At 54.4% G+C, this 119,649-nt stretch overlaps 4 protein-coding genes across 9 annotated transcripts; 2 read left to right on the top strand and 2 right to left on the bottom strand.

Moving 5' to 3' along the window:
- Positions 1-15,228: 15,228 nt before the first annotated feature.
- Positions 15,229-36,404, top strand: LOC122444115 (GRB2 related adaptor protein). The gene is made up of 5 exons (XM_043472920.1): positions 15,229-15,450; positions 21,260-21,357; positions 25,832-25,954; positions 33,330-33,498; positions 35,269-36,404. Exons 1-5 carry the CDS (start codon positions 15,373-15,375, stop codon positions 35,452-35,454), a joined length of 654 nt encoding a protein of 217 aa, XP_043328855.1. The 5' UTR covers positions 15,229-15,372; the 3' UTR covers positions 35,455-36,404.
- SLC5A10 (solute carrier family 5 member 10) lies at positions 36,405-90,981 on the bottom strand. Its single transcript, XM_043472909.1, has 15 exons — positions 90,807-90,981; positions 87,802-87,873; positions 87,445-87,549; positions 87,073-87,132; positions 86,356-86,460; positions 81,748-81,853; positions 81,405-81,485; positions 79,658-79,863; positions 74,093-74,228; positions 43,174-43,281; positions 40,746-40,896; positions 37,375-37,543; positions 37,043-37,258; positions 36,841-36,898; positions 36,405-36,724 (listed from the first exon to the last, which is right to left on the bottom strand). Exons 1-15 carry the CDS (start codon positions 90,918-90,920, stop codon positions 36,618-36,620), a joined length of 1,794 nt encoding a protein of 597 aa, XP_043328844.1. The 5' UTR covers positions 90,921-90,981; the 3' UTR covers positions 36,405-36,617.
- FAM83G (family with sequence similarity 83 member G) lies at positions 50,839-79,690 on the top strand. 2 transcript variants are annotated; one of them, XM_043472892.1, is made up of 6 exons: positions 50,839-51,117; positions 51,570-52,168; positions 64,364-64,531; positions 71,576-71,700; positions 72,339-73,584; positions 79,114-79,690. In XM_043472892.1, exons 2-6 carry the CDS (start codon positions 51,662-51,664, stop codon positions 79,519-79,521), a joined length of 2,454 nt encoding a protein of 817 aa, XP_043328827.1. In that variant the 5' UTR covers positions 50,839-51,117; positions 51,570-51,661; the 3' UTR covers positions 79,522-79,690. The 2 variants fall into 2 exon arrangements, with proteins under 2 accessions (XP_043328827.1, XP_043328835.1); XM_043472900.1 differs by lacking the exon at positions 50,839-51,117 and adding an exon at positions 61,126-61,204 and having other exon boundaries at positions 52,080-52,168.
- Positions 90,982-94,039: 3,058 nt separating the features above from the next.
- Positions 94,040-117,467, bottom strand: PRPSAP2 (phosphoribosyl pyrophosphate synthetase associated protein 2). Of its 5 annotated transcripts, XM_043472851.1 has the most exons (15): positions 117,314-117,455; positions 113,034-113,270; positions 112,831-112,925; positions 112,458-112,608; positions 111,549-111,601; positions 110,891-110,957; positions 108,974-109,146; positions 107,172-107,287; positions 104,532-104,587; positions 103,243-103,391; positions 102,146-102,216; positions 100,881-101,027; positions 97,685-97,796; positions 96,869-96,949; positions 94,040-96,323 (listed from the first exon to the last, which is right to left on the bottom strand). In XM_043472851.1, exons 4-15 carry the CDS (start codon positions 112,574-112,576, stop codon positions 96,304-96,306), a joined length of 1,164 nt encoding a protein of 387 aa, XP_043328786.1. In that variant the 5' UTR covers positions 112,577-112,608; positions 112,831-112,925; positions 113,034-113,270; positions 117,314-117,455; the 3' UTR covers positions 94,040-96,303. The 5 variants fall into 5 exon arrangements, with proteins under 5 accessions (XP_043328786.1, XP_043328800.1, XP_043328793.1 ...); XM_043472865.1 differs by lacking the exon at positions 113,034-113,270 and having other exon boundaries at positions 117,314-117,460; XM_043472858.1 differs by lacking the exons at positions 112,831-112,925; positions 113,034-113,270 and having other exon boundaries at positions 117,314-117,467.
- Positions 117,468-119,649: the final 2,182 nt, after the last annotated feature.

The following is a 119,649-nucleotide window of genomic DNA, read 5'->3' as shown; positions in this document are numbered from 1 at the left end:
GCCTTGCCTGGGTCCAGTTACCAGGACCCTAGCCAGCTCCCAATTCCCCTTCTCTAAGTGACAGCTGGAGGGAGAGACCTTGTAGAAGGCTGGGGGGCTGAAGTCCGGCACTGCCCAGGGTGGAGATGTGAGTAAGACCTGTGACCGGAAGGAGGTGGGGGAGGGACAGGGCAGGGGAGCGGGAGGGCGGTGGTGGCAACAGGACTGCAGATGGCTTGGGGGGTGGGGGTGGGGGTCTGGTATTTCCTGAGATCACCCGGAAGTGCCTGGGGCGGACCTGGGGCGCCCGGAGGGGACAAGGGGACAGCCCTGAAGGTCCACACCCTCACTCCACGCCCGCAGGGCTTAGGTCACTGCAAGCCTTCCTTCCAGTAGCCTCAGGGTGCTGATTGATCAGTGCCTTCACGGAGAAGGAAACAGGCCCAGAGAGCCAGGGAGTGGAAATGTCTCCAGGGCCAGGCTGTGCCCTCCAGGGACCTCCCCATCAGGGCTGCATCACCCACCAGCCTCCCCACACCACCAGAGGTGAGGGACAAGGACATGGAGGTGGAAGGGGAGGTGGTCACCTGGCTGACCTCTGCCTGCTGGGCCAGCAGAGCACATCCCAGCTCCCACCAGGACCCGCACCCCCTTTCACATGGAGACCAAGTCCCCAAGAGGGGCAGACGGAGGAGTCAGAGTCCATCCAGGGCTGGACAGCTTCTGCCTGAGCTCAGGTCCTGCTGTCCAGCCTGTAGCTGTAGGGCCTCCGAACAATCTACTTTGCTTCTCTGACCCCAGTTACCTCCGGATGGTGGGGATAAAGCTGGGCCTGGCTCAGAGGACTGTGGTGAGAAGTAAGTTGATCTGTGTAAATTGCCGTTGGAGTACACAGCATGTGCACAATAAATGCTGGTTATTATAAAAGAAACATGCTCAGACCTCCCCCACCTCTGAATGGAAAGTCTGTCTCCTGGACCTTTACCCTCCAGACTCCTGCCCAGCCTCTCCTTTCCCATACCTTCTGAGTTCTATCAAATACACGTTTTCTATACAGTTAAGAATGTGTTGGATTACAAAAAATAGAAAACGGATCAGAGTGGCTCAGGCAAATAGGAGTGTATTTTCCTCCATCCCGATGAGCTTGGAGATCAGTTATGGTTGGCATTGCTTTACCTACCTGTCCACTGATGTCAGGGTTCATATCTCTGCAATTGCTTCACTTTTCCCTCTTGTTTTCAGTATGGCTGCTACTGCACCTGGCATTGCATCTGCATTTACATTTAGGACAGGAAGGAAGAGAAATGGTTAAGCTTAGAATGAACTGAAATAATGTCTCTTTTACCATACAGAGAAATAATTTCCCAGAACTTATCCCTACCTCCTACCCCCCACCCCCCACCCCACAGATTCCTTAGATCTAATTGACCAGAACTGCATCACATGACTACTCCTAACTGCAAGGGAGACTAGGAAAGCCAGTCATTTATCTTTTCCAGCCTCTTAAGTGGAAGGCCACAGGGGAGGGTGGGTTGGTGATGGCAGATAGATAGGTCAGCCAGCGGATGGACCTCCCTCCAGCCTCGCCACCCCACAGGCCGTGGAGCAGGGCCACCCTATCAGATGGGACTTTGCCTCAGTCCCCACCACTTCCCTTCTTTTTTTAAATTTAAATTTTAATTAATTAGATTATTTGACTGCGTGGGCTCCTACTTGTGGCATGTGGTATCTTTTGTTGTGGTATGCAGGATCTAGTTCTCTGACCAGGGATCAAACCTGGGACTCCCACATCGGAAACACAGCGTCTTAGCCGAGGGACCTCCAGGGAAGTCCCTCCACCAGTCCTTAATGTCTCAACGTATTCATATTTCTTTCCTGGTTCTTGTTGGTTCTGGAACTTGCACCCCTGAATTAATGCATTTATTTTCCCCTCCCTGACCTTATTTCAGAGAAATAATACAAAAACACCCTTTTAGGTATTTCATAAGTGTGCAGCAAAAGTCTTCTTTCCACCACAGACACCAGGCACCCAGTTCCTCTCCTTAGGGGTAAATAATATCTTGTTTGACTTTTTTATGCACATATAGGCAATTCTCCCTATATTTTCTATCCTTATGGACACTTTTTAGCTCAAATGTGAACATGTACACATGTCCTATACATGACACATGAACATTGTCCTATAATTAGTTTTTTCCCCTGTTTACAATATCTAACAATATCACTTAGAGATCACTTCCTGGGACTTCCCTGGTGGCCCAGTGGTTATGACCCTGTGCTTCCACTGCAGAGGGGAATGGATTGGATCTCTGGTCTGGGAAACTGCATGCCACGAGGCCAAAAGAAAAAAACAGAGAGCGAGGTCACTTTGTATCTACACACAGACTCCCTCTTCAGTCCTTTTTCTGTCTGACTTGCTCTAGCAAGTCCCTCCCTCCTCCCCTTCTTTGAGCCTCTGTTTCTTCCTTCACAGAGGGGGTCTGATAAGCAATACCAACCCCAGAGGACCACTGGGAGAATTCAGAAGTGTTGGTTTACGATGTCTCTGAGTCTGGGAGACCAGGCTTGGTGCACACCCTGCTGAAGGTGAGGTGAGAGTTTTCAGAACCAGGAGGGATAGAGGCACCCCCAGGGGAGTCCCTGGAAAAACAGCAGTCAAGTGCTTCATGTGTATCGTTTTCTCTTTGATGGTGGCTCAGACAGTAAAGAATCCACTTACCAAAGCAGGAAACTCGGGTTCGATCCCTGGGTTGGGAAGATTTCCTGGAGAAGGGAATGGCTTCCCATTCCAGTATTCTTGCCTGGAGAATCCCACGGACAGAGGAGCCTGGCGGGATACAGTCCATGGGGTTGCAAAGAGTCAGACAGGACTGAGCTGTGAACAATTTCACATCACTTTCAATCCTCACAGCAATCTTCTACGGGAGGTGCTCTGATCGACTCTATTCTACAGAAGGGGAGCCGGAGCAGCCAGGTGACTTGACTGGAGTCACACAGCAGAGAGTGCTACAGTTAGGGCTTTAGTCCACAGTGACCCCTCCAGTGCCAGCACCCAGGCAGCCAGGTACCACGCTCGGAACCAGGCTGACCACCCACATCTGCTGAGCAGTCCCCAGGCTGAAGGGGACCCCCTCCCTGGGCCCTCCAGGTCACTCTGCCTGGAAGGAGACGTCTGGAGCTACATCTGTCCCTGTACTCAGAGCAGGGGAGGCTCAGGGTCTTTCGATCCGCAGTGTGGAGCCAGGTCAGTTGAGGAACTTATGGACCCAGAGGCCCAGGGAGCCACGCTGCTAGTCTGCTCTTTCCCGCAGGGTCAGCCCGGCAGCGCCATCTGGCGGCAACTGTCAGATCGCAGCGCCCTCCGCCCGCCTGGGACGCAGCCCAGCCCCAGGTTTTGGGCCGGGGAGGGGATCCCGGGTCCAAACCATCAAACGAGGTGGGAAGCCTGGAAAGAGCATCAGAGGGTGTTGGCCTGGGGCCACAGACCTTGCCACGCCCCTGTTCTGCTGCCTATTCTCCATGTAAGCTCGGGCAGATGGCCTTGCCTCCGTGCCCGTCTCGCCTTCTGCAAAACCTACTCACTGCCCCGTCTCTGCGGATGCAGAGATCCCTCCTGGTGCTAACGCTGAGCTGGGCTCTGGGGTAGGGCAGAGCCCAGGAGGAGCGAAGTTGATGCCTCAGGACACAGACGAGGAGTGAGGAGTCAACTGTGAAAACTCCTTGAGCCACGTAATTATATGCCACTTCCATGGGAAAGTTTCCTGAGAGGATAAACTGAATTACAGGACATTAGCTGAGTATTATGAAAGGAAATGCATTACATCTCCTACCAGTGCTTCTTGGAAAAGATGTTTAAATTGGCTTTTTAATGGTTTGCCATGAACCACACAGAGTTCCCAGAAGGACACTTGCATGTGAAGTCATTTCAAGGCCCCTCCCAGTGCCCTGGGCATCTGGCAGGTGAAGGCACCTCAGCTTAAGCCTTGCTAGCTTCTCAGTGAACTTGCCCTCTTTCCTTGACTGTCACCTCCTGGCTTCACCCCACCCCTCCCCTAGCTCCCCCCACACTGGCCTTGTCGCTCCTTGCACCCCCAGCAGACTCTCACTTCAGGACCTTTGCATCTGCTGTTCCCTCTGTCCGAAACACTCTTCCCCCAGGTCTTCCGGTGGCTCCCTCACCTCCTTCAGGTTTCTGCTCCTGTCACCTCCTCAGGAAAGCCTCCCCTCACCACTCTACTTAAGGTGATGCTCTTCCTTCCTGATCACCTCTCCACGACATTTCTTATCACCTGCCAAGTCCCACATCTGACTCACTGGGCTCTGATCCATCTGCTCTGCCCCACGAGAAGGTAGCCCTGTGGTGCAGGGGGTCTGTCTCCTTCACTGGAACAGCGCTGTGCACATAGTAGGTGCCTAATGGATGCTGGATGATAGGGGGCCACGTAGGAGGCCACAGAGCCCGAGGAGCCTGATCAAGCCTGGGATGGGGGCAGTGCACTGGGTCTCCAGACTGGGAAGTGGTGATGACGAGGACGAGCAAGGGTGCTCAAGGCAGAGGGAACAGCAGTGAAAAGGCGCGGGGCCTTGAGGTTCTCCAAGCCTCGGTTTCCCCATCTACGACACCTCAGAGGGGTGTTGGTGAGGAAATGCATCTTAAGCAGGTGCCTGGTAAGGGCTCAATAAATGTCAGCTGTGATGTTCAGTTTGCTTCCCTCCGCTGTGAGTGGATAATTATAGTGATTATGACAGTTAGCCCTGGTTAAGCTCTGCTGTCTCAGTTTGTTGTTCAGTTGCTCAGTCATGTCTGAGTCTTTGAGACCCCATGGACTGCAGCACACTGGGCTCCCCTGTCCTTCACCGTCTCCCAGAGCTTGCTCAAACTCATGTCCATTGAGTCGGTAATGACATTCAACCATCTCATCCTCTGTCTTTCCCTTCTCCTCCTCGGTTCTTCTAAACCAGAGCTGAGACAAGAATTTCTTTGGGGGCCACCCTCAGGAGCCCTGGCGGAGGTGAGGGGACAGAAAGAGAGCAAAGGAGTGGGTCCTGCTTCTCAGGGTTACCAGGGCACAGGGGCTGGATAGAGTTCATTCCAGCATTGTCCCTCCCATCAAGGGCTGAGAAAGGTGGCCTTTGCCTCATCGGATGATGTTTGCTCCTGTGCCCTTCACCTGGGCTGAGTGTCCTTGGCTGCCAGAGAAAGCCCTCAGGTGCTCCAGGTGTAGGATTGCCAACTGCAGCAAATGAGAATACAGACTTCCTACTTAAATCTGAACTACAAGTTAACAATGACTGTTTTTTAGCATAAATATGTCCCATGCAATATTTGAGACAGGCTGAAGAAGGACTTGTTTATCTGAAAATCAGATTTATCTGGCAGCCTGTGTTTTATCTGGCAACCTCTTAAGGTGGGAAGCCAAGTGCTTGTTTGGAAACACGGGGCTGGCTTGGTGCTGGTGGGGCTGTTACTGGCCACTCAGCGCTCCTCGCTCCTCGTGTGTCTTCCCACTGCTCTTTCTCATGACCTGGCAGCTCATTCTAAGTGCTACGAATCAGAAGTTTCTGGTTCTCTGGAGGTCTGAACTCAGAAGTCCCAGAACGTCACTTCTTTTTTTTTTTTTTTTCCAGAATGTCACTTCTGATGCATTCTGGTCTGGGCCAGCCTGGATTCAAGAGGTAGGGAAATCCGCTTCGCCTTTTGTGGGAATGACAGGTGCATACAGGGAGGGAGATGTTGCTAGTGGCCATCAAGGGGGTGGTCAACTGCACTGGAAAAGCACTTCCTTCTTTAGGTCTGTTGATTATATCTGGGTTAATCTCTGTTCATCATGCCCAGGGTAAATCTCTGCACAGCTTAGAGTAATTCAAAATTTCCCAATTATGAGTTGTGACCCCTTAGTGGGTTGTAAAATCCATGTATGGAATCCCAAACTGATGAGTTTTTAGAATTCTTTTTAAATTTTTAAATTAATTAATTGGTTACAAAGCATGTGGGATTTTATTTTTCCCACCGAGGATCGAACTCATGCCCCCTACAGCAGAAGCACAGAATCTTAACCACTGGACTGCCGGGCAAGTCCCAAACCAGTGAGTTTTAAAATATTCTTTTAATTTGTAACTTCTGAACAGGCATGAAAATAAAAAGTCTGAACCCCCTGTACCATCACTCAGTTTCAGTCCCCACCAACATTTTTTTACACATGTGCATCTACCTGCCTTTGAACATTTTTTAAAAAATAATCAAATGGGGTGGGATAAGTTAGGAATTTGGAATTAACATATACACACTATTATAAATAAAATGAAAGTGAAAGTGAGGGCACTCAGTCATGCCCGACTCTTTGTGACCCCATGGACTGTATGTAGCCCACCAGGCTCCTCCATCCATGGGATTTTCCAGGCAAGAATACTGGAGTGGGTGGCCATTTCCTTCTCCAGGGATTTTCCCAATCCAGGGATCAAACCTGGGTCTCCCTCATTGCAGACAGACACTTTGCCATTTTAGTTACCAGGGAATCCCATAAATAAAATAGATATATATATTTATACAAGGACCTACTGTATAGCATAGGGAACTATACTCAATATCTTACAATAATATGTAATGAAAAATAATCTGAAAAAGGGATATATATATATATATATATATATAAAATGAATCCAGACTCGCCTGGTGACTCAGTGGAGAGGAATCTGCCAGCCAATGCAGGGGACACTGGTTCAGTCTCTGGTTTGCGAAGATTCCACATGCCAGACCATGCTACACATGTGATACATGTGTAGCATGTACATGTGTACATGCTAACTGGTGCACCACAACTCCTGAGCCTGCGTGCTGGGATGAGTGAAGCCTAAGCCCTCTAGGGCCCATACTCCATGACAAGAAAAGTCACTGCAAGGAGAAGCCTGTGCACCGGAACACAGAGTAGTCCCTGGTCACCACACCTGGAGAAAGCCTGAGCACAGCGACATAGACCCAGCACAGCCAAAAATAAAATAAATAAATAAAATTATATTTTAAAAAACAAAATAACTTCACTGTATGCTTGAAACTAATACAACATTGTAAATCACCTAGACTTCAAGTTTTTTTTTAAATAGGAAAAATAAAGTAGATAGAATAAAATAGAATAGAAAATATCAGAAAAATAAAGGTATTATTTTGTGAAATTTTTGTTTTATTTTTATGTGTGGTGTAGGTCAGAATGTTAAAGTGTGTTTGAAAAAAGCTTTCTGATACATAATTTCCCTTTTGAACAAAGAGCAGGCCACGCACTGGCTTCTGTGAGAAACAGTGTCCAACAGCATTTCAGAACATTGTCTTGTTTTTACGGTAGTTCCCCTGTTATTATGTACAAAGTGACAAAACTTCCACTTAAGAGTAGCACTATGTTACTGACATTTTAAAAAGCATCCTCAAAAACATTCATCTGAAAAAAAAACAAAAAAATATTCATCTGTTCATGGAATTTTTCAGTTCTTATTAAGCGGTATCGATCGGGAAGGTGAGGGGCAGGGATGACGCGAGGGAAAGGGCTCAGCCTGCACCCCCGCCCGGGTGTCTGGGCCCGGGCTGGACCCGAGGTCCGGACTCCCGACTTGGCCTGAAAGGCGGCATGTAGTTCCGAGAGATGCCACGAGAGGGCAGACGCGACTGCCGACAGAGGGGCTGCGGGGTATGAGGCCAAACCCAGAGGATCCCTGGTTCGATCCCGGTTCTCGGATCCCCAAGCTGCCCCTCCCCGCCTCCCCCGGTAAAACGGGTTCCTGGAAAGGTTAAATAAAGTGAATATAACTTATAGTTTATGAATGCATTCCTCCCCCACAGCTTCATTTCAGATGGGAACTTTGGACCTCCCGCAAGGACCGTGGGCCGTTTAACGAGCGGGAAGAATCCAAGGAATTTTTATCTGGTTTGCCTTGGAAAGCGTGGGAGCAGAGGAACTAGGTGATTAAACATACGGAGTGGGGGGGTGGGGAGGGAGAAAGGGAAAAAAAGGAAGAAAATTCACTTAATGAAAGCTACCTATAATTCTATTTCTCATCAATAAGCATAAGGATATTGGTATGAAGTTTTGCAGTCTTTTTTTTTTTTTAACTACAAACACATACACACATACATAAATATATGAATATTTTATCCACAGACTCAAGGGCATGAGCAGAGTCATATTAGTTCATTAAGAATTTTCCTTTACTTTAAATAATAACTTGCTTTTAGAAAAATAACACATACTCAACAGAAAGAAATCCAAGCAACTTACTAAAGAAAGTACAGAGATAATAAGCAGTAGAACATCGTCACCAGTGGGAGTGTGTATTTCATGACTATCTCACAGATTTCTCGCAACCCAGCCTCACTCATAACTATAGGGTGAATGAATAGACAGACAGATATGATCATGAAGACTGGGATCATGACCCATGGCCTGTGTGTGGTTTTAAATTAATTAAGATATTTGGGGGGAGGGGCAGCTTTAAGTTTATAGAAAAATTGAAAAGAAAGTACAGAGAATTCTCATATATCACCTCACATCTTCCTCATCCACCCATTTTCCTATTAAAATACTGCATTGTGATGTGGTGCATTTGTTACAATTGATGAGCCAATATCAATGCATAATTATTAAATAAAGTTCACAGGCTGCATTAGGGTTCACTTTTTGTGTTGTCCTTTCTATGGATTTTGACTGATGTATAATGACATGTGTTCACCATTATGATATCACATGAGCAAAGTTTCACTGCCCTCCCCCAAACCCCCATGTTCCATGTATTCATCCTTCCCTCCCTTGAACCCCTGTCCACCACAGATCTTCTTCTGATTCATTTCCTGGAATGTTGTGTAACTGGAACCTACAATCATCTAGATTTTCTCCTGTGATGTTAGCCTTGTTGTTTAGTCACTCTGCTGCTGCTGCTGCTAAGTCTCGTCAGTCGTGCCCGACTCTGTGCGACCCCATAGACTGCAGCCTACCAGGCTCCGCCGTCCCTGGGATTCTCCAGGCAAGAACACTGGAGTGGGTTGCCATTTCCTTCTCCAGTGCATGAAAGTGAAAAGTGAAGGTGAAGTCGCTCAGTCGTTTCTGACTCTTCTCGACCCCATGGACTGCAGCCCACCAGGCTCCTCTGTCCACGGGATTTTCCAGGCGAGAGTACTGGAGTGGGGTGCCATTGCCTTCTCCATTTGGTCACTCTCAATCGTGTCCAACTCTTTGCCACCCCGTGGGCTGTGACCTGCCAGGCTTCTCTGTCCATGGGATTTCCCAGGTAAGAATACTGGAGTGGGTTTCCATTTCCTTCTCCAATGATATCAGCCTATGCTTCTCTTAAAATAAAAAAAAATAACAATAATTTTATTGCAATTTAGAATATGAAGAAGAAAAGTGAAATTGAGTAAATTCTAGATTTGAGATGCATTTTTTGTAACCATAAGAAATGTGAGTTCAAAATGAAAATAAAATGAGAAGAAAAGAGGAAGAAGAAGAGGAGGAGGAGGAAGAAGGAGAATGGAAACTGAATTCCTTACAAAGAATTCCTGTAGAATTAAGACAGAGTTTGTGAAAGTCATTAACACATTGGAGTCTTTCTTTTAAACCATACATTTTAAACTTAGATGTGAGTGTCTCGCTATAATAAAAGATAAGGTGACCAAAAAATCTTTTTACACTGAGCCCTGGCAACCTCTGTTGCTTTGACTTTGTTAACATGTATAATACATTTATGTCCTGTTCTGCAGCCCTGAGTCTCCTCATTTTGTTTGAGTTCTGCAAAAGGTAAAGAATCTGCCTGCATTGTGGGAAACCTGGGTTTGATCCCTGGGTAGGAAAGATCCCCTGGAGAAGGGAATGGCTACTTACGCCATTATTCTTGCTGAGAGAATGCCATAGACAGAAGAGCCTGGCAGGCTACAGTCCATGGGGTCGCAAAGAGTAGGACGCGACTGATCGACAAACACTTTCACTTTTGATTGGGAGAGATTTAGTACTTACCTTCAGTCCTTTTTGCACCAATTTTCTATTTCTGAGTTCTTTATATCAATTCCTCATAGACTGACCAGATTTTATTGCTGAGTAGTTTCTTTTAAAGAAAGTCCAAATGATGTAATATCTGATAAGAGTAGCAGTCAGAGTCTAGTCAGGAGACCACAGTTTAAACAGAAGTTTGGAGAATGAATTGCAAACTGTGATCAAAGGGTAACTCTAAGGAAAGCCTGTATGGTTCCTTGGTGCTGAGGGAGGGTACCCCAGGAAGCACAAATTTGGAAGGGGTTCACACCTTCTTGGGGAAAGTGTGTTTTGACCACTGGATAACAGAGGCTCTAATCTAGTTGGGCTGAACTGCTGGACTGACAAGAAGGTGCTCTCTTTAATTAAAAAACTTAAAAAAATTTTTTTTGCGATGGAGACTTTTAAGGTCTATTCTCTTAGCAACTTTCAAATATGCAACACAGTCTTATTAACTATAGTTACCATGCTGACAGTACATCCCTATTTTATAAAAGTGAAGGGCTATGACTTATTTTATAGCTGGAAGTTTGTACTTTCACCCATTTCGTCACCTCCAACCTCCCACCTCTGGCAGCCACCAATCTGTTCTTGGCATCTACCAGCTTGAGGTTTTCGCTGTTGTGGTTTTGTTTGTTTTGTTTTTAATTCCTCTTTTAAGTGAAATCATACCATAAGGTATTTGTTTTTCTCTATCTGACTTATTTCTCTTAGCATGATGCCCTTGAGGCTCATTCAGGTTGTTGAAAATGGCACGATCTTATTCTTTTCCATTTACGTGGGATATCAGGGGACTCGGTAGGGCTCTCTCATCCCTGGACCACGTCAGCAGTTAAGCTCCACTAAGTTCCTGCTGTTTCTCTGTTGTCTTCCGATCACATCCTGGGCCATCTTCTACCAATAGATCCAGTCAAATTCTGGCTCCATTGAAGGGATGGTGTGTGATTTCCATAGACAGAGAAGTCTGGTAAGCTACAGTCCATGGGGTCACAAAGAGTCAGACACAACTGAGCGACTAACACCTGTGTGATTATTTGCTCTAACCCCAGAAGGGCTCCTGCCTGGGTATTGTACTGAAAACTAGTTAGCTTCCAGTCTAGCCTGAGTGTGGCCTCTCCCCTCTGTATCTCCGTAACCACCACTGTTCTTGACAGAACTTTAGGCTTGAATTTCTTCACTCTGTGTTGTTGCTAATGAGGTCAGTTCCTTTGGGAAGAGAGTAGGAGCTGTCCGTTTTATGGCCGGTTTCTATCCCCAGGCCAAACCCAGGGAACAATGGCTACATTCTCTCTGAGTAACACCCCTGCTTTAGGAGCTGGAGAGGGAGAGGCAGCCTGAGAGCCATGAGCAACCACCACCTCAGGAGCCAGAGCCAGGGGTCAGGGTGCCAGGAACTTCTGCACATTGCACTCTGCCTGGAGACTCTGTTTTACCAAGGGGCATCCGCCTCTCCACCACACTCAGCGACACTGACAGCCTGCTCCTCCCAGGAAAAAAGTCCTAACTGGGAGCTGTGAGGAGGGGCCCTGCATCCTGGGCACAACTCTTTGGAGGCTCACCAGCTGTGAGGAGGCTGAAGGGAGAGAGTGGTTTTGGTTCAACTACCACAGACTCTCACTTTTCTTATCAAATTGTCATGAATGTTCTTGAACAAACGTCTCGTCATTTCTGTTCACCCTTTGGGCCATTTCCAGAAACGTTCAATATTTTTATTTTTACCACTTTTCACCGGTCCCGTGGGCAGCAAGTCTGTGGTGGAACTCTGCGCTTGTCTTGCAGTGCTGACCTCTGAAGGCGCAGGCTTTGTGCCTGTCGCCTCCCTGTCAGGGTCACAGGCACAGAGCCTTCCTGGAGCTGGCGCAGCTCGAGGCTCAACGATGGGCAGAGGAACACACCTGGTTTTCTCTCCACTCTCCTGGTAAACCTGCCCTCCCCGCCCCATGATGAAGCCCAGAGAGGTCGCTTGGGTGTGTCCATCGGTGTCAGATAACAGAAGACTGCACCCAGCCTCTCTGGAGCATCCAAGGATCTCATCCAGTCTCTGAACTACAAGCTCCAGCTTCATAGATCGTGGTCCCTGGAGCCCCAGGCCCAGCTCCGGGCCTGGAGTGGGAGGGCGGTGGTCAGTTCCTGCTCGCTGTCCTCATGGCCTGGTCTCAAGTTGCCATTTCTGACTCACGCCGGGACGGCCCCGAGGGAGGGGGTGTGTGTTTCCTGTGGCTGCTGTGACAAGTCACCACAAGCTCGACATCACAAGATCACTCTACTGTTCTGGGGGCCAGAAGCCCCAGCTCAGCCTCGCTGGGCCAAGGAGAAGGTGTGGGCGGGGCTGGTTCCTCTTGGAGCCCCGAAAAGAGTCCCTTCCCTGCCCTTTCAGCCTCCAGAGCTGCACTCCTCACAGCCCCCGGCCACCCGTCCTTCCTCCATCCACAGTGATTGCTTTGTCTGTCTCCCTCCCCCGGGACACTCAAGATCACATCTCAGGCCCACCTGGATAACCCTGGACCACCTCCCCATCTCAAGATCCTCAAGTTAATCACACCTGTGAAGTCCCTTTGTCACCTACGGGAACACTTGCAGGCCGAAGGGTCAGGCCCTGGATGTGTCTGGGTGTTAATCAGCCTGGAACAGGGGGTTGGGGGCCTAAGGACCAGACAGTCCTAAGTGGCTGGTTCTGCTATGACCAGGCATGGCCAGTGGCCACCAGTGCTTGTTCCTCCAGGGGGTGGCTTTTGAGGGGCTTCCCACGGGGACCTGGCTGCAGCCATGATGGGACCATTAATGGTCTCCCAGCTGCCAGCTCTGCGCCCCCTCATTTTAGGCCCCAGCATGTACCCTCAGTGGGGTGCCTGAACCCCCAAGGGGTCCTCCCAGTCAAGTCCTACTCCCAGGGTCCTGCTGGGTCTCTGAGAGTTGGGCACATGTGCCCTCCCACCAAGATTTGCTGCTCACCCTTCCACCCTGACCCCCTCCTCCTGGCTCTAGACTGAGGCCACACGGCTCAGGGGTCATGGCCCAGGGGGTCACAGCTCCGGCCTGGGCTCAGCTCTGCCACTTATCAACCGTAGACCGTGGGAGAGCTACTCACATTTTTGTACATGACTTGGAACAGAATACGCATTTTGAAAAACAAAATAAACCAGCCCCCCAGCCCCCAGGCCCCAGAGGACACTACTCAGCTTTGTAAGGGGAGCCCTCCCCACTCTTGCCTCCAGGCACCTCAGACTTGGGGCTGAGTGGATGACACCCCTCCACCCCCGCTCCCCCTCCCCCCCACATTGCTCCATTCTGAGGCTTTGAAACCTCAGCTGAAACAGAGCTGGAGCCGGAAAGAAGCACCTGCTAACATCCTGTCCCTGGGCAGGGGGCTGGAGGAAAGGTGAGGAGAGGCCCTGGAGTGGGGCCTGGGCTGCTGCCCTCTGCCCTCTGGGGGCTCCAGGGAGGCGACAGCTCTGCCAGATCCCTCTTCTTTTCCCTCAACTGTTGTTTTTTCTCTTTTTAAAACTAAATCTTTTTTTTTTTTTAGATTACTGTAGAGTCACATCTATGTTACCAATTTTTTACATGGAAAAATTTCAAGCCCTTTGAAAAGGTGTGAGAAAGACATGATATCCACATCCCTCTCACCTGAACTAACCAATTCACATTTGGTTAAGGGCATTGTTTTTAATCTATTATCCACAGCTTTGTAATTACACATAGAGGTAAATGCAGAACTATGCAGACACTAACTCTGTTCACTAGGAAATACATTTTCCAATATATATAATGATTATGTATAATATCCATGTTAGTTGCTCAGTTGTGTTTGACTCTTTGTGAGCCCATGGACTATAGCCCACCAGGCTCTTCTGTCCATGGGATTTCCCAGGTGAAAATACCAGAGTGGGTAGCCATTCCCTTCTCCAGAGGACCTCCCCCCTCCCAGGGGTCAAACCCAGGTCTCCTGCATTGCAGGCAGATTCTTTACTGTCTGAGTTACCAGGGGAGGCCTATATATAATATATATAGTGATTTATTTAAATAGATAGGATATATGCAATTTTATTATTTTTTTCCTGCCTCTGTCTGTGGAGAGGCCCTGGGAGCAATGATACCTCCAAAGTAATAAGCACACCCAATACCAGCTCAACCTTGGGTTCTAACATCACCTTCCATTAAAACCATCCTCCCTCTGCCCCCCAGGAAGGGCTGGTTCTGGGTCTGAGGCAGAAGTCCTGGAGGAGCCTTGAATGTGTCATCAGAGAGATGGGAGGTGCTCAGAGAACCATGGGGATTTGTCAAAAGGACAAGGGGCATCTGGAAGGGGTCTCACTGACCAAATCTGAGACAATGTAAGCATCAACATAAATAATAATAGTAATGGATATAATCTTTAATATCAGAAAGCAAGATGTCACCTTATCCATATAAATAAAGGAAGAAAAATTCTTTTTTTTTTTTTAGCAAAAAAATAAAACCAATCTGACTTCATGCTGACTCAGCCAGTCCCCGTCCAACACCCCAGGGCTCTTCCTCACTCTCTTTTTGGGACCGTGGTCACCCTCCTTCCCTGCACAGCAATCTCAATCCTCTGTCCTTGGTTCTGACGGCTTCGCTGCATTCAGTGGTTTATGTTCTTTCCCACGAGACTCAGCCTCATCCCAGAATTGCCGCACTGATCTGACCACCCACAGCAAACCTAAGCAAAGGTCCACATTTATTTTCAGTCCTTTTTGACCTTAGGCTCACCATCCCACTGAAGGTGCCCAGTGTTAGATCAGAAGAGGTGCCTTCTGAGCCGGGCATTGATGGATGAATAGGAGTCTCCTGGGAAGAGAAAGGGGAAGAGAGGCCATGCATGTGGAAAGGCTGGGGGACGAATTGGACCTGTGGGGTATCCCCCTGCTGTGGCTGCAGCCCAGGTTTGTTCAGAGGGAAGGGGAATAACAAAGGATGAGTCTGGAGATGTGGGGTGGGGAGGAGCAACAGGGAAGGCCCTGGTGGTTGGGCCAGAAACTTTGGGTCAATAGGAGGTCACAGGGGGCATCAGAGTTTAGAAACTGTGGTGGATGGATTGGTACATGAGTGGGCGTAGCTGCGACCACAAGTTCAGCATCTGTGCTGCTCTGGAGACTCAGTTTTATCATCTGTAAGGTGGGTGCAGGAGGGGGACCCACTCCCAGGGCTGCTGGGGGACGCCCTGGAGTCTGAGAGGGGCCCGTGGCTCACACCCCCTGTCTGGGACATCTCTGCTTCCTGTTTCTCCGTCAGGGGAAGTCTCAGTCTCAGCTTCAAAAGCACAAACACGCTCTCAAAACAAAGGAAGCTGGTCCTCGACTGCAGAGGAAGCAGGAAGCTGCCGGCCCTGCTAGCAGCCCAGCTGCCGGGGCTCGGGGACGGCGGCATGGAGTCTGTGGCCCTGTACAGCTTCCAGGCCACGGAGAGTGATGAGCTGGCCTTCAACAAGGGGGACACGCTCAAGGTAGGGTGGCCGGGGCTAGCCGAGCTGTGCCTATGTGGTATGGGGGGGTAGTGCTTAAAATCAGGGCCCGGATGGCCCTTCTAACAGAGTCTAGTCTCTGGAGGAAGATAGGCCCGGCTTCTCCAGTCACTGACTACATGACTCCGGACGAGCCACCTTCTGCCTCAGATCCTCAGTTTTCCCATCTGAGAAATGGGGAGTGAGTTAGTGCTTCCTCCTTTAGGAGCCATTCTGAGAATTCAGCGTAGTGAGTGGCAGGGGCTGATTCAACACCCAGTTTCCCAGGAAGGAATTTGAAATGAGTTAGAGAGAGAGAGGCAACAAGACAGAGACTGAGACAGACAGAGGGTCTTGGGAATGAAGTATACACACTAACCAATCGGGGATAAAACAACTGTGACTAAGGGTCTAGACGGGCCTCCCTGCAGGTGAGATGAGCCTCAATGCTACGCAGCCCCCTCGTGGGACCTCTGTGAGGAGCACACACCCTCCAGGGCAGAAGGGTTTCCAGGCTTTCTCTCTCTCGGGAAGTGTCCCTGCTTACATGCCTGCATCTGGAAGCGGAGCTCAGGGCCCTGATCTGGGAGTGGATGGCACGATTTGGGTGCTGGAGCTGCCATCAAGTCCCGCTCAGGAAGCTCCCTGGGCCCCAGGCTCCATGCCGGCCCAGTGGGCATGAGACCAGCCATCCTTCCAGTCTGAGCCGGGGCCGCACTCTGGGTCCCAAGCTTGAGGACTCGGAAGGGACAGCACCTCCCGTGGGCTGACTGTGTATGGAGCCAGGTCTGAACTCGGCATTGTGCTCCAACGTCCGCTTAAGCTGCTGCGGCCCCATTTTGCAGATGACTAAGTGAGGCCCCCAGGCACCATGACTTGCTCAGTGTGGGGTCGGGTGTGAACCCCTGAACCTGGGCTGGGGCGGAAAGGTGACAGTTCTAAGAAGAACCACATCATTTTAAGGAAGTATCTTATCTGTGCTGGGATGCTGGCCCTTGGCCCCCTGGATGGCCAGTGGTGGTGGTGGTGGGGGTGACCTGAGGATGTGTGGTCACCTGGGGGAGGGGCAGATTTGGAACCATGACCAACCAGCCAGTGCAGGAGACTCTGAGATCTAGGTCCAGCTCACAGGCCTTGTTAGCCAATCTGAGAGAGTTTGGGTCTCTAATTCCAGGCTCCAGAGCTTGGGAGAGAGTGGAATCATGAGGAATTTGGAATGGGGTGGTCAGTGCTTTCCACCTAAGATGCAGGTGAAGGGCAGTGTGGCGGGGATGGATCTGTGGGGTCCCCCAAGGAAATCACTGTAAAAACTATGACACCCCCTTCCCTCCTGGATGCCTGGGCTCACTACCCACCCAGAGACTGGCCGAGTTCCCACTAACCCTGGCTAGAGCACTGGCATCTCCTGCTGTGTTTGCTTCTAACCCGGGCTCCTGAGGGCAGGGACATAAACCAGTGCCGACACGGGGCAGGCCCTCAGCAAGACATGGGGTGTCAGAGGAAGGAAGGCGGGATTAAGATGTTAGCCAAGACCCAGGAGGGGACCTCTCAAGGCATGACAGGCCATGGGAGGGGCTGCCTTTTCCTTCCTTCGTGCAACAAACCCTTGCTGGGCTGTGGAGCGTTGTCCTGAGTGTTGAGGACACAGGCAGTGGACAAAGCCCAGTCCCTGTCCTCCCAAACCTGACATTCCAGAGGGTGAGTCATGCCAGGAGGTGACAGATGGATGGAAGCAATCACCCGGGGAGATGGAATGCAGAGGGTGGGAGGGGCAGGGGGACAGCTTTAGATAGGGGTGGGGGGTCTGGGCAACCTCTCAAAAGAAGTGACACCTCAGCTGAGATCTGAAGGATAAGCGGGACCCAACCATGTAGAGAAGAGGCGGGGGAGGAGAGTGAAGAAGGAGTTGCATCCAGCGGGGGTGGGGGTGTGAGTGAGTCTGCAGCGTGGACTCAGCCTAGCTCTGTGCTCTGTGCTCCATGGTGGCACAAATATCACACAGTCCCTAAAAACACCATCTGGGGAGGGGTCGTTTAACAACGCAAAAATGCTCATGAGGCAACGTGAAGTGACAAAAAGGCAGAATGCAGAGGAATATACATAGAGAGCCAACTTACACGTATTCAGTAGATTAGAGTTTTAGGGATGGGAAATTGACATTCTGCAGGTGAGAAAGGGAAAGGGAAAGCTGAGCCTCTTCTAGGCACCAGATTTGTGCCTAGGAAAAAACACCAGAATGTCCCGATGAGTTAGCTGTTGGTCCTGGGACGTGGGCCACCAGCAAGTCCCACTTCCATAAGTGGGCCTTCCAGGGCCCTGGAGACAGGGCCCTTCCTCTCATGGTGGTGCAGGTGCCAGATCAAATCCTGCCTTGATTTAAGATTTTGATGGATTTTTTTTCCATTAAATTTTAAACAGTCTAATTTTTAGGACAGTTTGAGGTTTACAGAAAAATTGAGAAGATAGTACAGAGGGAGTCACATCTGACACCGCACGCCCACTCTCACCCATGCACACCCTCTCCTGTGGTAACATTTTAGAGTATCAACCTGGTTCGTTGGTTATATTAATAGACTGATACGAATACATTATCATTAACTAATGACTGCATTAAAATTTTTTGCATTGATTTTGATTTTTTAACTTACTCTCATAAAATACTATTTACGTTGATTCGTGACATCTTCGGAGCTCCCTAACATTTTGCGCTCCAAGTGCCTCACCCACCTCATGCTGGTCTGGAGTCCGATTTCTGTAACTGCAAAAGTTCGACTGTGACATGGCCCGGCAGCCCTGCTCCCTCTCCAATGCCCGTCTGGTGACTGAGCATACAGGGTGTCCATTCCTGAGCATGTTTTCAGCGCACCAGCTGTGAGCGCCCAGTGGACACACAGATCCCAGGCCCTGGGAGCTGGCAGGACGCTGTTCTTCCAGTCTTGAGCTCTGCTCTTAGACGACCCTCTGGACAAGTGGCCCCAAATGTCACTTCCCTAAAACATAGTAGGCTGCTTTGGGTGCACAGTACCGCGTCGCTCCTGGCTGGAGGAAGGATATGGATGCTGGCTTACCTCTACCTCTTCATCGACAGCCTGGCCCCCAGAACACAGACTCAGGGAGCGTGTGGCCCCAGCACCTCCAAAGGGACGGCCAGTGTGCCCCAGGCTGGACACAGCCAGCCCTGGGCTCCCCACCTGCCCCCGCAGCTGTTCCATCGCACCCGGCGGCCACACCCGCCTGCCAGCACCCAGGCCCAGAACTTGGGTGGTCTTGGCTGCTTTCTCTGCATCTTGGAGCCAGCCTGTCAGCAGTTCCTCCTAAACCATCCCAAATCTGACCGCATCTCAGTCACCCCAGTCCAGGGCCCCATCACCGCCCACCTGGGCCCAGCTCCTCACGTCCCTCCCTCCAGTCCCCAGCCTGGTCTCCACACAACAGCTACAACCCAGAGCCTGACCTTCCCCCAGTGGCCCTCAATGCTTCGGTTGTTTGTTTTTGTAAATAATTTTATTTATTTGTTGGCTGTGCTGGGTCTTTGTTGCCGAGTGGGCTTTCTCTAGCTGTGGGAACGGGGGCTACTCTCTGGTTGCGGTGCTTGGGCTTCGCATTGCTGCGGCTTCTCTGGTTGCTGAGCACAGGCTCTAGGGCGCGTGGGCTTCTGTGGTTACAGCTCATGGACTCTAGAGCACAGGCTCAATAGTTGGGGTGCTCTGTGGCATGTGGGATCTTCCTGGATCCGGGATCAAACCTGAGTCTCCTGCAGGGGCAGGTGGACTCTTTGCCCCTGAGCCACAGGGGCAGCCTGCTCCTCTTGGTTTTGAAAATAAAAATCTGAACTGCCTCCTCACTCCCACCAGAGCACGAGAACGTCCATCTCTCGCCCTCCCTGTGCACCTCATGGCCCAGCCCCCGCCTCAGCTACAGTCACACAGGCCTCCTCCCTGCTCCCACCTCAGGGCCTTTACCCTGGCTATTCCTTCGGCCATGGACACTGTTCCCCACATCTTCTCACGTCCAGCCTTTCCTGTAATTTGGGCCTCAGCTCATGTGTCAGTCAACCTACTCAGAGATGCCTTTCTTGCCCACTCCCCCACCCCTGTGGACAATGCCCTGCCCCAGCCAGCCATCTAATCTTCCCGATGTATATCTTGCGAGCACTCCCCACTGCATTAAATTATCTTGTTTATTTGTCTGCTTCCTGTTTCTCCCTCTGCCTCTGCCCACTAAAGTGTGGCCTCCTGCTCCCCGCTGTGTCACTGGGGTGGACACAGGGCCTTCCCTGCAGGACGTGCTCAGTGACCACACTGGCCAGGGTATAGTGGCCCAGGACAGCACCCAGCAGAAGGGGCCAAGCTGGGGGCATCACCAGGGAGGGTCGGCAATTCCTGTGTCTCGCAGGGTCTGGGGGCTTTGAAAAATGTTGACGGCAAGACCTCAGCTACCACAACCCACCAGAACATTTCTGAGTCTTTTCTCTGGAGTGGAGATGACAGGAAAACAAACAAACAAAACTGGGGGGTAGACGAGACGCGTTACAGCCACATGTCCACACAGGATTTTGTAGGTCACAAAACACCACAGCACGTAGGCTGTGTCCGTTTTATGGGTGCAGAAACTGAGGCCAAGGCTGCAGAGAGAGTTCGAGGCAGGCAGACTGGTCTAGAGCCTGAGGCTCCCGGGAAACTTCACTGAATCTGTGTCCCATAGGTCCTGATTTTCCCATTAAGTGGGCGGTGGGTTTGTGGGGTTGGGGGGGGGCAGGATTTGTTTTGTGTTGTTTAGTTTTCAGCAAAAGTTTTCCTGAGTCAGCCACCTGCTTCCGGCTGTCCCTGGGGACGCTGGCCTGGCCCAGACAGTGGGGACAGGAAGTGGGGGGCTCTGTGGGCCAGGCGGTTGGACGAGTTGCTGTCCCAGCCCTCACTCCCATGGGGCCTCTGCAGGGCGGCTCATCTGTGTCTGATTTTTTGTCTCAACCAAGCATCCCCACTGGGTTTGAGCTGATACGTGGACCTGCTCTAGGACGGACAGGGGAGATGGCCCTTGGGCGGGGTCCAGAGACAGAATGAAGGAGGACTGGTGTGAAGACTGAGGGTATCCTACTCACCTCCTCTCTGGGCCTGCATCCTCCTCTGTGAAATAGCTTTTGATGACAGCGGCCCCAGGGGCTGGGGTGAGAAGGGGTGACCCGTGGCGAGCCTGCCCAGCGACAGGGGAGGGAGCCCAGCGTCCTGCCGCCACCTACAGTGGCTCCCACCCACACTCAGGTTTCAGTTCCCCTCGGGCCACCTGCAGGGAGATGAGGAGCCTGTGATCCGAGCACCGTCTCAGCCCAAATACCTCTCATTTGCTCCCCAGGGTCTGAACCCCCCATCCGACTGTCACCCCTGAGTTCAGACGTGCGGGTTTGTAGATGTGGGTGACCCCAGGTGACCACCGCTTGGCGGGGCTCCTCAGACCTCCCCCTGCCCCTGGGTCAGTGGAGGCGTCGAGTACTATGGGCCCCATGCTCAGGGCCACAGCTCAGGGACTGAGGGGCCGTGGGCTTTGCCCTAACCCCATGGGGTGCTGGGGGTCTGGGTGGCAGCACTTGAATGTCCAACTTCAGCCCCCAGAGCTCAGCCCACCAACCAAATCCTGCTCTATGACCTGTGGGCAGGCCTCCCCAAAATGGGACAGGGAAGACCATGGAATCACACTGGGTGGGGCCAGCGACGTCACGTTCCTCCGGGAAGTGGGCCCCGGGGCTGGCGTGTGCCCTCGGCAGGGGAAGCCGACACTCCTGGGTGACCAGGGGCCATGTCTCTCCTGCCCACAGATCCTGAACATGGAGGACGACCAGAACTGGTACAAGGCTGAGCTGCGGGGCGCCGAGGGGTTCGTCCCTAAGAACTATATCCGTGTCAAGCCCCACCCGTGAGTAGCTCCCCCACATCCACAGGCCCCCTGCCCCGCAGCCAAATGTCCCCTCCCAGCCTGACCCAGACGGAGTGACCTGCAAGTCCTCACCCCAGCCTCCCTCCATCCATCTGGAGCCCCCTGTCTCTACTCTGAGCAGAAGTGGGGGACAGAGATGTGATGACTGGTCCCAAGTGGTGGTAGTCCAGGCCAGTCCAGGCCACAACACAGAGGACCTGGGACACCAGAGAGCATCCAGGCCCTGGAGAGGACAGGGCCTGGGAGCTCAGCGGTGGGCCCACCGGCTGTGCTGTGGCCTCAGGCAGGCCCTGGCTCTCTCTGCTCCTGTTTGTCTGCAGCACAAGCAGGGCTGAGGCTCCACTCATGGGGGGTCCTAGGAGCCTGTGTTGGGGTGGGGGTGAGGGGCCAGGGAGGAGAGGGGCAGGAAGGAGGCAGACCTGAGGGCCCTGCCATTGGAGCAGGAGAGGGGGGAGCTGGACACCGGCCCAGCAGAGCTGGGACAGGGCAGAGCAGGAGTCAAGTGTGGGGCCCAGGCGTCCCCAGGCCTGGGACTTGCTGGCCCAGGGAGGCCCCTGGTCAGCCTTCCAACATTGAATGCCCAGTCTCAGCCCCAGGACAGGCCTAAGTGGCCAAGAATCTATGAAAAACCATGTGGATATGTGTGGAGTGAAGGCTGAAGTAGCCTTGAGACACAGTCATTCACCAAACACGGGCTATGGCCCCAGGGACCCGGCCTGGGTGATGCTGGAGACACGTGATGAGATGCTCGGGTCAGAGCACGGTGCCCCAGGGAGAGACAGGAGGTAAAGAAAGTATGACAAGAGAAGGCAGTCAGCATCGAGATAACTAACCAGGGAGGCCTTCTCGGAAGAGGTGACAAACGGAGGTTTTGAAGGATGTGTGTAGGAGTTAGCTGCATAGAGTCAGAGAAGGGCACTCCTGGGAGAGGGGCAATGAGAACCCCCGGCCGTGGGCCTGGCAGTGGGGCCTCAGATGCCAGGTAGAGGGTGGGAGGAGCCACGGATGGGTTTCAGTGGGGACAGGGGGCCTGCATCTGATGCGGAGGCAGGTAACGGGGCTGGGCAGGCTGGAGGGGGCAGGCTGGGAGCCATGACATGTGTGTGGTTGTGGGGTGAAAAGAGAGGGAGGTGCGGGGCCAGGGTGGGGCCTGGAGGCCGTTTCCTCTTTATCTGTCTTCGAGTTCTTTCCAAAGCTGCCACCACCTCCGGCTTCCTGTGTTGGGCAAGGCCTCTGCTCACCTAGGTCCCCTGTCTGGGCTCCAAGCACTCCCACCCACCGACAGGTTCTGTAGCCTGGGCTCCAGGCCTGCAGGTCTCTGGGCTGTGTGGCCTTGACTTCCATAAAGGGAGACAGATGGAGAGAACCTGCCAGGGCCACCAGCCAGGGCCAGGTCAGTGAAAGACACAGTGGAAGTGGAACCCTCCAGGTAGAGCCTGGGGCTCAGTGAAGGCTGGGAGCCTAGGAGGTTGGAGGCCACTGAGAAACCCAAGTAGAGGTTTTGGTTTACACAGAAGGAAAGAAAAGCTGATGGATTTCAGGGCCATGCCCTTTGGGGCAATATGGTGGTTGAAGCCAGTCTCCACCAGGGCGGGTGGCAGCCATGGAGGGTTCCGTGTCTGATGGCCCTGGGGTCCCTGGGGCTGTCTTTGGCCACTAGTGTCTGAGACAGATCAGGGACCAAGGGCAGATCCCCCACCTGCCTCAGGCCGGGTCCAGGTGTGTCCTGGGCTAACTTCACCCCTGCCCTGGCTCCGAAACAGCAGTGGGGAAAGTCCAGCCAGCATCTGACTCAGCCCTTGGGGCTCCAGGGTGGGACGTGGCAGGACAGGGGTCTCAGGGGGGCCCTGATCACCACCACCACCCTGCAGCCCAGGGAGCCCAGGGGAGGTGTGATGCAGGCCATCTACTCCCAGGGCCTCCGGGCATCGTGGGCAGGGTCCACCAAGGGTCTGACCCAGTCGTGTAGGGGTCTAGGAGTGCATGGTCTGCTGGGACCAGCAGGTAGAGTAGAAGCTTGCCGGGAGTGCAGGCAGACCAGCTAACGGTGGGGGAGGTGGGGTGCGCATGGGTGAAGGTCGTAGCAGTGGTGGTAAACCCCTGCAGGTGGCAGCGCCCTCGTCCTCCCAAGGGCCCTGCGAGCTGGGTGCTCTCGTCACTGTCTTGTGGGCCAGGAGACGGCAGCACAGAGATGAGTGGCCTGTCCAGGGTCAGAGACGGAGGGAGGTTTGCCTCAGGTGCCGTGGGCCTGGGCTGTGCCCACCAGGACAGAGTTGGGGAGATTTACCGGGCAAATCTTGGGGGGGGCCCTCTGCCCCTCCTTGGGTCTCAGTTTCCAAATCAGTAAAATGGGGGCTAAGTGAGGAGTGGGCTGGGTTCTGAGGGTGTCAGGACAGGGAGGCTGGTTTCTCTCATCCTGTCCTTTGAGCCACCGAGGACCTGGAGGGGGCTGGGCAGCCTCCTCAAGACTGCGGTTGCGAAAGCCTTTGAGGGTGACGGCCGCCCACACACGGACATCTCCTGTGGGGTTTTGTGGGTTCTTCAGAGACACCGGGCTCGGGAAACGCCCACATGGGGCCCCACTGGACCCCTGCTCCCCCCGCGGCAGCACCTGCACCTGTTCCTGCTGGGGGCTTCCCAGAGGAGCTCCGTTCCAGGCACCCCCGAGCCCCAGGCCCCCCACATCACAGCTCAGCCTCCAGCCTGGAGGCTCCTCCGGGACTCCCAGAGACACGGGCTGAGCTCTCAGAGGCAGCCTGGAGCCCCACGCCTGGCCGCCACCTCCACTGCCTCCACTCTGGGCAAACCTGCCGTGAGATGGGCCCAGGCCTCCCCACCCCCCAGTATGGGGGCAGTTGTGGTCTAGAAGCTCACTTTTGAGGTATGGGCTCCCAGGAGTGGTGTCTAGAACACAATGTCAGGACCAGGATTTTATTTTGGGGTGGAAGGTGGGGAGGAGCCTTGGAACTGCTCCTTCTGGCCAGAACCAGGGAGCCAGCGCCATGAGCCAAGCAGGGTGCCCATGCTGCACCCCTCGGTCACCACCTAAGGACGTTGGGGGCCCAACACGCCCGCACACAGGCCGGGCACATCAGTAAAAAGCCCTCAGAGGAGCTGCCAGTGCTCACATGTGGCAGGCAGGGGAGGGGTGGGCGGGGCTACGGGCAGGACCCCGTCTGCCTGCACCTGAGCCCCTGTGCTGTCAACATCCTGACATGACAGGAAATTCCTGCCTCATATCCGCCCGGGCGATCAGACTCAGGAAAGGGAGAAGGGAAACGGTGCAGGGAAGGGAGGCTTGGTGGCCTCGGGGCGCCAAGGTCCCACAGTGAGATTCCGGCCACGCTGGGCTTTGGTTTCCCCGTGTGAACATCAAGAGTGGACCAAAACCCTGGGACTGGAAGCCAGTTGGAGACCACCTGGGCCCTCTGAGGGTAGGCGATTCCCAAAGATCCAGACTCTGCCAGACTGCCTGGTGCATTTACCAGCAACCTTCTATATACCCAGTTCTGTTTGGTCAGAAGGAAGAGGGACTTGAACCTGTAAGAAAAAGTCCAGGTGGCCTCAGTCTATGCATCTGTGAAATGGGTACAGGGAGAGACACTTCCTCACCAGAGCAAAGCTGCTATTTCTCTTTGATGGTGGTTTAGTTGCTAAACTCTGTCTGACTGGAAAAAAAAAGACAAAATAAACTGTGTTTGACTGTTCACAATCCCATGGATTGTAGCCCACCAGGCTCTCTCTGTCCATGGAATTCTCCAGGCCAAGAATACTGGAGTGGCTTGCCATTTCCTTCTCCAGATGATCTTCCCCACCCAGGGATTGCATTATAGGCAGATTCTTTACCATCTGAGCCACCAGAGAAACCCATTTCTCTTTGGTCATCTTTAAAATATTTTTTCACTTTTAAGAACCTATAATAGGAAATGTAAAAGCCCAGGTTGGGGGTGGCTCGGTCGGAGTTCACTGAGGTGTGTGTTTGCATGAGTGTGTGTGCATGTTAAGTTGCTCAGTTGTGTCTGACTCTTTGTGACCCCGTGGACTGTAGCTTGCTAAGCTCTGTCTATGGGATTCTCCAGGCAAGAATACTGGATTGGGTTGCCATGCCCTCCTCCAGGGGATCTTCCCAACCCAAGGATCGAACCTGAGACTCTTACATCTCCTGCATTGGCAGGCAGGTTCTTTACTACTAGCGCCACCTGGGAAGCCCCATGTGTTTGCCTGGTGTGGTGGCAAGGGCCTGTGCTCAGGAGCCAGAATGCTGGGACTAGGCGCAGCTCCTGTCTGCCACCATGAGTGACCTTGGGTACATGACCTCTGCCTCTCTGGGCCTCAGGTTGACAGTCTGTAAGCTGGGAGCAGGGGCACCTCCTGTGTCCAGGACTGCTGGGGGGACCTGGCGGTGATGGGTGACTGGCACTGGCCCCCCACTCTCACCTTGCCCTCTCTGCAGGTGGTACTCGGGCCGGATCTCCCGGCAGCTGGCGGAAGAGATTCTGATGAAGCGGAACCACCAGGGAGCCTTCCTGATCCGGGAGAGCGAGAGCTCCCCAGGGGAGTTCTCCGTCTCTGTGAAGTGAGTTCTGACCCAAACACACAGAGGAGGGTGGGCAAGAACAGGCCTTTGGAGCATGGAGGGAATGACAGACCCCTGGAAGCAGATGACCATCTGGGGGTTGAGGGGGTGAGGCAACTGCAGGGCATGGCCCTGGGCAGTGAGGATGGGAGGCTGACTGTGAGTCCTCCCATGCAGGGCCGAAGGGTTGGCCATTGTTCCGTGAGCAGCAAGTCACCAGGGGAAGCTGATATGACAAGGCTGCAGGGGGAGAGCAGCAGGCCCCCGGGATGGGTGTCCAGGCTGTGCTCTGGACAGGGTCCCCCATGTGCTACACAGTCAAGAGGATGGACCCTGGGGCCACGGTGCTTAGGTTCACATTCCAGCTCGGCCATTTCCTGTGTGATTTTGGGCAAGTCACTTAACCTCTCTGTACCTGTTTCCTCACGTATAAAACGAGTTATTGCAAGGAGCAAATGAGTCATTCTATAGACAGCCGTTAGAATAGTGGCTGCCACTGAAGCAGGGTGGCAGCCTCTGGGCAGCGCAGAACCTGAAACCAGAAATAACAATGGGGCAATGAGGAGTCCAGGTGGAAGGAGGGGCAGGAACCAGGGAGGGGGTCAGGCCCCGCTGGTCTCTGTCCTGCCTCTTCTGCACCTGGAACAGGGGGATGTGGGTGCAGCAATTCAAGGACTAGTCGCTGAGTTATGTGCAGTGTGCCGGGCAGCGTCAGGGACTCAGGAAACAACAGTGAAAAAATAAAGTTGCTGCCATTCAGGGTTTGTGTCTTAGTCGGGGAGACAGACCTTGAACAAGGAGAGAAACGAACACAGGAGGATCCAGGTGGCAGGGACGGATGGCCTCAGGTTTGAGCAGAGATCTGCAGCTGTGGTGCAGGCTGTCCCAGGGCTCTGGGAGTGAGGACCAGGAGGAGAGCTTCCAGGCAGAGGGAATAGCAAATGGAAAGCCCCTGGGGTGACTGGGCAAAGCCAGTGCGGGGAGGGGTGTCAAATCCAGAGAGAATGGCCTGACAGGTCCTGACCAGGAGGTGGGTCCCCCCAGAGCAACAGGCCCCCATGGAGCATCCCCACTAGGGGAAGGGAGTGGATCCCTTGGGCTACCGAGGAGGGAGGATGGCTGAGATTGAGGGGGACCCTGGAAAGAGCCAGGCAGAGCCACTGGCGTTAGCACTAGGATGGGGCTGGAGGGTTGGGGAGGTGGCATGTGCCAGTGAATTTGGGACCACTAACAATAATACCACCATCAGGGCACTGGGCACGCAGCTGGATGGGATGGTGGGTGAGTGTGGGCAGCGTGGCCTCAGTGTGCTGGGTGGCACAGTCTTCTAGGACTGGGAGGTGTCACAGCCAACAGCTGGCTGATTTTCCAATGGATAAACGTACATAGGATGGCTTTGATGGCTCCTGTGGGGGCAAGTCTGATGGGGCACCAGGCTCAGGGGAGGGACGAGCTTGTGTCTCCCAGCAGGCTGGCCATGAGGCTCCTGTTTGCAGAAATGTGCTCCAAGGGAGGCTTTCCCGTCTGCTCTGTAGAGAGTTTGTGGTGGTGTGTGGTCAGCACACTGGAGCCCCAGCAGCTGGGCTTCTCCTTGTCGGGGTCAGGAGAGCAGCTGGGGATGGTGGTCCCACCTCAGGGGTCACAGCCCTCACCCGCCCCTCTCCAAGCTCTGTCACCAGCCTTGGCTTTCCTCACTTCCGTTTCCCCTGGGAACAGGCTGAGCTCCTGATCCAAGGCCATGGCTCTCCTCCTCTCTGAGCCTCAGGGGTGGTGAGACACCAGTTCTTGGCCCTGAGCGTCTGGAGCCCCCTGGCTGGCCCCTCCCTCCACAGCCCAGCCCCTGAGGCCAGTGGGTCCCCCGAGGAACAGGAAGTGGCCATTTTCCCTGTGCTGGCTCCCAGGGCCCAGTATCTCCTGGGAAAGGCGCCCGCCAGGCGGGCTGGTCTGGCCTCGCTCCAGGAATCAGCTCCAAGGTCACCACAAAGCAGGGCACAGGGGCTTCTTTGGCCACCCCTGCAGCCTGAGCTGAGCTCCTTCCTGCCTCCCCTTCCCCTGAGAGTGGATCCCGTGGCCTGAACTTCCACCGTGGGTGCCCTGGCACGCTGCCCTCTCCTGGTGCCTCCCTGGGCATGCAGACCCGCCACCCCAGGCATGGGGTCAGGCCAGCCAGCTCAACCTTTGGGGTGTGTGTGTGTAGGACAGGGGAGGAGTCCCTCGGGGATGAGGGACTGGGGTTTCCACGATGCCTGATTGAGGGAAGTTCGATGGCAGCAGACACTCCACAGGCTGGAGAAGATGACATCTGAACTGGGCCCTGAAGCATGAGTAGGAGTTTGGTGCACAAAGAGGAGAGGGAATGCCAGGCCCAGGGAACAGCAAGTGTGAAGACCCAGAGGTGGGGCAGAGAAGGTGGGCTTGGAGAGCAGTTTGTCTGTCTGAGCAGGAGGGGGATGCACAGTTTTGGGGAGCCAGCACCAGTGCTGTCTGGGAAAGGGGCCTGGAGTGTCCCTCAGAGAAATCCCCACACACACACCAACCCCCCTGCTCCACCCCAGGCATCCTGCCCAAGCCCTCTTCCCTAGCTCAGAGCCAGAACCCTGGTCCCCCGGGTTGTGGTGTGTCCACAGCACCACCAGGTGGCGCCCTCCAGCCTCAGTTGCATCACCCAGGGCTAGGATCCTGGGTCCTGCCCCTACTCAGGTCCATCCTCTGTCAGGGGCCCTTTCAGGGCCCTTGGAGGACCACCAGGCAGACATCAGAGCAGGAAACAGACTCAGGGCATCTGTGTCTAGGAGATGAGCTTTTGAGCAAGAATATCAGCTGTATAACCCTGGGCAAGGTACTGGGCAAGTTCTGTTTCCTCGTCGGTGAGATGAACATCGATGTAAGGGGCTGAGTATGTTGCCAGCACACAGCAAGTTCTCCACAAATGTTGGCTTCCCTGGTGGCTCAGCAGTAAAGAACCCTCCTGCCAGTGCAGGAGACACAGGCTCGATCACTGGGTGGGGAAGATCCCCTGGAGAAGGAAATGGCAACCCACTCCAGTGTTCTTGCCTGGGAAATTCCATCGACAGAGAAGGTGGGCTACTGTCCATGGGGTCGCAAAGTGTCAGATATGACTTAGCGACATGAACAACAACAATCCCAAAAGACAGCTATAGTTGTCATTGTCATGTCAGCCCTCCCAGGGCCACACAGTGCCTCCTGGCCCCAGCCCCATGGTCCCAGGCTGTTAGAGAAAGGCCAGTGGCCATGTGGGGGTGGGCAGCCCAGCTCTCCTCCTGTGTAACCTCAGCAGATCCCATCCTCCTCGGCTGTAACGTCCTTATCTCCAGTGTGGACACAGTAGCCAGGATGTCCTGAAGTCCAGTGACCTGACAGCCACCCTCCTGGGTGATGACTACACAGATGCATGTGCAAGAGCATTTCTGCCTCACTGGCAGGGCTCCCAGGACCTCTGATCCTACACGAGTGGCATCTCCCGCACGCTCCCGCCAAGCCTCATAAAGCTGTCAGAGGTGGGGTTTATGGGCCTTGCTCTGCCTCCCGGAGTGACGGTGGCCACGGCTGGGTGACCTTTACGAGTTTACAAAGGGCTGTCACCACCCACCCCCACCTCCGGGAGCATGTCTGAGCTGGCAGCCCATGGGCCAGGGCAGGGGTGTACGGCCTGGCTGTGTAACTTTTGCCCCTACTCTGATGCAGGCTGCGGTGGGCTCCTTGGTTGGAAGCAGTTTGTTCCCCAGTGAGACTAGGAAGACGCTTGCTTCTTTTCAGGCTCAGGTGCCTGGGGTCCCAACCTGTTTGCTCTGCCCCTCTGGTTGCTGAGCCCCTACTGTGTGCCAGGCCCCGTGCCCAATTTCAGGGACTCAGCTGCTAACAATTGAACAAAGCTCCCTGTCCTTTAGGCTCAGGTTCCACTGGGGCGACTGATAATTTTATACATGTATGTATGAGGAGATGTGTATGTATAATTTATTAAACAGTTAGTAAATTATATGAAATCTTGGAAGATGAAAAAGGCTCTTGGAAAATGAAGCAGAAAGAATCAGAGGAAGGCACAGTTTTATGCAGGCAAAGACAGAGAGGAAGTGACCCCAGAAGTCTCGTGTGCAAGTGAAGAAACAAAGGCTCAGAAGCATGCAGTAACTTGCCTGAGGTCACACAGCCAGAAACAGCAGAACCAGTGCCCATGACACCCCCGTGACCTGAAAGACCAGGTCTGCCCTTCCCCTCTCCTTCCCTGAGGCTAAAAGCCCGGTGTTGGGGGTTCTCTCTCCACTCCCTTCCCAAGGTCAGTTTGATTCTATCTCACATCTGCTGCAGAACAAGTCATCCACCTCCTCCTTTTTCACAGATGGGAAGACTGAGTCTACAGAAAGGCCATGCCTTAACAGAAATCACCCAGTAGGCAGTCAGCAACCTGGCCTCCACCAGGCCACCAACCTGGTCTCCAAGCGCTGACTGGGGGCTCCTGGGGCTCCTGACACCTTACCCCAGCCTTGTTTATCCACCCTGGGCCACTGTCACCCTGGCTAATGCCGCCACCAGGCCAGAAAAACCTGCTAGGCAGGACCAGCGGCAGCTAGCATCAGGCCTGACTTCATCCTTTAGACTTTTCTGACAGCCCAGGGGCCCGGCCCAGCCCTCACCCGCCCTGGGTAGGTGGGCGTGAGGGTCACAAACAGGGATACACACACCCATGGCTGCTCAGAGACGGATGCACACGGCCGGCCTCCCAGAGCAGGGAGAGACATGCGCACATATCCAGGTGTGATGGAGAGACACTGGCACACGCAGGCCCAGACATCACACACATACACCAGGCTGGGTGCCCCCTCCAGCTCGGGAGGACTCCCCCATCAGGGCCACCCCTCCTGGCTCCGGGGCCACCTAGACTTGGACTCGGGCCTGGGGAGGTAGGCGACAGGCTGGCAGGGAGAGAGAGCCTGCCCAGGTGCTGGGTCCTCAGCCCTGTCACATGGAAGAGGGTCGGTCACTCGTCAGGCCAGGGGCTGGCTCAGAGGAGGGTCACGCCTGCTCACAGACACAGCAGGCCAGCTGCCCCTGGTCATGGGCAGGCTCTTCTCCCCTCTGGGCCCTGCTATCCCATCTTCAGCCATGCACAGGCTGGGGGCTGGACCACAAGAGCTTCCCAGGTTTGAGAATCCACCAGTTGTCAGGCTGATGAATTTGAGCAAACTGGGAGATAGTGGAGGACAGAGGAGCCTGGCGCACTGCAGTCCCCAGGGTCGCGGAGAGTCGGACTCGACTTAGCAATAGAACAACAACAATAAGGTTCTAGAACTGCTGGGTCCCTTGCCCCCTCCCAGGCCTCGCCCCTCCCCTGGGTATGATCAGGGAAATGCTCCACTCCGGGTGACTGAAGGTAACCTTCAAACACCAGAGTGTTCAGAACTGTGCTCACCTGAAGCTGAGGTCTCCTCAAAACCCCTACACCCTCCTCTGCCCCTCACCCGGAGGATGGCTGCTGAACACACCCCCGGCTCCTCCTTGGAGATGGCACCGAATCAGAGCCTCTGCCTCCCCAGCACCACAGCCACAGTCGAGGGGCTGGGAGAACCAGGCTCTGGAGGACAGGGCACGTGGGAGTCAAGGACCGAGGCTGCAGCAGGCCGGACAGGATGGAGGTGCCTGCCCGCCTGCCTGCCCTCCTCCCATCCCAGGACATGGACACACATGTCCCACAGCCGACAGCACAGCTGCTTAGTCACCTGGGAACAATGCTTGCTGACGGCACACGAGCGGCTTTGTCTCAGGCCGGGGTGATGGTTCTGCCTGGTCACAGAGCCTCCAGCATTTTCTGGCCTCAGTCCTGCAGGTGGACCTGGCTGCCCTGAGAGTGGACGTGTGTTAGAGGGGCTGCGACCACAGCTCAGAGCCAGTAGGGGTTGCGGGGTGTCGGCGGGGTCCAGGAATGAAACAGCCAGTGAGCACGGATGCCCTGGGCTGCCCCACAGTGTCCCTGACCGGACCCTCTCCCAACTGGGCTATGCCTGGGCCGACTCTTGCCTTCCTGCCTTTGGGTATCTGTGAGCAGCGGGTTGCAGGCAGGCTGCACAGGGCTGAGGAAGACAAGGAGTCCCCTGACTCTGACTAAGGGCATCTGAGGCAGCTCACAGAGCTTGGGCCATGTTACCCAGGCTCTGAAGCATAAGTAAGAGTTTGACTGAAGAAGAATTTGAAAGAAATAATGTAGCAGAGTCCTGGAGGCATGCTTGAAAGTGGAAAGAGAGACTACGCGTGGTTGGGATCCTTACCTTGGGCTGGGCGGGAGGATTTCCCCTCCCCCAAGCCCAGAGACACGCACAGAATGGGAGGTATTTACCTGGAACAAATCTTTATCTTAAATCTCACATCTTACCTTTAACAAGACAGCACTCCAGGCCTGGGGCTGACAGGTGGAGGAAATGAGCTCAGACAGGGATAGGCAGCTGGCGGATGGATGCTCAGCTCTGGTCCAGGCCCTTGAAGCACTCGGAAGGCAGGAGTGCAGGAGTTCAGGCTGCCCAGTCATGTGCGGCCCCTCCTGGCGTGGGCTAGGCCAAGCAGGGGAGGCACCGGCAGGTCCATCCGCCCTGTGGCCAGTCTGGGAGAGGCAGGCCATCCCTTCAGTTGGAAGGTGCTGGACAGGGGGTGGAACGTGGTGCAGTTGGGCTGCAAGGCTGGGTAAAGGGAGGGAGAGGAGAAGGGGGTACGTTGATCGCATCAGAGTGTATTTGAAGAAAATTGAGGCTGGACAGGTCATCAGAGCCAGACCTTGAGATCAAGGTGTTAGGATTTTACCCTGAGGGCCGAGGGCCGTGGGGAGCCATGGAAGGTTCTTAAGGGGGAAGAGGATGGACAGGAAGCATCACACAGCCTGGGCCTCTTGAACACTGGCAGGCTTTGGTTTAAGTCAGGATGGTCTTAGGACTCGCCCCTCAAGGGACTGTGAGGGCTGGGAGGGGATGAGGTGGGGGAGGGAAAAGAGAGTTAAGGCTGAGGGGACGTTGGAGAGAAGAGGTGCTCTCTGGTCACCTCTCTCAGAGGAACCATGCAACATTGCCAATAAATGAGCGCTCACCCAGAAGTGAGCTATTACTATGAGGAAACCGAGGTTCAGAGAAAGTAAGTGATTTGCCTAAGGTCACACAGCCAGAAAGTGTCCTGCTCCAGGGTCCACAACCCTTAACGCCACACTCCACGGCCAGGAGATTCCCTGCCTTGCACGGAGCCCGTGGGTGGGGCCTGGGACCCCTTCCCCACCTTGTCTCCTCCTGACTCGGTCCTCACCTGGAGAGGAAAAGGCCAGGTTCCAGGGGGCAGGGGGAGGGCCCATCCGAGCAGCCGTCTGAGATGGCCTCTCCCCCAGCTATGGGGACCAGGTCCAGCACTTCAAGGTGCTACGCGACCCCTCAGGGAAGTACTACCTGTGGGAGGAGAAGTTCAATTCTCTTAACGAGCTGGTCGCTTTCTACCGGACCACCACCATCGCCAAGAAGCGGCAGGTCTTCCTGCAGGACGAGGAGCCCCTGCCCAAGGTGGGTGGGGTTGGGGGGCGGCAGGAGGAGGGTCTAGCACAGCTTCTCCAGTTCTGTCCTGGGGGTTGCTGTGAGGCAAAAGGAGTTGGGGGGACAGGGGGAGGCGGGAAGGGCAGGTAGAAACTGCCAGGCAAGCAGAGCCTGGCTTATTCTCAGCCAGAAGCTGTGCGTGGCACACACTAGGTGCTCAGTAGTTGTATGTTGAGTGAGTGAAGGTATGCAATCTGCTGAGCCTCCTGGGAGCCTGCACCTCACAGGTAAGAAACTGAGGCTCAGAGAGCTACCCAGGCCGCCTGCCGGATGGGGTCAGCACTGGCTTCTGCTTGCCAGCAGCTGGCCTGGGGTTGGGGGTTGGGGCAGGGGGTGCCCGTGGGCCAGATCCTGGCCTGGTGGAGGGGGTCTAGCCACCCCTCGTTCTCACAATAACAGCAATTTGCCAGCCGGCTCTTTCATCAAGGGGCCCTGGGACCAGATCTTGGTCTCATTAGGGTGACGAAACCACCCAGTGGGGTTATTAGACCTGACATACTGTTTTCCTTGGGACGGGGTGTCAGCAAGTCCTGGGGCTGGAGGTCGGGACCCTGCACAGCCTAGTGAACTTGGGTTCTGCTGGGAAGGGAGAGGGGGCCGCAGGCTGCTGCTCCAGTCCTGCCTGTTCCTAGGCCCCCCTACCCCCACTTCTAGCCAGGTGTGATCTTAGAGCCAGTTCATCCCTCCCCTGGGCCTCAGTTTCCCCTGGGGCCAGTAGGATGAGCCCTGGGAGCTGATAGGAGAGTAAACAGTGTTTTTGGAGGACCCCCCCTCCCCTGCCTTATGCACCCTCCTCCCATCAACACACTTAGCACCTGGCCTGCTCAGAGCTCCGTCTCAGGGACACTTCCCCCAGTGGGTCTGCTGCCCGGGCCAGTTCTGCCCTTGGAAAGTGTGAGGTGGCCACGAGGGAGCTGGGGGATGCCGGAGGGCTCTCCCACACCCACTGCCTAGCTCTGGGGTCACCCCCCCTGCGAGGCGACTGCAGAGCAGGCCCGGCCCCTGGGACCCAGGCTGCCTCCTCTGTCCTGGGCAGAGAACCACTAATTACAGCCTGTCCATGATCCTATCGCCTGCTCAGATGAGATTCTGCAGGCTCGGAGCAGATTGCCTGGTGGGCAGGCAGGGCCAGGGTGCTGGGTGTGATCATCACGGCGCCGGGCTGACGTGCCTGGAGGGGAGCTCTCATCCAGTAGCCATTTGCAGGGGGCAACCAAGTCCCACAGAGGTCAGGGACTTACCCACGGCTCCTGGGGCACAGGTGGGACGAGAGCCCAGCCTGAGAGATGGAAGTGTGCAAAGTGACATCCTTTGCCTCAAAGCCTGGCCAAGGTCAACAGCAGCAGACTGCTCACAGCCACACATCACTTTACAGTTTACAAGGTCTGTTCCCGTAGGTCTGGGGCCTGGAGTCAAAAGCTCAGGAGAGAGCCCCCAAGACGCGCAGGGACCTAACCAAAGTCCCATGCTGAGGCCCAAGACTTGGTCCCTTGATTGCTGGCCATGTGCTCCCAGCTGGGCTGCCAGGACAGACCCTGTGGAGATGCAGGGTCTGTGCTGCAGATGTGCAGGGAGTGGGCAGTGGGAGGCCCATGGCAGGTTGGGGTAGGGGGATGGCTGTCGTCTGAACCTGGACACAGAGCTGGGTTCAATCCCAACTCTGCCTCCTCTTGGGGCTTCCATGGGGACAGCCCAGCCAGGGGCTCCTGAAGGGCCCACTGACCGTCTCCTCCCTCGCAGCCGCCCCGGGCCTGCTTCGCCCAGGCCCAGTTTGACTTCTCAGCCCAGGACCCCTCCCAGCTCAGCTTCCGCCGCGGTGACATCATTGAGGTCCTGGAGCGCCTTGACCCCTGCTGGTGGCGGGGCCGGCTCTCCGGGCGGATTGGCTTCTTCCCACGGAGCTACGTCCAGCCGGTGCACCTGTGACCAGATTGGGCCCAGGGGCTGAGTCAGTGGACCCGCCGTCCACCAGGCACGTGGAGAGAGGACACTGGCGCCCCCAATCCAGGGCTTTGGACAGGAGCATGGGCTTCTTGACTGTCTGGCTGGCCTCTGGTGCTTCATGATAACTGGGATGGGCCCAGCACCCCGGAACCACTGCCACATGCGATGCCCACCGGCTTGGGGGGCTCCAGGGCCTCCACCGGCCTCTGACATCACAGGGTGGCCAGCGGGGCCCGTCCACTCCAAACACCAATGCCCTGCCCCAGGAGGGCTGAGGACTCGGGCTCCACTCACTGGGGCCTCAAGCCAAGGAACCACAGGCTGAGCCTGCCTGTTCCTCCATTCAAAGCCCCAAGGGCTGGCTACTGGGGAGGGGGCCAGGGCCCTGTGTACCGGTGACCTGGACTTGCTGGACAGACCCTGGTGGAAACGGACTTCTTGACTGTTCCTCGGAGACTCTGGGCTCCACAGGCCTCCAACACCCCTGTTCACTGCAGACACTTAGTGTGGAGTGGGGGGGTGGAGGCGAGCTCCTGAGGAAGGAGGGTAGGGGTGGGAAGAATGGAGGCAGCTGCTCCTTGCCACTGGCCCCATGGGATGGATGCACTCCAAGGGAGCAGCCCTGGACATGGCCCCCTAGGAGACACAGCTGCACCTGCCATATTTGTTGAGGCCCAGGTTCTGCTCAGACCAGGGCCTCAGGAAGCAGGGGTCACTGCAAACCAGGTGGGGAGCTGGGGCAAGAGCTGTGCTTTGGGGTCCAGCAGCATCCAGGATGGGGGCAGCCTCGGTGGACCTGGCTTAAGGAGAGGCTGGGTGTCCATGGGGACGGCGCCACCATATGACCCGGGACGTTCGGAGGCCCAAGCTCTGGTGAATTCTGTGCTCATGACCTGGTCCCGTGAACTCAAAATAAATACAGTAAAAGAATATAAGGATGTTCATGAGAAATCTCATTTTCTTTCCAATTACAACTACTATTTTTAAAGTATCCTACATTCTTTTTTCCCATTTCCTCCCTAATTTTTCCTACTTGGCTGGCTTGGCCAGTCCCTGGGCACTGGCTTGCCCTGTGGCCCAAGGCACACCACCCTCCTCTGGGCCTTGGTGTTCTTGATGGGGAAATGGGTGCTCTGGGGGCAGCGTCAGGCGAAGTAGGTGTAGAAGAAGATGTTGACGCTCATAAGGAGGATGGCATTGACACCGCAGACGCGAGCCCAGAAGGCGTATCTCTGGGATGCTCGGCCATCACCTGGGGGTGGTGGGAGGAACGGGCAGATGAGGGCCACAGGGTCCCACTCAGTGCCCTTGCCTACCGCCCTGCCACGGGTGGGAGCAAGAGGGAAGCCTAGGGTCACACACACACACCTGTTTTCACTCCCGAGGGCAGGTCCTGAGCCAGAGTCCACCAGGTCAGGCTCTGGATCTACAGGGAAGGGCAGGGGTGAGCCCAGACAGGGGTCAGTGATGGAAAGAGGGCAGGGACCAGGGTTAGATGGGGTTACAGGTCAAGACCTAGAAGATTCCTGAGTCAGAGAGGGTCAGAGGCCAAGGGTGAGGGCAGGCTCACCTGGACGCCCTGGGGGTGCGGCGTCAGCAGGCTCCCAGCTACCACCACAGCCCCGCTGAGCAGGAAGAGGGCCACGGCGAAGTGCAAGTAGTGGACACCAAGGAGGATGGGGGGCCGTGTGTCGGGGTGGCCGCAGGACGGGACTGGGTGCAAGAACTCCAGCACCAGCCTCGTGGCACCCACCGCCAGCCCCGCCATCAGGCCCCAGAAGGCTCCCTGGAGGAGAAGGCAGGGCCGCTGGGGCCTCAGGAGGAAGGCCAGGCCTCCCCCACTCAGCACCCAGGCAGCAGGGGAGATGAGCCCTGAAGCTGCCCGCTCTCCCCACATCCCACCTGCTCATTGGCCCGCCGCCAGAAGATGCCCAGGATGAAGACCGCAGTCACTGGTGGGGCCAGGGAGCTGGTCACCGACTGCATGTAGATGAAGAGCTGCCCGCCGTTGGAGCCCTGCAGGACGGGGATCCAAGCCACACTCACGCCGACGAGCACCACGATGACCAGCCTGCAGGCAGCAGCGGCCGGGCCATCCTCAAAACCCCCACCCCTCCCCCACCTCCTCCGGGTCACTGAGGCTGGCTCTCCATCTGTCCCCTGCTGCCAGAGCTCCAGCCTCCTCCCTGGCCCCTGCTCCTCTCCTCCAGGGATGCGGCTGGCCTTGCCCTCTCTAGACTCTTCCATGGCTCCCTGCTGCCTGCAGGAACTGCCCCCGACTCAGCCTGCGTGCTCCCAGTCATTTCTGCGGTCTCCCCCTGGTCTCCTGTCCATCTTCAAGGTCCGACCCCGCCTCTCTGGGTTTGCTGCCATCTCCCACTCCTGGGGACAGCAGCCTCATCCTTTAGTTCACTGCTGCACCTCCCGGCACACAGTAGGCGCTCAATACACATTCGTGAATGACCTGTTGCCCTCACATCCAGGCCAGACTGACCCCCTGGTGGTTCCTCAAACCCTGGCGGGCCTTTGAAGGAGTCGGGACCTCTGGTGGCACACCCCACCCTCTGCTGTGCATGGTTTGAAGCCCCTCTCCCTGCCCCCGTGTGGACACCTCCTCCCAGCTCCTGCCTGCCTCTGGCTGGTGTGAGCCACCCTCCGCACCCCCACCCTTCAGCAGGGATGTGTTTCACTCATTCTGCCATGAAGCATTCATGAGGAGCCTGCCGGAGAGGATGGGGTGTTGGGGCTCAGTCTTGGTGACGAGCGGGCCTGGTTTCTGCCCTGCCCCCAGAGTGGGGTGTTCTGTCATCGTGTGCTCAGGGCTGGGCTGAGGGAGCCCAGAGGAAGCATCAATCCAGGAGGACTTCCAGGAAGAGGGGGCCTTGCAGCATTGGGGGACAGAACTGGGGCGAGGTGTCCGTATGCTCCTCTCTGCTTAAGGGCCCCCTGCCTGTATCCTGGGTCACTTGGGTGTCCCTCACCCCCAAGGTGGGTGATGGGTGGGACCCTCTGGGACTCCAGAAAGGACAGCAAGAGGCTATGTGTGCAGCTGGGCGGGTCCTCCCCTTCCCAGCCTGAGGGAGAGGGTGGAGGAAGGAGGCGCCCCCTTGATTAGGGCTAATTAACCCTCCGCCTGGCAGGCGGCGGGCACTGCCCTCTTCAAAGGCACAGGCAGGCTGCACCCCACCCTCCTTGCACAGGCCCCGCGTCCAACACCAGACTCAGCATCTCTTACAGGGCTGGGCCTCTGCAGCCAGACTAAAGCATGGCCCTGGCCCTCACCAACCTCTGGGGTTTGCTCTTCTGACTCAGCCCCCACCAGGCTGCCAGAGGGACCCCAAACCCAGAGGCTGTTCCTTCTGCCTGGAATGCCCTAATCAGCTCCTCCCCCAGCAAAACCTCCTCAGCCTCCAAAGCCCAGCTCGAGGCCCTCCTCCTCCAGGAAGTCTTCCTGCCCCCCTGCCCCACACCCCACTCTGCTGTCAGGATGACAGGCCCACTCCATTGTCCCTGGGCTGCAGCTGTGGTCACTTGAGGGGAGTACCTCAAGGCCAGGTGTCTCTGAGATCTCTCTGGGTCCCAGGGAGGCCCAGCACAGAGGACTGAGTAACAGGAGTGGGTGCCGGGAGGACCAGGGAGTGGGGCTCGGGACGCCAGTCATGAGCCACACACCCTGAGGCCTGTGGTGGCTCCTCCAGCCCCCCACCTGAGGAGACCCATGGGGTCCCCAGCGTCCCCATGATGCCAGGCTCCTGGGGGACCCCAGTTGCCCTGCCCTGTGTCCTGTCTCTCCTTGAACTGGGGCTCCAGAGACCCAGAGCCTGCATGGTGGAAACACAGCTTGAGTGGTGCTGTTTTAGGCAGGAAGCAGGCTGGAGGTATTGGGGGTATGCTGGTGCTTCAAGAGGGCAGATGGCAGGGCTGAGCCCCAGGGCCCAGAGAGGGTGAGCAGCTGAGCCCACATCACACAGCTGTGCACCCACAGGCAGGCTGGCAGAACCAGGGTAGGCTTGCCTGAGTGGATGGGCGTGAAGGTAGGCCAAGGGTGCTGTGTGGTGAGTGGGCTGCATGGAGGGGAGACCAGCTCAGAACTTTGGCCAGGAGGCAGCAGGCAGGGGCTGTGGAGCCACCAAAGGGGCCCTGAGGCTGCCGTGTCCAGCCAGGGGGGTGAGGCACACCCTGGGCGGTAGGAGGACGCCCAGTCCCGCATCCGGGAGGCTGGAGCTGGAGGGGCTCAGAGAGTCATCTGGCTGGGAAAGGTGGCCCGGGACTGGGAGCTGACTCTGGGAGCAGAGGGAGGGGCTCCCTGCCCTGGAGGAGGCCCGGGCCATGCGGGAGCCCACACCTGCCGGCTGGCGTGTCCCAACAGAGGCGGCTGTGCTGCGTCACGGGACGGCTGCCTGGAACTCAGGGGACCCCACCCTGAGGACGGGTGCCACGCGCTCTCAGCCGGAGGGGGCACTGCTGGGTCAAGCCCAGCACCAGAGAGCAGGGTCCTCTGGGTGGGCAAAGTGGGGGTCGCTTGGCTCAGAGGGAGATAGGTGGGGCAGGACCCCTGAGAGGGCACCAGTTCCCCTTCACCAATCACAGAGTCTCAGCCCGGGAGCTCCTGGGGATTTAGCCGAGCTTGGGGATGGAGGGTTGGGCCAGACACAGCTACACCCACAGGAGGGGCGTCAGAACAGCAGCGGGATCTATGAGGCCTGCCTGATCTATGGGAGCCACTGGGCTCTAGATCCTACACGGGGCTTCCAGGGGAGGGGACTCAGTCCTTGCCCGGGGGTATCAGGTGGACTGCCAGGAGGAGGGGCACTTGAGCAGATTCTAGAAAGATTAGATGAGTCATGGAGGGATAAAGATGGGGCAAGCAGGGCTCAGAGGATGTGCGCAGAAGCTCGGTGGGGCCAGAGGGACAGCTACAGTCTGGGTGTGGCCACGCTCAAGTACTGGCTCCTGGCCTCTGCAGCAGCTGGGATACAACAGGGGACTAGGGGCTCAGACCCAGAAAGACATCTCTGGATGTTGGGGAGGGGGGCTTTCCTAGCAGACTCCCTCAGAGGTCCTGACTGGAGTAAGAGAGCTACCCAGGATGGGCATGGCCAGGGGCCTGATATGGAAGGTGGGGCGGTAGGTTCTGGCCTCTCCTCTCCTTCCTGGCATCGTTCTATCTCTGACCAGCAAACTCCTACTCATCCCTCAATGCCCACCTCTGGGGGGTCCTCCCGGGCTAAGGGTGTGCTGGGGAAGCCCTCCTCCCCGCCCCTCCCCCATACCGTCCCACCAGTAGCAGCTCCCGCTCGCCTGCACCGGGCCGCAGCCGCTTCCAGATGTCCATGGTGAAGAGGGTGCTGCTGCTGTTGAAGATGGAGGTCAGCGAGGACATGAGCGCAGCCATCATCACAGCGACCATCAGCCCCCGCAGACCTGGGGGAGGGGTACAGGCCGCTGTGACCTCCCTGGGCTGCTCCCGGGCCCTGCTGACAAGGCCCCTCCAAGTGCCCGCAGGCAGAGGCCCAGAAGGGTGGGGGTGAAGGTGTTGGAGGTGGTGGGAGGAAGACCCTGACTTGGGAGGATGGGGCTGATGGTGGGCTCCTGCAGCTGCAGGCAATGCATCTGTTCTCAGCCTCTCGTTTCTACAGAGCTTCCAGTTGACAGAATGTTTCCACACCGATTTCATCTGATGGATGAGGAGGTGGACGCTCAGAGAGGGGAAGAGAGTTGCCCAGGGAGGCACAGCAGGCCAGAGACAAAATCCAGGGACGGTCAGGGAGTGACAAGGGACCCTCAGCCTGGAGCCCACACCCCAGGCAGGGTGCAGGGGCCCAGGGCCCAGGGTTTCTGCTACTTCTTGTGCATGGCCACACGCAGGCTGAGGGTCCCTGTCTCGTTGGCTCCGGGGGAGAGGAGATAAGCCTGCCCAACTGGGGGATAAAAGCCCTTGAAAATGAATGAAGGGCCCGCATCGAGGTGGGCAAGGCCCTGCTGTGCAAGGCCTCCTGGGGGTCGTAGGCTCGAAAGGGGCTGAGGGTACAGAGGACTCAGCGCTGTGTGACTTTAGGTTGGTTGGCTCCCTCTCTGGGCTCTGTCACAAGTCTGTCTCCAAAGTTTCTTGTGCTTTTTCTTCAAGTGTCTAAGCACCTCCTCCACCTCTGCAGATTCCCTGTCTGTCCTCCAGCACCCCCAACACATACACACCCCTCCCTGAACCCAGGAAACACCACCCCCTCCGAGGGCTCAGCCTTGTAGATGCCACTGCTTGCCTGGCCCTGGTTCTGCGTCTGACCTGCTGTGTGACTTCCGGACATCTCATAGCCCTCTCTGTTCACTAGGCTGGCTGGGATGGGGCCCAAAGCAAAGTGAGTTAAATCATGGTTTCCCCCCAAACATTTCTCCAACCTCCTTCTCTTGCTTAGGGAGGTGGATTACGTTGGGGTTTATACTCCTTCTATTTCTCAGGCGGGGAGCTCATGACCTTGGAGCGGGAGCTCTAGGGGTTGTGGTGAGCTCCTCAGAAGAGTACAGGCAGACGACACCCCCAGGCGAGAGCCCCCAGGGCAGCCAACCCCGTGCCGGTCAGTTTCCCTGTGCTGTGTTTAATCCCACGCTGAGGGATGAGTAGGCATCATTATCCCCAATTTACAAACGAGGACACGAAGCTGCAAGCAGGGAAGAGGCTTGCCCCAAATATCTCTGCCAGCAAGTGGCAGAGCCCAGGCCTGGTCCAGAAGGGAGGGAGGGAGAGAGGAGCAGGGCGGGGTCCGAGCTCCCACAGTGGGACACTGAGAATCCGGAGGTGAAGCCAGCAGAGGACAGCCGTCTCCTCTGTTTGCTCCGGTGGGACCACACCCCTCGTCCTGTGTCCTGCTTTCACACCCTGTATCACACTGGCCGGGAATGTGGAAACGGCCAAAACATGCCCATGTTCTCTGGTCTGCAGGGTCTCAGGGAGGCAGAAGCTGTAGGCTCAAGGCAGGGCTGGGCCCCTCGGGCCCTGGCGGAGTCAGCAGTGGACTTAGGGGCCAGGAGACTGAGTTCTGTGTCTCAGCCACAAGCTACAGGCCCGGGACGAGTCACCTTCCTCTCATCTGTGTCTCAGTTTCCACATCTGTAAACACAGCTAAGAACTCTGCCTCATAACATATAGGAGAGGTCGTTTGTGAGTGGGCCTGACACTCAACAGGCCTGAAAGACGAGAGCGTGGCAGCCTTTCTCTGGGGCAGGGCCAGCACAGGCTAAGAGGATCCCCCAGCCCCAAGTTCAGACCCCAGCTTTGCGGTTTGCTTGTCACCTGACCTTGGCCAGGGCACCTTGGGTCCCAGCTTCCCCATCTGTAAAGCTGGGATGATAAGGGACTTCCCTGGAGTTCTGGGCTTCCACCGCAGGGGTTGCAGGTTCAATCCCTAGTTGGGGAACTAAGATCCCATGTGCCTTGCAGGGTTGCAAAAAATTAAAAAACAAAACAAAACAAAGGGTATGATGATTAGAGCACCAGGGTTCCTGAGAAGCAGGTGCAGGTCAGTCCTCTGCGACCCCTGGGCATGGTGCTTGGTGCTTGGTGGGCGCCCTATGTGCTTTCTGATTCCTTTCCTCTCTTCCCCCATGAGCAGAACATCCCACCCGGGTGTCACACAGCGTCACGCTGGATCCAGAGTGGCCTCCATCACCCCCAGGGCCCCTTGTCAGACCCAGCCAGGGCCTCACCTGTGGGCATCAGCTCCATGACCAGCTTGGGGTAGGCGATGTTGGAGCAGCCGATTTCGGCCCCGCAAGCCCGCAGGCACTCGGCTGGCACCACGCAGCCCACATCATCTGCAGGAGAAGGATTCTCAGTGTCCCCGGCCTGCTCCGCACCCTGGGTTGGGGCAAGGAGCCTGGCTGGACCTGCTCTGTCACCACCTGCCATCAGCTGCTGCTCGGCCCCAGGCCTGTTTCCCAGCCAGGGTGACAGACAAGGAGGGGGCCAGTCTTGGAGCAACTATTCTGTACCTGGACACCCTCTCTTCCTGCCTTCCTGTCCATCACCACAAGCCTGTCCATATCCACGATGCCAGCTCCCTGTCCCCACGCGGGGCTGGGGCTCCCCTGCAGTGCTGCCCGCCCAAGCAGTGGTCAGCGGTCAGTCTACCATCTGCTGTCTCCCTCCCCCTACCTCCTGCCCCCAGCCCTTCTCCCCAGAGGAGCAGGTGAAGGCCCTCCCCTCTGACTGTCTCCATCAGCTTCCAGAGGACTCTTCAAACAAGAAGGGAGAGTCTGCACAAGACTCTCCAGATGCCAGGCTCCTCCAGGCCAGTCTCCTTCTGCACCCTCCTCTCACAGCATCCCAGCCTCCCCCCACCCAACCTTCCTCTTCCAGGCCTTCCCAGGGGCTGCTCAAAAGTCATCTCCTGTATCTGGGCCATAAGGATGGGACCAGGTTTCATTGCAGACACTCCCCGTGGCGGAGACAGCGCCTACTGCGTGCGCTCTGAGTGGATGTCCAGGGCCTCAACCCAGACCCAGACTGAATCTGAAGTCTCCCTCCCAGCACCATCGGCCCTGACCCCTGGGTTTTCAGCAGCAGCGGGGGGAGGGAGGGGGGCAGAGGAAGGCAGAGAGTGACCTGCGCTCAGAGAGAACAGGGGACGGGCATGCAGCCGCTTGGCACAGGGGTCTGTTTGGGGTCAGAATGTTTCCACGTGTAGCATCAACGTTCCTGTCACCCAGAGCCCTCCTCATGGACCGAGCACTCCTGGGTTAAGAACCCTCCTTAGATGCCCAACCCACCGTGGAGGGTCTCTGGTCTCCTCCCTTGAGCCAGTGGGACTGGAGTAGCATCACTCCGCACCCATGATCCTCAGCCCGTCTCCAGACCAGCCTCTCCTGAACGCCAGGCTCCTAGGATTTCTGCACCGCCAGCCTCCAGGCTGTCTGTCTTCCCTCCCCACTGCCAGTCCGCCAGCCCCCAGCCCATGGGGGCTCCTCCCGTCACCTGCCCCCTCCACTGGGTTCCCTCTACCTGCTGCTCTGTCTTTTCATTGGCCTTCTTCCACCCTCTGCATCCTCATCCTTTCAAAGTCATGGCTTTGCTCTTGCCACTTCCTTCTCAGGATCCCCCTCCCCAACCTGGAGCCCATGGCTTCCTGGAAAAAAATTCCTTTCCACGACATTCAGACAGTCAACATTAGAGGCCCTGGACTGCCAGGCCCAGGCCCTGTCCTCCCAGCACCCGTGCCGGCCACCCTGACCTGCTTGTATTTTCTCACACACACCCAGCACCCTGACGCCTTTGTGCCTGGGCAGACGCGGCTGGGCTGCCTCCTCCCACTGCTCCTGCTCTGTCCCTACCCTTGTTTGCCTCCTGCTTCATGCCTGCTGCAAAGGACTTGCTCTCGGAGGCTTTCCATAACTGTCCCCCAACCCCTCCCAGGCAGAACAACTTCCTCCCAAGGCCTCCTAAAGCCCAGGGTTGAATCACAATTATTTGTTTGCATATTTCACCTCCTCCACCAGACTGGGAGCTCCCCAAGGGCGGACACTGGCTTTGAATCACCTCTGCTCCCAGGTATCACCCAGTCCAGGGCTGGGCCCAGAGAAGATACTCTGTGAACATCTGTGAATGAATGAGTGAGTAAATAAGTGAATGACTAGAGGAAGGAGAAAGGCACAGAAGGCCAGGAGGAAAGGGAGAAAGGAGCCCATGAAGCCCTAGGCGGGCGTTCAGGCACTGTTGGATCCAGCTACCTTGCCCACAGCTGTGCAGATGTAAGAACTCAGGACCAGAAAGAGCATAAGTTGTCTAGGACACATAGTCAGACCCAGGATACAGCCTGGGGTCCCCTGGAGGGACTCTGGGTCCAGGTGAGGGCAGGTGACTGGCCCCTCCCAACAGGTTCTGGGCTTGGACTGGCTGGCTCTGCACCTAGAGGACTCAGCCCTCCCGGAGGGACGGATAAAGAGTCACAGTCACATAATGGCTTGAAAAGCCAGTGTCAGGAGATTCTGCCCAGGTTTTTTCAGCCTGTTGCAGCCCATTGCAGGCTCCCAGAATGGGGCCCTGCCTCTGGGCACCTCGGGGTTTGTGCTGAGCAGCAGGAAAGAACCACCTCTCTTTTGTGACAGCAGCAGAGGTGTCGTCGCCACCTAAACACCAGCCCCCACTGGTGCCCACTCAGGACTGAGCAGCCCCGGGCCGAAGGTGGGGCCAGGGGCCTGGGTGAGAGGCTCTGGCCTTGTCTGGTGCTGGACTCTGCAGGCCTGCGGGGGTGTCCCCACTGGCTCCATCCTGACATCAGCACCCCCACCCAGTGGGGGCCCACGCCGGAAGCCTGAGGGGTGCCTCCCTCCCTGCCCCCCACGTCCTCCCTCCCTTTGGCCAGGGACAAGTCCAGCCACTGGGCTTGGGGGCCAGGGGGGCTGTACCACCTGCCCCCTGTAACCCACTCCCTGTGGGAGCTTCTAAGACCATCAGTCTGCCCACACTGCTTCCTGCTCACAGCCTCCTGTGGCTCCCATCGCCCGCAGGAACGACCATCGGGCTCTTGATGGGCACTACAGCCTCTTGCCCACGTGGCCACCCTAACTACCACCAAAATTTCACCCACAACTCCAGGCCTCTGTGTTTGCTGTTCCCTCTCCCTGGAACACCCTTCTGAAACCCAGGGAGCTCCTCCTGACTCCTCTCGGCTCTGAGGCATCACCCTCCACGCGTGCCTTCCTGCCTCTCCACAGACGATACCGCAGGAGCCCCTGGGGGATCCTGGGCCCCAGGCGTGCACAGCATAAGCCCATGCATGGCGGGTTGTGCCTGTGTCTGCTGACTGACTGAATGACTCTCTTCTAAGCTGGTCACTAGACACACCACCCCGGGGAGTAAACAGGGTGCTCCCCACTCCCAGGCCAGCCTGGCTCATCCCTGGGAGCCAGTCTAGACACTGATGTTGCAGGAGGAAGCGGGAGAAAAGAAAAGCACACAGACCTGCGTTTGGGTCCAGTTCTCCCAAACCCATACTGTGTGCATGCTCAGTCGGTTCAGTCGTTCCCAACTCATTGTGACCCCATGGACTGTAGCCCACCAGACTTTTCTCTCCATGTGATTATCTAGGCAAGAATACCAAAGTGGGTTGCCATGCCCTCCTCCAGGGGATCTTCCCGACCCAGGGATCGAACCCATGTCTCTTACAGCTCTTGCATTGGCAGGCGGGTTCTTTACCACTGAGCCACCTGGGAAGCCTCCGGTACTGTGTGGTCCTGGGAAATTGTTCTCGGGCTGTTTCCTCCTCGGTAAAGCCCTTCTAGGGACATCCACAGCCAATGACTCAACCTAAACTTCACACCTCACACAAATATTAACTCAAAATAGACCACAGATTTAAGTGTAAATTACCAAACTTCAAGGAAAAAAAATAGGAGAATATCATCAGAACCTAGAGCAAAATGAAGAGTTTTTAGACTTAACATCAAAAGCATAATCCATAAAATGAAAAATTGACAAAATAGAGCTCAGCAAAACTAAAGCTTTGGGGATTTCCCTCGAGGTCCAATGATTAAGACTCTGAGTCCTCACTGCTGAGGGCCTGGGTTCAGTCCCTAGTGGGGGAACTAAATTCCACAAACTGCACAGTGTGACCAAAAAAACCCCAAACAAACAAAATAAAACCAAAAAGAAGAAAAACAAACAAACAAACAAAAAACACTAAAGCTTTTGCTTTGTGTAAAACATCATCAGTGAAAAGGATGAAAAGAAAAGCTACAGAAACAAATTCAATAAAGTCACAGGAAACAAGATCCATACTCAGAATCAGTTGTTTCTCTATGCTAAGTGTGAACTGTCAGAAAGAGAAATTCAGAAAACAATCTTATTCTTTTTTAATGCTATTTACAACATATATATATATATATAAAATACATATATATACATACACATATAAAAAGTTGCTATTCATTTATGTATTGTAAATATGCTGTTTACAATACATAAAAAGTTTACAATAGCATAAAAAAATAAGATACCTAGGAATAAATTTAACCAAGGAGATGAAAGATCTGTACACTGGAAACTATAAGACACTGAAAGAAACTGAAGAAGATGCACCAAAAAATGAAAAGATATTCCATGCTCACAGATGAGAAGAATTAACAGTGTTAAACTATCCATACTACCCACAGTGATCCATAGATCCAATTCAATCCCTATCAAAATTCCAATGATATTTTTCACAAAGATATTAAAAACCATCCTAAAATATTTGGATGGCACCAATAAAAGATCCTGAGTAGCCAATGGAATTTTTTTAAGAAAGGAAAACAATGTTGGAGGCATCACAGGCCCTGATTTCAAACCAAATCATAAAGCTGTAGTAAACAAAACAGTGTGGTACTGGTACCAAACAGACACATAGATCCATGGAACAGAATAGAGACCAAAAGCAAAACGAAAGTGAAACTGTTAGTCACTCAGTCATGTCCAACTCTGTGACCCCATGGACCGCAGCCCACCAGGCTCCTCTGCCCATAGAATCTTCTAAGCAAGAATACTGGAGTGGGTAGTCATTCCTTTCTCCAAGGACTTTTCTTGACTCAGGGATTGAACCCAGGTCTCCAGATTTGCAGGCAGATCTTCTCACATACACGGTCAATTGGTTTACGACAAAGGAGTCAAGGATATGCAATGGGGAAAGGATAGTTTTTGCAATAAATAGTATTGGGAAAACCGGACAGTGACATGCAAAAGAATGAAACTGGACTCCTGTCTCACACCACATGCAGAAATCAATTTAAAGTGGCTTAAAGATTTGAATGAAGACCAGGTGCCATAAAACTCCTAGAAGAAAACATAGGTGGTAGCTCTTTGACATCAGTCTTGGCCATGACTTTTTGGATTTGACACCAAAAACAAAGGCAAAAAAAAGTGAAAAACAAAAACAAATAAAACAACTGGGACTACATCAAACTGAAAAACTTTTGCACATCAAAGAACACAATCAACAAAATGAAAAGGTATCTTGAGGAGAAAATATTTGCAAATTGTGTATTTGATAAGGAGCTAATATCCAAAATTTGTAAAGAATTCATGCACTCAGTATCTAAGACTAAAACCCACAAACAAATCCCCAAAATTTGCTTTAAAGATGGGCAGAGGAACTAAACAGACAGGAAACAAATGGCCAACAGGTATGTGTAAAGTACCTGTACAACATCACTAATCATCAGGGGAATGCAAATCAAAACCACAATAAGCTATCACCTCACACCTGCAAGAAGGGCTATTATAAAAACACGAGAGACAACAAGAGCTGTCCAGGATGTGAAGAAAAGGAAACATTTGTACACTCTTGGTGGGAATGTAAATTGGTGCAGCCACTATGGAAACAACATGGAGGTTCCTTAAAAAATTATTAACAGAACTACCATATGATTCAGCAGTCCCACAACTAGGCACATACTTTAAGGAAACGAAATCACCACCTTGAAGAGACATTTGCACTCCTATTCATTGCAGCATTGTTTACAATAGCCAAGATATGGAAACAATTTTAAGTGTCCTTAACTACTTTCAATGAATGGATAAAAATGTGACACTCATATAAATATATATGAAAATATCATTCAGGGACTTCCCTGGTGGCCCAGTGGCTAAGACTCCATATTTCCAATGCAGGGGGTGTGGGTTCCATCCCTGGTCAGGGAACTAGATCCCATGTGCTGCAACCAAGGCCCAGTACAATCAAATAAATAAATAAAATAAATATTGGAAAAGAAAATATTATTCAGTCATGAGAAGGAAAGACATCCTGCCATTTGTAACAATGTGGATGGACCTCAAGGGTTTTACTCTGAGTAAAACAAGCCAGACAAAGATAAATACCATATGATATCCCTTATATGTGGAGGCTAAGAATGCCAAACTCATAGAAATAAAGACTAGCATACCATGGAGTACCAGTCAGCAACAGAAAGGAATGATCTACCGATATATGCTGACTGGAATGAATCCCTAGAGGAGAATGGATCAGTGGTGGCCAGAGTTAGGGTGGAGATAGTTTGACTGCAAGGGGACAGTTCTCCAACTAGATTGTGACAGTGGTTATGCAACCCTACGTATGTGATGAGGTTGTACACACATGCACATAAACAAGCACATGTAAGCTGGTGAAATCTGAACCAGCTTTCTGGCTGTGGTTATTGCACTGTGGTTATACAAGATGCCACCACTGAGGGAGACTGGGTGAAGAGTGCCTGCAAGCTCTCTGCTGGCTTTTCAACAGCTTCCTGTGATTCTAAAATTGTGGGCAGGTAACTGGAGGGCTGGAGGCCCTTCAGCCCTGAGAGCCAGGACTCCCTTCATGAGCCCAGGGCCTCCAAGCAGGGAAAGAACAAAAGGAGATGCCGAGCCCCAGAGACAGTCTTGTCTGGGGTCCCCAGTGGCCATTAGCCAGGCTTCAGGGCTCCCAGTGCTGGGCTCACCCCTGGGGCCGCCTCCCTCCCATATCTGACTGTGTGGGGTGGGGGTGGGGAGGTAGGTGTGTGTGCACCTACCTGGGAGGTGCTGGGGGCACCTGAAGGGGCACCATGTTCAGACACAATGTGAAGCCCCCAGGCCAGAGCAGAGGGCAGAACCCAGTGATGGGACCACAGAGACACTGGGCTGGGAGGCAGCATCACTGCTGAGGGCAGAAGACCCAGGGGAGATGGCCTGACAGGCAGATGGGTGGTGGAGACGGTCCTGGGGCAGGTTTTCTAGGGCCCAGGCCTATAGATGTCAACAGCCAACCCTCCGCAGCACAGAGCAGTGTCCCCAGGGCCCCAAGTCCAGGGGAGCACAAACAGCCCATGCAAGGCTGGGAGGGAGTGGGAAGGCTGGGCCAGGTGCCTGGCTGACTGGTTGCGGCACGCGACCGGGTGGGGGTTGTGGTTGGCGAGGTTTAATGGGCTTTGCTGTCCCCACGCTGGCAGCCTGCTTTCAGATGTGGTCCCCACACACCCCCGTCATTGGGGTCCCAAGCTCCAGGGACGCAGGGCAGATAGCTGGGCCTGACCCCAGCCCACAGCTGCCCTCTCGGGCCCTCCTCGCCCCAGGGCCTGGGGCGTGGCTCATCATTCAGGACCAGTCCTGGGGGGTGGGGGTGGGATGGGGTGGGGGGTTGTTCTCAGCAGGGAGCCGGGGCTGGGACTTAGAACTGGGTGCCTGCCCTGTCCACACCAGGCTCTGTGAGGGCCCCTGAGGCTGGGTCAGAGCGGCCCCGCCCCTGCCTCGGAGGCTCCCAGCCCAGCACCCCAACTCTACTTCCACAGCGGGTGAGCATCTGTGCATGCTTTCTGTCCCACCTGGGAAACTGGACACGATTGGGTTGGACCAGGATTACCAGCAGTGTGGGGGCGGGGTGTGTCAAGGCTATCGCCTTGCTGTGTGTCCTCAGGAGAACACTGTCCCTCTCTGGGCTGCAATGGCCCAGAAGCGCTTGGATTTTGAGCGGTTGAGAATTCGACCACCTAGGGCTGGTGGCGGAGGAAGAGACGCGCGCACACCCGCCAGACGTCGGTCCGTCCGGGGTGGGGTGAATGTTTCCGGCCCCGCCCCCGGCCGCACGTGACCGCAGGTGGCGGCAGCGGGGTGGGCGGGGCCGCACTTAGTCACCGCCGCCAGCGCCCGCGCCGCCCGCGCGCCCGGTAAGCGAACCCCGGCCCGCGCCCCCGACCCCCGACTCTCGGCCCCCGGGAGACCCGTCCGCTCACGCGCCGCCCCGAACCTCCTCCGCGCAGACCCCTAGGGTTGCCGATCGCGGCGCTGGGAGCTTTGGGGGCCCCTTCCCACCCCGGAAGCCCTGGGGATGCGGGGCGCCGCCGAGCAGGGCCAGAGGTCGTCGGAGAGCAGACTCTGAACCCTCCTTCTTGGGAACTTCTGGGGAGTCCCTTGCCGGCCCTAGTTCCTCCCAGAAGTCGCCAGGACCTCTGGCAGCTACAAAGATCCTCCGGGAGGAGGGCCCCCGCCCCCCGCAGGTACCGGCACTCGGACGGGAGGCTTGCGCCCCCGCCCCCCGCCCGCCCCTCCTCCGCGCGGCAGCCCCTCCCCGGCCCCGCCTGCACTCTGACCCGACCCTGCCGGCCCGCCCCTCCTGCAGGTCCCGGGGCAGAGGAGCGGCGGCGGCCGGAGGCCCCAGAGCGCTCAGCGCCCAGCCGGAGACGGCCCGGAGCTGCGGAGCTCGCGGCCGCCATGGCCTTCTCGCAGGTGCAGTGCCTGGACGACAGCCACGTCAACTGGCGCTCCAGCGAAGCCAAGCCCGAGTTCTTCTACAGCGAGGAGCAGCGGCTGGCGCTCGAGGCGCTGGCGGCCCGCGGCCGCGACGCCTTCTACGAGGTGCTGAAGCGCGAGAACATCCGCGACTTCCTCTCAGAGCTGGAGCTGCGGCGCATCTTGGAGACCATCGAGGTGTACGACCCCGGCTCTGAGGACCCCCGCGCCGGCGCGCAGCCCCGCGGGCCGGACGATGGTGAGGCGGCCAGCGCGGCCGGGGCCACCCCCACCGAGGCCGAACCGCTGCCCTCGCTGGAGTATTGGCCCCAGAAGTCGGACCGCTCCATCCCACAGCTAGACCTGGGCTGGCCTGACACCATCGCCTACCGCGGCGTGACCCGGGCCAGCGTCTACATGCAGCCCCCCATCGACGGGCAGGCCCACATCAAGGAGGTGGTGCGCAAGATGATCAGCCAGGCCCAGAAGGTGAGCCGGCTGGCCGGAGTCGCCAAAAGACGCAGCCGGGCAGGCCTGACCTGTCCCGGTGTCTCAGGCGCCCACACGCGCGCACTCAGCCCAGCCCGGGCTCTCGGCTGCCTGTTGGGCTACCTCCCTCCTGCCTTCGCCCGGATCCTCGGTTTCTCTGCAGAGCGATAGGGCATCTGGGTCCCCTGGCCGCTGACAGCAGGTTGCCCCATCTCAAAGGAACTTTGTGCATCGTTGGGGGGTGTTTCTGACTTCCCCAGACTTGGCGAGCAGGTTCCCCAGAAGAAGGTGCTTGGACGGGGTGGGGCAGGAAGGATCACTGGGCTTTCACTCACTGTCCCCAGGGATGGCTCTGAGAAGCAGGAGGTTCCTACGCACACGTGCCCCTGAGCCCTCTGGTGTTGCTTTTGTGGATGGTGGAGACAGTCTGGGGCCTGGGGTAGGCATGGAGACTGAGAAATAGCCTGAGTCTGGCTGAGGCTGGCCTGGAGATCCAAGTTCAACTGTGCCTTTTTCCTTGCTGTGCTGGGTGACTGAGAGCAAGTAGCTCTCCCTCTCTGAGCCTCTTCGTGAGCTTTGCAGTGGCAGAACCTTCCCAGGGTAGGAGGTGGGGACTGGCGATGGTGTGTTCCTGGGGGTGGAAGCAGAGCAAGTCCCAGTGAGGGTTGTCAGCCTGGATTGAAGGGACCTCAGGCGTTGTCTGGACCTCCCGCAGAGCGACCCCTGCCGAGCTGTGCCTTGTCCTGCTGTGGCTATCCATTCAGCTGACCCACTGACATAGCTTCTGAGAAGGGGTCTCTCCGCTGGCAGCCAGCCAGGCCCTTCCTGGATAGCCGTGACCACAAGCAGGGCATTCTCTTGCTTCCGTGGTTTCAAGACACATTCTGAGATGACTGATAAAGCCTGCCTCGCGAGCAGTGTTGAGGATTCAGAAGCCAGCTCTGGACTCAGTAGAGAGGAGTGAGTGGTCAGCAGTGGCTGTTCTGGCCTTGGCCTGGCGGGGCAAGGTATTTCTAGCTGAGTCGAACCCCTTCACTATTCTGGGCCTGCTCAAAACCCAGACAGTGGCCTTGGGGATCATCCTGCCTGATAGGGCCCAGGGGAGCTCTTGGGCAGAGAGACCAGAAGTGGGTCAGGCACTGACAAGATGGCCATGGCTTAAGTTTCCAGAAAGGTGGAGTCCCTGTTTCCCGAAGCGGCTGGCGGGGTTGGATAACCTGTGTTGGGAGGCCTGGCTCTTGGCCTGATCCCAGGCAGCTTTGGGGCTTTGGGTTTCTGCTCTGTGAAATGGAGGTGGCGGGGATGAAAGCCATGAGGATGGAGTTGGATGTTGGAGTGAGGAAGAGGTGGGGTGGAGGGACCATCACAGTTTTCAGGCTGAATAACCTGCTATGGCAGAGGGGGGTGCTGCTGGCATGGGTGCCAGGCTTGAGGTCATGGAACCCAGTCCCCTAGGAGTGCCTGTTGGATCCCATTACCCAGCCTCCACCCCCTTTTTAAAAATGGAGAAATTGAGACCCTGGTAGAGGGGGCTTGACCTGCTGTGCTGGGGCGCCTCTCCTCCCCACCAGAAGTAGGAAAGAGGTGAATCCCAGATCCCAGACTGCTCGGGAACAGCTGGAAAGTTTTATCTCCCCAAGATGGAAAGACAGATGGCCAGGTCCAGACAGGGGAGCCTGGGGCCAAGCTGAGCACCAGGGCCTCCTCCCTCCTCTCTCGTCTCTGTGTCTGGGGCTGAGACCCAGCCATCCCATGCAGCCCCATGCCCCCTGTAACTTTGTTCCCCACAAAACCCTCCAGGCTTATCAGCATCACCTGTATAAAGGGACAGAGCCAGGAGAAAGTCCCGCCCAGGCCTGCACCCTGGTCTGTGTGGTCCCAGTCGGTGCTGTCCTGCAGCCCCCAGCAGGTGGGCATTGGCCCTGCTTTCATCCCTCCCAGGGTAGGGGCTCACTGACCATGCTCATTCGGCATGGGCTCAACAGGAGGGGCCTCAGAGGCCAAGCGCCTCCTCTTTTGGCCAGGGACACCAAGACACAGAGGACGGGGGATTTGTTCACACCTGATGGGGAGCCTTGCTCCTGCTTTCCAGCCCGTGTCTTCCCTGCCACGTCCACCCCAGGACCCGCAGCCAACATAGTGTGTGGGGGGTGGAGGGGATGGCCCTGATAACCAGAGCTGCTGTTTACCGGGTGCCAGGCACTTTATAGTCTCGTGTAGTGTTATCTGCTCCATTTTCCAGATGTAGTCACTGAGGCCCAGCAGGTTAGTCCCTGCCAAGGTCACCTGGCTAGCTCTCGGGTGGAGAGTTGGGAAAGGGACCAGACTGGTGTTGTCCTCAGACTCTAGACAGGTCCCCTGCCTGTCCTGCCCTGGCCTTGGAAGACACAGTGACAGGCAGAGCAGGGAGGGGCCGCTCATCCAAGCTGCCTGGGACCCTCCCGGCTCCCTGCTCTGCCGCCTCCTGGCTCGCAGGGCAGGGCCGTGACGCCGGCGGGTGCTGACGGGTGCTGACAGGGCGCTTTGCCTGGGCCGCCTGCCTGGCCGCCAGGAGCCTGACCCGCCTTCTCTCTCCCCATGAATCACCTCTCTTTCCTTCACCCCTGAATCCTCCTCTTGCCCCAGCTCCAGTGCAGGGAGAACGACCCCTCTCCCCATCTGGGATGGAGACCCCACGGTCCAGCTGCCTGGACAAAATGCTGGCCCCCTGCCCACCTGGGCGCCTGGGCTGAGGCTGGTGGCGCTGAGTCAGGACAGCCCAGCCCACCGCCTCCTCAGCCCAGACTGTCGTCAGCACAGCGGGCCGACCCCGGGGCAGGGAAGTGACACAGCATACACTCAGCCTGTCTCGCCGGGAGCGGCCGTGTTCCCATCAGGGCCAGCACTGAGTCCTCTCCTTTCCCCAAGAGATGAGCGTGGAACTAATGGGCCACAGCACAGGAGCCACAAGTACTTGGTCAGGTCCCGGCTCTTCCTTCACCGCCTGTGACCCAGCACAAGCCCTGGTCAAGCCATCTGTGAAATGGGCAAGGCACTGGGGCCTTTTAAAGATCTCTCCCACTCTGCCCTCCTCTGGTACAAAGACTAGTGGGTCCAGGGTCTGACTCCACTGGCAGGTGGCCCTAAGCAGGCCCCAGAGGTGGAGGGTCATCTGCCTGCCCTTCTCCCAGCCCCTGGGAGCCAGGGATTTATCTGGGGAAAAACCTGCCATGGGGTTCTAACTGCATACCAGAGGCCGGGCCTGTAGCATCACGCCTGTATCATCACGCCTGGGCGGCTGCAGCCTCTGCAAAACGGGTGAGGCCGGGCTGGGTCGGGCTGGGGCTGGGGAGGGCCTGCCTTGGCCAGCAAAAGGGGAGATGCTCTAGCAGGTTGTTCATTCAGGGATGCCCCCCCCCCCACAGGACTTCTTCACCAGGGGCCCCGAGGGCAGGGCTGGATCATGTGTGGGTGAGGAATATGGGGGAGGCACAAAAGAGAGTAAGGGGTGAAGCCTAGACCCGAAACCAGATCTCATGCCCGCCAGGCCGGGGCCAGACCCAGAGATGTTAAGTTTCTTGCTTGGGGTCACACAGCAGGAAGGGATTGGAACCATGTTCCATGGTGCCCGAGTGACCCCACATCTTTTCTGTCTGGCCCCTGCCTTCCCACGCTGCCATCCTGGCTCACAGCTTGGCTCCAGGAGAATAAAAGAGCTTAATGAGGCATTTATTAAATGCCAGCTGTACCCCAGGTGCTGAGCGGGCACTTTGCCTGCCTGGATCCTCCCAGCTCCACAGCATAGGTGTGGTCCCCTCTGTGCAGATGAGGGGCTCGCAGAGGGCAAATGACCTGTCACCCAGCCAACATTGGAGGAGCCCTCCTAGGACCTAGCTCTGGGGGCTCTAAGCCCCCTTTTCCCTGGAGGAGCAGTGTCTTGGCTATTCTTTCTGAGCCCTGCCCCTCATGAGAGCCGTGGAGCCTCACTGCAGGCCCTCAGCTTGACTCAGGGCAGTAAAAGTATTTTCACGAGGCTCCTAGACTCTGGGTTCCCGCAGGAGCAGAAGTCTGACTGCCCCAAGGCCTGGTGAACACAAAGTGACGGGGAGCCAAGGCCCCTGAGGACCAGGAAGGGACTCTCGCTGTCCCCAAACGAGGTGGTACCCTCACAGCCCTGACACCCTGAGAGGCCTCGGGGTGGCCCAGTTGGCTGCTTCCAGGGGCAGCACCAGCCAGCCTCACGCAGTGGGTCTGGGGAGCACTTCCCAGCCCAGAGCCCCAGGTGGGGAACCATCTGATAATATAATCCCAGGTGTTGGCTCCTGTCTTCTCCAAAGGTTCCTACCCAGCAGCATTTGTGTCTTAATTGAGGTTGAGGAGAGTGAGGAGCAACTCTGCCAGGAAGGAGGGCTGGCACCTCTGGGCTGGGTGCACGCCAGGCTCCAGAGTGCCTGGGCAGGTCGGCCCACACTGGCCGCCCCTGCCCTCCCTCCACGACCCTGGGAGCCAGCGCCTGTCATCACTCCCAGGTCGCAGGTGATGACAGCTGAGGTTCAGAGGGGCCAGGGCTTGCTGAAGCTCCACCAGGATTTTTGTTTTTCCTAGTTGTGGCATGTGAACTCTTAGTTGGGGCATGTGGCATGTGGGGATCCAGTTCTCTGACCAGGGATTGAGCCCAGGCACCCTGCACTGGGAGGGCTGAATCTTAGCCACTGAACCACCTGTTAAGTCCAACACACCAGGGCCGTGAATGGCAGGACTGAGCTTCTGGTCTTGGGGGTCCAGCAGGCTTGCCCTGCAGCCAAGGGTCCTTCCCCTGGGCCCTCAGATGTGGGCTGGGTCAGGCCTCTCAGAGGCCCCCTTGCTGAATGACTTGGGCCTTAGGTTCTTTGTTTGTAAGATAGGGATTGGGCACTGGTCTTAATAAGGCAGTCATATCCATGAGGATGCTCAGTGCAGGGCTGGACTGCCCCCTACTGGGGCCACACCTCCCTCGTCCTGGCAGGCTCTGGCTGGTGGGCTGCACCAGCCTCCTTTGTGAGGTCCGGGTGATTCCCCCAGATTAAATGCCACATGGGGCGGTGGGAAGACAGTCTTCGGTATCGGGGTACCCATGCTTGAGCCCAGCTCTGCTGTCGGGCCACACTACCTGAGGTAACCGCTCCACCTCTCTGATCCTCTGTCCCTTCCTGCTCAGCGCCATGTGATGCCAGCACCTGGCCCAAAGGGGCTGTGAGATTTCCATGGGAAAAGCGTGGTGTCTGGCACGGATTCAGTAAATGCCAGGTCTCTTCCCTCAGCCCTGTCCTGATGGCCTTTCCCTGAGGGTGGTCTGGCTTGAGAAGTGGTGAGCCCCCCAACCCCCATCCTGGAGGAGTTCAAGCAGGGGTTGATGGAACACAGCAGAGAGGACACGGGCCTCCAGTGGCTCAGAAGCCTTGCCCTGTGGGACTGGCTCTGTGACCCCGGGAAAGTCCTTTCTAGGCCCCCTTAAGATGCTCCACGACCCCACCGTGTCTGTTGCTCGTAGATCCTGGAGAAGCTGAGCTCTTACATGTCTCAAATTGATGAACTTGAGATTCTCCGGTTTGAAAACCCGCAGCTTGTGCCGGCCTCAGTCTGGATCCCGCACCTGGAAGCTGGAGGCCCCTGGGGGTGGCAGCAAGAGGGAGGGGCGTGTCCTCTTGTCTTGTCCACCGGGCACAGCCCTGGTCACCTGACCCCACGCTCTGTGGCCTCTAGTCTCTGCAGCATTCCTGAGCTGTGGCCGATGTCTATCAGACTCAGGGCAGGGCCCATGCCACTGGGCTGGGTGGGACCTGCATGCGCTTCCTGACCCTGGCCCACTGTAGCCACTTGGCGTTTGGGTGGCCTGAGTCTCCTTTAATTGGCCTTAATGAGGCTTCTGTCTTAATGGTGCAGAAGGAAGGTGCCAGAGCTGGTGACTGGCAGAGGGGAGGGACCGCAGGTCTTCCAGTCCACTCCCCCATGACTGAGGAGGGAAGTGCTGTGCCATAGCCTCCCCCCCGACCCCCCACCCCCCCACACACACTGTAAAGTGTAGCAGAGCTGGGCGGCCCAGGCAGTGACTCTCTGGGCAGTGCTGATTGCCAGGGCTTTGTTTTAGGATCCAGGGTGGGCTCTGGGAGCCGGCGGGTGGAGTCACAGCTAGAATGGATGCAGGATCCCTTCTGGGAGAGGAGCCAGGAGCAGGAGACCTCTGTCACCAGCCAACTGTGTAACCCTGGGACGGTCACAGCACCCCTCCCGCCCCCCTCCCACCGCCAGGAAGAGACAGCGGTACGAGCGTCAGCAAGCTGGCCCTGGCTTGAGCTGGCATTGTCATCCTGTATGGAGACTTCCTCTCTGTCTGCCGGGGAGGCTGGGGCTCCCAGGAGGCCGCCTCCCCAGGCTTTGCAGGGCCTTTTAGCAGCAGGGTGGGGAGGGGAGAGACACCATGTTGCATTGTGGGAAACTGAGGCACAGTGGCTGGGTCTGCCCAGCCCTGCTGGTTGGGGCAGGTGGGGGCAGGTGCTCCGCACCCCAGTGAGCGAGGGCAGCCTTGGCTTCCCCCCGCCAGGCCTCAGCCCCTCCACCCGTGTAGGGCTGGTGACAGCCGCAGTGCAGGTTGACCAGAGTAAATTCAGCACTTGTGTCCCTGAAAAAGTCCTTACTTCATCTTTGGTTTTGAGAGCTGTTTTCACTGGGTGCGAAATTCCAGGTTAATGGTTTCTCCATTCAGTTGCCCCCATGTCCTCTGGTTTGCGTTGATTCTGAGACATCTGCTTTGTTCCTCACTGCCTGATGGTCTTTTCCCTTTTGGCTGCTTTTAAGGTTTTCTCTTTGTCACTGATTTTAAGTGATGTGATTGTCATGTGTCGTGGTGTGTTTTCTTCACGTGTCCTCTGCTTGGAATTCATCGAACTTCCTGGACTTGGGGATAAATGAAAAGTCTAGTGGAAGTGTTAGTTGATCAGTGGTGTCTAACTCTTTGCGACCCCGTGGATTGTAGCCCACCAGGCTCCTCTGTCCATGGAATTCTCCAGGCAAGAATAGCTAGAGTAGGTAACCATTCTTTTTCTCTGGGGGATCTTCCAGACCCAGGGATCGAACCCAGGTCCCTACACTGCAGGCAGATTCTTTACTGTCTGAGCCACCAGGGAAGTCCAGTGGTTTCCATCAAATGTGGAAATGTATGGCCTTTTATTTCAGATGTTTTTCTATCCTCCCTCCCCCACCCTCTGCCTCAGCACCTGCTGAATGAAACTCCACTTACACGTACTCTAGACCTTTGGAGTTGATCCACGTTCACTGACACTCTGGCCTTGGTTGTTCTGTCTTTTTTTTTTTTTCCTGTGTGTCATTTTGGATAATTTCTACTGATAGGTGTTCAGGCTCACTAATCTTTTCTTCTATAGGATCTAATCTTCTATTAGTCCCATCCATTGTATTTTTCATCTTAAATGCTGAAACTCATCTCTTGAGTTTCAATTTGGTATTTGTTTAAAAAAATCTTCTATGTCTCTAAGTAACTTTTTGAGCATATAGGATGAATTTATAACTGTTCACACTTCTTTGTCTGCCAGTTTTAACATTTGTATTCATTCTGGGTTCACTTTGATCGATTTTTTTTCTTCCTCTTGACGCTCATTGTTTTCCTGTTCCTTTGAATGCCTGGTAATTTTTGATTGGATACTAGACTTGAAAATTTTATGTTGCGGGAGTTGTGGTTTTTTTTTTTTTTTTTTTTTCCCTTTAAACAGTTTGGAGCTTTGTTCTGGGATGCAGTTCTTGGAAACAGTGTAACACTTTGAGGCTTGCTGTTAGCTTTATTAGGTAGGACCAAAGCAGATTTAGCCTACTGTAGGAGTTGGCTAACTATGGACCAAATCTGGCCTGCTGCCTGATTTTGTAAATAATGGAACGGAGATGTATACATTTGTTTATGAGTTGTCTGTGTCTATTTTCAGAGTTGAAGCAGCTGACAGAGACACATGGTTTGCAAAGCCTGAGACATTTGCTATCTGGCCTTTATAGAAAAACCTCATGGTCTCGGGTCCAGGGCGTGTTTGCCCATCATGTAGGTGGTATCCTTCTGGGGATCCTCTTGCAGGTCCTTAGAGCCTGTACTCTGCTGGGGGAACGTAAATGACTCCTGGTCCTGTGTGATTACCAGCCATTGTTCCAGCCGCTTCTTTCCAGCAGTTCTGTTCCAGTCTCGGTGGTTTCCTCCCAGGCGTGTGCAGCTCAGTCTCCAGTTGAATCCTCAAGAGGCAACTCTTTGGCATTTGCTCTGTGCAGCCTTCTCCTCTCCTCTGTCCTGAAAATCCTGGTTTCCAGGCTCTGAGCAAACTTCATCTCCTCAACTCCAGGAGCCCCCTGGACTCTGCTGTGACCTGGAGGTGGCTGGGGCAGTCCTGCAGCTGACCTCATTTGTCTCCCTTCTGCCCAGGGTCCCTGCACTTACTGTGCTGCCTTTTAGCCACGGCTTCATAGATTTTTCTGCCTGGTGTTTATTGCTAAGGCAGGTGGGTAAGTGCAGGCTCTGATATTCCCTTGTGGCTGGAAGTGGAATCCCAGGTCTTGAAGGCACTGTGCCTACTCTTAGGACAGTCTGCAGCAAGCCCCAAGTGTTCCTATGGGTTGCCCTCTGGTTGGCAGAAAAGGAAGCAGAATGGTGGGCAGTGATCTCCAGCCGGTCCACCCGAGGGTGCTGTGGGTCTGGAGGGCTGGGGTTGGTTCCGTCTGCTGAGCACAGCTTCTGGACCCTGAGTGGCACTTTGCCCACATTGGTTCACTTCACCTGCCAGTAGCCATGCAGGTGGATGCTGCCATCACCCCACGAGGAAACTAAGGCTCTTCCTGAGGTCACACAGCTCTCTGGGAGGACAGTCTAGAGCCCACGCTGCTATGGTCCTGTGTCCACCTGAGCCTTAGTGACAGACCCAGAGATCCAGACCCACCTCTTGCTTTTCCAGGTGGTGAAAGTGCCCAGTGAATGCTGGGGACTTGCCTGCCATGCATCGTGTCTCTGGTGACCTCTGGGCTCCAGGACAGGTGGGTGTGACTGTCTCCCCTTCCTCTGGGGAGCACTTTGAGGGGAGAGACCCCTGCTGGCTCCTTAAGCCTCTGCAGGCATCTCCGTGGTCTTGGAGTTGGGGGCAGGCAGGACCAGTACAGAGGGAAACTGCCCACTCAGTGCTGGGTCTCAGGATCAGGCCTTGGAGAGACGGTGTGCCACTCAATGGGTTGCTATGGCTTCTCCAGAAACACAGACGTGGGGGCTGCTCACAGTAGCCTTTGAATCAGGGTTTGAAGGATGGGAAGCTATTACCGGCGTGGAGGAGGAGGGGAAGGCGCCTGGTCAGGAGGATGTGGGGTGTGAAGGGAGGGGTCGTGGAGTCAGAGCCCCTGTGGCTTCTGGGCATCTGGGGAGAGATGCTCAGAGGCTGGGCTATAGTCTTCCAGCGGCGTGGAGACCCCGGGTTGCCTCACCACTGCCCCTTCTCCCCTGCCCTTCCCTGCCCACAGTGCACCTCTACCCCAAAAGGGGTTCTGTGGTCACAGGGGTGGGGTCTCACGAGCAGTGGCAGGGGTGCCAGAAGCCTCAGGCTGAGAGTCAGCCTGGCGAGCCAGGAGCCCCACGCTGGTAGCTAGAGGGAGGTGGGGCAGTGGTGGTCAGAGCTGCCTCTCAGAACCCGTGGATACAGCAAGAGGCTGCGGCCTGCCTGGACAGGCTATGTGGGGCACCCAGACCGGGCATAGGAACTTGGGGGTTGCTCTGCAGGCACAGCCTTGGGCATCATGCCCACCATCGTCCCCATTTCACAGAGGAGGAAACTGAGACCCAGAGAGGCTGCAGCTCACCCATCCTGGGTGGCAGGCTGGGGTCCAGAGCTCCATCTCTCTTTCTGCCAGGCCACCCGAGCAGGTCGTTAGGCAAGTGAGAGAGTGCCTCTGTGCCTCAGTGTCCTCATCTGTAGTATGGGGGCAATGACCCGTGCCTTGCAGCATGTCTAAAGACTGGACGAGGTACCGGTTGTCAGGCAGAAGTCGCTTCAGGCAGGGCACAGGGCCCCAGGTTCTCATCTAGAGTCTCTGGTCCCAGGGACGGGCACTCAGGTCTCCAGGCCTCTGAGAAACGTGGTGGCCCCCATGGACAAGCCTCAGACCCCACCCTCCCGAGCACCAACACCCCTCTCCAGCGCTGCTGGCACCTGTACAAGACCTCCTCTGACCCCTGGCACTGAGCCCAATATCTGGGACCCCACGGGCTCCACTGGGGAGAGAGGGGCAGGCCCCAGCAGACCCAGCCTGACAGCAGGCGGCCTAGACCGGGCACCTGCCTGCCCGGGTGTCATGGGGAAGGCACATGTGGGGTGGGTCCTGCTGGGCCATGTCCCCCAGCCCGGGCCCAGGGCACGTCCCCATCTGGCACGGTTGGCAGAGCCTGGACCTGGGCCTACTCCGGGAGCAGCGTGTCAGCGGAGCCCTCCCCAGGCTGGCACATGAGGCCGTGCCTGCAGAAGGGCTGGAGTCACCGTGGGGTAGGGGTGGGGGTGTCCAGGCGAGAGGGTCCCTGCTGCCACCCCCTACCCCACCCTGGGTCCCATCACCCTCGACGGGTGGAGCCCAAGGGTGTGCTGAGCCCACCAGCTCTGATGCCGTGTCCCATCTGTCCTCTTGTCCACCCCCTCAAGCAGTCTCTGGCCTTTGCACACGTCCAGGGACGGGGTGCTCACTTCCTCTCAAGACCCCAGCCTATTTGGGGTCAGAAGGCATGTCCCTCAGCTGGTGCTGCCACTGCCCCGTGGCCTCCCAGCCCTGCACAGACTGTGTTTGCTTTCCAGCCCTGCCTGAAACACCCCTGAGGGACTCAGATGGCGAGCTGTGGTCCCCCAGGAGCCCTGGCTGGGCCCATGTGAGGAGGCTGCATGTCTGTTCAGAGAGGGCAGGGCTGGGAGGGGCCCCCAGAAGTACTGGCTCTGGTGCAGACGTGTGACCAGCGTCAGCAGGGGCCCAGGGCCCGGGAGGAGCCCTGCTGGGCCTGCAGGGGACGCATGAGCTCACAAGAGTGTGCGGGCACGTCTCCAGCAGGCCCTGGGCCACCTGCCAGGTCACCCTCCTGGCAGGGGTGGGGGAACCCTGGCTCCCCTGGGCCTGGGTGGTTTGAGCCTGTCTGTGCCCAGCTCACTGTGCGGCCTAGCAAACAACCCTGCCTGCCTTTCGATGGAAGACTCTTCCAGGGGGCTGTCAGATCCAGGGTGGAGTCGTGGCACTGGCCTTAGTGGGTGGGAGGGCTCAGCAGCATTGGGCTCTGGTCTGCTGTGTTCCCCTTGCTGCTCAGTGGGGCGGGGAGGGCAAAGGAGAGAGACTGAGTGCCAGAGCCTGCTGGCCCCTGAGCCCTGCCAGGCCCGGCACCTGCTGACCACCCCACTCCCTGGCCCTGCACTGCCAGGGCCCCTGCACGTCAGGCCTGGGTGTGTCTCGGCTGGACTGGGCTGGGTGCACTCTGACCTCTTGGTCCCACCCAGAGCCAGTCCCGAGGCTGAGGTCTGCTGCTGTGGCACAGATGTGGTCAGAGGACAGGAAGAGCACACATACTCTGGACTCTCTCCAAACCAGACAAGAGGTGGTGGTGAGGGAGCCTGTCCGGGGACCGATGACTGGTGGGCGGCCGCAGCCCCCGCCTTCCTCCCTGGTGCTGACACATCTGGCTCATCTCAGCTTCCCAGGTTGGCGGGCAGAAGGCGTGGCATGGCCTGCCTGCCTTGGGAAATCAGCCCAGGACGGGAAACAGGACCGAGCTCTGAGCCAGGTTTGGGGGGGCTGCCGGGGCTTCAACCTCAGCACTTGCCCCCTTCCCACTGTGGGACCTTGAGTCAGCTCCTCTGGGCTCTTCAGCACCTTCCCCTTCCCTCCACATTCCTCACCTCCCAGTCACTGGGCTTGGTTTTCTGCGGTCTTGTGTTCTGGAAAAGGCAGGCCTGTGGACTGGGCCTGCCTCCATCCCCTGCTGTCCAGAGAGTCCAGCCTGTGCCACCCACTAGGCATCTCGCACCCTGAGTGTCGGTCCTACACCTACAGCCTCAGGGCCAGGAGAGCCAAGGCTGCAGGGAGCAGAGCCAGAGTGGGCAGGTGTGGGAGAGGGTGGAGGGCATGGAGGCACCTGTCCTCCTGGCTATGTGGCCTGATTGTCTCCCTTCCTGTTCACAGGTGATTGCTGTGGTCATGGACATGTTCACCGACGTGGACATCTTCAAGGACCTGCTGGATGCTGGCTTCAAGAGGAAGGTGGCCGTGTACATCATTGTGGACGAGAGCAACGTCAAGTACTTCCTACATATGTGTGAGCGGGCCCGCATGCATCTGGGACACCTCAAGGTGAGCTAGCCAGTCTTTCAGTTCGTTGACAAATTCTTGGAGCACCTGCCATGTGGGTTGGGGCCGAGCATGTAGAGTTTTGTGTCTAGGGCCGCCCACCAAGTGGTCACGTGGCCTCTGCTTCAGTGCCCTGGGGACAGGACACTACCTGCCACCAGGTGTCAAAGCCCACGTGAGGTGCTCCTTCACCAGTGTCTCAAAGCAGCCCATGCCACAGTGGTTGTCTGTCTGCTTGCTCACCTCCAGTGACAGGGTGCTCACCCCTCGGCTCTGGCAGCTCACACCCCAGCTGTAGAGCTTCAACTCAGGAAGTCCTAAGCCCAAGTCTGTCTCCACATCACATCCACCCATAGTCTTTAAGACCCAACAGAGGAAGCTTCCTTGGGTTGAGGTCAGGGAGGGCTTCCTTGGAGGCTGCAGAGTTGAAACTGGCTTGAGGAGCCAGTGGAATAGAAAGGGCCTTCCAGGGAGTGACACCAGAGATGGAGGCGGAATTCTCAGGTTGGGCCTGGGTTCCCAGCACTGCTTTGCTGTGTGTGGCCTGGAGCACGTGACCTCCCCTCTCTGGACTCCAGGATCTCAGTGGTCCTATGGAGGGGTCGATGGCCCCTGTGGCCGGGCTCTTCTACTCAGACACCCTGGCATCTGGTGCCTTACTTGGGGCCTTCCTGGTGATTCAGACCATAAAGAATTTGCCTGCAATGTGGGACACCCGGGTTCAATCCCTGGGTCAGGAAGATCCCCTGGAGAAGGGAATGGCAACCCACTCCAGTATTTTTCCTTGGAGAATCCCATGGACAGAGGAGCCTGGCAGGTTACAGTCCATGGGGTCACAAGAGTCAGACATCACTTAGCGATGAACACTTTGGGGGTGGAGGGAGCCATTGTTTGGCACCTGTGTGCAGCTCACTCCCCAGGGTATAGACCAATGACAGCGGATACTGTCACAGCCCTCATCCTGGGCCCTCGATATGGTTACTAGGCCCCCCGCTCGGCAGCCGGCAGGAGGGGTGGCCGTTCCACGTTACCGATCGGGGATGTAGGGACTGCCAGGTGTCACCCCTGCCAGTGAGCAAGGCATAGGCGCAGGGCCAGCACGAGCCCTCTGGCTGAGCATAGCATCCGATGGGTCAGAACGCCTTGGGCAATGCCAGCCCGCTTAACAAGGGGCTGGGCTCCAGCGCCCATAATTAGTCGGCTTTGTCCAGTGACCCCGGTCCCAGCTGAGTCCTTTCAAGTGGGTGTGAGCTCTCCGGGCAGTGCGAGTCTCTGGCTGTTGGGACATTTTTATGTGGTCTCGCTGGTGGGTTGGCCCGCTGTGCTGCCCGCCGTGTAATTAGCACCAAGAGCCAACTCCCGGGGCGGACAGCTCAGGCTGGGAGGACCAGAGTGTGGAGGAGGTGGCTTCTGAAAGGTGACCACAGGGGCCTTGTCCTGTGGGCAGCAGATCACAGAGCCTCGTCCAGCCCACTCCCGTGCTCAGAGGCCAACCGGCCCCCTCCTGCTGCACCCCTGCCCCGTGTGTTCAGGGACCCTGAACACATCACAGCTGTCTACCCTCTGAGTACCCCACCTCCACATACAGATGAAGAAAGGGGGAGGAGGCTAGTCTGTGCAGAGGCTCCAGTGCCCCTGCTCTTTCAGCAGGGAAACCCTAGACGTAGGTTCCTGGAAGTGTCTGGAGCTCCCGGAAGTGGGCAAGTGGGGCAGGCCATCCAGACCAGGCTTCCCAGGATGCTCAGAGAAACTGAGGCCAGAGGGAGCCTGTGACTTGCCCAGAGGCGTTCCACCAAGTTGGAGCTGACCTTAAAAGCCAGTGATGGGAGGTCGGCGCAGATGGGGCCACACGCCCTTGGTGCCCAGCGTCCTGGACTGAGGCTGTACCTGACAGTGGGGTCACCCTGGTTTTGGCCATGCGGGCTTCCTGGCTGCTGACCTCCTGGCGCGGGGCCCACCTTCCTGAGCCTCCAGGGCTCCGTGGCCACCAGGACGCCTCATTGGGTGGTTTGAGGGTGAAAGCAGATGGATGATGGCTCTGAAGGTGCTCTGAGCAACGGGGAAGCACATGGCTGCGGCAGCAACAGGAGTTACAAACCCCAGGCCCTGGGCCGAGGGCAGGAGGCTGGGAATGAGGCTCCAGCCCGGAGCATGGCCCAGTCTGCCCCACTCACCCGTCCCTGCTCTGCAGAAGGTGGCGGGTCCACAGGATGACACACTCGGGAGCTAGACGCCGTGGGTCGACCGGGTATTTTCACTGGAAGGAATGTGTGACCCTGGCCGCCTCGTTCTCACCTCTGAGTCCACCCCCTCCCAGCCCGGGCAGGTAGCCAGAGGCTCCTGTGGGCCCAGCCCTGGCCCAGTGTCACCTTGTCGAGAGCCTGCCTCCCTGCCTGCAGGCTGGCTGGGCCCAGACCTGTCCCAGGAGCACTTCCTTTGCCGGTAATCCCAGGGCCCGCCCTCGGGCCTGCCGCCCCTGCCCAACTCTGCAGTGACCTGCCCTCCGGTCATGGGACCCAGGGTGCAGGTTGTCCCTGCTAGGGTCATACTCACGACCACGGTGGTGCTGGGCGCCAATCTGGGGGCAACACCAGGAGCCAGGCCTGGGCCGCAGCTCTGCCCTCAGCACTGTAACCTTGGGCAGAGACACTGAGGTCTCTGGGCCTCAGTCTTTTTGTCTGAAAATTGGGAATGTTGTCACTTATTTGGCAGGGCTTCCATGAAGAGCTGGGTAGGCCTATGGGGGCAGGGCACTGGGGTAGCCGTGGGCCCAGCTCTGGTGTGAGTGCCATGGGGCTCCCTGCGCCCCTCTAAGCTGTGGTCTGGCTGGTGATCCCTCACGTCTCCCTCTCAGGGAAGCCCCCCAGCCGAACTCCTGAGCTGACAACACAGTCTGAAAACAGCTGCAGTATTGCTTGGACTCAGCCCACTCCTGGGAGGCGGGAGGGTTGGCCCCAGCCCCTCCCCAGCCTGAGGCTCCCAGCTGTCCCCAGACCCGCACCTGCCGGCTCAGCTGGGCCCTGACTCCCAGGCCCAGGGAACGTGGGCACAAGTGCCCATGCTACACATGGCAACAGGCCTTGAGAAGATGACCCCAGCCCCAGGGCTGGGCACATCTGGGGTGACTCGGTGCTGAGGGGTACCCGGGCCAGGGAGCCAGGCCTCGAGGTCACCACTGAGGATGGCACCAGAGCTGTGAGATGCCTGGCTGCTTGGAAAAGCTAGCTGGCTTTGTGCAGCTGAACTGGAAAAACCAGCAGCTGCCCGGGCAAAGGCTGGACCCATTTCTGAGGAACAAAGGAATCCCAGGCAGGATGGCCATGGGAAGGTGCCGGGTGAGGATGTATGGATTCCAGCTCCTCCTGGACAGGCTGGTCCCCGCCCCCTTCTGGTACTTGGGCCTCCCCTTCTCCTGACCTGCCTTCTTGGACCCTGGCCTGGCTCTGCCAGGCTCTGCAGTGGACTCAGGGCACTTTTTGCTGGCTGTAACCTGGAGGGCACTGCGGTACCTGCATCTTGCAGGTGGCAGCCAGGGGTGCTGCTCAGCGATCTCAGGACAGCCCCCAACAGAGAACCGCCTGGCCCAGAATGTCACAAAGCCAATCGGCTTGGCCCCAGGGAGGAGCCAGAAGCGCCCCACCCCTGCTCTGTCCACTGCCCCCAAGGGTGCGTCCCATCCCAGCTTCCCTATTCCTGGGGGACGCCAGGGGGAGTGTTGGTGCCCCCTGCCCCATAAAACAGACCCTTTAGAAGAAGGCACACAGGACACAGCTGTCTGTCCCCAACCTGGCCTGAACTTGCTGTCACCCGTCAGGCCTGCTCCGAGTGGTCTCTGGACCTCCCCATGCCTCCTCCGACCCAGAAGGTACCAGCAGGGCCTGGAGGGTGAAAGAGCTGCCAGGGTGCAGGTGCGGCTGTCCTCAGTCTCTGGGGGCTGGACCCCGTCCACTGGGAGGCCTTGGGCAAATCAGTCTGCTCCCTGAGCCACCTGACCGCTGCATATGGCCAAGCATCCCGGCCTCCCTGGGCCCGAGTCCACACCGTTCCAGATGTTTTCCACTCCTCTGTGTCCCTCCCTTCTGCTCTCTTGAGTGGAAGGGAGAGAGCAGGGAGATGCTACTCCCATCGCGCTGCATGACACAGCCCCCATTGTCCCCTCCAGTTTAGGGAGCAGCCGCTGAGCACCTAGCCCCTCCCCCGATGCACTCAATCTTCCCAGCAGCCCTGAAGCAGGGGGTGGACAGGCCTGTTTCACAGATGAGAACACTGAGGTAGGGGGAGGCCAGCTTGCATTCCCTTCGCACCAGGACTGGGCTGTGTTTGACCAGAGCTCAAGAGTGACCCACTTGCTCAGGGAGGGGGTGTCTGGGCTGGTCCCCCCACCTTCCACCAGCCCCATGTGTACACAGGAGACTCCATGGAGCCCTTGTGCCCAGCACACCCTGCCCCGTCCATCCACCCTTGGGGTGGTGGCACCCTGGGAGTGGATGAAGCTCTGCCCAGCCATCACTGCCCCAGCACGTATCAGGAAACAGGCTCCCAAGGATCCGGGGATCACCCAGGGCCAGGGCAACCCATTTGTGTCCCCCGCCTGCTGTGTGCTCTGCTGGGAACATCCCAGGCTCGGAGACAACGCAGCTTTGTGGATCCTCCACCTCTGCTCACCCGAGCCCTGGCTCCTGAGACGTTACCTCATCTGGGCCCAGCCCCACGGGGTGGGACCAGACCCATCCCCACCCAGCACCAAACAGCCAGTCGCTGCCATGGGGGGAGCCACCCCCTGCCTGCTGCTGGGCCCCAGGGCTGGACAGGCCTGGAGTGGTTGGCCAGGCCCCCATCACGCAGTCAGGGAATCTAAGGCCCAGAGAGGGCCAGAGAGTCACTTAGAGTCACACAGAGCATCGGGCAAAGCTGAGGCCTGCCTCCCCCACGGATTGAGTCACTCTGAGCTGTAGACGGTGACCTTCTGAGCCCTTCATGGGACAAGCTTTGGGGAGGGTGGGGGCAGATACTGGTGGGAGGGGAGTCCTGGCTGGGGGCCGTCCTTGAAGGCTGAGGAGAAGCTGCGGCCTGACTGCACCAGGAACCCACAGAAGCTGTGGAGCAGGGCTGCGGTCAGGCACAGGTGACAGGGGAAGGCCTCACACCGCCTCCAGGAGCTTTGTTCAGACTTCTGGTCCCCGAGCCTGTTTCATGTTTGGTACAAAGTCACGGACACTAATTGTCCTGGGTCGCAGCCAGCTTCCTGCTGAGCTGGCTGTGTGCAGACAAGCAGTGGGGGAAGCCAGCCTGGGAGCAGAGGTTTATCTGCCTTCTGAGCTGGGCCGCACAGCCAGGCGGGCATCCCTGGAAACTGCCCCCTCAACCTTTGGGGGTCCTACCCTGGGGCACCCCAGGCAAGGGGTCTGTGACCCATCACAGAAGGGACAGACGTGGAGTACCCAGGGCCGAGGGCAGGAGTGGAGACAGCCTCCAGTTCTTTCGTCCAGCCAGACTCAGGCCCACCTCTCTCAGGCACAGAACCCCACCCCCAGTGTCAGCCTTTGCGACCTGTGAATGTATGCATTCTTCCTGGATGGCTCCCCCACCCCCCATTGTTCCCTGCTCACGTTCCTCCTTGGCTCCCTACTGCCCCATAGGGTCTTTCATCAACATCTGGCTGGGCCCACTCTGCAGGCTCCATAGCCCACCCTTCTCCCCCAAAGTCCTCCTGGTTCTCAGTCAGGCCTTTGTCGTCCTGAGTCTGGGGTGCCGCACCCTCTGCCCACCCTGACCAGCACTTCCTCATCTATCACACGTCAGCCTGGATGCCAGCCTTCCCAGGAGGCTGCCCACAGCCGAGGTCATTACCTATCTGCTCCCCTGTCTCCAGTGTGGGGTCGTTGTCACGGTCACCCCTTTGTGGGCTGGGGACCTCGGTAGGGATCAGTGAATGACTTAGTATGTGAGGGTGACAGATGGGGGTGTTGCAGAAGGTGTGACAGGCCAGCACCCCCGGTGGGCACAGGGGCCCCCGGAGGTAATAAGAACCCTGTCACTGGGGCACACAAAGGATTTCAGGCTCAGGTTCTCTGGGGCTTGTGTTAGAAATGGAGTTCCTGAGCTCAGTCCTCCAGAGTGGGAGCTAGGGCAGTCGTGAGCTGGGCGATGCTTGCACCCCCTGAGCCTGTCTGCCTCTTGCCCTGAGGTTTCACATCAGGGTGCCCTCAGGTGTCCTCTCAACCCCCAGGTCTCAGCCAGGCCTGCCCTGCCCACCTTGGGGTCCCCCCACCACTGGGCTTTCATGCCTGCCCCTCCCTCCAAACAGGAAGCTCTCCTGACGGGAGGGGAGCCTGTCCCCAGATCCCAGCACATCCACAGACTTGCAGAGAGGGAGGGCTCTGATGCCCAGAGAAAGGCAGGAGGAATCTAGCCTTGACAGGGGGCTGGGCTGGACCAGGTCTGCCTCTGACGCTTGGGAGATCCTCTACTCCCTCTGGGTCTTGGCTCCCCTTCCGTGGTCTCTTGGGACCTCTCTGACCGGCTCCTGAGCTGACCATGCTGGACCAGCAAGGGGGGATATGGCCATTTCCTGAACCGTCCTGGGAACCAGGCAGGGGGTTGGCTCTGCGGGAAGAGGGGGAGGTTGCCAGGATCCCTGCCTGCAGGGCTCAGGGAACAGGGACACCGTGGTGACGGGGAGATGGGGGTGGGGGGGGATGGTGGGCACGGTGGTCACCCATGCTGGGAAGGCCACAGATCTGTTCAAGTGCAGTACCCAGGTCCCTCAGGGCAGCCCCATACCCCACTGCACAGCCCCCAGCCATCTGCTGGACCTGCCTGAAACGTGTCCACCTCCCCCTCCTGCTGGAGACCTGCAGTAGCATTCCCCAGGCTGGACCCGCCTCCCCTACCCACCTTGGCCAGGTCCCACACATGCACTACCCCATTCTCTAGGCCCTCCCTCTGTCTTATCCTTCCTGTCCACGCTCGCCTGGATCCCTCCCCAGGCCCAGGTAGGGTGCTCAGTGCAGGGTCATGTAATTCCGTCTCCTGTCTCCAACCCAGAATCTCAGGGTGCGGAGCAGTGGAGGAACCGAGTTCTTCACGCGGTCGGCCACCAAGTTCAAGGGCGCCTTGGCCCAGAAGTTCATGTTCGTGGACGGCGACCGGGCCATCTGTGGCTCCTACAGGTGACTCTGGCTTTCTGGTGGGTGGGGGAGAGGCGGCTCCGGTTCCCAGCTGGTTTCTGCCCTTAATTCTGCCTATGACACCCCGGTTATTCTGGTTCACTGGTCCCCAAACTGCTGAGGTGTGAGTGGTGCTGGGCCCGCCTGCACGCCACCTGCCCGTCTCAGAAGCAGGCAGAGTGACGCTTTCCTCCGCCAGACTGTTGTTCCAGCCTCAAGGTGTCAGCAGCCCGGAGGTGGAGTGTGAGCAGGGCTCACAGGGCGGTCACTCTAAGAGCCGTCAAGGGTGGGGGCAGGATGAGGCTGGCGGGGCCCAGCTCGACTAGGTCCATTAAGCAGGGGCAGGGGGCTGGGTGGGGGGTGCCCATGGCTACACAGGGTGGGCGAGCAGATACTGATGGTGGCACAAGTCACTGTGCTGGACACCACACCCTGTCCAGGCTGCACCCTCAGGAAGGGCTTGGTGCATGGGGCTGCCTGAGGCCCCGCGCCAGGCCTGACCCTGGGGCTCCAGCCCGCCCCTGCCTCTGCTCCCTTCTCCCAAAACCCTCCTGTGGCTGCAGTCTGATGGACACTGGCCTCTGGGTGCACTGGGGCAGGGGAGACCCCACACCTGACCAGGCTGCCTCCCTGTGTTGCAGCTTCACGTGGTCGGCCGCCAGGACGGATCGGAATGTGATCTCCGTGCTGTCGGGCCAGGTGGTGGAGATGTTCGACCGGCAGTTCCAGGAGCTGTACCTCATGTCACACAGCGTCAGCCTCAAGGACATCCCCATGGAGAAGGAGCCTGAGCCTGAACCCATTGTGCTGCCCCCCTCGGTCCCGCTGGTGCCCTCGGGCACCGTGGCCAAGAAGCTCGTCAACCCCAAGTACGCATTGGTCAAGGCCAAGAGCGCCGACGAGATCGCCAAGTCATCGTCCGAGAAGCAGGACACTACGAAGCCTGCGGGGGTGCAGGGCGCGGCCCTTGCTGAGCGCCCGGGAGACCTCCCCGAGCCTCCCCTGCCCGTGCACCCAGGGCTGCTCAACCTGGAGCGGGCCAACATGTTCGACTACCTGCCCACGTGGGTGGAGCCCGACCCCGAGCCCGGCAGCGACATCCTGGGATACATCAACATTATCGACCCCAACATCTGGAACCCCCAGCCCAGTCAGATGAACCGTATCAAGATCCGAGACACGTCCCAGGCGGGGACTCAGCTGTGGAGGCAGAGCCAGGACCCCGGCCCCACCCTCCAGTCCAGCGCCTCACCAGACAGCATCCCTGCCGAGAACAGCCTCCCCCAGGGGGACGCCCAGCCACGGCCGCCTGTGCCCAAGCCCCGGACGGTCCCAGTGGCAGATGTGCTCGCTCAGGAGGGTGGTGGTGCTGGCTGGGCCCTGGAGACTCCAGGGCAGGAATCACCCCACAACGGGACAGACCACGGGCTGCCCAGGACGGCGGGCCCAGGCCATGCCACGCTTCAGCGGCAACTACCTGTGACCCCGGATGACCCCGATGGTGGGGGGCAGGTGGTCCCCAACGGGCTGGACGGGGAGGAGGAGGAAGACGACGATGACTACGTGACCCTGAGTGACCAGGACAGCCTCTCGGGCAGCTCTGACCACGGCCCTGGCCCCCGGCGGGCCTCACTGGCCTCCTCCTCCGTGTCAGACGAGTATTTTGAGGTGACGGATCGCTCGGCCTGTCTCCGGAGGCGCCACTCGGAGCAGGTAGCCAACGGGCCGGCCCAGCCCCCCCGCCGACAGCTGAGCGCCCCCCACATGACCCGTGGGACCTTCGGCGGAGCCCTGAGTGGCTCCTCATGGGCCCAGGGTCAGGAGAGAGAAGAGGCGGGCACCCAGAGGAGAATGCAGGCTGCACGCCCTGTGGACCAGGAGACACAGGTGGGTCGGGGTCCTGGGAGCCCCAGCCCCAGGACTGAGCACCCACAGGTGCCACCTGCTGGGCATCCCTGGTGCTGATGGCTTTCTGTGTTATGGGGAAATCTCATGGTGGTGGGGTGGTAGCAACCAGGCAGGGCTCACATGCTGCAGGTCACTACCCAGTGTCTCACAGAAGCAGCCTGAGCCAGGGACCAGGAGCCAGAAGAAGACACATGTAGCACACCCAGAGGTGACAAGTGTGCAAGGTCACACGGGTGGTCTACTCCCGAGTTTGTGATGAGGGGATGGCGGTGCACAGAGGTGTTCCTTCACACCCGGAGGTCACACAGCAGTAGGTGGCCTTTGCCCGGACCTCATATCCAGCTACCTCCGTGTGGATCCCTTTGACTGTGGCCCGGGGACCATGTCCCTCCCTGCTTCTCCAGGCCAGGAAACAGCTTGCCTGTCCTTGGCCTCTCCTCCTGGCGCCCTCCACATCCTGCAACCCCGCCCCCGGAGCGTGTCCTACCTGGAAACAGCACGCGGCTGATCATGCCCGGCATGACGATCAGGCCCATGGGCAACATCTTGAGATAGCTGGCCAGGATGGAGCCCCCCTTGGCGTGGTTCAGGTCCCGGGCGGACAGTGACCGCTGCACGATGACCTGGGGGCAGGGGAGGGGGTGAGTCCCAGCTGCCCCGGATTCCTCCTCCGCGGGGCTCAGGGAGTGTGTGAGATAGAAGCTGACCTGTCAGCCCTGGATGCACCCTCCCCGACCCCTGACAGCACCCCTGCTGGTTGTCTGAGCATCTGGGGCCCAGGTTCTCTCCAGGCCTCAGTCTTCCCATCTGTCAAGCAGAGGAGTGTTGGTCCTGCCCAGCCTGTCGCCCCAGCAGTTGTGAGGGCTGGAGAAGACCATGGAGAGATGTCAGGGACCAACCCCCACCACCCTCTCGGCACCTCCTGCGCTGTCACGAGAGGCCGGCAAGCTAATGCACGTGTCAGGAGTAGACACTGGTTCCAGCTGTGTTTTGTGTCCCAGGCAGAGGTCTGGAGCTTTAGGACCTGGGTTTGGGGAAGCTCACATGTCAGTTGTGGAAGGAGCTAGAAGCTGCAATATGAGGGTAACTCCTCATGCAGCCGCAGGCGACACCTATCTGGGCCTCAATTTCCAGATCTGCAGAATGGGAGGGGGGAGTTGGAACTGATGGCACCTGAGATCCTCTCAGTTCTGACACCACGACTCTACTTTTAAGAACATGGGACTTTAAATAGCTTTACCGAGATATGATTCACACACAGTTCAGCTACGTAAAGCATACGACTCTGTGGTTTTTAATATGTTCCCAGTTGTGCAGTCTATAACTTTTAAATGCAAGTATTTTTCAGTTGCTGTTCTGCAGTTTAAATCACTTCCTGCAGTTCAGAAGTAGAAATTCTTTGTGATTTTCACTTATTTCCCAAACACGCGAGTTTGACAAGTAACTCCTAGCAGTTCCCTCTGACATGGCTGTTGGTGAAGCAATTAATTACAGGGTCCCAGTCAGGGCTAGCTCTAAAACAGATGTTTTCCTGCTAAATCAGGCGGGGACAGAGCAATTTTCAAAGCTCTAAGGGTGGAGTCAGTGGAATCTACTAGAACATTCCTTGGGTTCATTTGGCGACTCCACCCTTCCTGGCTCATCCTCCAGCACCTTTTCATCAACTGAAGAAAATTACCTACGTTTACATCAAAGCAAAGGGGCGGGAAGGACACACGTGGGAAATAGAGGCTTGCAGACTGTTTCGTTGATTTTTTTTATCTTTGGCTGTGCTGGGTCTTCGTTGCTATGCTTGGGTTTTCTCTAGTTGCAGCGAGACAGGGGCTACTCCTGTTGCGGAGCACGGGCTCTAGGTGCATGGGCCTCAGGCACAGGCTTAGTTGGTCCCCAGCATGTGGGATCTTCCTGGACCAGGGATTGAACCCATGTCTCCTGCATTGGCAGGTGGATTCCTAACCACTGGCCAGCAAGGAAGCCCCTATAGCCTGTTCTTCACCAAGGACCTCAGGTGCTTCCTCGATGCAGTCTTTCTCCATCTTTCCCCCGGTTCTTGCTTGGGTGACGGTATTAAGTACCTAGTAGTTAGGTGCCTACTGGTCCTTACTTGATCTAACGTCTGCTGCTTGGGGACAGTTAACATCCTGGGGAGCAAGTGCAGAGTCACAGGGTTGTGCATAGGCGTGGACACAGCCTTTGTTTCAGGACACAGCCTCTGCTTTGACAAAAGTGGATTTTCTAAAGGCTAGAAATTCCAAGTGTCCATCCTTGAGGCCTCTAGGTGCCCATTTGGGCTTGGCACCCTTAAGAGAAACTGTCATGAGCTTCTTCAGAGGTCCCTCTAAGTGTCTCAGAAAATGCCCTGAAGATTGTAAACTTGCTCGATAAAGGAGGTCTGAATCAGAGATGGTGATTCCTGAAAATTTTGGCTTTGGTGCAGTTTTCTTGTTATAGTCACCTCAAGATAAAAGCAAAAGTGTGTCCTTGGAGGCATACTCACACATACTAACTGTGGAAGCCCATCCCTTGCAGACTGAACAGCACATGGACGGTGGCTGAGCTGCATACAGAAATAGAACTTTGGGACTTCCCTGGTGGTTCAGTGGTTAGCGCTGGCTTCAGTCCCTGGCTGGGGAACTAAGATCCCACAAGCCTTGTGGCTTGACCAATAGAAAAAAAATATAGTACTCTGATCCATGACCCGTGGCAACCTGCCTGGGAAACCTCTGCCCTGATCTCTCTCAAAGCCAGGCAGGAAGGCAGATGGCTATTTCCAGCACCCGCCCAGGAAGCTGCACGGTGACTTTGTAACGATCAGCCCCAGGTGACTAGGACCTAATTAATAACTGGCAGCTTCTCTAACTGTTGTCTCCAACTCGTCCCTGACCGTTCTCACGGGCGCCCAGTTTGAGTCCCTGCCTCCTGTGTCCCCAGGCTGGTGGCCTCCTGTCAGTGCCCACCGCCCCCCCTCCCCCAGCCTCCCCTCTGTGCCTCTGCAGAGGTTCCCCCTCCTCTGCTTGCCTTTGAGCTTCTGCCAAACGTGAGGGACGGGAGCCGCCTCCCCTGCTGCAGTTCAGAATAAACTGCCTTTGCTTTTCTTAAAACATGGCCGGTGCCAGGCTGGCAGCGCAGGGGCTGCAGGGCAGGCTGGTTCCACCTCCTCTCCACCAGCTCTGACTTGGGACAGTCCATTCTTCACTTTGGGCCTCAGTTTCCCTGTCTGCAGTGAGGGGTGAGCTGTGGTTCTCTGTAGACCCCTCCCCTCGATGTCCTGTGATTACGAGAGCTGGGGCTGCACTTCTCGAAGGAGCCTTTCCCTGAATCCCTGCCGTCTTCTGTGATTTCACTCCATACGCTCTCGGTGGCCAGGCCTGGGGCAGGGGCAGGACAGTCGTGGTTGCCCCACTCCGCAGTTAGAGAAGCGGTGCCCCCGTAGGCCAGGCCAGGACCACCGCCCCGGCCCCGGCAGCGTCAGCACTGTTGCCACACAGGCCCTGCCTGAGGCCGCTCCCTCCTCCCTCTCAGCCATGGGACCTCCCGGAAGTGCTGTGTCCTCGCCTGCAAGGTGGGATGTGACCCCCAACCCTCGGGATTGCTGCACAGCCTGGATGAGGCCGCGTGTGGACTGCCAAGCCCAGGTCTGGCTGACTGGCGGCAAGTCATAGAGGGCGGGCGTCCATCAGGGTCATCGCAGGGTCACCCATGGCCCTGTGCCAGCCTAGGAGCATTTAGATGCTCGGCTGTGAGAAGGGGACAAGAGAAGAGCTCGTGGGAACGGGGGTGACAGGAGGTGACGGGGGCTGTGCACTCAACACGACACCCGGTCTGCAGCAGATCCTGAGGGTTGTGGTCGATGCGGACGGACCCAGCTGCTGCCCAAGAGGGACGGTCCATCTGAAACTGCAGCCGCAACAGGGGACCAAGTGAGCTCCAGCACTGCCGGAGCGGGCAGGCCCGGGGCCCTTCCTGTCTGTGTGCCTCCCCGCTGTGCAGATGAGCAGCTTGCAGCGGGAGGGTACGGCAGCCCCCAGACAGGAGCCCAGTGCCTGGCCGGCCCCCGCCTCCTGTTTCATTGGTTTTGTTGGGTTCTGCGCGTCGCCTACATGCTGTGGCTGAGCTGGGAGACACTGAAACGTCTGAAGAAGGTGAAAAGCACTCATGGCCCCAGCACACAGAGCTGCTACGTGGCGCTGATCACACCAGGGGCTGAGTAGGACCCAGTGGACTGGTACCTGTGTGGTGGGGGATCTGGTCCGAGGCCCAGCAGTTCCTCGGGTAGACCCAGCCTGGGCAGGAGGGGGACAGGGAGGTTGGGCTGAGGCCAGACATGGCCCCAAGCTCCTGACACTGTGGACCCCCATGGGGTCAGCAGTGCCTCTGCCTTCCCATGTGACCTTATCCACGAAGGAGGCCGATCCAACCCTGACCTCCAGGCCAGGCTGTGTGCTGACTCACTCAGCCTTCATGGGAAATCTCATGAATACTGTCCCAGCCCTGGACACAGGGCCATGCCAGGCCCATGCTAAGAGGGGAGGGAATGAAAGGTGCCTGGTGAGGAAGGGGCTCCGACTGGTCCATGGGGCTGCCAGGCACCCCCTGCCCACCCTCCACTGCTGGCCTTTCATCCAGACCCTCAGTCACCTGGGCTGGGCCTCAGATCTCCCAGGTGCTGGGCAGACGCCTGCAGTGGGTACAGCCTACAGGGACCCTTGAGCATATCACCATGTCACATGTCACCATGTCACTTATCATAGGTGGGGAAACAGGCCCAGGACCCTTCCCACTTGGATTGCATCCCACAGTCACAACCCAGACAGGGTCTCCTGGCAAGCACATGGAACAGCTACGCTTGGGAGATGCAGAGTGCCCCTCACTGGCTGGCACCCACCCTGGCCTCAGTGTCCCGTCCTGTGGATGGGACTGCCGGGCCCGCCTCACAGGAAGTCTGTCCCCATTCACTCTACCATGACTGGCTGGGTTGACTCTCGGCCAGGCGGCCTCAGTCCCAGGGTGGGGTCCTCAGGCCGTGGGTCCAGAATCAAGGACGGTGGTCAGGCCAATGCCCCTGAGGGCCCCTCCCACCCGAGTGCTGCCTGGGGGTATCCACGGCCTTCAGGCAGGCAAGACATTATCTGCTTCTGCCCCGGGAGGAAGCGTGGCCCCCTGAGGCCACCTGGTGCCAGCTTGGAAGGAGGACCCTGCCCCCAGGCACCAGAGACCTGGCCCAGGTGGAGGCCCATCTGCCCCCTTACAGATGGGGGAGGTAGGCAGGGCCTCGGGGAGGGGCAGGCACTGGCCTTGATGTGACCACAAGGCCAGGATCACTCCCATAGTACCTGTGGGAAAACAGGGAAAAACAGAGGAAGGAAGGAAACGTGTCCAGGACGCCCAGCTGGTGGGGGCAGGGCCAGGGAGTAAAGCCAGGCATGCTCGCTGCAGGCCAGAGCCCTCATGAAGGGATGGAGCTGCCTCCAGCCCCCGGGTCTCACCTCTCCGCTCTCTCTCCACCAGGGCCAGCGGTTTCACCACTATGGAAGCCCTGCCTCTGGCATCAGGGAGAAAGATGGCTTCCCACGACCATTGAGGACCCTGGGACCCCCACGGTTCCGCCCCACTGCCGACGGCGCTGAGAGCTCCAGCAGGAAAGCAGGCCCGGCTATGGCAAGCCCCCAGCACTGGCAGGCCAAGAGCGGCCCAGGGCCCCGTCTGCTGCCAGGTCCTGTGAGCCCAAGGCAGGCCCGAAATGCCAGTGCCCTGGCCAACAGCAGGGCCACCGAGGAACACCCCAGCCCCTTCGGAATCCCGTACTCCAAACTGTCCCAGTCGAAGCACCTGAAGGCCAGGACGGGTGGCAGCCAGTGGGCCCCATCTGACTCTAAACGGCGGGCCCACGCCCCCCGGGACCGCAAGGACCCCTAGCACCCCGTGCCCGGGCCACACCGTCCATGGCCTCTGCCCAGCCTGGGCTCGCCGTGCAGTGGTTCCTGGGCCACCCGCACCTCCACAGGCACCCTGGAAGGCAGGAATGGGGGAGGGTGGCACCGTGAACCCTCACCTGGTCCGTGCACCAGTACCAGGCGGCCATGATGGTCAGGCCGAAGGTCATCCCAGTCCACGGGAGGTCCCCGGTGTAGGGATCTCGGAACATGTGCATGGCATCTGCCCGGGGCACGTGGCAGGTGGTATTGGAGATGGTCTTGGATGGGATGGCCCGGGCGTAGGCCTCTGCCAGCTGCTCGTACCCGCCAATCTGCTCAAAAGCTGCAGGGGCGGGTGGGATGGTGATGGTCAGCGGCCTGTGGCCGTGACTCCTGGCCCCACCGCCCTCATCTCACGAGTAACTCCCTGGTACAGGAGACTCAAACTTTTTTGCATTCACCTTTCCCAGTGTCTGGAAAGGTGTGGAGATAGAGGGTTTTTAAAAAAAAGTGAATTCAAAAGACTATTTTATTTGTATTTAAAATAATAATATTAAAGGAACATTTTGCACGTGGGCACCCCATGTCCTGCAGCCTCTAGATGCCCATCAGCCAGGAGGGGGCCCCCGCCAGGCTCACTGTCGACTCGAGGAGGCAGCTGCGTCTTTTCCTTGGCACTCAAGGACTTTCCCCAGTAGCCGGAAGGGGTAATGTCCTGACCCAGGGGCTTCCAGAGGATGAGACTTTGGTGGAGCTGAGAGTGGCTGGGGGGCAGGGAGGGTGTGGCTTTGAGATGGGAAACGGTCCCAAAAGGGCAGGGGAGCCACCAAGGCCACACTGACAGCCAGCTGGCCCGAGCCAAGATCACGTTCACTGCTCACTGTTCTTTGTCTGCTCTGGGGTCTGGGCCAAAAGTGAAAGTCCCTCAGTTGTGCCCAACTCGATACAGTCCATGGAATTCTCCAGGCCAGAATACTAGTGGGTAGCCTTTCCCTTCTCCAGGGGATCTTCCCAACCCAGGGATTGAACCCAGGTCTCCCACATTGCAGGCGGATTCTTTACCAGCTGAGGCACCAGGGAAGCCTGTGGCTTTTGCTTTGTGTGTGATCACTGCCCCACCACCCCTAACCAGACTGGGCCTGGCTGCCCAGGTGCCTTTCCTGCAGCGGGCTCTGGGGACACAGGCCCCTGGTCTGTGAGGAGACAGGTGCACAGCCCAGGCAGCCCCAGGTCCCGCTTCCCACCCCCTCCACACAGCCCCCAGCATCATTCCCACCCGGAGCCCAGGCCAGGCTGAGGTGAGCGCTCAGAACAAAGGTACAGACACTAAACAAGGGTCCTAGGGTCTGAGTCTGGAAGAGACTATAAAGGCCTCTGTTTGCCCTCTATGGGCTCCTCCTGGCTCTGCTTGCATGCTTCCCAGGTTGGGGAGCTCACTACCTCTGGGACAGCCCCCCAAGCTTACCCCTGTTTCCAGACCAGGAGATGCTGGTCTGAATCCCTTCCTCCCACCCTGCCTTTGTCCTGCCTGCCACAGCACTTCTTGGGGTCTTGTACAAGGTTTCAAACAGTGGGGGCTGATGTCCAGGCAGGTACGTGGTCTCCCAGTGGTGTCTGCACACCACCCACAGCCCCACCTCCCGTAACTGAGCTAAGGTGGATATGGATGGCCCTGCTTCCTGCGTCAGCTCTGTAGCCAAACACCAGCCGGCTTGAGCTGGTGACAGAAGTGCCACAGGGCAGCTGGGGTGAGAGGGGAACAGGCTTCTGCCACTCAGGGGAGGCTGGCAGGGGGCTGAGAGCCTCACAGCCTGACCTTGTGGGGACACCCACCCCCAGTGCCAACATGGGGGACCTGCTACTGGATAGGCCCACGGCCCTCACCTTTGATCGTCAGGATCACGGCCCCCACCACCATGACGAGTGTCTGCAGGGCGTCTGTGTAGATGACAGCAGTCAGGCCCCCTGCAAGTGAAGACGACAGAGCTGGAGGGGCCTGGCCTCAACGGGGGAGAAATGGGGAGGCAACCAAGCTCTGGGAGGGATAGCTGTCCCACACCCATGCCCCTTGCCCTTGCATAGGTGGACACAGCAACCAGGCCGGCTGAGCAGCTGCAGAGGCCCACGTGCCTGGCTCAAACCGGCCAGGTCCCAGGCTATGGGAGGAGGTGCCCTGAACCCCCACCGGCTAACCTCCCGGTTTCCTGTGTGTCCCTGGGCGCTGCACCTGCTATGGTGTAAAGGGCCGTGATGGTGAGCATGATGATGGTGGACAGGTAGAAGTTCCAGCCCAGGCAGATGTGCACGAACAGGGCCCCCGCATACAGGTCGATCTGGAGACAGGAAAGAAGCGTGTGTGAAGGCCCGAGGTAACCCAGGACCCGGAGCTCCATGCGCCCGCCCAGTGGCCTTGGTGCCTCGTTGACGAGGAAGGGGAGACCACCCCACCCACCAGGGGCTGTCCTGAGCAGGGGGAGTGTCCTGGCTGTAGACGATGGTGGGCAAGGGATGTTGCTGATGTTAATAAAGTCCTAAGCGGCCCCTACCCACCAGGGAGCAGCTTGCTGTTCATTTTGGTTCCTGCCTGGGGATGGAGAAGGAGAGTCCTGGAGGGCTTCCTGGGGGAGAAGTGGGTCTCAGAGAACAGGACCCTGTGTATTGGTCTCCAGACCCACGTCTTTCTGTGTAAAATGGGTCCCTGTGCTCTGTTCCTTGTTAGGCAGGGCCCCCGAGAAGAGACCAGACTTATGCCGGGCCAGGCTGGGGGAACAGAGGAGCTCTCTTGCTTATTGAACCCTCCCCATGGGGTTGAAACTGAAATCAGGACCACGTCTCAGGCTGGAGCTTGTTCCCAGGGGCTGAACTGGACTCAGTCCTGCCGTCCCAGACTCTGGGGAGCACAGGACAGTCAGGGTTCTGGGGCGAGCCTGAGAATATCAGTGCTGGAACGGGCTTTACAGACCACACACACACCTTCACTGCGCAATGGGTGCCCGGAGAAGGAGGGAGGACCCCATTCTGTAGGACCTAGGGCTAGGCCAGGGGCCCCACCTCCCAAGTGTCCAAACCTGCTTCATGTCAGGAAGATCCCCCAAAACACAGCCTGTGGGGCCCAGAGGTTCCTGAGAAGGCTGGGCAAAGCCACAGGTCAGCTGCCACGTGGGGGACAGTCTGCATGAGGCCAGAGCACCAGCCCAGCTAGGGTTCCAGCAGCCCTGCTGAAGCCAGGCTCTCAGACCCCTGCTTCCCCAGGCTCTTCCCCTCCCCTCTCCTGGAGCAGAGACCAGCCAGTGTGAGGACGCTGACAAGCTGCTCTCAGAACAGTGGCCCCTCACTCTGCCCCCATCCCTGGCAGCGAGTCAGTGCCTGTATGTGTGTCCAGCCCAAGCTGAGAGGCCCAGAGTTGTTGAATATAAGAACAGGAAGGTCTGTCCCGCTCCATCAGACCAGGAACAGGGAGGTGAAGGGACCTCCCCACGGTCAGGCCCTGGCAAGTATCAGAGATGGGAGTGGCCAGGCAATGGGAGAAGTGGGTGGGTTCTAGAAAGTAGGGGAGACATAGGTTCGATCCCTGGTCTGGGAAGATCCCGTAGGTCTCAGGGCAACTAAGTCCATGCGCCACCACTACTGAAGCCCATGTGCCTAGAGCCTGTGCTCCACAACAAGAGAAGCCACTGCAGTGAGAAGCCCGTGTCCTGCAACTAGAGAAAATCTGCACAGCAACCAAGACCCAGAACAGCCAATAAAAAAGAAAAAAAAGACCCCTCCCCAGACCCTAGTCACCTCGGAAGGGAGCCCTGGTCTGTGTGCCCAGCCTTCAGGCTCTGGCCACACTGCCCTTTAAGCCCAAGTGACTCTGGTCACGCCAGACTGGCTGCTGTTCCACACCCAGCACTTTGCTGCCTCCAGGCCTCAGCTCACCCAGGTCCCTCTGTCTGGGAACGTCCCCATCTCTGCATCACTCAGGACTCAGCCTGCCCCCAATACCCTGCTTCCCAAACCGCTCTGCAGCCCAGGGACTTCCTTCTGAGAGCAATGGTTGGGTGGTGGGGACAGCACGGGCATGGATGTGGAGGTGGGACTTGGGACCCTGCGTGGTCTCTGTAAAGGCTCCTGGTGCTGCTGGAGGCCAGGTAAGTGTGTGGTCGGCTGTAGGCTCCAGGTTGTCCCCCAGCCCCATCGGACCCCTCCTTCTGCTGAACTCTGTTCTGGGGGCCCAGGCGAGCTGCAGCTGGGTAGGAGCTAAGAGCCCTGGGTCTGTGACCCTGGTGAGCAGGTCCCCTTACCTCCTGAGCCCAGGGACCCTGTCTGTAAAGTGGGGGGTGGGTGTGGAGCACCACAGCACTGTGTGCAGCCCCCACCAGCCCCCTGGCCTCTGCAGACGCGGAGCAGGGGAAGCCGGTGTGGGGCAGGTGGGACCCCTGAGGGAGCCGCTCCACTCCACAGAGGGGCACACAGGCGCAGAGGTTTGAAGCAACTGGCCTTGAGCCCCTGAATGAACCAGGGCATCAGAACGCGTTTCTCTATTGTCCAGAGGTTAAGTGACCTGCCCGGAGCACACAGTGATGAAGCTTGGCTACCCTCCAGCCTTTAGGCTCTCTGGGGTCATTTGGCAGTTCTCTCTGCAGACTAGTGTCCCTGCCTGGGGGCTGGCAGCAGGTGGGCCCTATGGTCTCTGAGCAGGCTGGAGCTGGGGTGACTCCTGGGCATGTGGACACACAGGGCATTCCAGGGGCTCTGCCCAGTGAGATCAGGGCCTCAGGGGCCCTGCTGGGCTCCAGAGCTGCAAACAGCTTCAGCCCAAAGCCTTGGTCAGGGGAACTCAGTCCCTCCAAGGCCTGGCCTGGCAATCAGCATTCCCCCTGCTTCCCTCCCACTTCATCCATGCAGTCCCAGCCTCAGTGCAGAAGCCCCAGCCTTGACATCAGTGGGGTTCCCTCCCATTTTATAGGTGGGTAAACTGAGTCACCTGGGGCTTCCCTGGTGGCACTAGTGGTAAAGAATCTGCCGGCCAATGCAGAACATGAGGATTTGATGCCTGGGTCTGGAAAATCCCTTGGAGAAAGCAATGGCAACCCACTCCAGTATTCTTGCCTCCCATGGACAAGAGGAGACTCTTGTCATGGAGAACCCCATGGACAGAGGAGACTGGTAAGCTACAGTCCATGGAGTCACAGAGAGTCGGACACAACTGAGCGACTGAATGACGACAACTGAGTCACCTCATCACAAAGTGGGGCAGTGATCAGCCCGCTGGGCCCTAATCGTGGTCTCTGCCTGATTCACCATGACCACTCCCTAGGTCTCCATCGTCTTGTCTGTAAACAGGGCTGTGCACAAAGTGTCCTCTAAGGACTCCCCCCACTTACTCCCCCACTGTTTTGGACACCCTGCCCAGGCTCTGAGTGTGAGATGTGAACTCTGCCTCGGAGCCACCAACAGGACAAATGGGCTGAGAGGTTGGCCTTGGCAGACCCCACCCTGGCCCCTCACCTCTCGCCCCTGTCCATCCTCTGGTAGGGGAGGGTGGCGGCACTAACACAAGCCTGACCGTGTCACCCCTGCTCAAAGCCCCTGGGCCCCTTGGGCACTCAGATCCCTTACTCACTTCTCACCAACCCTCTGGCCTGGGGTGGGAGTGGCCCCTGAGAGCAACACACAGCAACTGTCTGGCTATGTGACTGCTGGTCAGTCCCAGGCCCACCGCTCCCTGTCACCCCCCACCGGCTCCTCCTCTGGTCCTGAGGTGTCTGACCCCTGGGGTCTGAGCCCCCTGCCATGACCACCCCCAAAGCATCCCACACTGTTCCCCACCCTTGGCGTTTGCCCTCCCTATCAGCACCCCTTTCTCCACTAGACCCAGGCTCTGTGCCGCCCAGCAGGAACCCTGACTTCTCTTCTGAGGGCCATCCCCTATGCTACATCTGCACCCCTCACAGTGCTGAGTCCCTGCTTCCAGAGGGGCGGGGGCCTCAGGAGCCGGAGGAGAGGGAGGAGGCACGTGGGAGCCGTCCTGGAGGGCAGCAGTGCCCCCTCCAGAAGAAAGCCCTGGGGAAGATCCTCTTAGGAGAGAAGGTGGGGCCTGCTTGCTAACCTCCCTCTCTCTGAAACCCACCCCCACCCAGCAGGGACCTGGCAGCCCAGGTGGAGGCCTGGCCGAGGCTCCCGGGGCTCCTGGGGTTGTGGAGGAGGAAGCCCTGGACACCCCTGCAGAAGCTGCCAGGCAGGAGGGAGGAACCAGGCTCGGTCTGTGCAGGGACCACTGTCCACTTCTGAGCCTTGCCAGAGCTGGAGTGGCTGGATGGCCTCCAGGGACAGGCTGGTGATGGGGACTCAGGAGGAAGAACACGGGCCTGGAGTGGCCATGGAGGCCCCACAGGCTTGGGACCAGCTCCCCACATCCTGGCCTCAGTCTCCCTCCCTGTGAGACCCAGGATGTGGACAGGATACGCCCATGCCAGGCCCCCCAGGGAAAGGAGGTGCTGGGGGGTCAGCCTGGTAGTGGAGCTGACAGCCACTTGCCACCTTGGGCCAGAGACAGCGGGCTCTAGGTGCCCCCTAGTGGGCACTCCTGGCTTGCCAGAACCAGGACCCAGAGCCCAGACAAGAACCCAGGGGCAAAGCAGGAGTCACAGGGCTGCATTCTGCCCGCTCCCGGGGCCCTGGGGTAGCTGTGTGATCCTCGGCAAGTCAGTGTGCCTCTCTGGGCCTTAGTCTCCCCAGCTGTCAGACAAGGCAGAAGCGGATCAGGGGCTATCAGATCCCTTTGAGGGCCCCAGAGCAGGAATGTTCCAGCTAAGCTGGACAGAAGCTGGTGGGGGAGGGGGTGGCTCACCGATATCTTGGTGAAGACGGACAGCAGCAGCGACAGGACAGACAGGTACACGCGAATCCGCTGGCCCCCGTAGCGCTTCTGCATGTATTCAGGCATGGTGACAATCTAGGGGTACAGGCCAGGGGGCTAAGCTCACTGCAAGGCCACAGCTAGCGACTGGGCCTGGAGCATCTCACAGCCCCAGCACTGGGCCTAGAATTCCAGGCTTACACTTCCGATCACATGGTGAGCGGCTTAGGTTGGGCAGTGGCGGGCTGAGACAGGAGGGGTGCATGGGGGGCTGTGGCTGGGAGCAGGGGACAAGTTGGAAGGCTGTTATAACAAATCCAGATGAGCTCTGGCTAGATGGGGAAGTACAAGACTTGAGACATCCAGGAAATGTGAACCACCGGACTTAGTGACACCTGGCTGGAACTAAAGAAGCGGCACAATTGAGGATGTGACTTGCAGCCCAGGTGTGCGGCCCAGGTGTGCAGCCTGTGTGCTCAGGTAGATGGAGCATCCTCCTCCAGATGCAACATGCAGGTACAGTAGAGACCTGGGCTGAAGGCCCAGGAGACTTGTCTCCATGGGTTGATGAGAATGTTAGTTGGACTAGAAACAAACCCAGAGCTGACACTTGTGGTTTCACTCACCAACTCATGTGTGAAGCCAGGGGTCCTGCCCATCACCACTACCCACTCCACCCCAGGCCCGGCTGTCCCTGGGCAGACTCACCTCCGAGGAGAGGTAGATGGGCACAAACACCCATGCCAGGGCCAGCAGCACGTAGGTAGCCTGCGGAGGACAGAGGCAGGTAAGGCTAGGGACATACATGGTCGAGAAATGTCCCCGCCTCCTCTCTGCAGCCTTGAACACTAAGGATGACAGCCAAGGCTCAGGGCTCCCCGCCTGCAGCTTTCTGTAGACCCGACTTTCCCATCAACCCTGCCTGCCTGGATCTTGGCCTTCCTGGTTGCTGAATACTGCCTCTGGCCATGGAGGGGTGGGCTCTGATGAGCGCCATCCAGCACCTATCAAGGTTGGTGCCCACCCCACGCCACCCCACCCCACTCCTGCCCATGGCGGACACCCGCCTCTGGAGCTCACATTCCACTCAAAGCCGGCCACCGCCAAGCCTCCAGCCGCTCCTGAGCCCGCCAGTCCAATGAAGAGGCCTGAACCCTCGCTGCTGGCAAAGAGGGAGGCTCCGATCTGGAGGAGAGAGAGGGGAGGGGCTAACATCAGCCCCGCCCTCTCCACGCCTTCCACCACCTGCCCCCACACCGCCGCTCAGGGACCCCTGATGACCTAGGCCCCATCTCTCCCACCTTGGCCCAGCCTGGGGGTGACCCTGGGTGTGAGGAGGACACAGGAAGTGACGGCAGGGATGCAGATGCAGGCTGACCTAGGGGTCAGATATGGCCCCAGTGCAAGGAGGGGCGGGAGAGGTCGGGGGGCACTCACCGGCCACCACGTCATGTCCCGGCTGGCCAGGAAGTAGCCGCTCACCGTGTTCCTGCTGGCCCGGCAGGAGGACTGCAAAGACAGGGGCAGGAGCTGGAGCCTTCGCTGGGCCAGAGGCAGTGAACAATGTGCCGCTACTGTGGGAAACAGTGCACTGGCTCCCCAGAGAGTGGGACACACAGGTGACCCAGAGACCCAGCAGGTCCGCTCCTGGCTACATCCAGGAGAGCTGAGAGCAGGTGCTCGAATGACCCCCGCACATGGCTGCTCACAGCTGTGTAACTCACCACAGCCTGAGAGTGGAAGCAACCTGAAGGCTCATCAACTAATGGATGGTTGGACGGATGAACAAACGTGCATCCACACCACAGACCATCGCCCAGCCCCCAAGAGGAAGAGGCACCACTATTTGCTGAAACACGAGTCCATCAACATGCAGGCCTGGTTCTTCCAGACTCCAACTGCCTCCTCTCTGCTCCCCAGATGGTCAGGATGACTAAGCTGGTTTGTCTGGGCCCACCACTCGAAGCTTCTGATATGACTGCTGGATGCCTGTCCCACTACAGCCCCCCAACCTCTGCTTTCTCTCTGTGCTCGTGATCCAGCCACACTGAACACAGTACAGTCTGCGGACTCTCACCATGTTGCCAGGATGGCCACGTCCAGCTGTGTAGGTGGTGAGCCACACAACCTCCAGAGCCACCCTGGTCTTAGCCCCTGCTTTTCTCTGTCATGTTCTCTTATCCTCAAGGATGTAGTGGATGTTGCCAACGGCCTTCTCACAGCATTTTCCCTTCCTACAAGGGCCTCATCTTTCCCAGCAGTTGACTGAGTGGTCCTGACTCACTCCAGCTCCAGGGGTCCCAAGCCACCTAAGTCACAGAGCCTGTCCCATTCCTCATGTACTCTGCATGTACTCAGATGTACTCTGCATGTAAGTTAAATAAACAGAGTGACAATATACAGCCTTGATGCACTCCTTTCCCAATTTTGAACTAGTCCATTGTTCTATGTCCAGTCCTAACTGTTGTTTCTTGACCTGCATACAGGTTTCTCAGGGGGCAGGTAAGGTGGTCTGATATTCTCATCTCTTTAAGAATTTTCCACAGTTTGTTGTAATCCACACAGCCAAAGGCTTTAGTGTGGCCAATGAAGCAGAAATAGATGTTTTTCTGGAATTCTCTTGGTTTCCCTATGACCCAACATTTGATCTCTGGTACCTCTGCCTTTTCTGAATTCAGCTTGTACATCTGGAATTTCTTGGTTCGTGTACTGTTGAAGCCTAACTTGAAGGATTTTGAGCATGACCTTGCTAGCATGTGAAATGAGCACAATTGTGTGGTAGTTTGAACATTCTTTGGCATTGCCCTTCTTTGGGATTGAAATGAAAACTGACCTTTTCCAGTCCTGTGGCCACTGCTGAGTTTTCCAAATTTGCTGGCATATTGAGTGTAGCACTTTAACAGCATCATCTTTTAGGATGTGAAATAGCTCAGCTGGCATTCCATCACCTCCCCTAGCTTTGTTCATAGCAGTGCTTCCTAAGGCCCACTTGACTTCACACTCTAGGATGTCTGGCTCTAGGTGAGTGACCACACTGTTGTGGTTATCTGGGTCATTAAGACCAGGAAATAAATTAATAAATAGTAATATAATATTTTTTTAAAAAAGAAAGCTTCCACTGCAGGGGCCCCTCTCCTGACCCCCAGTACGGTGCTCCCAAGAACACAGCACGCTATGGTTGGAATGGATTTTCACATCCACTGGGCTCCTGTGCTCCTTGGAACAGCTGTGAGAGGCGACTGTTACAGATCTACGGGGTGTGTTTGAGGAAACAGGAGGTTAAGTAACTGTTCCGAGAACACACAGACCCAACTTTCCCGACACCCAGCACTGGGCTGCCTGAGAGTTACTATTTAATCACATGAGAATGACTTCCAGTCACTGCGGCTGTTACTTCCACCAGGCCCTCCTCCGCCTCCACCATCATCTCCACCACCCCCACCCCCATCCCCACCCCCACCTCCACCACTTGCACTTTCTACTATAGGATCGACAGCAGCAGCAGGGTCCCTTACATGTGGTCACCTCAGGGAGAAGACCTCTCCCATTTGGGAACTTGGGAACTAGGACCAGGCAGGTGATACATGTCTTACAGATAAAGATCCTGAGGCTCAAAAAACTGAGCAACTTCCAAGGATCCTAGAACTGGGGCCATGGCCAGAGAAGATAAGAGGGGCTCCTCATTCTCCACCAGGAGAGGAAGACCACTGCCAGTCAGGGCTCAGGGGTGCCAGCCTGCGGAGCTCTGGGGACAAGACTAGCTGATTTGTGTCCATCTCCCACCCAGGATTAGGAGTAGATGGAGGAGGCCCTCCCCTCTGGGCAGGGTCCTGGGTTCACTGCCCAAGTCCCTGCCCCCTGAAGCCCTGGGGTTCACCTGCAAATGGGGCTGTGGCGGGGGGGAATGCGCACAGCACCTGCATAGCAGTATTCCCGCTGCTGCTGGAGCCTCTGGTGACCTACAGCCCTTCTCTCTTCTCAAAGGCAGAAGAAACTGGCTTATGAACTAGGCAAGGCTGGTGGACACGGCGTTGTTATAACAGAGACCCCAGGCCCTGCATGCCACTGCCCCCCTCTGGATTTGGCTCAGCTGGTATGGGCGCAGCCAAGAACCCCTGTGATTCTGTGAGCCCATCTGACATTGGAGGGGAGGCCAGAAGACTGCGCGCTGTGCTAAGCGCCCAGCTTGTCATCTGCACAGAAGCCCCTAGTGTTCCACTTGACCTGCCCTTAGAGACACTCCCTGTTCCTCACTTTAGAGACTTGAGAATCTGGCGCCAAAGAGAGAAGGGCTTGGTCAAGGTCTCCGGCAAATCTCCCCAGGGCTGGGAGGAGGGTCCGAGGGCATCGGGCCTCCAGAGAGAGGATGCCATGCCCGGGGACATCCCGGATGGTTCCCACACCCCAGTGCCCGCCCCGGCCTGTGCCACCAGTCCTCTCACCCATATGCCCACGGCCACGTTCAGGGCAAAATACACGGCGATGATGGCAATGTCCACCGTGCTCAGCTGCGGCCTGGGGGTATGGGGGTCGCTGGTGGAGTTGTCCACAGCCATCCTGCAGCAGGGCCGGCTCTGAGCGAATGGGACTGAGGGCTGGACCAGAGCAGAGGGCTTCCTGGCAGGCAGTAAATTTATGATTAAACCAGCACGACGGTGACATTCCAGCCCATGGTGCACGCTTCAAAGTGCAGCTGGGTCTTCTCCACCCCCACCCCCTCCCCTGCCCCGGGGACCACTGGGGGAGGGGCACATCTTTACACACAAAGGAGACTTGGGAGATGTAAAGGGGTCTAGTGGACCCAAAGGAACCAGAATTGTCCCAGAAAGAAAGGGCTTGTTACTGAATGCATGCAATTCAGGTAAGGAGCAGGAGGGTTGGGGGCAAATGCCCCTCCTCTGCGGATGCTGCCATGACAGCAGCCATGTCTTTCTACAGCCTTTGGGCCTCAAGTGGACCACAAGGCCCTTGGCAGTGACTTGCATCTCTTGGGTCACTTCCAGCCACAGAATGTCCTCTGTTGGACACTAGAGGCTTGTCACCACATTTCCTGTCCTCTTTTCTAGACCAGGCCCCAAAGCCCCTTCCTGACCATCCTCTTGGGTCCCCTGGTCTCCTAGCACCACAGATACTGGGCCCCACATCTAGCAAGCATCTGCCAGGGGCTGGGCCATGCTTAATCTTTCTGCTCACTGACCTGTTCTGTGCTCAGAGTAGGTGGTGTGGGTCACAGCCAGGGAAGGAGGCAGGAGGGTGGCCACCTGCCCCCATCCAGCCACTTGAGGGCCAGAGCTGGGCTTCGGCCCTGTATCCAACCCCAGATCTTCCCCGGTGGTGGCAGTGATGGCTAGGGTCCACTGTGTCCCTCCTGCTCAGATGCTTGCTCACTGATTAAATCCGTGTGTGCAGCCAGGCAGCTCTTGGTGACATGGCCCGTGGCTTCACAGAGCATTTGGAGTTTATCCTGACATGCAGCCCTTCCAGAAGTGTTAATGAGTGAGCGGCTGGCACTGGGAACACCGGCTTGCAAAACCAACTGTGCCTGTTACTTGGTAACCGAGGGGGAGGGTTTGAAGATTAATCCCCCTCACATGCAGGACTCGGCCGGGAAGAAGAAGTAAGTCACTGCTTTCGGTAAACTCAGGCAGGCCCAGACCGCCCTCCCCAGCCACCCTCACCTTCAGCCAGCTAGGCTCTCAGATGTCTTACTCATTGTTGGAAATGCATCGTGACTCAAGAGGTCACTTCGTACTGAAGAGGGACCCAAATGGGTAATGTCCAGATTTATTAAACTGGTCTCCTAAAGAGGAAGTAGCTGAAAGAACAGTCTTTGGTCCCCTCTCCATAGCCTGGGTCTCAGAAAGAAATATACCACTTAGACAGAGCCCTCCACCCCTCCACTGTCTGATCAAAAGGCCTGGGGAGAGATGGCTGACATGAGCTGATGGATGGGGCCAGGGGGAGGGTGGCAGGGGAGGGAATGGAGAAGAAATTCCACACGGCAGTCCAATCACAGTTTACACTCTCCTCCAGCCTCCTCTGACCACACTCGCAGATCCAACTCCTCTGGGCCAGCTCACCTAGGACAGGAATACAGACAGCTGTCCAGCCAAAAAGTCACAACTGGTGACTGCACATGGACACATCATCACCATCCAGAGTCCAGAGTTTACATTAGGGTTTATTCTTGCTGTTGTGTGTTCCATGGGTTTAGATGTATGTATGATGACATACATCCATCATTAGAGTATCACAGAGCATCTTCACAGCCCTAAAAATCTAGGCTCTATCTATTCGTCTTTCCATTCCCCCACCAACACTTGATCTCTTAGTGTTCACAGTTTTGCCTTCTCCAGACCATCATATAGTTGGAATTACAGAGTATGTAGCTTTTTTAGATTGTCTTTCACTTACTAAGATTCAATTTAGTTTCCTCCACATTGTTTCATGGATTGATAATTCATTTCCTTTTGCTTGAATAATATTCCATTGTCTGAAGGCACCACAGTTTATTTATCCATTTACCTACTAAAGGACATTTTGATGGATTCCAAGTTTTGGCAATTAGGAATAAAACTGCTGTAAAACTCCATGTGCAGGTTTTTATGTGGACATAAGTTTTTTACTCCTTTCAGTAGATACCAAGGAGCATGACTGCTGGATCACATGGTAAGTGTGTTTAGTTTTGTAGGAAACTGCTAAACTATCTTCCCAAGTGGTCATTTCTGTATCTCCACCAGTGATGAATGAGTTCCTGTTGTTCCATGTTATCAACATTTGCTGCCGTCAGTGTTCCAGATCTTGGTCTAAGAAGTGTGCAGTGTTTCTCATTGTTTTAATTTGCAGTTTCTTGATGGCATATGATAGAAGGCATCTCTTCATATGCTTCTTTACTATCTGTATACTTTCTTTAGTGAGGTGTCTGTAAGATCTTTGGCCCCATTTTTTTCAATATAAATTCAAAAGGTTTACTGTACCAAATACCACAGAAAAATGGGTCAAAATATGTGAACAAGTTTTAAGAAAAAATAATTCTATATGTTGACATTGATGTCTATTTAACTGATCAAAAACAAAGTCCTATTACTTTGTCTTAGCGGAATTTCAATAATAACAAATCAATCCCGGAATTTTCTCCAAAAATCACTTAAATCTAAGCATATTGTAATCTCACTTCCAAGTTTTATGGTTCATTTTTAATCAGGTTTTTATTTTCTTATGGAGATTTAATTGTTCTCTTTACTAGTCCTTTATCAGATAATTGTTTTCCAAAGACTTGTCCTAGTCTATGACGGGTCTTTCACTCTTAACACTGAGTATCACAGAGCAGAAGTTTTTAATTTTAGTGAACTCCAGTTTATCAATTATTTCTTTCATGGATCATCCTTTGGTGTCATATCTGAAAAAAACCATTGCAATAACCAAGGTCATCCAGATTTTCTTCTAGGAGTTTGACTTTTACATTTAAGTCTGCATTCCTTTTTTTTTTTTCTGCATGTGAATATCTAGTTATTGGTGGCTCAGACGGTAAAGAATCTGTCCGCAATGCCAGAGACCCAGGTTTGATTCCTGGGTTGGGAAGATCCCCTGGAGAAGGGAATGGCTACCCACTCAGTATTCTTGCCTGGAGAATTCCATGGACAGAGGAGCCTGGGGGGCTACAGTCCATGGGGTCGCAAAAAGCTGGACACGACTGAGTGACTAACACTTTCACACTGTCATCCAGTTATTTAAGCCCTGTTTGTTGAAAAGAATATTTTTGGTCCACTGTGTTGCCTTTGCTCCTTTGTAAACATTGGTTAACTATATTTATGTGGGTCTGTTTATGAGCATTCTCTATTCTGTTCAACTGATCCGTCTTTTCTTTCAACAATATTTTTTTGTTGTTTTTGGCTTTGCCATAGGGCATGTGGGATCTTAGTTCCCTGACCAGGGGTCAAACCAAACTCTGAAGTGGACATGCAGAGTCTTAAACCACTGGCCCACCTGGGAAGTCCCACCACACTCCTGATTATGGTAACTTTACAGATGGCTTGAAGAGAGGTAGTGTGAATATGTTCTTTTCCTTCAATTACTGCCTTGGCTATTCTGAGTCTTCTATCTCTCCATGTAAACTTTAGAATCAGTTTGACAAAATCCACAAGATAATCTCGTGGAATCTTTATTGAAATTTCATTGAATCTTTAGACCAAATTGGAAAGCACTGACATGTTGACAAGTCTTCCTATCCATGAACATAGGCTATTTCTCCATTTAGTTTTTAAAAATTTATTTCATCCATTTTGTAGTTTCCCTTACATAGATTTTATGCCTATTTAGTTAGATTTATACTTAATACGTCATTTTTGTGGTGATAGTGTATACGGTTTTGTATTTTTACTTTTAAATTCCACTTGTTCTTTGCTGGTATACAGGAAAGCAATTGACTTTTATCCTACAATCTTGATATAATCACTTATTAGTAATGAGTTGGGAGAGTTGTTCTTGATTCATATTTTCTACATAGGTGATCATATCATCTGAGAACAAAACAGTTTTATTTCTTCGTTCCCCATTTGTGTACCTTTTAAACCCTTCTTGCCTTATTGCATCAGCTTATTGAAATAAGCTATTGAATAAGCTATTCAATAGCTATTGAATATTTTGAAGTTTTCAAAATATTGAAAACAAGTGATGAGAGGGGACATTCTTGGCTTATTCCTGATCTTAGTGGGAAAGCTTCTAGTTTCTCACCACTAAGTATGATATTCACTGTAGGCTGTCAGTAGATATTCTTCAACAAGATCAAGTTCCCTCTCTATTCTTATTTTACTCAGCTTTTGTCATGAATGGATGTTGAATTTTGTCAGGTGCTTTTTCTGCATTGATATAATCATTATTTTTCTTTAGTCTGTTGGTATGATGGATTACATGAAGTGATTTTCAACTGCTGAGAAAAGTCTTGCATATCTGGGATAAATCCACTAGGTTGTGCATAATTCTTTTTATACATTGTTGGAATGAATTTGCTAATATTTTGTTGAGGATTTTTGCACCTATGTTCTTGAGATCTTGGACTTTGGTTTACTTTTCTTGTAATATCTTTGTCTGGTTTTTGTCCTAGGGTAATGCTGGCCTCATAGAGTGAGTTAGGAACTACCCCTTCTTCAGCGGGAGCAGGGTGGAGCTTGCAACAATGGTAGGGGTGTGGGGCAGGGTGAAGTAACAATGGTTACCAGCCTCTTTGGATCTCTGTGCCAAGAAGTAGCTACTTGCTATCAGAGCACAGATTTCTGCTGTCTGGAGGAGGGGACTTCTTGCCTATCCTGGCTCCCACAAAACTGTGCAGATTGCTCCAGGAATGTATGCAGAGCTGCCTGCTGCAGGGTTGGGAGTCTGGGTCGGGTATCAGCAACTTTACAAAGAGCTGGATTTGACAAAAGGTAGCTACATTTACCATCTAACACTTTCCCTGGAAGTTGCAAACCTTCAAGACTCCAGAGTTCCAAAATCATTAGATGGATTTGCCACTGTTTAGATGGAGACAGATTCCTGGTGCTTCCTATTCCACCATCTTCCACAAATCCTCCCCATTTGATTCATTTTTATTATTCCTCTTTATTGATATCCTCCATTCGGTGACATATAATTCCTATACTTTCCTTTAGTTTTTTGAGCATGTTTAAAATAAATTATTTAAAGTCTTTGTCTAGTACATTTAAAGTCTGAGCTTCCTCAAGGAAGACCCTGTATATGGGTGCAACCTTGTTTCTTTAGACACCTCGGAACTTTTTGTTGTTGAAAACTGCTATTTCTAATATTATGTGATGGAAATCAGGGTCTTCTCCATCCACAGGGTCTGTCTGCTTTTCTCAACTGATTCTGTAAAGTCTGCATTCTTCATTGTTTGTGGCAACTGAAATCTCTGGACAGTCAGCTTAGTGGTCAGCTAGTGAGTCATCACACACTTCCATAAAACTCTGAAACCAAAAGAGAGAGAGAGAACAGCATTCCCAATCTGCAGGTGGGCTGTGAGTCCTGGGCATGCCGTCAACACTCAGCCAGGAAATCTACAACCCCACTGGGGCCCTCACGTCTTGCTTGCACAGAAACCCAAGGTCAGACAGAGGTGCAAGCTTATGGCTTTCTCAGGTATTTCTGAGCACATGCTCAGAAAGCAAAGGTTTAAGGTTTTCTAGAAGAAAAAAAAGCAATTTTTCTCTTTGTAAGAAAGGCTTCTTTTTTTGTGTGCATGAGCTGGAGGGGATTGTGGTTAGATGACCCCGTATCTCACGCCTGATAAACTCTAAGGCAGAGTGTTGGGCTCTGAACTCTGACAAACAATATGAGATGCTCGACACTGACCAGGGTCACAGCGCTTGCCCTCTGGAACCCCCTCCCTTCAGCACCTCATCATCCACAGCATGCAGCGGTGCGTTTTGTTTCGAGTATGACTGTGCTATCCGACAAGGAGCAGAACAAAGCCACACCAAGATGCAGACGGCAGCTCATGCCGACTCCTGACCTGACCCCAGTGGCTCATGCTGGTGTCCCAACTCCTCTCCTGCTGCAGTCAAGTGACTATGCGTCATGAACGTGCAGGGCCCTGGACAAACAGAACAGGGAACATTACATCCCAAAGACACAACTACACCACCCAAAGTTGCAGAAATCCCCACAAGCTGACCAACACTTCAACATCCACACGTGGATATTCAGCTTCCACTTTATTTTAGTTATAAAACCATTGCCAAAACACAAAATTAAAAAAAAACACACAAACACAGTATGTTTTTATTCCTTCTTTTGTTGCAGAAAATAAATAACCATCACATATTCCATATGCTTGTCTATAAAAGCGTTTCTAAAAATGTAACCTACTGGATTTAACAGCATAATCTTTTTGGCTTTTCAACTGCAGTATCATACAGCAGATCATTTTATTTTACTAACTTTTTAAAAGCACTTGGGCTGCAGCAACTTTCGATAAAGGCCGTTTGTGAGCTTAAAAGTTTTTTTCCAAGTTATTTTTTAAACGGTTAAACTGAATACAACCAGGTCTTAATTTATTCTATTTAGGAGGAGAATAAAGTTTTTCTTTTATAAAAATTGCCCCTCAAACTCACAAACACCCAAATGGACATAAAAAGTGGGTCTGTCTTCATAGAAATTAACAAAAGGAAGGAACAAGACACAGACGGCCCCCGTGAAATGCATCCAGCCGGGCATGCGCCTCAGAGTACGGACGCTCACGACTCCAGTGTGGCCCTTGGGACTTTTTAAGAGAACAGTGTTCAGTCATCTAAACCTATGTTTCTGAAAAGGTAGGACATGGACTCCCCATTGTGAATCCGACGGATGGCTTCCGAGAGGGTCATGCTGATATCCACAGTTTTGATTTTGGGGCACTGGAGCTTCTGGATTTCATGTGGAATTGTATTGGTAACCACCACCTGCCAATCAAGAGGAAGAAAGGAGAGGTCGTAACACCAAGAAGCCTCCTGGATGGATATGAAAATGTGACACATTCTCACCCTTTTGAGGTCCTACTTACAGGACTGGGGTCTACTCTGCCTTCAGTATGAGTTCAGTCAGTGTGAACACAACCTGCATCTTAGGTTAAGGTTTGTACCCACTGTGACAGCTATAGAGACACATGACACCAAGTATGGGCAAGGACGTGAAGAAACTGGAAGCCTCATTCACTGTTGGTGGGAATGCAAACTGATTCAGCTGTGTTGGAAAACAGCCTGGAGGTTCCTCAAATGGTTAAACATACAGTTACCGTGTGACCCAGCAATTCTTCTCCTAGGTAGACACCCAAGAGAAATGAAAACATCTCCATCTGAAAACCTGTTTCGTAATAGTGTTATTTACAATAGTCAAAAAGAGGAAACAACCCAAATTATGAATAGAAAGCAAAATGTGCTACATCCAGGCAATGAAATACCATTAGGCAAAAATAAGGAATGAAGTACTGACACCTGCTGCAACACGGGTGAACTTTCAAAACATTATGCTAGTGAAAGGAGCCAGACACCAAAGGCATGTATTATACGACTCCATTTATATGAGAAGGCCGGGTTAGGTAAACCTGTTAACAGAGACAGACAGCGGATTAGCAGCCACCTAAAGATGAGTGGGTTGAGAAGAAACGGAGGCAGACAACAGGTTAAGGAGTTCCACTGTGGCAGCCTGAAAATGTTCTAAAAGTGGGGATGGTAATGGCTACACATTTCTGTGAAAATACTGAAGATTATTATATACTTAATTTTTTAAAATGAATTTGTATTGGAGTATAGTTGACTTACGATGTGTTAGTTTCTGTTGTACAGCACAGTGAATCAATTATACATATGCACATATCCACTCCTTTTTAGCTGCTTTTCCATACACGGCATTACAGAGTACTGATGGGTAGAGTGCCCTGTGCTATACAGCAGGTCCTTGTTGATCATCTATTTTATACATCATAGTGTGTATATGTCAATCCAAATCTCCCAGTTTATCCCTCTCCCTCTGTCCCCCTTGGTGACCACAAGTTTGTTTTCTACATCTGTGACTATTTGTTTTGTAAATAGGCTCATTTGTACCATTTTTTAAAGACTCCACATATAAGCAATATATGACATTTGTCTTTCTAGTATACTTTAAATGGGTCAGTCATAAGGCATGTGAATTATAGACCTTCCTCCCACCTACCATCCAAGCTTTCACTTTACATGGTTTCAGTTACCCCCAGTCAACCTCGGTCTGAAAACATTACATGGAAGGTTCCAGGAATAAATAACCCAAACGTCTTAAATCGTGCAGAGAGCCGAGCAGTGTGAGGAAACCTCACCCCGTGGTGCCCCATCTGGGAGGGGACTCATCCCTCTGTCCGGCAGACCCTATCCCGGCAGTGCCTCACAGTGCCTGTGACCAGCGGACCCTTATCTGACTTGATAATGGCCCCAGACCACAAGAGCAGTGATACTGGCAATTCAGATACACCAAAGAGAAGCTGCTAAGTGTTTCCTTTAAGCAAAAAGGCAAAAGTTCTCAGGGAAGGAAAAAAATTGTGTGCACTGAGATTGTGAAGATCCCTGGTAAGAATGAATCATCCATCTGTGAAATTGTGTAGAAGGAAACAAACTCATGCTGGTTTTGCTGTTGTACCTCAAACCACAAAAGTTATGGCTACAGTGTGTGGTAAGTGCTTAGTTAAGACAAAAAAGGCATTAAATTTGCACAACAAGGTATGTTGTTATAATAGTTATATTTTATCATTAGTTATTGTTTATCTCCTACTGTGCCTAACAAACTTCATCACAGACTACACACAGGGTTCAGTACTATCCTGCACAGTTTTGGACATCCCCTGGCAGGCGGAGGAACCCATCCCCTGTGGATAAGTGGGGACTTTGGACTTCCCTTGTGGCTCAGCTGGTAAAGAATCCTGCAATGTGGGAGACCTGGGTTCAATCCCTGGGTTGGGAAGATCCCCTGGAGAAGGGAAATGCTACCCACTCCAGTATTCTTGCCTGGAGAATTCCATGGTCTGTATAGTCCATGGGGTCACACAGAGTCGGACACGACTGAGTGACCTTCACTTTCCAGTATATCTCAATAAAGCTGCTATTTTAAAAAGTTAAGATTTGATAAAACATCTAAAAAAGGAGAAACAAACATTTTTCAAAAGCTATAAATAAAAAAAAAACTCAGCCTTCTTTAAAAGAAACAGAGGATGGGAATACTTCTCAAGTTATTATTTATAATACATATTTCCTATTTCAAAATAAGCCTCAAGACAGCTCATAACAAGAAAGTCCACACACGAGACTTGAATGGAACGGTCAGGGATCATGCCAAACCAGCACCAAGAATGCAACCACCTGGCCACCGTGAGGACTCAGACTGGCTCTCTGCCTGATCTTTCAGGAATGTACAGGAGACAGCATTTTTATTTCTTAAAAGATAATAAACATGTGATTCACACAATTGCTCTCCAGCCAGCCAGGCCCTGGGCCAAGGTGGACAGAGCACAGCAGGGATGCCTGCTTGGCTCACTTCACCAGCCAGGTGCTGGGCCGAGGTGGACACAGCAGGGCAGGGACGCCTGCTCGGCTCACTTCAGCCAGGTGCCACAGGCAGGTAGGAAGATGGCCAGCATGCCCTCCTCTCTGTCACATTACGGGTGTCTGTCGGGGAGCTGGGCCTCAACATCAGGCAAATAGGGTCTGAACCCACGTGCACCTCATGGCTGCCCAACCTGAGGTCTCTGCATGTCTCTCACTCTCCCCACAGGAGTGTATCGGAGCTCAGGGTGGATGTGTGCCTGACCCTGGGCAGTACTTGCAGGCACCGTGTACTCCATCGATAGAAGTTACTAAAACTACCACCCACTGCTGCTGTCAGGAGCAGAGGCTACGGCCAGTGACCAACAAATAGCACTCATGCCAGGAATCCACTCTTAACTCTCCACCTGCTCTCACGACCTCAGGACAGGGGCCCATGTACACCAGCAGCTGTGCCCACACGTGGCCCGGCTCTGTTACCTCATCGATGGCGGACTCCTCGATCAGTCGGGGGGCATCAGAGGACAGCAGGCCGTGGGTCGCCATCACAAAGATCTTATATGCACCCCTCTCCTTTAGGGTCTCCGCGGCGGCCAGGAAGCTGTCTACATCATCGATGATGTCATCCTGGCATTACAGACGCAGCAAAAGACATGAGCACTTGTGCAAAGGTGAGTCTAGACTACAGGGAGAGAGGAGGGACTAAAGACATGTGCAGAGGTGAGTCTAGACCATGGGGAGAGAGGAGGGACTGAAGACATGCGCAAAGGTGAGTCTAGATCATGGGGAGAGGGGAGGAGCTAAATCTGCTGTGACATGCTCGCTGTCCACGGTGACCTGGTCCAGACAGCAAGGTCACTGGCTTCCGTGGTATTCCCTCTGGGCCTCCCAGCTGGACAGTCATGACAGCTGTCACTTCACGGCTCCTGGGCCCTTGTCTCTCTGTCCCTACTCTCCAGAGCAATGCTCCACCAGGCAGGGGCTCCAGGAACACGCACCCGTACGTTCATGCCCAGTACGGCATCTGTTAGGAGATGCTTTGACTCCACCAGGTTCTTTCCCCTTTGGTGCTACTTTTCCTATTTTCCAAATTTTCTCCTGGGTGTATGGGAAATGGGGTCTTATATATATTTTTATAATGGAAAAACAATAATTACTATTAACAAAATACACTGTCTAGTGGTTTCAAATCTCACAGACTCCCAGTATGAGGTAATAGAAAATACACATGGTGGTTTCTGTCCCTGGATCCTGACAGCAGGCTTCTAAAGCACCTGTAGATGCCTCAGTAACGAGAGCACGACAGGAGTCTCTTGTCTTTACTAGGTGACTCTGGAGGGCTCCTGGGTGGGGCTGGTCCCAGAAAGACCAGGCCATGATGAGAAGCTCGGCATTTTCAGCCCCCTCAACTCCTCCAGAGAGGGGAGGGGGCTGGAAATGGAGTTAATGACCCCCTCACAGGGTTCAGGGAGCTTCTGGGAAGTTAGTGTCTGCCTGGGTTCTGAGAGCTGTTCTAGGACATGTCCGAGTCCAAGGAGGGTCCTGGGAGTCATGTCGGACAGAAGTTGGAGGTCACCTAACAACTCCCAGTTTTTGGACCAAAGCAAACATTTAGCCTAAGACACCCACCAACTTAAGTGAGACTTACCTGGCCATAGCACGATTCCCAGCACAATTAACAAGGTGAGCTGACAAGCTAACGAGGTTAAATACAACAATCAGTAACACAGAAGAGGCACACGTACCACAATGATGGCGATCCTTCCTCCCACGTCACCAACAACTGTGATTGGGGGCTTTTCTTTAGGAATCAGCACTGGTCAGAAGAGAACACACACACAAGTTGCTGCATCTGATTTCCTGACATCCCTTTATCTGCCTAAAAGCAGAGCCCCCAAAAGAATTCAGTTGTCATAAATCCTGATCCGGGAACAACACAGAAGCCTGGCTCTCATCACCCAGACCAGAGGTCAGTGCCGCTCCTACACAGACATCGCCACACACGGTCCTGTCTCCCCTCGCCCTTTCCAAGAGCCATTCATCTTCCCATCAGTGCCCCTGCCCTACTCCCCTTCCCCTAAGCCCCAAATTCCAACCTTCTCCTAAAATCTGTCTTCTCTCTTGCTAATCTGTCTGTTGACAGTTTTATTTCACTGCAGCCTCCTGAGCAGTGAACCTAAAGAGGCTAGAGGAAAAGCTTTTTCTCCCTAAGAGACTCAAACAAAAGCAGTATTTTTTCCCCATTGAAAAGGCGTTATTAAAGCTTGAAAGAAGTTTCTTAAAGACAAAAACAAACTTATGCACAACTCCAACAGCCAGTCACAACCACATTCCTCATGTTCCCTCCTGACCCAGGCAGAAGACAGTGAATAAGACACTCTGCCTTATTCACACACATTCCTCAGGTTTTCTCTTGTTTCCAGTCAATTCTTTCAAAGGGCTGCATAATGAGTTGTGCTGACGCGACATTCTTCACCAAGGCCTCCCCTCTGAACTATTTACTTGTCTAGTATTTTGCATCAGAAATAACAGGACCATGAATAACTTGTGCACCTAAAGCTTTCTGCCCACATTAACCTCTGCTCTAGCACACACTACTGAGTGGACGAATGCGATCCCTGTTGGGCCACAAGTGAGTCTAAACTGGGCATGTTCATGGGTCTTGCTGGGACCAGACAGACCGCTGCTAAGAGGCCATCAGAGATGCATTTGTCACAGTCAGAAAAAGGTACCAGTTTTTGTCAACTTAAGAAACAAAAAGACAAGAAGTACTTCACATTCAATAAAGAAATTGAGTCAGCCTTAAAGGCAAAGAGGAAGTGACCCGGGGCTGCGTGCTTACTGGGGATCTCCAGGCTGGGGTGGATGGCGGCTGCGCTCCTGACCATGGGCGGGGAGTGCCGCCCGTCCACCAGGTCGGACTCTGCGTCCTGTGCTTCCCCGTGAATCACCGCGATGCCCAGTCGCAGGCGCTCAGCGAAAGACTGGGCCCTAGGGAGAGCAGGAGATGGGTCACAGCCACGCAAAGTGGTTTCTGCTCATGTCTACAGAGAAGTATCACAGGAACTCAGAAAACGAAGTTTCCCAAGAGACTAGTAAAAAAGGAGAATGAAACAACCTAAGCTTCTGGGAATCAAGGACAGAGTGTGGAGAACCCACATGACACATGTCCCCCTGCGGGGCCTGTGGGTACGCAGCCAGCGAGTGAGCCTGGGTTATAGGCTAGTTCACCTCCCTGAAGCCTCTGCTTCCTCACTTGGAGCTATGCACTCTACCTGCTCACCTGGTTAACAGTGAGAACCAACACATGAGACAAAGCATGCTAACTACTCAGCAGAGTATGAAGGATCAGATGACGGGGAGCATTTTTTAGCAATAAAGTATTTTTAGATGAAGGGATGTACAATGTTTGTAGTACATAACACTACTGCACACTGAATAGACTGTGGTGTAGTGTAAACGTAACTTTATATGCACTGGGAGACCAAACGTCCAAGTGACTCACTTTACTGAGACACTGTTTTCTAGAACCCACACCACCCCCAGGGCATGTCTGTGTCTGACACCCTTTCAGTCAAACACAATTGCAGGTTCTGTACCCCCGTCTTATCAGTTACTCCAGTTACATGGAACTCTCAGCACTGCCCCATTTGCACAACTGCAATGTCTGAAAGTTTTGTAAAATGTCACTTTTTAACACATACCAATCAGTGGCTTCTTGGCTGGATAGAATTATCTGTTAATAAATTACTGAGTTCTCTGAATAAAAGGCAGTAAACAACCTCAAAATATATTCGCTGGTATCCCCCCCGCCCCCCACCGCTGGTATTTTAAATCACAGATGTGAAGATGAACCACCAGCAGCTACCCAAGTGCAGGACTAGGACTCTACAGTCCTGGACTGTTTCTGGTAGGAAATGTGACCGGCAGTCACAGATGGGGACTGGGACAAGGGAGGATGATGAATCATCACCTAATAAATGAAATCGGCAGACAGGCTGTACACTGTCAGTCCCCAGGTCAAAAAGCAAGGGCCAGAGTGGGAGCTGTTGCAATGGTACCCAGAACACTGGGATTCAATGGGCTGGACTCAGGTGTGGCTTTGCACAGCAGCTGTGAGCGCCCACCTACCTCTTGGCTGAGGCCGGAGACTTGGCCACGATGACTGCGTTCCTGTAGTCTGGGATCTGAGAAGAGGAGAGGCTGGGTGACTGCCATGTCTCAAAAGGCTGCTCACACCAGCTCCACAGTCAATAAAAAGCAACACCCCAACACACTCAGAAATGTCAGCTGGTCACATGAACATTTTCCAAAAAGAGAGAAAACTCAAAGTAAATTTCCTCTTTGGAAAATGAAGAAATGCTTACCTAAGAAAAAAAATTATCATCAAGGCATGAATCTCACAGACTTATTTTAAGAAAAAAGTAGAGTTAATCAGTAATAAGCTCATATCTAAGTGGCAGTAAAGATGTTTTTATAAAGTCAACAGGAAGTCCTCTCATGGACCCCTTTTACATGTAATTTCACAGCCCAAGGAGGATATTCACTGTACCTGAATCGAAGGCATTTGTCAACTTCTAAACAAGTGACTACTTAATGTAACTGTCACAGCCAATGAAGAAAGAAACCAAACTGCTAACAGAATTAGCCCAGCACTCTTTACAAAGATACTAAGAGCCTTTAAGAAAACAAGCAAATGTCTGTCTACATTGAAGCCTTTCACTCTGAGCATCTGAGTGATCTGGATGAAGATGACAACAACTGAAGAGACACCCAGCACCAACTCCTCAGAGTTCACAGGACAGAACTAGCAATGCTTTTCAGCTAAGCAGTAGTTTGCTGTTTCTGATTTCATCTGGGCAATATTTTCAAATCATGTGCTTAAAATCTAATCACTTCATTAAATTATGTTATTCCATTCAGATATATCCCCATTGATTTCTCACAATTATGCTAGATTGGTGAATTGGAACATAAGCACTCACCACCATCTAGAATATTTATTGCACAATGCCTAGCATGTGGGAAAAACTAAATAATCAATACTCAGTAAACAAACAAAACCCTGATGAATTTGAAGAAGGTTCTATTATAGATATACCTACTTGGATAAGATGTCTCTTCATTTGGTCCATCTATACACATAAATAGCACAAAATATTTTCATTTTCGCATGTTCCTCATCTTTCCTGGAAGTCTTTATGAACTGTTTTATGTACTTCCATGCCTCATAGAACATCATCAAACAGCACCAAACCCAACCAAGAGGAGAAATAACTAATGAAGGAACAGTTACTAAAGCAAAGAAAAGGAAACTTTAAAAGAAAGGACTTTTTAATAAAAACAGGTCTACTTTCTCCTTGGGACTCAAAACAGGAAATCATATGCATAAAGAAAGAACAAGTTGTTATGAAGGTGGAGTTCATTATGGTCAAAGTAAGAAGGTCAGCAGCTGGCTGGTTCAGGGGCAGGATGGACACGGTTGTAAGAAAATGTCAGCGAGAGCAAGCCATGGAATTTACCCACCAATTCAGTACAGGAAAAAGCAAAACTTGAACAAAACACAGTTAAATAACATATAGACTAGATACAAGATTTTCAATATCTAAAAGCTCCTGAAGAAAGAAATGAAAAATCCAAATTACAGAAAACAAAATTCGTAGGGGATGGAAAGGCCCCACTGAGCATCCAGTGAGATGTATGAAGATGGTTCATCTCACTGGATGCTGGTTCATGGGTCATAGATGTTCACGGACATGCCATGCAGAGATTTCAAAACCACAGCAAAAAGATAAAGCACTATCACATGGGGAATTCTGTCCAAGTGCAGATTAATACAGCCCTTCAGACAATCTTAATTTTTGCAGTATTTAGTAAAATATTAAAAATGTAGATACTTTTCAATCATGATTCCACTTCCTAGTATATCTCGAAGAGCATTTGTTTAAGTACTGAGAAAAGAATTTTCAGGGGAACATTATTTAAAAATTTTTTGAAAATAAAATATTTCACTTAAAAGAATGAAAAATTAAACCACCTAATATCCAGCCAGGAGGGAAATGGATGAAAAACCTGTGGCTCTTTTAAACTTGTGCTATTAACACCTAAACAGGCAACTACTTACATTTAAATTAACTAAACTCAAATGAAATCAAGGATTCCATTCTCTAGTCACACTGGGCAGTTTAGCTGCCATTCTGAAGGCAGAGTAAACATTTTCACTGGCATAGAAAGTACTATCCATTACAGTTGGTCTGAACTTTGGAATACTGTGTAACAATCATGAAGAAAGAGGTAATCCTATTTATCTGAACATGGAAAGACCACCAGACACCAGTTCAGGAAAGGAAAGAAAGTTACATAACAATAGGAAAAGAAAGAAAGTTTCAGAACAACACAAACAATATATCAACTCCTTTTTTTTCCCCCCATACAAATCAATATCTGCAACTATGTGTATATTGTAGAGGGAGAGAAGGTAAATTCAGAAGGCACTAAGAGGATTCAGGATTCAGAACAGTCCCCAGGCTGGAGCTAGGGAGTGCCCTGCAGAGGGTCCAGCCCAGGCTGGTGATTCTAGGCACCTGAGGTCCAAGAGAAAAAAGAGCAACTTTCAGAGCTCCGCAGATGAAGAGTTTCAAGTATACCAGTTATATTCATAAAGTCAACTTTAAGCAGAACACGTCAATGTTAATCCTTCATCGAGCCCAAGGAGATGGAGATGCACGTTTCAGCCTTAAATAGAAGGTTGAGAAGTCTGAGCTAACTCACCTCCTCCTGAATGTATTGTAAGAGGAAGGGAGATGCTCTCAAGTTGTCAACAGGAATATTGAAGAAGCCCTGGATTTCCTTCTGGTGTAAATCCATAGTAATGAGGTGAGTCAGACCTTTGAAAACAAAGCAGACACACACACAGAGGTTGTTTCATGACCAGTTGCACTGTATGAATAAGCACTGTATAAAACAAGATACTATATGGAATAAATTACTGTCTAAAATTACTCTCTCATCAAAAACTCAGCATCTTTATTCCTCAGATTCTTAGTACAATGAGATTATGAGATAATAGAAAATATAAACGCTGGTCTCTGCCCCCAGGACAGAACTCCTAACCCCTTGTCACTCCCTCAGTGCTAACAGCACCGGGAGTATCTCTTGTTGTCACATCTGGTTTGTGATCCCATCTCTGACACAGAGCTCCTGAAAGCTCTGGAGACGGGCTCTTGGACGTGGCTGGTCACCTTGACGGGAAGCTTGTCATTACCAGGCTCCCCGCCCCTACTGTCCAGAGGCGGGGAGGGACTGGACATAGAGCTGATAAATGACCATGCCTCCCTGAGGCCCCAAGAGCAAGGGCTCTGGGGAGTATCCGGGCTCTGGGGAGTATCCGGGTGGTGAACATGGGGATGCCCCCTCTCCTAAGCAGGTGGGAACCTGGGCTTTCCCCCCTCAGAAGGAAAAGACTGGTGATTCTCCTTACAGAGAGATGCACGGTTTTCACACCAATTTAAAAGAGACAAAATCACAGCGATGAAGAAACGCCTCTGATAATTCTATGAGAGAGATTCCCTCTCCCTGAAGTTGTGTCAGTAGGCGTGATAAAGCCAGATTAAGACATAATGTCTTCAGATATTAAGGTAAACCTCACATGCCTGTAACTGGGAAAAATGAAGAATCTTCATCCCACTGGCTCCTTGAAGGATATTTGAAATGGAAATACTTACATACACATACATATATATAATTCAATTGGAAAAATTTTATAAAGCAAAATTTGCCCAAAAGAACAAGAAAGCCTGGTGGCCCATCATGAGCAAGACTAGGAGGGCAGGGGACCTTCTCGGGAGCTCGGTGTCCCATCTGCTCCCTTCAGCAAAGTTCTCAACAGGGTGTGCCTGGAGGTCACTGGGGTTCAGGTCTGGTCATTTTCTGTTTTGGTTTTGTCTTCTTTGAAATGCTACAGGAGAAATTTATTCTGCATTAAGTGTGTTAAAAGGTAGTGATATGGGGACTTCTCATTCTTTTCTGTCTGTGCAACTCTGTGATGTGTGCCTTCTATGGTCATATACACAAGTACACATTTGTGTGCGTGTGCACACACACACACAGAGTAACAACTCTGAAATTATTTAGAAACAAGAGGAGACACTTAGGATGTTACTGAAAAATGCACAACACAAAATAACACATAGGGTTTGCAAAATATGCCAAGCTGTCCTGGGAAAGAGAAGAGGTGAAAATAAAGAGAGTTGCTGTGTTAGAGTAGCTGATTCCAATGCCTTTTCTACTTTAAAAACGGCCTCAATAGGACTGCCACCTGCCATTTCAACTTTTTAATCTTTTAAACAAAGAATTTAGGAAAAATAAGTTGTCCTCATGAGCTTTGTGTTCAGAGAGTTTGGACCAGGAGCAAACTGTCAGCATGGGCGTCTGTTATAGATTCACCATCTGGAAGCTACATCACTCTGGGCGCTCTGTCCAATGCTCTGAGTCAGTGAAGATGAGGCTTTATGATTCCTCAGGTAAAAATGCAACTCCCAGACCCCCATCAACCATCAATGCCGGCCCCTCACCAGCTTTGCACATCATGGAGGCTAGCAGCTTGGAAACGATGGAGCCCCTCTTTCTCATCTTGCACTGCTTGCTGTAGGGGAAGTAGGGGACCACGCCGATGATGCTCTTGGCACAGGAGGTCTTACAGGCGTACACCATGATCAGAAGCTCCATGATGGTGGTATTCACATCCCTGCAACCCAAGGGCGAAGACCAGCAGGGAGGGTGTCAGACTTGCCACGACCTTTCTCAGTCCCAGCTAAGCATCAGCAACATGCCACGCTCGCCTTGGCCAAGACAGGCTCCAGACACACAGAAGAGACAAACACCACTCTTCTCAGGCCTCCATCAGTAGCCCCCACGCTGCCTCTCTGCCAATGACTCTACCTCCTTTCCCACCAAGAACAGCACTGCTCACTCCCGTTTACTCAGGACAGAGCCCCAGAGGCATCCTTAGCTGCCCTCCTGTCCAGACACAGGCAGCATCTCACACTCCAGCGCTGCCCAGGCCGAGGCCCACCTCCCCAAGGGACCGCAACAGCTGCACCCACACACTCCCCGCCCCCTCCCCCTGTGCCTGGCAGTCTGTCTGCCGCCACTCTCTGCATAGCACCTGGCTGATCTTAGAGTCACGGTCAGACCACAGACTCTGCCCAGGACCCAGGGATGGTTTCCTACTCAGCCTGTGGCAGATGCCTGAGGCCCCACCGGGCTCCTGAGGCCCCTTCTGGATCTGCCCCACTCCCTCTCTGCACCCCACTCCTTCTCCATGCCCCTCCATGCCAGTCCTCACGCCACCTGAGGGCCCTCCGTCCAGGGCCCCCCATTCCTGCCTGGAATGACCTCCTCGCCAGCTGGCACTGGCTTCCAGTGTTTGTCAGAGGTCACCCACCGATCCACCCTCACTCCAGCCTCCTGCCACCGTCACGCCAGTTTCCTTGCACACTGTGCTGGTTTTCCCCACAGACCTTGTCACCTCCTGACAAACTGGATAATCTACTTGTTCATTATGTCACTTGCATGTCACAGAACACAGGTTCCATGAAGATCAGGATCTGTGATCCATTCTAATCTTTCACACCTCTTGCACACCTGACACATGTTTCTGAATAAGTGAGTGCATGAAAGAGCAATGGGAAGCCTGGAGATTTCGGGTGAGCAGGTTCTCTGGATTACAGAAAACTTAAGTCAATGGACATAATTTTCTTCACTTAAACATTTTCTTAAACTTTTAGTAAAAAGAGGCACTTATTTTACATATAAATGTACATTTAGCGTGCAGCGATTTTTGGAATCTCTAGGCTAAAAACTGATGTACTATACAAACTAATTTCTAGACATTATTAAAAACTGCTGAGTTAGAGCCTTCAGGGACATGTGTAGACAGAGTGGCGTTTGATAAAGGAATGGTGCAGACACCTCACTGCACTGAATCTTCTACCCCAGTGCACACGCCTGTGACTCGACAATTTCTAGAACACACAGCTCCCAGAAGTCACAGCAGACAGAGACATACCTGCCTTCACTACCGTCTCTCTTCTCCTTTAACTTACGTGGCAGGACAGCACATAGTGATCACATTTAAATTATCTGCAGGAAAAGCTTTAAGAACCCCAACTAAGTGAACACCTCTCCTGCTGCTTGTTCTCTTTGGGAACTAGTAGAGCTTCCCTATAAGCTCTATGAGACACTGGCTCCTGACAGTGAACGTCACAGGTGCTCACTGTCCCATGCCTCTCCCCCAGTGTGCAGCTATTCCCACACAGAAAGGACACAGGAAAGTCAGCAGCTATGTCAGAAAGATCAGGTGAGTAAGATCAGGTTAGTTTTAAAACAATCTTAGCCCTTCTTGTCTGGGTAACTCTTATTATGCTAGACATTCAAGCCCAAACAGAGACCCAGAAAGCAACAACATTTCTGGTGGATAAGCTACTCACTTTGAAACAGTCTGAATGATGAAAACATCTTTTCCCCTCACAGATTCTTGAATTTGTACTCTTGTTTCTGGCAGGAAAAGGGGAAATGAGAAAAAGGGTGAACAATGCACATCATTTTTAAAAAACCCACAGGAAAATCTGCACCATTCCCCAAGGTTATAAACTATGGAAACTGGAAGTGTTACAAACTCACTACAAGGCTTTAGATTCCATGGAGGATAATGAACACACTGTGATTAACACACTTTGAAAATGCCACCTGACACCAGGGCCACACCAGACACATGCACTCTGCCCCAGGGGACAGATTCAACCCAGGCCAAGCTCATGCTTCCGTCAGCTGACAGCAACTGCCTTCGGGTGAGGTCTGAGGATGAGTCTCTAAGTCCCCAGCTGTGACCGGCCCCAGATTCTCTATGTAGCTGGTATTAGTGGGGGTGGGAACACCATGATGGCCCACCCCTGTCTGCCTTCCTACAGACAGAACTCACTGGACACTAAGGCTGACTGCTCAGTCACGGAGGGTGAGGGCCGGGCTGGAATGGCAGGTACCACAAAAAAGCCATCAAAAAAAAAAAAAAAAACAAACAAAAAAAACAAACAAAAAACCAAAACAAAACAAAAAAAAAAGCCATCACAAGGGAACAGGATCACTCACCTCGGTCAGGCTCCTGATAAACCTGCACCTTGCCCATCTCCACCCCCAGCCGCCTAGAGAAGAGAAAGAGGGAAAAAGCGGAAACAGTAATAAAACAGATACATCTTTACTATTAAGATGATTTAGAAATTGATGAAAATAAAACAAATTTTAAAAATAGAGATATTGCTATTATAAAACTTAAAGTGGATCTCAAATTGTTTGGTCACCTAGCCCATCGCACCTCCACCCTACACCTACCCAGTCCTGGGGCTCCCTGCACTCCAGTCACATTCCTGCTGTCCCCTTTCTGCCTGGAGGGCTCTGCCCCAACTCCTACTTGCTGCCATTTCCTGTTTCTCAATTCACATTCCACCCACAGGTTTACAGGCACTTGAGCACCTGAGCTAAAGCGGCACGACCTGCCCCATCTCTGATTTTCCTGCGCAGATCACTACCTGAAGTTATCCTGTTTGTGTGTTTGTTGACTTCCTCCTTGACTGGCGCCTCCACTAAAGAAGGAAGGATTCTGACCGGCTTGTTCACTGTTATACCCCAGTATCTAGATCAAAGTATAGTACACAGCAGGGGTTCAATATTTACTTAATAAGTTACTAAAATTATACTGAATTGTAACCTGTGAACTACCTTCATATAGCATAGACACTTCATTGTTCTCTGTACTCAAAGAGCTCTATACAAATGTAGCAGTTTACACCATCGCTGGCACTCAGGAGTCCCTGGTAAATGTCTCCTGAATCCATGTGTAGGAGTGATAACAGTTTACAAAAGGTGAACCCTTAGTGCATGGATGACATGCAGATTCACTGTAAAATGTTTGCTGTCAAAGTTAACACCAGCGCCAATATGAATATCAAACGTAAACCACCACTGAACAAGCACAGACTTTAACAGTGTGATTATACTCACTCAGCGATCTTCTTTGAAAGCTCCATACACGATGAATTCGAATTTGCTGAAAACAACACCAGGCCCCCTTTGGTTATGTTCATCTTGGCTTCTGATTCAGGTGGCGCCACACAAAACATCAAAACCTTCTTGGTTTTCCAATTCTCAGCGCCTAGAAAGATACCAAATATGTTAAAAACTGTCATATGAGATGAAATACACCTGAATATTTTTGAACAGCAAATGAGCTGAAGGAAATTAGTTTTTACCATAATAGAGTCTTTCACATTGAACGGGTATATGGACAAGCAGGGAGTCTATTTGAATTTATGGAAAGATGTCATCATACGACTCAATTATTTTCTTGACTACTGGGAATAAATGATAAACTTACAAGAAAGGTGGAGCTGAAGAGCTCAGTGTTTTACTGTTTGCTGCTTAAAGTCAATTACGACAACCTCCTTTTAGTTTCTGACAACAAAATTCCTCCTGGATTAACACACAGAAAAATGGCAGAGCCATTAGCAAGGACAAGAACTGACTGATCCTTAAACAATGAATAAATAACCCATCCACACCCAGCTTTCCCTGTAATACCTGTTTACCACAAACCCCCTCCTCGGCCTTGCAGCTGTCCTGGGTCCTGTCTAAGCCTGACCAGGTCATCGGCACTTTCCTCAACTGGAACACAAGGTTGAGCAGATTACAATAATCTTGAAGGAAAGTGACTCAGCCACATAACTGACCAGCAGCAAGGCACACAGAAAGACCCTGGCCTAGAGGCCTTCAGAGTCATCCACATGTTCCTCCTCCTTCCACTCTGGGGCGAGTATCCTGATGGAGAAAGGCAGGCAGAGGACTGGGTGCAGGATCAGCAGTCCAGGAGGCCTGGGGGGATGGAGGAGTCTTCCGAGCAAGCCGGCCACATTAATGCAGCCGTTATGTTTATTCGGCTGGCTCTTGGAAGGCTGGTAGAGGGAGCAAAAGCCTGGAGCCCATATCTTAATTGTTATTCCTAAATTTTAATTACACAAGTACGTTCTTGTAAAAAACTGAAACATGAGAGTTTAGACTAATGTCACCAGCTCTGATCCGATCCCAGGCTCCTCCCACCTACCTCCCTGGAAGAGACAAGTTCTTATTACTGGTTTGATACAGATACCATCAGGCTGTTTACACATTCACACATGTGATCCCCATTTAAAAAAAATGTATAAAAATTCATTTGTAACATAAAAAGGGACCATCATACATATCTATCTCTAATCTGCTTTATTTTGAAACAATATATTTGAGAACCCAAGCAGAAAGGAGAGACCCACTGTGCACTTTTTAACCGTTGCCAGGGCTCCCTGGTGCAGCCAGGTCACCAACCCAAACAGGCCTCCCTGTGCACGCATCTTCCTCTGCAGCAACTGCCAGGGGGCACGGGTGGGTGACTCATGGTCCCACAAGCAGGCTAGGAGAAAACACTTCTTCAGAGGCCTTTCACAGTGGGAAACGTGGGCCATCCCACTGGACTTGGCCTATTAATTACAAACAGAAACATATGAACAACTGGCCAAAGCCCTAAGGAGACCAAGAAGGACCACTGGTGTGTATACCGGAAAGTGGCTTTGGAGCAGGGATGAGCAAGGTACATGCAGGCCAAAACAGGTTATTCCTGTAAATAAAACTATAATGGAACACAGCCAAGCTCACTGTTTACAAACTGTCTATGGATGCAATGGTAGAGTTAGGTGTGGGCTACAAAACCTAAAATATTACCTGGCCCTCTACAGAAAATGCATGCCGACCCAGCTTTACAGCATAGCGTCTGGGCAGGGGGGCTGGTGCAAGTGAAAGAAAGAATACTATTTAACCCTCAACACTCAGAATTGGAGGAGATCCTGGTTGTCTTCTAACACCACCTCTCAACCCCTCTATGGCTGTGTTTAGGAACAGAGGTCTGTTCCTAAACAAAATACAGCTCATTTTCCTGTAGTTATGAACACAAGCTTTAGAGTCAACCCAGGTTTGCATCTTAGCTCCTATTTGCCCTCAACTTACTGCAAAATCTCACATAAACTGACCTCTCGCACCCTTATCCATGCCACTGTGAATACTGACCTTACAGGGTCACTGTAAGATTAGCTCCTGTACAGCACTTAACACACTGCCCCACATACAGGATACCCTTGGTAAATTGAAGCTACGAGGAGTCAGCTCGTAATATTTTCCCTATCTACTGAACAAGCACGTAACATGCATAGGGGTGGCAACCTTTTTACATCCCCCAGTCTTCAAATAAGAAGCTTCTTAAAGGAAAACGGTGTTCTTGAGTGGACGTTTAACACTGAGAATCAGTGTCTGAGGGGAAGGAAGAGTCCTCAGAAGTAACTCAGTCCATCTCTAGAACTCCTACCAATGAGCCACTCCAGACACCTGAACAGTCCGGACCCAATGCCCACACCCTGAGGGATATCCCAGCCATTCCAAATCCTTCCTCAGAATACACAATGATTACTTTCCTGGCAGCTGCCACCTCTGGGCCTTGTCCCTTCCTTGAAGGTTTATGGGAAACCTCAAATTCCTTCTCCCCTCGGCAGTCCTCAGCCTATCTCAAGATGGCGCTCTTGGCCTGGGCCTGGCATTACTGATCATGGTTTAAGTCCTTCATCACTGACCATGCTCTCTAGGGTTCCAGTCCAGGCAGAAGGTTTCAACAGACAAAACCTAAGACCCCAACATGCCACAGGCAGGGAGATTGTTTGGGAACAAGCATCAGTACAGCCATGTTCTGCGACTGTCCATTTCAAGAGCTTGTCAAACAACAGAACTAGCTGCTAGTTTCAGTTCTCCTTTTCCTATTGTAAACTCAAATTGTGTTCTTTTCCAAGCTTCAGGAAGAGTTTTAAAGAAAATCCTCAGAAGCAAGATAATCACTGGGATGGGAGGGCAGAAAGTTCATTAGCACAAGGTTTTAGTGTGAACAGAGTGTAAAGACAACATTCCCATTTCTCGCCCCATAAACTTCATTCACCCTTACATTTATCCTAAATTAACTCTGGAATGTGTGAGAATTATATATAACACATGAAAACACGCCCTTTCCATAGAATCTCAGCACTTCACACAAAGTGGGTCATACTTCTCTTTGAATGAGATGGGGCAATCTGTTCAAAGTCTCATGAACCAAACCTCATTGAAAGACCACTTGCTCTATAAGTACTAGCAGTCATCGTAAAAAAACTCATCCACACCTCAGACGAGAAAGGTGTCACACACCTGGCATCAAGGTGTGTAAACACCCTCCATCTGAAGACAGCTGGAGTTGCAGTGTGAAGAGCCAATTTGTCTCCCCAATTACCAGCTACCCGTTCTTGGCTTTCCCCTCTGGACAAGAGATAGAAGCCTGCTAAAAACAGCTTCCCCAGCAGAATTTAAGGATCAGGACAGCAGAGACTTTTTCCCACTATGCTCTTCTCTGCTGTGTACCCAGGGCCTAGAACAGCACCTGGCAGAGGGAGAGGCTCAGTACACGTCTGTCAGATAACGTATGTTGGTCGAATAAAGCCTGACCTCATTGAGCTGCACTAATTAACACATAGAGTTGAAAGTAGTTTGCAAGCTCAAAGGTGCCATAAAGAATTATTATTTTTATTCTGATGTTCTTCACATTTTGGGGATGTGAATTCTAAAAGAATTAGAAGGATAAAGCCTAGATGTAATTAGCCCCCATGCCTCTGGGATCCCAGGCACTCTGCTGTCTCTCCATCAGAATGTTTTCTTTCAGCTAAATACCATTTTCTGAGTGCTCTGAATTCTTATGACAACCCAGTAAAGCAGGTATTACACTACAAGTCGACCCCTTTCAGACACAGTGCTGGGGGCGGCTTGGAGATGAAGACACTTCCTCCAGGTGGCCCTCCTGGAAGCAGCAGACACCAGGTCAGCTTCAGCTTGTCTCCCAAAACCAAGGAGGGTGACCAAACACCCCGCATTACAGGGGGGGAAGACCTGACAAACACCAGGTTATAAAAACGTCTGTAGTAAACACCCCTTGTTTGGAGAACAATTTATATCACGTGCCAAAGAAAGAACACATGACTCGGTATTTCCCCTTTGGAGAATTTATTGTAGGGAAAGAAGGAAAAAGCTCAATGATGGCCACTGCATGGTTTTTCTAAGAGGATGACCATGAACATATGGAAAAGTTACATAATGGGGGTAATTAAGTAAAACTCTGAATATACATTCAACATAATAAAAAATATCCCAGTAAATATCCCAGACTGTGTGAAAGTGCGTGTTAAGCGGGTACAAGCGGAACTGGGTGATAAGAGCAATGGACCAAGTCGGGACAGGAATAGGGAGGAGACGGGCAGGATTTTGTGGGGTTCAATAACGTGGGCGAATCACTTATACTTGTGTACAGAACATCTTCACACATGAGAAATCACACTTTCTCACTCCAAATCTCCATCCCGAATTTCCTACTCCTTGCAAAAGCTACACACCCAAACCGCGGCAGTGTCAATAAAAGGGGGAAAAATCCGCACCATCACTGTGCAGTCGGGGTGGGGGTGAGGGGCCCTGAACAGCAGAAGCCTGCCTCGCAGCCACATCTCCGCCGCCCTCGGGCTCTGAGGGCCGGCCGAGGAAGAAAGCATCTTTCCGGGCGACAGAGGCCGGCCCGGTACCGCGCTTCCGCCCGCGGCCGCAGGTCCCAGACCAGCCGGACCGGCCTCGCGCCAGGCCCGCGGACCCCGACAGACCTGACCGCGCTGTGGGCGGCACGCGGCCGGCCCCCACCGAGCCCCCCGCCCCTGTACCTGCGCCTCACAGGCCCGGCCCGCAGGCCGCGCCACCACCGTCGCCGGCTCCCGCCCGCCTACCTGGCCCCGACCCCAGCCCCGGCCCCGCCGCAGCTTCCGCTGCCGAAGGAGGAGAGCGCCGATCACCAGGCAGCCTGTCCAGGAGCAAAATGGCGACTCGGAGCCCGAGAACGGCGTCCGCGGCGACAGCGAGGCCTGGGGGCGGGGCCACGTGGGCGGGGCCTCAGGAGAGACCCTCTGCGGGGGCGGGGCCCACAGAGGGGAGGGGCGGGGCCTTCGAGTCCAGCAGGAAGGTGCTAGGCCGGACGAGGGGGCGGGGCCGACTGGAGGGGTGGGGCCGGGTTAGGCGAGGGGCGGGGCAGAGCCTCCAGTACCAGAGGAACGCGATCATCACCGACACGTGAAAGCAAGTGCGGACTTTGCTGTTTGGAATTACAAATATCTGGGTTCAAGTCTTTATTGGCCTGTATCCTTGGGCATCTATTTCTGCTTTATCGACTATGCCAAAGCCTTTGACTGTGTGGATCACAATAAACTGTGGAAAATTCTGAAAGAGATGGGAATACCAGACCACCTGACCTGCCTCTTGAGAAACCTATATGCAGGTCAGGAAGCAACAGTTAGAACTTGACATGGAACAACAGACTGGTTCCAAATAGGAAAAGGAGTACGTCAAGGCTGTATATTGTCGCCCTGCTTATTTAACTTATATGCAGAGTATATCATGAGAAACGTTGGGCTGGACGAAGCACAAGCTGGAATCAAGATTTCCAGGAGAAATATCAATAACCTCAGATATGCAGATGACACCAGCCTTTTGGCAGAAAGTGAAGAACTAAAGAACCTCTTGATGAAAGTGAAAGAGGAGAGTGAAAAAGTTGGCTTAAAGCTCAACATTCAGAAAACTAAGATCATGGCATCTGGTCCCATCACTTCATGGCAAATAGATGGGGAAACAGTGGAAACAGTGTCAGACTTTATTTTTTTTTGGGCTCCAAAATCACTGCAGATGGTGATTACAGCCATGAAATTAAAAGACACTTACTCCTTGGAAGGAAAGTTATGACCAACCTAGATAGTATATTAAAAAGCAGAGATGTTACTTTGCCAACAAATGTCCGTCTAGTCAAGGCTATGGTTTTTCCAGTGGTCATGTATGGCTGTGAGAATTGGACTGTGAAGAAAGCTGAGAGCCGAAAAATTGATACTTTTGAAATGTGGTGTTGGAGAAGACTCTTGAGAGTCCCTTGGACTGCAAGGAGATCCAACCAGTCCATCCTAAAGGAGATCAGTCCTGGGTGTTCATTGGAAGGACTGATGCTGAAGCTGAAACTCCAATACTTTGGCCACCTGATGCGAAGAGTTGACTCATTTGAAAAGACCCTGATGCTGGGAGGGATTGGAGGCAGCAGGAGAAGGAGACGACAGAGGATGAGATGGCTGGATGGCATCACCGACTCGATGGACATGAGTTTGAGTAAGCTCTGGGAGTTGGTGATGGACAGGGAGGCCTGGCGTGCTGTGATTCATGGGGTCGCAAAGAGTCAGACACGACTGAGCAACTGAACTGAACCTTGGGCAAACTCACTTTACCTCTTTGTGCCTCAGTTTCCGCAGCTGAAAAGTGGAGATATTAGTAGCACCCATCTTAGGGATTGTTGGGAGGAGTAAGTAAAATAACACCTGCTGAGTTTCCAGCACAGTTCCTGGCGAATAGTAAACCCTCTATTGTGGTTAATTACAGTTATTTGCTTTGTTGTCCTTTCTTCTTTTATCATAAAGTAAGGAATTCGTGCTTGCCTGAGTTCCTTATAATTTGAGTATGTTTTATATATGTATAAAATGTAATAATTGCAAACACATATGGAGTGTGTCAGGTGAAGTGCTTACCACATATTAAACACTGTAACTTACTGTAATTTATTTAACCCTCACAGAAGTATGAGATGATCTTATTATCTTCATTTTAATAATTGTGGGAACTGAAACACTGACATTAAACAAATTGCCTAATGACAAGGGCTTCCCTGGTGGCTCAGCCATAAAGAATCCTCCTGCAATGCAGGAGACACAGGTTCGATCCCTGGGTCTGGAAGGTCCCCTGGTGAAGGAAATGGCTGCCCACTCCTGTATTCTTGCCTGGGAAATCCCATGGACAGCGGAGCCTAGTGGGCTAGAGTCCATGGATTCTCGAAAGAAGGACACAACTGAGGGACTAAACAACAAAATAACAAACAACCTGAACAAAAACTTCAATCCAGGTGGCCTGGCAGCATGGTCTGCACAAAGTCAGGCCCTATACCATGCCTCAGCTCCAGTTCTGCTTTGACTTTTTAACTAGTGTGAGGCTTGAAATCACTCACGAGAGGCAGTACAGCCAGCTAGAAGCAGCCGGT

Source organism: Cervus canadensis, chromosome 1 (genome assembly GCF_019320065.1).
Source record: "Cervus canadensis isolate Bull #8, Minnesota chromosome 1, ASM1932006v1, whole genome shotgun sequence".
Classification (NCBI taxonomy): domain Eukaryota; kingdom Metazoa; phylum Chordata; class Mammalia; order Artiodactyla; family Cervidae; genus Cervus; species Cervus canadensis.
Note: the sequence above shows the minus strand (reverse complement) of the source record. Positions and strands in the feature narration are given on the sequence as shown.

What these genes read in the sequence shown, in the direction of transcription:
- LOC122444115 (XM_043472920.1), top strand. Translation starts at nt 15,373, where the DNA reads ATGGAGTCTGTGGCCCTGTACAGCTTCCAGGCCACGGAGAGTGATGAG. An exon ending in ACAAGGGGGACACGCTCAAG is followed by an intron (nt 15,451 to 21,259) that starts GTAGGGTGGCCG and finishes TCCTGCCCACAG; the next exon opens with ATCCTGAACATGGAGGACGA. An exon ending in ACGAGGAGCCCCTGCCCAAG is followed by an intron (nt 33,499 to 35,268) that starts GTGGGTGGGGTT and finishes CCTCCCTCGCAG; the next exon opens with CCGCCCCGGGCCTGCTTCGC.
- FAM83G (XM_043472892.1), top strand. Translation starts at nt 51,662, where the DNA reads ATGGCCTTCTCGCAGGTGCAGTGCCTGGACGACAGCCACGTCAACTGG. An exon ending in TGCATCTGGGACACCTCAAG is followed by an intron (nt 64,532 to 71,575) that starts GTGAGCTAGCCA and finishes TCTCCAACCCAG; the next exon opens with AATCTCAGGGTGCGGAGCAG. An exon ending in GCCATCTGTGGCTCCTACAG is followed by an intron (nt 71,701 to 72,338) that starts GTGACTCTGGCT and finishes CCTGTGTTGCAG; the next exon opens with CTTCACGTGGTCGGCCGCCA.
- SLC5A10 (XM_043472909.1), bottom strand. Translation starts at nt 90,920, where the DNA reads ATGGCTGTGGACAACTCCACCAGCGACCCCCATACCCCCAGGCCGCAG. An exon ending in GGTACTGGTGCACGGACCAG is followed by an intron (nt 74,229 to 79,657) that starts GTGAGGGTTCAC and finishes CCCTGCCCCCAG; the next exon opens with GTCATCGTGCAGCGGTCACT. An exon ending in GGCGGCGGGCCAATGAGCAG is followed by an intron (nt 37,259 to 37,374) that starts GTGGGATGTGGG and finishes CTTCTCCTCCAG; the next exon opens with GGAGCCTTCTGGGGCCTGAT.
- PRPSAP2 (XM_043472858.1), bottom strand. Translation starts at nt 112,576, where the DNA reads ATGTTTTGTGTGGCGCCACCTGAATCAGAAGCCAAGATGAACATAACC. An exon ending in ATCATTCAGACTGTTTCAAA is followed by an intron (nt 109,147 to 110,890) that starts GTGAGTAGCTTA and finishes CTTGGGTTGCAG; the next exon opens with GGATGTGAATACCACCATCA. An exon ending in CATCCGTCGGATTCACAATG is followed by an intron (nt 96,950 to 97,684) that starts GGGAGTCCATGT and finishes CTGTTTGTCCAG; the next exon opens with GGCCCTGCACGTTCATGACG.